General features: G+C 41.9%; 1 protein-coding gene across 1 annotated transcript; it reads left to right on the forward strand.

Annotated features, from left to right (window-relative positions):
* The first annotated feature begins 19,716 nt into the window (after positions 1 to 19,716).
* On the forward strand, positions 19,717 to 119,799 carry PSME3IP1 (proteasome activator subunit 3 interacting protein 1). Its single transcript, XM_069217222.1, has 7 exons — positions 19,717 to 19,861; positions 47,996 to 48,129; positions 62,834 to 62,932; positions 87,613 to 87,734; positions 93,525 to 93,658; positions 94,588 to 94,652; positions 119,510 to 119,799. The coding sequence occupies exons 2-7, from the start codon at positions 48,006 to 48,008 to the stop codon at positions 119,725 to 119,727; spliced, it is 762 nt and encodes a 253-aa protein (XP_069073323.1). The 5' UTR covers positions 19,717 to 19,861; positions 47,996 to 48,005; the 3' UTR covers positions 119,728 to 119,799.
* Positions 119,800 to 144,179: the final 24,380 nt, after the last annotated feature.

Consider the following 144,179-nt stretch of genomic DNA (forward strand, 5'->3'; position numbering starts at 1 on the left):
TGTCTGGAAAACAGACCCTCGAGCTCGATTACCTTTACAGGCTACTTCTGGCAGTATAGGACTGGACCTGTTTGCTCCAGAGGACGGAGAAATACCCGTAGGACAGGTGAAGACTATTTCCCTAGGAATAGGAGTGAGAGTACCATCCGGAACATATGGTAGAATTGCCCCTCGATCCAGCCTAGCCATCAAGGGAGTGTCGGTGCTAGCGGGAGCCATAGACCCAGATTTTAGAGGAGAGGTTAAAGTAGTATTATTGAACCAAGGAGATGCTACTGTATCGTATCAAGCACATGACAGACTTGCCCAATTGATTTGTGAACAAGCATATACCCCCCACATTGAAGAAAGATCTGCCCCCCGATAACACTCAGAGAGGTGAAGGAGGATTTGGAAGCACAGGAAGAAGAGTATGGGTGCATCATCCAGGGAAAAAGCCAGAGGCAGGAGAGATATTGAGTCAAGGGGTGGGGAGTACGTATGTTGTACTTTTAAAGAATTCTAATGTACCTGTATTTGTACTTTAGTGAGACTTACCCCATGGTCGTAAATGATGACATCTGCATCGATGACGTGGTTCCTGTTTGCGGTCATAATTATAACCGGAAAAAGTATATTAGTCCGACCAAATGTGGCAGAGAATGTCATCACGGACCTTCAGGTCACTTGTGCACCTCAAGCCGCTAAGGCAACTGATGACCAGGCAAATGTTTTACTCTGCAACGTGAAGGTACCTGAAGGCAAATGGATGGCTGCCAAAGCTGTAACCTGGAAGGTAACTGGACAGCAAATCCGACATGCCAATGGACTGAACGAGTTGCAGGGAATTCCCGCAACGGTACAGGCTTTGAAATACACGCTAAACATGATATGTAAATATTGTGATACCATTGTACCTTTTACACCAGCACAGACATGTCCGTGTAGATTTTAGGATTGTTTAAACAAACAAGATATTTTTCCAGGACATATGGTGGTTGTTGCAATGTCTAATAGAACTACAGGAGTTCGATACTCCAAACTGCCTGCCTTTATATTTTATGTAGCCAAAAGACGCATGGTCAGCAATTTAGGCAACGTTTCCATAGTTCGATATAGAATAGGATGTAAGCAAGCTTTACATGCAAGCATAATTAACCATATTGTGTTACAGATAACTATTGCCAAGGGGAATGTCTCTAAGTACGATCCATTATGCACACCATGGACACTACAGTTATGGCCCTTGCCGAAGTTACGCATCAGAAGAGATTTACGATCCATGATAGCCGGGGCCAACAGAATTGGGGTAGGGGCCCTGAACGCTTTTGATATTGAAGCCATCAGGAATCAGCTATCTTCAACAGGATATAATACAGGGAAGGCCATAAAAGTAATTTCACAATGGGGGCCCACACACTCACAAGAAGTATGGAAGGTTCTGCGTGGGTTGTATCGTGATTGGCAATGGCATAATTTCACTTATGAACAATTTGGAAAAAGCTTTCAAAGCACCCAAACAATGTCCAAAGGAATTCAGTGCATACTATGGCAAAGTATTGTTAATCAACAATATGTAGACTTCAAAGCGGAATGGGGACAGCTTCAAGGTGAATATTGGAGACAACAATTGCATTTGCCTGAGGAAATATGGGTAAAGCCTATATAATTCCATTGTGAGGGAGAGATGTGTTATGCTCATTTTGATATAGCTAGAAGTAATCTTCCTCCTGAAATATGGTGCCCCTTTATATTGCTCCCTGTAGTAATAGGTGAAGAATGGTGGATACCTCACACTGACAAAAAATGGATTGATCAAACAAATCACACCGTAGATCCCACTAGATGTGCAGATTGGTCTACGGGGTGGGTATGTACCCACACTGGACGGGCGCTAGACCCATGCCTTCACCCAATACCAGGAGAATGTGAATGATTACCTTATCCTATTAATGGCACAGACTTATATCAGATAGGAACAGAGAGTATATGTTACGTTACTAATCACCCCTTACTTATTAACGGATTTGTACAAACCACCAGAGAGCAGGTAATGTGTATGTGCAATATTACCAGCATTATTGACATAAGTACTCACATCCTATACCGACCGACTAAGTTCACCACAACCACATTACAGACGCAAATGCAAGCACAGTTAGAATGGAACATCCCGCTTGTTGTGACGCTACCTAGATTAGAGGCAATCAGGCGCTACGCACAAATCACATTTGCGAAATTCGACATGGCAGCTAAATATACCAAGGATGCAGCAATATGGATGACCATAGACGCCAAACAGCTTATGCACACTGCTACACGCATCCAGCAAGAAACTGAGCACCATTGGTATGACATCTTCTTAGATTGGGTACTACGAAAACGCTAAATATAGTGTTACATCCGCTAATCTGGTTATTGATTGTCTGTGTCACGCTAATGATTATACAATGTAGACTATATGTACGCACAAACCAGCTTTATACTAAAATGCAGGCGCTTAGAATAATGCTAACAAGTATTCGTAGCAATCTAGCTAGCGAAGTGTTACAATAAATACTTCTGGTTTCGCAAGCATCGCGCTCATCTAAGGGGTGAGGTGATCAGTGTAGGGAAAGGTGTGGAAGACATTGTAACACGAAGGGTTAATTAGCTTGAACAGTGTAGATGAGCGTGATGCCTGCTGAAGCCAGAACAACGTGGAAGAAATTCACAATGTTTGCTTTCAAGCTTGTTTTCTTTTGACATTCCGTAGATAAACCTATTCGCAGCTGCATGTCTGAGAAACAGGCTGTAAAGGAGAGTCAGTCTCAACCTTGAGAACGAGACCACAGTAAAAGATGGAATGAAAACAATGGCCAGGGAATGGCAAGGCAGCTAAGAGACATATACTGATAACATAGCTAGAAAATACTGGAAGGGGGTAGAATCCAAGCTTCAGGTTATTTAAACACTGAAAGGTGGGTGAGGGAATTTTGAAGCTCGCAGATGGAGTTATGAAACTGTCATCTTCAGACCCAGAGCTGCCTCCCTGTTTTGCTCTTCCAAGACCGTGACGCTCGAGGGGGAGAGAGGTCCAAAGCGGGCGATAGAGGTCTTCCCAGCATTCGTGGACTAAGTTAAGTTCCACCCAGGGATGAAAGGCTTTTTGTTTCTCTGCTCTATTATTATGATTGATCATTATACTTGTACTGTGTTTATAATCTGAGAAATTCAGCTTGTTTATAGTTTTTTTCTGCCTTACTGAACATCGTAGTGTGAGTCTGCCACAGTAATTGAAATATGCATTTTAGTGTGCAGTAAATCAAAGCTTATCTGAAGTATTCAACTCGTTAATATTCTGCTCCCTGAACATCGTAGTGTATCACATGTTGGTATACAGTTATTCCAAGTTTATATCTGTCAATGAACTCTTTACTCAGATGTATACATAGATGCTCTTTGTAGTGTACTTATATATATAAATATATATAGATGCTTTTTTTTTATTTGCTATTCTTACTCTGTCAATTAACTCTTTGCTCATTCGTATACATAGATACTATCTGTAGTGTACATATATATGAATAGATGCTTTTCATTGCTATTCTTATTCCACTATTGTTAATGTGCTAAATGCCGGCATTTACCTGAAATTATAGTAAAGCTAAATTGTATTCATAATTGCTGTGTGGTCCTTCATTGAGCGTCCTTATTGACTTATACCGAACAGGTGTCAACCAGCCACCTGGATAAGACACATGTGTATCTGTACTGCCTTGTCTAACTGCCTTCTATTTGATATCCTTGTAAAAGCATACCTAGACTAAGCTTTTCCTACCTGTTAATGTCTCTGTCCTCATCAAAGTCCTGACTAATCCAGTATACTTGCCAAGTGAACCTATACTAATGCCTTCCGTCGCTAGCCTCTTGAAGCTCAAGAAAATGTGCCTTTCATGTGCCTTCAGCATACTCACTATGCTAAGTCCAACTCCTTCCAGTTTGTGGATGCAGGTTGCGAGTGCCTGAGAATGCCTTCCAGGGGCTACATCCTTCGAACTGAGTGAACATACCTACCTTTGAAACTAAGACAAACATGCTAGGAATTTCTGCCTAAGATCCCTAAAGTAATAAGCCAAAAAAATGTCTCTTGGACTCATTCCTCAATGCTTCTACTTTTGTTTTGGTAGGGTGAAAACTCAATCAGTAACTTGTATCCTAGTTAGTGTTATTGAAAAAGTGGTGCCACAGCATGGCCCCAAATACAGCAGGTACACTTACTGTTTATCTCACAGTATAGCGCTTTATGGCCTTTTGTTTCGTGGTTTCTTGGCCCACCCACACAAGTGGCCTACTGTTCTTATCGGGAGACAAGTGGGAACTCAGGGTGGTAGGAAATGTGTGATTCCCCACAGATTCCAGAATTTTCTGTCACAGAAATGTGAGGAAAAGTCTGTTTCATACCAAAGTGTGATGTCTGCAAAGGCTTCTGGGTAATATTACCTGTCAGAGCAACGCACATCATGCACCCCTGCAGTACCCTGGTTGTCTAGTGTTTTAAAATTAACAATTTTGGTGAGTTTCCTTTTTTTAATTCATTATGTGCAATATTTGCAGGTAGAGAAGATATGAAATGTGTGATAAGAACAAAAAATTAATAAAAATATCATCACGTCTGCAGATTATTGGACGTAATTAGGCATTGTACATTTTGACATGGATGGCAGTTTATCCCTATTATCTCTTCAGAGCTTTGAAGATTCAAACCTCCCCCAGGCCTGTTGATGCTTCCGAGTTGCACCTATTCTCTGGGCATAAAGTTGTTCTTTAGACTTGACTGCTTTTTATTTCACATTCCCAACGTTCGTATAATGGGTGGTGATACTGTTCTACTGTTGTAGTATTAAGGACTTTTGAGGAGGCAACAAAGCAGATCTGCTTTGATCGAATCGATAGATCTTGGCTGCTACAAATTCCAGAAAGAGCCCCCAAGGGGTCTATAGAGACCTTCACTTTAATACTAAGCCACTGGAAAACTCTGTCCTAGAACCCCACTAAAACTGGGAAAGTAAAACACACATGCAGCCAATCTCCTAAACTGTGTTTGCATCTGAAGCATTTGCGTAAGACTGAAGGAAACGTTTTGTTAACACGAAGGGGTGTATAATAGAGTATCCATTTTACAAAAAAAATAATTCTTTTGAAATTTGCTCCCCTTATGGCTTTATGAGAGAGTAGATTATACTGCCTCCAAAGCTGTGGATCGATCTTACACCCTATGGTTTTCTTGATCCTGGTCAAGGACTTGGGAACAATTTTTTCATAGAGTAGTTGCTGCAGTATTTGATACAAGTTTCCCATCCCTGTTAGCCCCTTTAGATAAAAACCTTGAGTGATAGTAGAGGCTAATATGTCTGTGTTGATTGGACGAAATGGTGAAACTGCAGGTAGGAATAAATTAAGGAATCTGGGATACCGGGATTACTAGCCTTGAGCTGTTCCCATGGCTTGACTTTCCCGGCCAATATAAAACTGTTGAAGCTGGAAAACCCCAGCTTTTCCCAATCTCTAATATTGATTATCCCCACCTGCAAAACCAACGCTTTGGATGCATGTAGTGACATCGAGGGGTGAAATCAGGAGAAATGATACTCCTTTTGGAGCTCAACATTTCTAGACCACACTACATGAAGAAATTTATACCAAGTAATCTTTGGCAGTCTTGGAACTTTAAGGAAATGAGGAAGTTAAATATTATTTTCGGACAACACCTGTTTGAGATAGAAATTGGTATCAGATTTGTAAGAAGAGCTACCCAAATGGCCCAGTCAAGATATGCTGACTCATAGTACTTTTTGAAATGCTGTAGTGCTAGGCCGCCCTCTTCAATGGTTAATTGAAGTGTTTTCAGCTTTGTCCGGGGTTTCATATTTGCCCATATGAACTGGTGCAACATACGACTGGCCGCCCAGGAACATTTATGGGGAACTTTGATAACAACATTAGAGAATATGAAGAGAAATAACAGGAGAATCATTATTTTAATTAGTGTGATTTGGCCAATAACTGTTAACGGAAGCATCTGCCAGCTCCAAAGGAGATTTTAGGCTTTTTTGAGAGTGGACAGATAATTTAATTGATAAAGGTCTGCAAAATCGTGGGAAACATATGCCCCCAAGTATCTGATGGGACATGAGGCCCAAAAGTGTGCCTGCAACTCTATAGGCAAGATTAGCTTGCTACTGTTGAAAAGGGGTGCCTCGGATTTGGTGTGGTTTACTCTATAGCCTCCTAAGTCTGTAAATACCTTGATCTTGGTGAAATCTCTTTCTATATTCTGCACCTCTGGTGCTAGATACAAAATCATTTCATCACCAAATCATTTTAGTTTTGAAGTGTGCTGCAGGGGAGCCTTTATAGAGGTACCTTGTAGTACGGCCGCTGACAGGGACTCAATAAAAAGTGCAAAAAGCATGGGGGACAACCCTGGTGAGTCCCACGATGTATTGAGATGTTACCAGCTATATGTGCAATAACTAGCTCTTTGGCTTCAGCTTTCTGATATAGATTTTGAAGTAGCCTAACTAGTCTGTAGGGAAAGTTAAACCTATACAAGATTGAAAACAACAATTCCCATTGCACTAGGTTGAAAGCTTTTTCCGCATCCAACATGATTATTGTGGCTTTTATCTTGTTTTTTGTACGATAATCTATAGCCCATAGCAAAAAGTTGGTGTTAGTGGAAATAGTTCTTCCTGGAAGAAACCCGCACTGATCTCTATGGACCACACCCTTAGCTAGTGTGGTGATTCTGGCAGCCAAAATCTTCATGAATAGATTGTAATCATTGTCCAAGAGGCTAATTGGATGATAAGAGTCTGGTTTTTCAGCAGGTTTGTCCTTCTTGAGAAAGCTAACAAACAGGTAAAGGAGCTGGGGGACTTGCCTCTGTTGAGTATGTCATTAAAGTAACTAGAAACCAAGCAATTTGCTCTATAAGGGCTTTGTATGGCTTGGCCGGCAGTCCATCGTTCCACCAGGCCTTCCTGTTAAGGGAATATTTGATAGCCTCCTTTACTTCAGTCAACCCGCTAGGCACCACTAGGGATACCCAGAGCTGATTACTGAGAGTAGGTAGATTAACTGTCCCTAGATATTCATTTATTTGTTCTGAACTAACTGCTGATCTAGGTGTACACAGTTTAGTATAGTGAGCTAAGAATACCCTATTTCCTTGGGTTGATTGACCATGGATCCTTGGACCTCATCGAAAATAGACTTGATGGTCACACTATTTTGCTTTTTTTCACAGACCAAGCCAGAAAAGTCCCAAAAGGTTCATTTTCTTCATAATATTGCTGGAAGTATGTGTTCTGGTTGACTACTTCCTGAGGCAATAGTGCTCCCTCAGGTTAAATTGAACATCCTGAATCGTGGCCCCTGAGGCCTGATTGTAGGCGACCTAATCGGACAGTGTTGCTCGATCGATCACCTGCTGCAGGATCATAGCTATCTCTTTTCTTAACTTGGTTAGTTTGCTTAGTAAGAGAAGGCTTCCCCCCTAATGAATGCCTTATCCGCTTCACAGTTTGAAAAAATAGTAGCTGAGCCTGCATTCCTATCTATGAACTCTGTAACAGAGATTGAAGGGCCACAATCCACCCTTCATCCTTCAGTAGGGACTTGTCTAATGTCCACTGTAATCACTTTATCTGTCCTACCGGCATATTTAATTTGATCAACGGAACTGAATGATCTGAAAAGAGGCTAAGCAAAATACTTGTGCTTCCTATGGCCCATTGATATAAGGTTAGTAAAACATCAATCCTAAAGGCTGAGTTACATTATTATTATATATATTATTATAATTTATATATATAATATATATATATATATATATATATATATATATATATATATATATATATATATATATATATATATATATGTGTATATAAATGTGTATATATATATATATTAACAAGTAAATTATTGAGTCTGAGGATGGTCTACCCTCTGGGGATCTTGTAGGACTAAGTCTCTGATAAAATTTGCCAAAAACATGAAGCTCTAGGTTTGTGTTTATTCTGGGACTTATTTCTATGTGATGCATCCATTTTTACATCCTGTATAATATTATAATTCCTGCAGAGAGGCTGTCTCATCTTCTATGGGGCCATAAAAACTGACCAAGTGAGCATATTGTCTTTTGGTTTTGACACTAACTACTATTCATATGGCATGGGGATCTCTTAAAACCTGATATACTTCCCCTTGAAATTCCCACATTACCAAAACAGCCACCCCTCATACTGCCTAACTGACCGACGTAAAGAAGGACTGAGAAATAAAGCCGGGTGTTTTCGGCAGTTTGGACTGTAACTTTAGGTGGGTTTCCTGGAGTAGAAGTATCTGTACCTGATAAAACTTTAACCAATGAAGTATGGCACTATATTTAATTTGATTGTTTACCCCATTCCCATGGCAAGGGACAATTTTGAAGCTTTTACTAACCACTATACTGGTTATCCGGCCCGTCGGGCCCCCTCTCCACTTACTTTTTTATCCCTTGACTATTGATTGATTCCATCTCTCCCTGCTGGCCCGACCATCTGGATTCAATGACTTCTCCAAACCTTGTGTGCATTGAAAGAGAAAAGCCTTCCCTTACTTCCCCACCTGCTTTTTCTCCCCCCGAAGTTTGGCCCTTGTCCCCAGCATGCCCCACCCTGTCCCCAGTGTGCCCCACCCCTCACTGCACCCCTTGAAGCCCAACCCAGCATGGGCTCCCTGCCTGACAGTGCACCCCCCTCTCTTGTTCTCCCCACCCTCCATCACCTGAATTGGCATACATTGGCATTGCACTCCTTAAACCTGCATCTGGGAAGAAACAGCAGATGGACAGTGATGTGACATGAATTAATTAACAGAATCATATTGAACTTTCCCCTACCCCCCTTGTCCAATTCATTGCTTGAAATCCTAAGTCCTGTGCTTCATTGGATTTAATTCATATATCTTTCCTGGCGTTTCCACTTTTGATTGACTGCACGAGTAATTTTGCCTGATCAACGGAATGAATGATGTGGACCTGTCCTTATGAAACACCTTTAGTTTACACTGCTTTATTATACCCGCGGGTGCTACTTGATTCTTGAAATCATCAATCAAACCTATACACTCTTTCCGGCAGTGAGAGGCTGTAATAGACATATCAGAGAAAATTCAAAAGGAAAAAGTATCCGCTGAATTACAGTTTTTAGTTCTAATGGCATGCAACAAGATTTGCTCCTTGATTCTGAAGTTTCCAAAAATTACCAATATAGTTTGAAGATATTTTGCACTCAGAAACATCGCTAGTACGCAATGTGCCCACATTATTGTAAAATCTGTGCTTGCTGCAGCCTTGTCTGGAAGGAATCGCTAATAAATTATGTCTGACACCACCTTGGCAACTGTGGATCCTGCTTCACAACCTTCTGGTATACCAGCGAGCCTTAGGTTACAACACTGAGATCTATTTTCTGCTTCATCTAGTTTTAACTGAAGTTCTTCAAGTTTTTCCTTCTTTTTCGATATCCCAGTTTCATGCTTGTTATTAAAATCTTTCAAATTGGAAGCCTTCTATTTCACCTGGGACATGCGAGAGGACAGGTGACGAATGCTGGTATTAATTTGTCCCAACAGTTTGGCCGTCTTTCTAGGGGCCTCTTCCTGCAATACTTTCAGGTCCTGCAGCTACTTTAGGATATGATTAAGCATTTCTTCGACCTGTGGCATCCCTGAGGACAGTTCAGATGATGTTAATACTGTTGAGGTTGCTGGTCTCTCTGGTGGCAAAGCGGATAAAGCTATTAGTGCCTGTGTTGTGTTGATATTTGCTTCCGAAGCTGACAGAGCCTGTGATAATACCATAGCGGGGTTTTCCAGGGCACTACTCAATGCTGTGCTCTGACTACTCCGTCGACCCATTGATTGATCTCTTGATTGCTCCAAAGGCTCGGAGTGTACTCTCTCTCTTACCAGTCCTTTCTGGTTGCCCATCGAGAACAAGGAATATACAGGTTTTTCTTTGGGATAGTCACCAGTTGAGGAGCTAGAGAAGGGAAGGGAATTCCTGGTGTCGCATTGTGGCCTTGGCTGGTCTTCGGAGGAGAGACTCCCTTGCTCAATCGCTAAAGCGGATTGAGGCAATTGTTAATCTCCATAATATGTCTCAACCCCAATGCTTCTAATGTTCTAGATACTTTTGGGTCCACAGGGGGATTATACTAAGCGCTCCTTGTGGCGCAAGCCCCTGCTGCGGTTCCCTTAGAGAGTTGTCTAGTTAAGTCTCTTTACTTGAGAGCTCCTTAGATCCTGCAGCGGTTGCAGACATTTGCCGACTCTTTGTGGGTATTAGAGCTTTGCTTGAGACTCATGGTTTCAGTGGTCCATCAAAGGTAACGTGTTTCATCTTATTGGGGATGCGGAGAACTGCAAGTGAACCACAAGCCACAGCTGTGCTACACAGACCTCTTCTGCATTATCACTTGACCTCCTTCCACCTGCAAGGCAGCCTAGAACTGCCCTACCAGCTGCTTCAACCCCTACTGATCCCCTTTAGGCCAAGTCTTATTTCAATCTCAGGTATATGCAGAGAATCACAGGCGCTACTATAATCTCCATGATAATGTATTATTTATTGGGGAAAAGGCCTCACATATATCTGCTATGGAGCAGCAGCACATTCTGTAAAATCAAGATGTGGCACGGTTGGGCTGCCTTCACTGTCTCCACCAGACATTTTTGCTCGCGGGCAAGGAGGGGGGTCAGCTTAGTTTGACTTAGCACCATATGCTGTTTTCTGGGGGCAAAAGTAGCCTGATCACTCCTCCACAGATTTCAGTACTCGATAAACCTTAAGTACTCTCTTAACTATTTAGCTTGCTATTCCCCCTATTCTCAGCGTCCAGATGCCGCCTCGGCCCTTCCATATGCTGTCAGACGCAGAAGGTGACCTCGTTCTCCACCCCGTGCACCGCTCACCGTCTTTCTTCTACTCGAGGCAGGGCTTGCCGGTTGCATTGAGGGTGATGCTGCTTCTCCCTATGACTCCCACACTCCGCTCTGTTCCGCTACTCGATCTCACTCACCCGCTGGCCATCTTGCTGTGATCTGGATGCAGATTCAAACTCAGAGCATAAAGGCAGCTCCAAGTGGTTCCCCCGCTAGGTTTCCTATAGGAAAGTGGCGTATTATGCACTGATGCTGGTTAGACTTCACTATGTAATACTCAAACGATAAACAAAAAATTGTCCTTGGATTCACAATAATAAAAACCTTTGCTCAGTCATGGTAGTGTGGCAAAGAGCAGTCAGGCTTTACTAGAGGAACATGTGCTAAGTATTTCAGAGTAGCAACATGAACGATTAGTAATTAACACAACTCAAAAGAAATCCGACACCAATTTATATAGCTAACGCAGATTTTTATATTAAGTTAGACACCAAAACAAAGTAAGTCAGATACATATAACTGGAGTTATGGAATGTCAAGTGAAAATAATTCAATGGAGCTCAAGCTGTCAAACTTTTACCATTGCGATTAATGGGGAAAGTCACTACTGACATTTGGTCACTTGCGATGGTGAGTACAGAGGAACCCACTTGTAGTTTCGGTTAAGCGGGTCCCAGGACCAAGCTGCGACAGACAGACCAATTTTAGTTGGCTCATGGGGCTCTGGGGCTCGGGTGCCGAGGGATCCTGGCTGTCCTTGGTGCTGAACGCAGGAGCCACGGCTGCTGAAATATGGTACTTGTGACAGTCACTTGCAGGTCAAGTTTGTGGGCGCCCACTGGGGGTTAAGCATATGCAGGCCTACCAGGTAGAACAACTCCAGCAAGCTCAGGGTCTTGGAGACAGAGGTGTGATTGGCTATCCTTGGTGCTGAATGGGATCTGCGGTTGCTGGCTTTACCCCTGTTACTGTGCAGGTGAGGAAACATATGAAAGGAGCCACTGGTGACATCAGATGCAGGTGTTGTGGTGTGCCCTCGAGTTGCAGTATTGAGTAAAGGTAGTGATGACTGGACTGACCATCAACAAGTCTTGGCAGTGGTAAGGTGGAGGAGAAACTATCTCCCTTCCAGAGGTCCTGGGAAAGCTGTAACTTGATGGAGAGATACACTTCCCACAATGACTAGACCACCTGCTTTAGGCAATACCTCAGAGGGCCTGATGGCCAGCTCTTCTTTGGTTCTGGTAGGTGCTTTTGTCCTGCGGTGGGCAGGCGACTAGTGCTCCTAGTCCAAGGAAGTTTGAGCTTGCTTTTGCCTCACAAAAGGTTCTCTCTTGCTGGGAGAATCAGTCTTTGGTCCAGGAAGAGCCACAGTTCAGCAGTTTCAGGAAGGTTGCAGATTCAAGGTATCACACTTCTGGTTTGCAGAGGTTCCTGTTGTCATTGGTGCGGGCCTTCTCTTGTCCTTTCTTCACAGGTTGTTGCCGATCTACGTTTCTGGTGCCAGGGGTGCCCCCTGAATCCTAGATTTAGTGGTGTTAGGGGTTTGGGTGCAAATAGCCAATGGGATACTAGCCCCATGGGCTAATCCACCATGTTGTGATCACATCCAGTGGGGCACCTTTTCTACCCAGAACCCTGTATTCTGCAACTTTTCAAAATGGCAGAAATCTTCCTCTGTGAACAGACCTGATGGAAAAGCTGCTATAGAGACATATAAGCTTGCACTTTATATGTCCACATCTTTAATATGATGCACCCTACCTCTTGAGCTTCTGGAGGCCATCTTTAGGGGTGACTGGCATATATTAAAGATAGTGCTTTGGCTGTGCCACACATGGTGTGGGCACTGTTGAGTATGAGCAGTTATTACTGCCCCTGCAGTCTGCAATGGGAGGCCTGTTGTCAGTATTTTACTTGTGTCACTCATGGTGGAACAACCAGTGCTTCATTAATGCCCATGCCTTGGGTACCACTGGTACCAGATACGAGGAACTTATAAGGGGGTTAAACTGCTTGCCAACTGGGGATACCAATTCACATATACAAGTTTAGGGGGAATGCGCTGGCCCCTGGTTAGCAGGCCCCAGTGCACTTTCAGTGTCATAACCAACAACATATAGAGCAAAGTGTGAGGGTTTCAATCCAAAAAAGGCACTTTCCTACATTTACCTAGATGTCAACTGAGGCAAGCCCCAAAATCTACAGATAACGACTTTGGAAAAACAAAACAAAAAGTAAATTTGGAGAGGAAAAATGTGATGTATCCATGTTGTGTTTTGGCCAGTTGCCTGTTGCGGGAACTAGGCCTACCCATACAAGTAAGGTACTATTTTATTTGGGAGACTTGGGGGAACGCTTGGTGGAAGGAAGTTTGTGGCTCATTGCAGATTCCAGAACGTTCTGTCACAGAAATATGAGAATGTGTTTTTTTAGTCAAAGTTTGAGGTTTGCAAAGGATTCTGGGTAAAAAAAAAACACAAAAAAAACCTGGGGAGAGCCACACAAGTCACCCCATCCTGTATAGCCCCAGGTGTCTAGTTTTCAAAAATATGCAAGTTTGCTAGGTTCCCCCAGGTGACTTCTGAGCTAGGGCCCAAAATCCACAGCTACCCACTTTGGAAAAAATGGGTTAGCATTGAGTAGAAAAATGTGACGTATCCATGTTGCGTTTTGTACCGTTTCTTGTCACGGGCACTAGGCCTACCCATACAAGGTAACATTTTTATTAGGAGTCTTGGGAAATGCTGGGTGGAATTAAGTTTGTGGCTCCCCACAGTTTGCAGAACTTTCCATCACAGACATTTGAGGAAAATGTGTTCTTTCAGTCAAAGCTTGAGGTTTACAAGGGATTCTGGGTAAGAAAAAAAACTGGTGAGAGCCCACCCATCCTGGATTCCCCCATTTGTCTACTTTTAAAAAATGTGCCAGTTTGCTAAATTTCTCAGGGTGCCGGATGAGCAAGGGCCCAAAATCCACAGCTACCCACTCTCCCAAAAAAATACTCAGTTTGGAGTGGAAGATTGTGATGTGTCCATGTTGTGTTTTGGGATGTTTCTTGTCACTCCCACTAGGACTACCCATACAGGTGAGGTCCTACTTTTATCATGAGACTTAAGGGATGCTAGGTGGAAGAAAGTTTGCGGCTCCCCGCAAATTCCAGAATGTTCCATCACAGAAATGTGAGGAAACATCTTTCTTTAGTCAATGTTTGGGGTTTGCAGGAGATTCTGGGTAAGGAAACATGGTGGGAGCCATGCACGTCACCTCAGCCTGGATTCCACTTGGTGTCTATTTTTTAAAAATGTACAGTTTGCTATATTTTTCTACGTAATGGCTGGGCTAGGGTCCCAAATCCACAGCTACCCACATTGAAAAAAGTCAGTTTTAAGCAGAAACATTTGAAGCATTCATGTTGTGTTTTGGCCCCTTTCCAGTCAGGGGCACTAGGCCTACCTACACAAGTGAGGTAACAATGTTATCTGAAGACATGCAACAGCATAGAATAGTAGAACATTTGTCATTACCTATTGTATTTTGCTCCACTTGTGCCTTCCAAATGTAAGCCAGTGTATAAGAAAGAAGACATTTTGAAAAATACCCTCTAAATCATATGCCAGTACTAGTAACCACAAATTCAGAGATTTACAAATAACCACTGCTTCTAAACTCCATATCTTGTACCCATTTCAGAAATACAAATGTGTCCTTGATACCCATAATTCACTCTACATATTTCACCATATAATTTGGTCTATACTCAGAACACAATGTACGGAGCAGCTCAGTTGTTGACTCTGTGTACCTTGGGGTCTTGAAGAACCTACAAACACTATATATCCTACAACCAGAAGGGAATAGCAGACGTAATGGTATACTGCTTTTGTAAATTGGCCATTCTGACAAAAAAGTTACAGCTGAAAACGTCACAAATAGATGTTTTTTCCTACTCATTTTCTATATTTCAACATTTAGTTTCTTTGGGAAAACCTTGAGGGATCTACACATATGACCCATAGTGAATTCAGATTTGTGTCTACTTTTAAGAACTCTACAGCTTACCTGGATCACCCTCTGCTGTCATACTGGTTTCCACCACATACTCAAAGTCGGTTGAGTGCATAAAAAACAGGAAAACTGGATTACCTCTTAGAAAAATGCTAAAATTGGGGTAAAGAAAAATTTGTTTTTTTATTTAGCTTTGTATATTCCTGAAAGCTGTGAAGACGGTGACTTTAGCATAGCAAATCTTTTGTTGATACCATTTTAGGGGAAAAAACACTTTTATGTGGGGCAGTTGTTTTCTATTTTTTCCCCATAAAACTCAAAATGTAGCTATATTTTGTCTATTTTCTCAAGCCACTCCAGGGAAATCCACAATCATGGGTACCTTTACAATCCCCAGGATGTTGGGGAAAAAGGATGCAAATTTTGTATGGATAGCTGATGTGGGAAACAAATATGGAGAAGTAGGAGTGACCTACCCTAGGTAGCCAACAAGCACTGGCAAAGCCAAAAGATTTCATCTCTGTGGAATCTATTGTTTTTGACAATGTTTTTGGGCATGTGTTTTCCTTTCCTTCTCTTATCTTATGACCGAGCTGACAAAACTTCTCTGGAATGCACTTCTTAGTTTAAAGAAGACATTTATTATTATTATTACTTCACCACGAGGTTCCTGAAAGACGAGATTAGTAGGATGGAAGCACACGTTTAAAAGTAGTCGCAGCAATGAAAACAAAATATATCAAAGTACTTCTCCATTGCAATGTACACAGCAAATACATGTGATTATATTATAGCATAGCTTCAAAGCAAAGAATAAAAAGTCAAAATTGCATCACTGTACGGCCTATCACTGCTTGTCAGCTTTCTCCTATCTTCAAGTTGATGACTCCTGTTCAACTGCGAGAAAGAGACTTTCCACCTAAATGGGAGCCAGGCAGCTGATGTCTGCTCCGGACTAAAGTCCTGGAAGATATCCCCCTGCTGCTGCCCAGGGCCACCGTTACAAAAACTTGCCCCTTCCTCTCAGACTTGGGAAATAAAACAAGCCATTGGAGATTGGCCAGATCTCCTAGGCCCCTTCTCTTCCCAAGGCTGAGCAGAAAGGAAAACACCAAATATACACTCTCTTATCACGTCAGGGTTCGTGTGAATTCAATTTGAAAAACACAGCTTGGTCAACCATGTGGAAAAACACAGCTTGGAAAAACACAGCTTATCTGCAATGTCTCAACTGCAATGCCTAACTCCACATTAAAGCCAAAAGGCAGCTAACCTAAATACCAAATGTAATGTCTAATGCCATGTTAAAGCCAATAGGCAGCTAAACTGAATACAGAATGTAATGTGCTCCTGATGAACATTGAGCAACTAATATGCGCAGTGGTGAAACACAAAGTCATTGGTCAAACACAATTAATAGCATAACAGCATGGTATACAGCAGCACTAGTTGCTGTGCAGCATGTCTTAAAATAAAAATAAAAGCACTATGACACGGTCATCGCTGTCCTCATCATAGCTCTTTTTAAAAAAACTTTAAGCAATGTTATACAGCAGCTAGCGCCGCTGTGCAACATGTTTTAAAAAACATTGACAAAATCAATAGATTTCGCAGAGGCAAAACATATTGGCCTTGTCAATGCCTGTACTATCTAGACAACAGAGGATGTGGTGTAAAAGCTACAACAACAGCTGACTTTGAAGCTGGGGAACCAGGTTCAAGTCTCAGCGGGAGGCTTCAAAATCCTGTTATTCTGGGCAAATCACTTAAATCTCTCCCTGCCTAGAAATGAATGTGTGCTTCTATAATGCAACTGGTGCTCATGTTAAATGATCCCATACTTTCAGGTTGAGTTTACACTATCTAAAACTGCAAAAATTATACTCAGAAAAAAATGTGTACTCTTTTTCAGGCATTAAAAAGAAATGTGCACTGTCTTCTCCAGCAAAATAAAGCTAATGTATTAAGTAATAAAAATGTAATCTGCATCATTTCAGAACAACAATGGAATGAAACAACTGTGTTCATTTATTAAAGAAAGCATGCATTCTTTTCATTAATGAAATTAAAAATGCAATGTATTCAATAACCTAAAATGTGATAAGCATTGTTTTAGTTAGCAACAGACTCAGTAAGCAGTTGTATTCACTAATGAAAAGGCATGTCCTATCATGTCAAGTTAGCAATTCCAGAAACAGAATGGCCTGTACTGTTTATTCAATAACGAAAAGGAATGAGGACATCACTGGTCAGAAACACAGAGAAGTGTGCAAGGTTTGGTTCCCGTAATAGGAAGGACAGTGCTAGCTTTGCATTCAGTAATGGAAAAACGTAATCAAAGGTTTTCTACCAAAAATAATAAAGATTGCCTAAGATGTGCTTTATTGAACAGGTGGCCTGTGAGAGGCATAGGAGGTGGAAGGGGCAGCTGCACGCTAATGGGGTGTGAGCACAACCACTGTGCACCCCGGGAACACTACTGCGTCAGAAAGATTATCAGCACTCAAAAAATGTCAGGAATGAGGAGCTGACCCTCCCAGGATGCGCGTCCCATCGCAGTTCCACTGACAGACATCCCTAAAAGAGCCCCAGTACCCTTGTGAGCGTTAGCTTTTCTATAGAATACGATAACAGCCCAAAGTGAAATAGTTCACTCGGGACCATGACTCTGAGCCTGGGACTTGTCTCCGGAACCAGCTGGAAGTAAACATTGATGAGCAGAAGCAGAGCCGCCTGGGCCACAGATGTCCAGGTGGAGTACAGCACGGTTTGGCTTCACTCCATATGAGTGGAATGATTTTAAAAAGTACCTTCAGAGTGCTTCAGCCAGTGGAAAGACACTGGGCAGTAGCCAGTGACCCTAAGCTGTACTTGGGCCAAGCTCCATACCACAGCATGGACAGGCAAGCAGAGAAAGAAGTGACGATGTGCCAACCATTGTGAAGCATGTAAATTACAGTGACATTGGAATGAACCAATGGTAAGTTAATGTAAATATTGCCAGGTTCTAAGCCCCTTTTAAATATATATTTTTCAATACAAGAGATTTCACAAGCGCTGTGCAGGCAAAATCTAAAAAAGGAGGGCTCAACACGAGGGGTGGTCAAGGCCCAGCAGTTAAGGGTTTAATCATCCCTGACTGATAATTAAAGTAAACAAAGACATAAAGGCCTTTTTAAAAACAAATGCAAAAAGAACAAGTGATGGACTGAATGCTGAACAATGTCAAACATTCACCCCCAGTACAGAGATCTGGGCCTAAATCCATAGTGTTTTTGCTACCCGTGCCGTTCCAGTTTTGACCCAGCCATATGCAAATCAGTCTTGAACCTGTTCCCCATGGGAACAGTCCAGCCCGAACTACCAAGCCAGGTCCTCCCTGGACTGAAAACAAGCATCATAGGACCGGTTTCAGGGTATCACCTTTCATCAGCCAGGCTAGCTTGAGTCCAGTAGCATGGGGAGCACGGAACCCACATCTGGGCATACCGTTCCTACTTAGGGAAACAAATGCAAAAAGAACAGGTGATGGATGGAATGCTGAACAATGTCAAACATTCACCCCCAGTACAGAGATCTGGGCCTAAATCCATCTTTTGTGTTGCTTATGTTGCCCTAAGTGGGAAGGGTATGTCCAGACGTGAGTCCCTTGCTGATTCAAACTAGCCTGGCTGATGAAGGGTGATACCCTGAAACCGGTTCTAGGATGCTTGTTTACGGTCCAGGGAGGACCTGGCTTGGCGGTTCGGGCTGAACTTTTCCCATGGGGAACAGGGTCAAGACTGATTTGCATATGACTGGGTCCAAACTGGGGTGGCATGGTGAGCAAAAGAACTAAGGATTAAACCCAGATCTGTGACTGGGGTTGAATGGTTGAAAAGTTTCAGCACTCCGTCCATCATCCTTTTGTGTTGCTTAAAAACAAAAAGACTACTTTTTTACATAAAACATGAACGTTGGTATTTTTGTTTCAGAAAGGTTGGCAATCCTAGTTGCATAGAGGTGGTCTACATAGTACTTTCCTGCAGCCCAGCACACTGCAGAATATGTTTCTTCGCCCCTCCCGTTTCAAGCATTGACGTCATATAGGGGTCGCAGCGTGCAATCCCAGGCTTCAGAGGTAGCAAAATCAGTTCCAGGAGCACAATGGCAGTGCGCCCATACGCACATCGGGTGAGTCCCCTTTCTTGTTGTTTTCTCTCATTTTTTAATTACACTGATAGTAAATATTAATGTTTAATTGTTCTCTTGTAATAAAAATACAGGTAGGACTATGGCCTACCTGGCAGCTGAGGAAATTTTAAAAAATGCTTTTAAATGCATGCTGTATGTGTGCTTGAGGGTGTCTGTGTTTGCGTAAGTGTGAATGTGTGTATGTGTAAGCATGTGTGTGATTGAAATTGAAGGTCAAAGAGCGTGTGATGTAATTTCTGGTACCCAGGCAAGTGACGTTCATGGTTTCAAATAGGTAAAGGAGGGCTTGAGGCGCTCCCAGTGTTCGTATGAGAGAGATCGTCCCGAACCCGCTGCTTCGTCTTTCTCTTGGCAATGCTTTCGGCCGCAGTCACAGAAAGGTACCATAATGCAGCAGAACAGACCAACAAACTGCCCTTTGACGCCCATACCCTAGCACCAACACTTCCTCACTTCCAGGGCGGAGCTAGCATACGGTCCAATAAGGAAATAGGCTCAACTAGCCAAAGAAACAGAGCGAAAACAGGAGCAGCCTACAAGGAGAGTACTCGCGGCAAAAACAAAAAAAACAGCCTATTATCTGCTGACTGGACTTGGGACTGTTTTATGTGACCCGGAAGCGCTGGCATTATGCAGACATGACATCCGTTTACATATCCAAGCACGGAAAACGGGTATTAGGCTGAATTCACAAACGCTCTGTGTAAGTAGTTACTATTTAATAGCATGGCGAAGATGTAGCAATTATGAATTTATGCAGCGTATTGTTCTGTGATGCTGCTGACTTAGAGTTTTCTTTGTGCTTTGCCTTGGAGAATACTGGGCGTGTTATTATGGTACGGTGTTTTTGTTGTGCATGGTAGATTACGGCACTGTCACCACCGTACCCTGACTTTAAGTTACCCAAAGAGGGCATTTACAGTACCTGTGAGCTCCGTCCAACTTTCTTCGCACGGTGAGTGTGCGTTGGTCTATGTTTTGCAAGTATTAACTGTTTGTGATAGTTTTTCCTCCGGTCTTTGTGTTTTAATGTTTGGAATGCAATGGTTATTTTCTGTGTGTGTTTTACACGTTTTAACACTGTTGCACGCTAGAAATAAATACAAAGACTGTGTCTGTGGACTTAGAACTATATCACCGTGATTCCTACGTAGTCTTAAAGCTGCTTATGTGCAACGGGCGTTAGGTTCCAGAACTGCCGATAGCTCACTGCCCTTTTTGGTTGACGAGCAGAGGCGGGCGTGGCATTTCCCAGTGAGGCAGATGCTAGATGCAATTACATATGTTCATTTTGAAGTAACAAAAAACGTAGCTAAACCGTAAAGGCACTGGAGAAAATTAAATGAAGAAACACCTAATGCCAGTTAGGCCTTTATCGTGAACACAGTGTTTCCATGCGTGTGAACATGTATTTGTAAAGATGTATACGTTATATACATTTGCTAACGCGTCCTTTTATGCTAATTTATTACACATTAGGACTCATTTTAGGCCAATGAATCTTGTGACCCAGTTGAGAGACACCGTAGGACGAGATAGCTTATCAATATGTCAAGCAATATATCAATAATGTCATCCAGATTTATCACACCAATACACTTCACTTTGGTCAAAGACATTAATCAAATTAACGACGCAATCATGACCTTTCAGCCATGAATAACCACACCTTTAATAGAGTTTTTATGAATTTTATTCCCTATTGGTTACAATCTACGAGCAAAAGAGTTAATCTCAATACCAAGAAGCATAATAGCATAGTCACGATGTGGCAACTGTGATAAGATTTCATTAATGTAAGAATTACAAATATTAGAACATAGCACAGCATAAACATAAATCAGAATACAGCAAGTGTCAAAAACGCGTCAATTCAACATAGCATAATGTCAGTCGTTTGTCTATTTGCGTCAGTTTAAGTGAACCCCTGTCCTAACCACTGATTAGCTTTAGCATGTTGGGCTTCATGCAAAACAATTTATAACACCAATTTGGAAAACATCTAACTATGATCTCTGTCAGAAGTAAGCTGTTGGTACCTAGAAAGGAAAAGCAAACAGACAAATCACATATGCATTGTCATAATTACCCTCCAAAGTTTAGGTCAGCGAACAGGTTCAGTCTTCGTCTTCAGGACATCAGTCAAATCGCCATCTGTCAGAACTCAGCTCCGGGGCAAAAAGGGGGGCACTTCTCTCATAAGGAGGTAAAGTGTAATATGGACAAATCTAAAGGCGAGGATGGTTTTAAGTGAACCCACAAGTCACCAAACAGAGTAACAAAGTTTCTGGCTAAAATCAATAGCATTCCTTAACCCACCTAAATGGTTTCCCGTGTCATGGGTTTTTATCCCTTTCTCGTTGTACATTCCCCCAAAATTCTATTGGACATTTGTTATACCCCACTATCTTTAACCTATCAGAAAACACATTAGGTCACCTATCTTTCACTCCATATTATTTTACAAGTCTCTCATTGGTTCTCCTATTCGATGTCTTCAGAGGTGGCACGTCCGGTATGATTTCATCTTTCTGTAATTCTTTGCACATCTTTTGGTCAGTAGCTCCATTGTCTTCACCGGTTTGAATGACCTTGTACATTACATTAACCTACACTGTTTCATTTTGTTTTAATATCACCCAACAAGCAATGAAGAATGCATGGGAACGGATCTAGCATGGTTACATTCATCTTCTACTTTGAAGGAAAATAAGAGGTCTTGTCCTTTTGTGAGTCAGCACACTGCAAGACAGGAAAAATACATTTAATATGAGAGCCAAGCAGCTAAGCTTCGGCTCATCCTAATTTAAGGCCTTTATGGATTTCAGCACAAATTCAGTAATACAATTATAAATAATTAGTATAAACTTATTCAATATAATAATACATAAACATTTTAGTCATCATTATTAGTCCACGTATACATTGGCGGCCACTCCCCGTGGTCACATTTCAGGTGCACGATTAAGCAAAATTACTATTACAGTTTCTATGCGGCATTATCACACATTAATTCATAAACATTTATGTTAATCTAGATTATATAAGCTATGCTCTCTCAGTCCCTCCTCTGATGATGTTCGTCATCACACAAACCTTTCCCTGTAACCTTTCACTTAATTTTTCCCCTTGCACATTTCAACATCTTGTCCTTTGTGTGAACTTTCCCAAATTTCATTAAACATTTTCTCCCTTTCACTTTCTTCATTCTTCTTATTCCTCTTTGTCCAATTTCTTTTAATTTTATCATTAATTTTGCATGCTCCCCATAAACCTAATAAACAGGCCAGAACAATTAATAGACCCCCTAGTATTTTTGTAAGAACCCCATTCCAAATGTTGCTAAACCAGCTCCTTACTCTGGCAATTCCTTTTCCCACTTTTCTCCCACACTCCAGGTTCCTTCAAATCTGCACTATCTCTAGTTAGGTTAGTAAGCATACCTCTAATCTTTTTACTATTATCGGGTATATATGAGCAACAATGATGCTCGTTGAGCATCTTGCAGACTCTGCCGCTCTTTGCTAAAAGAATGTCTAAAGCATGCCGATTTTGAAGAGTCGTAGCTCTTTCCTCAGCAAGTTCAGTATCCATCAGGAGTATAGCCCCTGTAAAATTTGTCAGCATGTTATCCACAATAGTAGACAACTTTTGAATCTTTATGGAGTTTAAGATAACTCCTACTGAAGGAATTATGGCTCCAAATATGTCACCAACGACAGCAGCCGCTGTCTCTCGTTTTTGTCTAGCATGTTGTAATTCAGACGTTTTAGGTATTTGCTTTAAGTCATCAATCTGGTAAATCTTTGGGAAAACTATTCCCAAATAACATGTCCCATACCATCCCTTAGGGAGACGGTAATAAGCATTAAGTCCACAGATATAATAGATTCCAGGGATCGCTGGGTCCTGTCCATTTAACATGAATGTCCATTTACTCTGAAACAAAAACACATGCCTGCATTCACTCATTCCCACAAATAAAGTGTCATGTTCAGATTTCGGCCTATATATACAAAGCCTTCCTACATGTAATGCATCTATAGCTAATATGCCTTGCGTCTTTATTGCAGTGTAAGCATAATCATTTGCATATGTGCGTTTCTCTAGCCCCTTTTCTAGTCGCTCTTTTAATGCTTTGCGTCTATCATCAGTGTGATCTAAGAAGCTTTTCTCTACAGGTGTCAATAAGCAAGTCAGATTGTTGCGGTGTGCATAGGCTGTCCCAAATGTAAGCGTCGGTTCAAAGAAACCTTTAATTTTATACTATGCTCCTTAGCTAACTTGTTCAGAAACTCAATCACAGGCACAAAGGAAAACACTACATCCAAATTTGAGTAAACATATTGCACATGCTCTTGATCATAGAATCTTGTCAGTAACAAACTACAACTTATCCCGTAGGTTAATGGAAGACTATGATAGGTGACCCCCTCCTGTACCGATGAAGGAATCTTTGTGCACACATAACAGTTCTTTGCATTCATGGTTTCAACATACTGATTCAGCAAGCGATAGAAGACATTAGTGGAGAGTTCCCCTTTTGAGTTAGTTCTCTCATGCAAGCATTTTGTATCCTGCTCAAACATTTCCCATGGTGTTAATGTTGTAGTCTCAGGTTTTGAAGCATTGTTAGTCACTTTCTTATCCAACCACGGCATTCCCACAATCACACCTACAATTATTATTGCACACACAATACCTAATATAAGACTTAACCAACCACACACCTTACTCTTTTTGTTACTACCTCTATTATAAGCCATGTCTGTAAAGAATCCAATAGCAGAATAACTTCAAAGCAAATAACCAACTTGAGGATGATATAAAAGCTCTCTTTTTCTTCTTCTTTTTTTTTTTCTTGATGCAAAGTCTCTTTCTCTCTGTGTATATTTACAGTATTTCACTCACTCCAGGACCCTTTTGTCAATCAAGTTAACAGCTTGTCATAATCGGGTTTCAAAGTCACTTCAGGTTATCAGTGTCACATCCGGTAATTTATAAGTCTCTTTCTTAGCTTTTCAGCTTTCTATTTTCCTTTTCAATTTAAGTTTTAACACAGTTTCTTTCTCTGATTGATTTCAGGTACCGTAGTATTGACCTGGTACTTCTCGATCAAAACAGAATGCTAAGAATTCTTGTTGCCATTCAGATGTCGTTGCATATGCCCATTCAGGACCTGCGTATCTTCTATTTGCAGTTCTTTTCCTTTTCAATCTGCGTTGGCCTTGCAATTCTCCTTCACTTAGATCCTATATTCAGGATGTATCCGTTTCTTCTGTTATTGTTTCCCCTAGTACAATCTTTTCTTTCACAGCCTGCTTCTCTGGCCAGTTATCTCCCTTATGCGTTTTCTTCCTGATTGTCTTTTCAGGACGCTGAACAGCACCCTCCTCTTGTGCTATGGTGTTTTCTCTTGATGGACCTGCAACTGGCTCAGGGTGCTTTGATCTCTCTCTACTATTTCTCCTTCTTCTTCTTCTGGATCTGTAACCGGTTCAAGCTCTAACCCGTATCCGTCTACTTCTGGGAGAACCTCTCCTTGATTTAGTTCTCCTGCTGCCTCTACTGAGATAGGCACACTGTCACCTCTCTCAAACTCGTTTACTGTTTGAGGGACTAGGCTGTTCTCAGTGGGCTCTCCTACAGTCTCAGTTCCCCCCATGGCTGTTTTCAGGCCCTGAGACTTCCTTCTCTGGACTTGCTGAGTCGGAGACTTCAAGTTCCTCATCAGTCGGACACGTTACCTTCTTTGTGTGACTGGCATGTATCCAGTTTGGAAAACCTGCACATTTCACAGCAGTGGTTGTTGTCAGTATTACTTGATATATCCCCTTCCAGCGCGGCTCCTAACACGACCTTTTCACGTGCTTCTTGACAACCACCCAGTCACCGGTTTGCAGGGCGTGACCTGGATCACTGATCTGTGGGAATGTGTTGGCTTCCACCTGCTGAGAAAAAGAGCAAACTACATCAGCCAAACCTTTGCAGTAGTCCAACACCATATCATCCGTGATATTCACAAGAGCATTTGCAGGTACTGCGGGCAGCCTCATAGCTCTGCCCATAAGGATTTCATGGGGTGACAGTCCTGTCTTCTTATCAGGGGTGTTCCTCATCGACATCAGCACTAAGGGCAATGCATCTGGCCATTTCATATTGGTAGCTGCGCACATCTTTGCCATTCTCGACTTCAAGGTACCATTCATTTGTTCTACTAGTCCTGATGCTTCAGGGCGGTAGCTACAATGCAGCTTCTGTTCAATGTCTAATGCAGCACACAAGAGCTTAATCACCTCTTTGTCGAAGTGTCTACCCCTATCTGATTCTAAAGAGACCGGAAACCCGAACCTGGGTATTAGTTCTCTAAGCAACAGCTTAGCAACTGTGAGACTGTCATTTCTACGTGTGGGGTAAGCTTCAATCCAGTGGCTGAAAACACACACAATTACCAACACGTACTTCAATCCACTACAAACGGGCATCTCAATGAAATCCATTAGCATCTTGCTAAATGGACCACCAGCTCTCCCTATGTGGCTCAAAGTCACCACAGTCCCTTTCCCTGCATTCATCTGTTGACAGATGATGCACCTGTGACAAGTAACCTCTGCGGCTTGTCTGAATTTCGGGTTAAACCAGTCAATTTTGAAAGACCTGATCATTGCATCTCTCCCAAGATGTGCTTGTCCGTGATAAAGTCTTGCAAATTGTGACAGAAGACTGTTTGGCAAAAACAGTTTCCCCTCCTCTGAGACCCATAAGTCATCAGCTCTTTGTACACATTACATTCTCTGCCAGGAGCGTTTCTCCTCTCTGCTAGCACAACCCTTTAGTGTTTTTAGCTCATCTAGTGTATCAACCACCCTTAATGCAAAGTTCAAGCATGTTTCATTTTCAGTTTGTGGTAACAATTCCCACTGATCCTTGAACATATACAGTTCAATGCGCAAAACCTTGCGACTTGATCTGCATAACCGTTTTCCATTGACACAAAGTCTTGTGACTTAACATGACCATTGCATTTCACCACGGCAATTTCGAGAGGTAACTGAATCGCATGTAACAAGTCCTTTATGTGTTTGCCATTTTTCACTGGAGAACCAGAAGAGGTCATGAAACCTCTCTGTGACCACAATTGGCCAAAATCATGTACAATTCCGAATCCGTATCTGCTGTCAGTATAGATAGTGACTCTCAGATTTTCAGCTGCGTGGCATGCCTTAGTAAGGGCAATTAATTCTGCCACTTGTGCGGAATACACTCTCTCGAGCAAGGAAGCTTCAATAATACCAGCTATGGTACACACAGCATAACCAGCTCTCAGCATTCCGACTGAGTCTCTCAAACAGGATCCATCAACAAACATAATGCAGTCATTTTTCCTTTAACTGCGTATCTTGACTATCAGGTCGGGGTTTGGTACATAGTTCTGTTACCTCAAGACAATCACGCTCCACTTCCTCTTCATTATTAATCTCAGTACTTTCGACAGGAAGTAGAGTTGCCGGGTTCAATACAGTATATCGCTTCAGTGAGACATTAGGCGACCCCAAAATGATTGTCTCATATCGTGTAAGTCGGGCATTTGTCATGTGCTGGGTTTTAGTTTGAGTCAACAGAATTTCAACTGAATGTGGAGCCATTACTGTCAAGGGATGTCCCATAACTATGCCTTCACACAGCGCGAGGCTTTGACCAACTGCTGCAACTGCGCGCAAACAACCCGGTAAGGCTACTGCGACGGGGTCCAAGGTAGCTGAAAAATATGCTACAGGGCGGTTTGCACCTCCATGGACTTTGTCAAGACAGACAAAGAACAAGCATCACGTTCATGACAAAACAGTAGAAAAGGTTTTGTGTAATCAGGCATACCCAAAGCTGGTGCCCTGCACATGCAGTCTCTCAATTCCATGAATGACTCAAGCTCTTCTTTGGACAGAGTTATGGTATACGGGTCATCTTTAGTTTCTTTGCCTGTCGGCTTTATCAGTGGTTTAGATATAATTGAAAAGTTGGGAATCCACTGGCGACAGTAGCCCACCATTCCCAAAAAACATCCAGACATCTCTTTTTGTTGTCGGGGGGGTTCATCTGCAAAATTGCTGTCATCCTTTACTTTGATATTCTCCTGGACCCTCTCTCAATCAACTGTCCTAAGTAGTTCACCTCTTTCTGACAGTACTGCAGCTTCTTTGGCGACACTTTGTCAGTTCTTTCCCAAATGATTCAGTAAGGTAATTGTGTCATACCTACAGTCATCTTTTGTCCTGGATGCAATCAGCAAGTCGTCAATGTACTGTACTAGAGTCGAACTGAAAGGCAGTACTAAGGATTCGAAGCCCTTTTTCAATATCTGATTGAAGATGGACGGTGATTCAGAAAACCCTTGAGGAATTCTGCACCAACTGTACACCTTGTCCAGGAATTTGAAACTGAATAAAAACTGGCTGTCCTCATGAAGAGGCACCGAAAAGAAAGCTTGTGACAAGTCTACAACAGTGAACCATTCAGCATCACACGTAACCTGAAACATGATCACTGCTGGGTTTAGCTCTATGGGGCAACATTTTACCACAATCTTGTTTATTTTCCTCAAGTCCTGCACAATTCGAACCTTCCCAAAAGGCTTTTTCAGACCCATTATCGGTGAATTACATGGGCTGCTCAATACTTCCTTCAGGACTCCTTGTTTTACAAAGTCCGCAATTATTTGCGACACCTGAATAAGGACATCTTGTGCCATGTGGTACTGCAGCACCTGGGGAAACACTGCATTTGGCTTTACTTGTACTTTAACTGGTTCCACTCCTTTTATCAGTCCCACTTCCTTTCCTGTCAAATCCCACACTTTCTCTGTCACTGTCCCCTGTAATTCAGCAGGTAAGTCAGTTACTGTAAGCATCGGGAATAAGGTTATCAAAGGGTAATCTTAATTTGCGGTTTCTGTCTCTAACTCTGAGAACTGACCATCATCCCCTTCATCATCACTGTTTGTCTGTACCTCAATTCCATCATTGGAACAAGTAATCGAGCATTTCGTTTTGCAAAGTAAATCTCTTCCCAGTAGGGACACAGGACTTGAATCGCAGACTACAAACTTATGCAGTCCATGGACGTTGCCAATCTCAACTTGCACTGGATCTGTAATCGGATTTGTCAAGTACTGGTTTGCTACCCCGACTACTCTTATGGTACGTCCTGAAAGTGGTAATTTTGGAACCTCTGCACTTCTGACTGTAGAGCATGTAGCTCCGGTATCAACCAAGAATGAAACCTTGTGACCCATTACCTTTCCCTCTACATAGGGTCCCCTCTGACCTACTTCTAGGGACGCTGCAAGTCTGCACTCTTCACTGTCTGAACTGTCATCCGACCATTCCTCATTCATTCCATCTTCACCACGCAATGGGAATTGCTGTACTGTATTATTTTGGCTCATCACTTGACCTGTGACCTGCCGAGGAAGCATCACCTGTTGCTGTCCCATTGGAGCTAATGGTAGTTGCATTTGCTGTCTAGGTACCATGGGAGCCTGCTGTTGTACTTGCTGCATTTGCGCTGGTTGAACACGCAGCATTTGCATTTTCTGCATGGGCTGTAGCCCTTGCATCTGAACCATGTTATTTTGGAAGTTCGGATTTTGACTTCTCAATTTTGGACCTCTCACATTTTGTAATGTACTGACATTAGTGCTTTGTTGAATGACACCATCCTGCAACACATTTGGGCATTCCCGCTTCCAATGCCCCACGCATGACATGGAGACATCTTTTTCATCCCTTGCACATCATTTTGGATCACCACAGTATTCAAATCTGGACTGCGATTCACAAAACCTCGACCTCTCGGTTGTGCCTGAAACACACCATTCCCTTGCGGTTGCTGCTGTATCATCTGTTGAATTCCATTTCCCTGCATACCTGCCTGTGCTGCCCCTGTCTGCATCACCATCACTTTCTCCTTCAGTTTTCTCTGCTGTAGCTCAATCTCGTCACTGCAGTATTTTGCGTACTGCAACACCTCATCAATCGGCTTCGCTTGGCAACAGATAAAATGATTCTTAATCATCTGGCTAACCTCTGGTCTCAGCCCTTCAACAAATCTGAACACGAGATGGTTCATGTCTTTCGGCTCAATAGTTTCAGTACCACTGTAATGTTTGAATGCCTTCAACAACCTCTCATAGTAAGCATGTATCGATTCTTTAGCCTCCTGTGAGTTCCGATCGATTTTCTGCCAATCAGTCACTTTCGGCGACACTCTCTGCTTTAAAAACCCAACCACTTTGTGATAATACTTCATTACCTCCTCAGATGGTGCTCCAGTCACCTTATCCCTTGCCGGCCAGTCTACCCCCTCTCTTGCACTGAAGCCATAAGTCGGGCGGAACAATGATCTCAAACAAGGTATTCAAATCTTCCCAGAGACATTTTGCAAGCTTCACAAACCCATCTGTTTGCTGATACCACTCTATCGGCTTCTCCCTCAACCTGGGATAATCATTCGTGAAAGATAGAATGTCTCCCCTGGACCAAGGTACATGGATTAGAACCCCACCAGCTGTTTCTCTCATGGGTAACATTTTTACTGATTCCGTATCTGGTGACGCTTTAGCTTTACTCGATCCCGGACTGTCACTTTTCTCCTTGTCTCTTTTCTTTGCCCATCTGCCTTCCCACTTTTCTAAAGCTCCCCAGATTTGCATACTTTGCAGTATTTCCTTTAGATGCGCTTTCATTCCGGCAGACCTCCTATTCTCGAAGTCTTTTGAATCAAAGTCTAACCTGTAGCTTCTTTTCAAATGTTTAGTATTCTCAATATTGTATTTGTCTGCCAGGTTTGCTAATCTCTGATGTACCTTACCTACTTCTTTAGTGATTTTAGGGCACAGATACCTCAATTCTGCTTCTGTGTATTACTCTAATCTGTTTACCCCCATTGTTCCTTCCCCTAATTCAGCAGCTTCCACACCCAGTCTCACAAAGTTCAGGTACTCATCTCTCTCCAACCTTTCCAGTTCCACTGCAGTTACTGTAGTCTTTTGTGAAGCATAGGTCTTCTCCAACCACTCATTTAACTGTTGTACCATAAAACCTAGCAGTGAAATATTCCCTGCATGCATCATTGGTGACTGTGAAGCATTTCTACTTCTTGTCTGTGGGGTTAGCACACCTAGCCCTGCCTGTCTCATTGCCTCCAATGGTGCTTCAACCGGGCTAAGGTCTAGCAAAGACCTCTGTCTTTCGACCGCTTGCTCTCCTGGGGCCATTAACTGGGGAGTTCCTATGGACCCTCCTCTTATTACATCTTGTGTCATTACCCCCTGATCACACATGCCAGGCTTACTTTGTGCATACAATGGACCTGGTGGACCAACAGTAATTGGCAATGATATGGCCGCAGGTGTCTGACCTGGTGCAAAACTCCGTGGAGCAGCGACTCCAAAGGTCTGATTCTCTGAAGCTGGGGCAGGTATTAATGGAGGTCATGCTGCTGGATTATACCCTGGTATCAGTTGTGGCTGCGGCTGGGGCAGCAATTGTGGAGTTGGCTCAATCAGCACTAACCTCGATTTTGTATATATCGGGTCTGGTGGCACTATCAGATTTGTAGTAGTCTCTAGGTACTAGGACGTCAGGATAGATTCTCTGTATCTGCGGTGGAGATTGCAACTGTAGCTGCATGTCTTGCGCAGTGGGTACACTGACACCATTCTGTATCGAACCCGTATCACTAGTCTGGGCTGTATCAGTAACTCCCTTCTCCTGCGTCTGGTTCCCAGGACCCGCACTAGTGCTCAGGACATTGTCGCTTACCGCGTAAGGTGGCGGTGGATCATGCAATAACTGATTTAGAAATTCTTCGTTATCTTCTTCTTCCCAAGATCTCTTAGTCTCCTTAGGCTTACTAGAGTCTTTGTCTGTTTTACATGTGGCTTTCTTCCCCTGTGTCTCGTCTCCCTGTGCTATTGCTGGGAATAATTTGAGTCCGTCAACTATTCCCCGTCTCCACATTTTGCTCTCATTATCCCACCTAGCTTCTGCTAAAGTCTTTTCTGCCCTTTTAATTCTTCTTTAGAATTTTTCTTGTCTCTGTTTTAATAGCCATTAAATCCCAAATTGCTAACGCCTTGTACTGAGCTGGCCTTGGGGGTGGCTTCTGTACACTTAACATCCACCTTAAATTCTCTAGAACTCTCGTATTGAACGTTACGTGTTCCGGGAACGCCAAACATCCCTCTTTTTCTGTCAATTTGTGCCACTGTTTCATCCATAAACAAGGCGCAACACCTTTTTCTTCCATAACTATATGAGCTGGAGTACCCTCAGACGAGGTAGGCTCCCCTTCACTCGCCATAATGTATGCGTTTCCTTTCAGAGCGCTCTTAAAAGCTTTGATAAAGTTCATCTTTGCGTCTTTTCTTTTGTTTGCATTTAAACAGGAAGTGACTTTAATTCCCAGGACACTCTTCACCCACTTTTCTCAACCTGTTGCCTCTCACGGGCGGCAGCCAATCCGTGCGCGACCCCTCTCGACAACGGACCTATCTCAGCGTGGCACCACTGACGTCACACTCACACACTGCAGCTGACAAAGTCTTGCTGCCCGTCCACCCCTCACTGGATTCGCACCAAACTAATGCAGAAATTACTGCGAGCACCTTAACAACAACAACAACACAAATTTGCCGGTTTACTACAGGAAGGGTAACACATTTGCTTCAGAACTTTACAGAGATTTTACTTGAAGCCTCAGCCGCTACTCTCTCCTTCTCAGTTCCCGCATACGCAAGCAGAATTCGACCCGCACATCCTACTCTCGACTTGTCAATGGTTTGTCCTAGTGCACTTTAGAACTTGCCAAATCTCCGTCGAAGGTTTCACACATACAATTTTGACTCAAACTTGACTTGTCAACCACGCCCGATTGACCTAATTAAACCGCACAAATTACAACATAAACCCAAGTGTCTCCTACACTTGTCAATATACTCCGGAGTCTTAGACCACGACGGGTCCGTACATGAACCAACCAACCACGTGGATAACTTTGAGCACAAAGCGCCACACTCATATGAAGCACGCCGACTTCCCTACTCTCATTCTGCGGAATACGCCCACTGCTACTAAAACAACATTACCTGGCCTAAATACACACAAACTTCACAAATCAACTGCAAAATGCATAAGCTGAGCAAGCGCAAATCCTACACCACACATGCTATGACGCCGAGAACATTCCCAGCTCACTTAGGCAGGCTCAGAGATCCCAGGAAAGTCATGGTGAATTTAAAAACACATCATACCTCCAATTTGCATTATCTCAGAAAAACAGCCTAAACAATAACTCTCCGTCCTAGCAGGGGTGTGGAATTTATTAAAATATCTACTTGTCCAGGGGACAGGTTGCTACTCAAATCTACTTGTCCTGTAAAAAGATCTACTTGACCCTTGGCAGCAATCTCATTATGTAAGAACTATGATAATAGCCTCTCTGATTATGCCAGGGCTACTACCATAGTAGGGCTTGAATACTTGCAGTTTCAATCCCTACTGTATTAATTTACTTATTTTGCTACCTTTCTGCAGATCTGCATATTGGGGCTGGAGGAAGCAGTAAGCAATAGTTCCAGGACTGGAATGCCTTTGAGTCTGCAAACCTACTAACCTGCATGTTTTAAAGATTTTTACCAGCTTCTCTCTAATATTTTCCCATGATAAGAAAGGTTGGACATTTACTCCTGACAATGGCAGAATTAGAACTTCTTCCAGGGTTGGGAAGAAAGTGGCTGGAGGGAAAATGAACTTGCAAATGCTCAATAGATTTTCACATGAGCAGATCTACACATGTATATTTACCCATGCTAAAATACAGTTCACAAATATTTGATAGGGGTACGACATATACCATGGGTGCACTTTTGTGACTTTCTTTAAGAATTTGGGGCCACATGTAGGTAGGTTCAGATTTGCGACCCACAAATTGCGAGTCAGAGCGACTCGCAATTTGCGAGTTGCAAATCCGAATGTAGGATGGTGTCCCTGACACCATCTGTGATTCGCATGGGCTTCGCAAATGCCCATCTAATGAATAATCATGAGGTGGGTCGCAATTTGCGACCCCCTTGCGAATGGCGGCCCTCACAGGGATGGTGGCCTGCTGGAGACAGCAGACCACCATGCCTGACTGCTTTTCAATAAAGCAGTTTTTTTTTTTTTTTTTGTAATGCAGCCCGTTTTCCTTAAAGGGAAACGAGATGCATTACAAAAACGAAAAATGAAACGTTTTCGTTTCATTTTTTCAGAGCAGGCAGTTGTCCGCAGGACCACTGCCTGCTCTGAAAAAATGTTTACAGTGACATTCACAATGGGGAAGGGGTCCCATGGGGACCCCTTCCCTTTTGCGAAAGTGTTAGCACCCATTTGAAATGGGTGCAAACTGCGATTGGTTTGTGCCCGCGTTTGCGGTCACAAAACAATCCTATATTGCACTGCGAGTCGCAATTAGGAAGGGAACACCCCTTCCTAATTGCGAGTCGCAAACCCGTTTTGTGATTTGGTAACCAGGTTACCGAATCGCAAAACTGGGTTTGTGCATCGCAATGTGCTTTTTGCATGTCGCAAACAGCGAAATCGATGTTTGCGACATGCAAAAAGCTACCTACATGTGGGTCTTGGTCCATAATTAGGTCTGGTGTTAACAAAGACATTTTGATTTTTTTAAACTTCTGTTTCTCTCTCTTTCGGCTGACTTTACTATGTGTGATCACATTCTGCTCTTCCACAAGGAGCATATTGGCACACAAAGTAGTTTTGTTCAGTGTCAGGAACTACAGTGGCAATCGGTGACGTAACGAAACTGGAGGGTGCCCCTTTGCAAAGAACATGGAGGAGCCCCCTCTCCAGACTCACTCAGGGCAGGTGCTGTGCTGAAGGGGCCCCCTGGAGGGCGGCTGTGGGGCCGTTGTTATGCCACTGGTGAGAACGTGTGCTTTTTAGATTTCAAAAACGTTTTTTTTTTTGCCAGTGTTTGTTACAATGTTGAGGGCCTGGTAGCTCCCACAACATTAAAGTGTTACAAAAGCCATGTCAAAACAAGACACACATTGATGAAACTAAAAGACTTATAAAAATATGTCAGATCAGTTGGCTTTGTCAGTGTTTGTTTATTTTCATGCTTCCCATAATCGTGTTGAAAATGGTTACACTGATTTTCCATTAGAAATATTTTTGGGAAATACTAGCATACATCAACACATTTTACTAAATGACACTTCATTTGCATCTAATCATAGAGCATTCTGGGAGCATTATACTTAGCCTCATAGCCTAAACTTTTCAAACATGTGTATACACGTTTTATTTTTTTTTGTACTGGAACCAACGTCAGTAGTGAAGTGTGACCTTAAAACATTTATTTACAGCACTCACCCAAATAATAAAGGCTTTCAAATAATGAACCATAAATACAAGTTAGAACAGCATTATCTTTTGGAAACACATTACCTCAACTGCAGAGAGTTCCACTCTCTGTAAACAGGCAGCCAAAGGGTTTGTGCTGCAGAGGGTTGGGCCTACTTGTCCCAAGGACAAAGTAAACATAAAAACTTGTTGCCCTTGACCCCAAACAAGATGTCCCGAGCGTTGGGCGATAGGAATTCCACATCCCTGGTCCTAGGGCCCCAAAGTGCCTAACCATCGCTCTGCTACCAGAACTGCTGACACGTCCCTTTATGATAATTTATTTCACGTCAGGACTCGTTTCAGGCCAATTAATATTTTGACCCAGTTGAGAGACACCTTAGGACAAGATAGCTAATCCATATTTCAATCAATACGTCAATAATGTCATCAATATTTATTACAACAATACATTTCACTTTAGTTAAAATCATTAATCAATTCAAAACACTCCCATGACCTTGCAGTCATGAATAACCACACCAGTTTAGTAGAATTTTATGAGTTGTATTCCCTATTGTTTACAATTCTAAAAGCAGGTGCGTCAATCTCAAAACCAAGAAACATAATAGCATAGTCACGATATGGCAACTTTGGTAAGATTTCATTAAGGCGAGAATCACAAACATCAGAACATAACACAGCGTGAACATAGATCAGTTTAGCAGAGTGTCAATAACGCGTCAGTCAACAAAGCATAGATTCGGTTGTTTGTCTATTTGCGTCAGTTTAGTGAACACCTGTCCTAACAACTGATTAGCATTAGCATGTTGGGCTTCATGCAAAACGATTTAGAACACCAATTTGGAAAACATCTAACTATGGTCTCTGTCAAAAGTAAGCAGTTGGTACCTAGAAAGGAAAAGCAAACAGACAAATCACATATGCGTTGTCATAATTACCCTCCAAAGTTTAGGTCAGTGCACAGGTTCAGTCTTCGTCTTCAGGACATCAGTCAAATCGCCATCTGTCAGATCTCGGCTCCGGGGCAAAAAGGGGGGCACTTCCCTCATAAGGAGGTAAAGTGTAATATGGACAAATCTAAGGGCGAGGACGGTTTTAAGTAAACCCACAAGTCACCAGAGTGACAAAGTTTCTGGATAAAATCAATTGCATTCCCTAACCCACCTAAATGGTTTCCCGTGTCATGGGTTTTTATCCCTTTCTCGTTGTACATTCCCCCAAAATTCTATTGGACATTTGTTATACCCCACTATCTTTAACCTATCAGAAAACACATTAGGTCACCTATCTTTCACCCCATATTATTTTACAAGTCTCTCATTGCTTCTCCTATTCGATGTCTTCGCAGGTGGCACGTCCGGTATGATTTAATCTTTCTGTAATTCTTTGCACATCTTTTGGTCAGTAGCTTGAATGACCTTGTACATTACTTTAATCTACACTGTTTCATTTTGTTTTAATATCACCCAACAAGCAATGAAAAATGCATGGGAACGGATCTAGCACGGTTACATTAGTCTTCTAGTTTGAAGGAAAACAAGAGGTCGTGTCCTTTTGTGAGTCAGCACACTGCAAGATAGGAAAAATACATTTAATATGAGAGCCAAGCAGCTAAGCTTTGGCTCATGCTAACTTAAGGCCTTTAAGGATTTCAGCACAAATTCAGTAATACAATTATTAATAATTGGTATAAACGTATTCAATATAATAATACATAAACATTTTAGTCATCATTATTAGTCCACGTATACATTGGCGGCCACTCCCCGTGGTCACATTTTAGGTGCACGTTTAAGCAAAATTACTATTACAGTTTCTATGCAGCATTATCACACATTAATTCATAAACATTTATGTTAATATAGATTATATAAGCTGCGCTCTCTCAGTATCCATGTACTATTTTACAAAGTGTTTTCTCTATTTCTTTATTATGCAGAATGTTCTTGCATTTCATTGTGATGTTCACTAATTCTACTCAGAATCCTGGTTGCTAGGTGAGTGCAGATCTCTTCTGACATTCACCTGGCAGGCAGCGGTTCGCTGTGGGTCCTTTTAGCTTTAAATAAAGTACCTTAAAAGTACTCTACTTTTTGTGGTCTTTCTCCGCTTGGACATGACAAATTGGTACCAGGAGTGGGGTGTTTTCTCTTCGACCCCTTGTTGTTAGCGAACGCTTTTCAGGACCCACAGAATTGAGGACCACATCTGCAGGTTTGATTCGTCCTGCTCTTAAGGTACTGTGACTGTATTTATTATTTAAAAAGAGAAGGAAGGATATTCTTATATCCTGGGATCAGTTTCTTTCTCTATGTCGCGCATTACCTTGCTGCTCTCGCAAGCTACATTCTTCGAACTGCCATTTTACCCTACCGGGGAACTTGCGACTTTAGGCGAGGATTCTGTCATGTTGTGTGTTGCCTTGCTGCTCTTGTGTGCTCCTGCCATTATTCACGAGGATTCTGCTGCATCGCGTGTTGCCTTGCTACTCTCATGCGCTCTGGCATCCTTTGAAGACGAGGTTCGCCAGGATCCATCGACACGACGCACAAACCTCTTTCTTCATGGGGTTCATTGTTAGCATCCAAACAGCGAGGTGAGGCACACAACTTATCTATTCTCTTAAAGTCAAACTTACTCAGCTTTTTAAAGGCATTTTCTTCACTCTTTTCTGTCATAGCAAAGTGATATGCACACCATTTATACCTTGTGAAAGTAACGAGATCCCAGCGCGGTGATGCACGCACCATATGTAACTTGTTACAGTGACAGCAAGAAATCTTCAGAGCAGTGATGCGCACACCATTTCTTATTTATAAAAGAAATAGTAGTTTTATCCTCGTTACAGTTCTCTTTTTTGTAATTTAATTAAAAAAAGACTGTGAAATTCTCGTAGTACTTTTATGTGTTTTTAGACATTGTTGCAGTTCTGTAAATTGCATTTTTACTTTCTTAAACATTTCTCTACTGATTCATACTGTGGCTACTAATGAAAATGTAATGCATTCACCTCTGTTCTTACAGAAATCTGGCAAATCAGAAATCAAATCGAAGCAATGAATTCACATTTTTGAGAATTATTTGCTGGCTATCGATGCTCTTCAATACAGTCCTGCCAGAAAATTGGCTTTATTGTTTAGTCATTTAGGTATTGAAGGGCAAAAAGTTTTTGACAATCTTCCTTTAATACCTAATCTGGGAGGGGATGGGGATTGGGATGTATATTCGGAAGCCAAAGAGAGATTAAATAAACAATATTCTGACAAAACCAGTGTACTTCTAGAAAGACCTAGTTTCTTCAAACTGAAACAGTTCCCTGATGAATCAGTGGAAGAGTATATAGCTTCTTTGTGCATTTTGGCTTCATCATGTGAATTTGAGAATTGTGTAGACACTTACATCAGAGATCAATTAGTTTTTAATTGCTTTAAAAAAAACGCAGTAAAGATTACTCACCTGTAGAAACTCTCCACTATCCAAAGTCATAGATATTGCAAAAAGTCTAGAGAGCTATAATTTCTACTCAAGCATCGAACAGTAAGGAAGGCCATTCACCTGTTACTTACATTGCTGAGAACTATACAGTATCTGCTATTAATATGAAGACGGCGAAAGGCAGTAAAAAAAAACAATTCACATGTTATCGTTGTGGATCCACAGATCATTTAGGCAACATCCCAGCATGTTCTGCTATTGGCAAAAGGTGCACAAAGTGCAATAAAAGTGGACACTTCCAAGCTGTATGTAGATCTCAATCTGCTGGGTCCTCTGTCAGAATACATAATGTTGATGATCCTAAAAACACGGTTATTAATGATATTCAAGAATGTACTAATAGATTTTCTAATGTACTTCTTACTATACAAAGTGTCCAAAAATAATTTGAAGTCAAGGGTCCCATCTGCCAGGCTCAGATAAATGGCAAATATATTATTATCTTGGAAGATTCAGGAGCACCCATTACTGTTTTAGCAGATAACATTTTTTTTCGTTATGGCCTACTTCAATCAAACTACAAATTCCTGATATTCTAAAGCATTTGTTGATAACAAAATTGAATTGGTTGTTTTTTCCATTCACATGTCCGCATTCTTGGTAGATGTATTTGGACTAAAGTGTATGTTGCCGTCCATGGTAGACATTTAGTTGGATGGATGGATTTAGCCAGGCTTAGTATGCTATTAAAACCTGGGGATGACAATCCCATTGTACTGGGTGAATTGCCCATCTCATCCATTGATGTTGACATTGATATATTGCACGTTTTATTTTCTAAATTCCCTAATCTTTTTAAAATGAAATAGTTACCATGAAAGGATTTAAACATGTTCTAAGATTGAAGAAAGAAGCCATTCCTGTCAAACATAAAATGAATGTGGTTTTGCTGCCATTGATGCTGTTGTTGGCCTTAATGGCTCAATCTCTGAAACAGTTTGGACAGATGCCACTACACAGGATGGAATTTTAATTAAAGTTTGGGATTTAAAAAATAAAAATAAAAGGTTAGCCACCCATTCGTAATCTTTCGAATTATTTGAAGCCATTTGCTCAAACCTCTTCGGAGTTATCCTGTGAAAATGGAATATGCATCAGAAATGGGTGTTTAATTCCCCGTAAAAAGTTGAGAGTAAACATTATAAGGGTAGCACACGAAGGCCATTTAGGCATTACTGCCACATGTAGAAAATGGAGAGAACATTATTGGTGGCCATCCACGAATAACCAGGGTGAAACTGTTTTATTAATTTGTGTCCTAAATGTTTAGTTTCCCACAAACGTTAGAAAACTGTACAAAAACCTCTCCAAAATATACCTTTGCCAGATCAGCCACGGTCTAAAATAGCATTAGATTTTGTGGGCCAGTTCATATTGCTCCCTGCGAGCCAAAGAATTATAATAGTCTTAATTGATTAATATTCTAAATGGATCTATTAGTCTTTTGTAGAGTTGCCCTCCACACAATCTGTTGTATCATTTCTTGGAGATGTTTTTACTTTAGAAGAAGCTCTCAAAGAAATAGTAACTGACAATGGCACCCACTTTGTTTCCAATATGATGAAAAATGTTCTTACCAATCATAATGTCACACACACATTCAAGTTGCTTTATATAGTACTTCCGCAAGTGGCTTGGTGGAAAGGGCAAATCGCTTTATTAAAGGAGGACTATACACTGCTCTTTCCTTGGGTTTTGTAGTTGAGAAATTCCCGAACATTAAAATCACAGCGTATCATTCTACTACTCATTCAGATACAGGGATTACTCCTTTTGAGTTACTGAGAGGAATGAAATATAGATCAAGAATAATACCTGACTGGTTAGACTCCCTGTTTGTTTCAAAGATTAAGCATGACAATTCCACACCTCTGTATGGGAAACAGTAGAAAAGAAACAGAAAAACAAAAACAATGCTTTGAATCTTTTAAATCATGCTAAGGTAAGAAATTTTACTGTGGGAGACTGGGTTCTCATTTAGGAACCACTTAAAGGAAAAAAGGGGAATCCATATACACCTGCCCTTTCAAAGTTGACACATTTATGAGAAATGCTGTTTTAGTTCATGAAAGGGGTTGGTGGAATACATCTAGATTGGTTCCCATATCCGATATGCAGGCACAAATATACAACAGAACTCGTATTGTCACTAATGAAGATTCCATTTTGTTTGAACCTAATAAGGATAGAATTGATAACAGTATGGTTTCCAATAATAGCTGTTATGGTACCCCGTAACTCTAAGGTTGTAGAGACCCATCGAGATTGTGGTCCTTCTAACAAACAAGTCATTGAGAGTTCTCAAAATATGTGAAAATATTTTAGATAAAATGCTGGCTGTTGCTGCTTCTAATTCATATCAACCTAATGTAAATAGCATGAGAATTTGCAAATTACCTGTACAACTGCAAGATTATGTTTTAAGTTAATTGTTTTATGGGAAGGAGGTGTTGTAGTATCCATGTACTATTTTACAAAGTGTTTTCTCTATTTCTTTATTATGCAAAAGTTCTTGCATGTCATTGTAATGTTCACTAATTCCACTGAGAATCCTGGTTGCTAGGTGAGGGCAGAACTCTTCTGATATTCACCTGGCAGGCAGCAGTTCGCCATGGGTAATTTTTTCTTCAACTAAAGTACCTTAAAAGTACTTTACTTTTTTTGTCTTCCTCCGCTTGGACACTACAATCTCGATGTGGGTTTGGATCCCCTGTGACCATTATGTTCTAAGGTGTAAGTCACGTTTTTGCTTCCTTTCTGAAACATGTGAGTGGTGTTTCTGGGCAAGGTTTATATTTTGCAGTGACAAGCGGTGTTCCACTGGGGCCTTTACTTCCCCTTTCCTAATATAATCTACCTTTGCTACTTCTCCATGAGCTTCAAAAGTTGTTTGGCGCCGCATATTCATAAATAACTTGATTCCAAACCTCCAGGAGGATTTATAGTCTGACTTAACTCTCTTTCATGTAATCTATAGTCATTGCTTTAAATGGAAAAAGAGAAGTGCTGGTACTCACGAAGTTGGCTGGGGTGGTCTTAAGGGTCTGGTATGGGTGTGTTGGGGGAGGGAGTGGCAGGGAAGGGAAGGGCTGTGAGGAGCGCACTTAACTATATCAGCATTTTCTCCCATGTAAAGTTCCCTAGTGCCCTTAGGCTCAGTTCAGTTCATATGTCCAGGGTGTAGTTGGTATGTTTTTAGCATCTTTATATAGCGCTAACCTGGCACAGGACATTACAGTGCTTTACACAAGAAACAGAAGTTTTACTTGAAAGCATACTTTTTTGTTTTTATGGAACAGTGAGATAAAGTGATTTACCCACAATCATAGGATGCCGAGCCGACGCTGGGGATTTCACCTCCCTATGCCATAAAAACAAAAAAAGTATCCTCTTATGTAGAACTTGTGCTTCTCATGTAAAGCTCGTGAATACCCTTGGATTAAGTTTGTGCTATATAAAACTGCAAAAAGTACCAGTTAGTCACTGGATTTACGAGTTAAACTTAAAGTGACCAGATTTTGAGGAGCAAAAACCAGGACAGGTCAGAAATAAAAGAAGGACTATGGACTTTACTCACTTTTATATGTGGCCTGTCCCGTGTTTTTTTTTGTTTTTTTTTTTGCGTAGCTTTGTAAATGTGTGCCTATAGATGTGTGTGTGTGTGTGTATATATATATATATATATACACATATTTACAAGACTATGTATATTTAACATTAGCTATGGCTTTACCTCCCACACTGCCCCACCCCTCCATCCCCCCATCCCTGCTCTCTCTCCTCCCCACTCTGTCTCTCTGCTGGGAGCAGACAGGGGACTGTGTTGCCTCAAAGAAACAGATAAATTACTTTCATTCCTTTGAAAACCCGGATTGTCTGGGGAAATCCGGGACATCTGGTCATTCTAGCCAAACTTGCCTGAAGGATGTTCGACCCTCTGACAGTCATTAGTATTGTATTACAGCACTGGGGTGCAGCTTTACAGGTTGACAGCACAACAATTTCAGTGTTAGGAGCTCGGCATTAGACACACATCTCCACATTCCTGGTGGTCTGCCAATTAGAATTTAAGGCAGCAGTAGCCATCCTGCCCTCGAATACACTGTCCTTTAGACACGCTCCATCTGAAAGCTTTGATTTCTGCAGCACTTGCGCACCCCTAGGAATACCTGTACTCTCCTAGCGCAAGGAGAAGTTCTGGTACTCAAAGGGAGAACACTAAGAAGTGCCAGTACTCAGTACCGGTGAGTACTGCCCTATTTAGAGCACTGCGTATAGTGAACTTCAGGAATGGATGAGGACCAATTGTCTGAGCCCTAATAATGCCACAACAGAACTTTTTCTATGTACAGTGCAACACAAGATGGTTTCTGAAATATATTGTTTATTTCTGGCAGACCAATATTTCATCCTTACGGTCTCTAATTTAATGGGAAAACGTCTCTCTGGACGCAAACGTATCTACGGCACTGAAGGCCAATGTAATAATGAGTTCCTCTTCGTAGTACCTTATGGTGCTGAGACAGGTTTAAACTTTCTAACTGAAATCCATTTAGACCTGATTGCTAGCTATATGGGGCAACTTATAGTGACCAGATTCTGAGAAGCAAAATCCAGGACAGTGCAGAAATAAAAGTAGGATTAAAGACTTTCATGTTATTTTTATGTCTAGCCCGTCCCGGTTTTTACGTAGCCATGCAAATGTGTGTGTGTATGTGTGTTTATATATATATATATATATATATATATATATATTATATCATTTTTTTCAGATGCATGTACAAGGCTACATTATTTATTATCATCTGTGGCAGGAACTCAATCCTGGCCCCTCCTCCTCACTCTGTCTTCCCTCTGCTGCGAGCACGCAGCCAACCTCTGCATGTTCTGCATGAAAGAAACAGATAATAAATTAAGTCACGTAGAGACACGTCTTGAAAGTAGAGCATAGATTCCTTTTTTGCTTTGCAGAATGAATTTATCTTTGTCCTAAAAACCGGGCAATGTATTGAAAATTAGGAAAGCGTCAGTACAGTCCTCTGAAAAGCGGGATGTCTGATCACCCTAAATTTAGACTGTCCTACAGTCTTGCATGTGGGTATGGTACAATATATTTTAAATGGACTGCAAGTGCTTGAGAAACAAGTGGCTAATGTCAAGAATGGCCGCATGTTAGTGCTTGTGTCTGAGGCACTTTGGCTTCCAGTGAAAGCATATATGTCAGATTAAAATGTCTATTTTTGACTCGCCAGAGTGATGAATAGAGTCTGCATTTTGTGCAGCAACATGAATTAAGAGAGTCAGGGTGCACTATATTTTGGTAACTATGTACATTGCCTCCTTCACACCTGCTGCTCTATTCTGTTTTATAAGGGGATGTTTGGTCTTGACACTTAGCACCAGTAGCAGAGTTCTTTATTAGACAGCCTACAAGTGCGTTCTGTTGTACATTGCACCTGTGTATAAGGTGCAACACTGAAGTATGACACTTATACACACAGTCCAGGCTTCCAACTGAAGCCTGCAGAGTAATATTTTTGTAGTTGGTGAATGCATAGCAGTGGAACTTTTGTGCTCAACCTGCAGACTGGCAAAGTATCAGATTGTGTTTTCAATCATTGCCTACCCAGTGTCTGTCCACTCATCTGAAGACTTTCTAACTTGATTTGCTTTTCATATGTGGAGCTCCTATGCATGTGGACTTGACATTTACCTTTATGTGTGAGCTACCTCTGCCAGAGGATCCACTTGTGTATTTTCTTCTTACAGCATTTTGCCTCTTTCTGTACAGTGAGCAGCTGCACCTTATCCTCTATCTGTTTATCCTCTTATCTGCTCTTTTTTTAGCTTGACTCTTCTAAGTGACGACTATATCTGTGCATCATTGACCTGTGACCAAAACGGGATTAACCTAACACAAGGATTGTTTTTAGTAGCATGTCTTGCTCACATGTGATTAGATGTTAAGGCTTAAATGAGCGACACGCTTACATTTTTTGCTCTCTTCTCTCTGCCTCAGTATCAGAAACCACATGTATACCAACCAGCTATCTAAGCCTCACGTAGAACATGTTTACTCTCACTTTCAAATAGCGTTAGCCTGGACTATTGACAAATTTTAAGGTAAGGGGTTTAAAACTTTGTAAAGCAGGTTGCCTTGTTGTGTATCATTTTTAGTTACAGCTTCATGCACGTTATTTTAGCACACTAGGCCTGCCGCTGTGCACTTTGACTTAGATATATTTTATTCAGCGTTGTTTATTATTTTTACAATAGCCACTTTTGTGGTCTTGTTTTATTTTTCTCTATCTAGCTGTTTTTGCCTAGGCAAGCACAACATTCTCAAACAAGACATTCTTGCTCAATCTGTGCTTCGTTCAAGGCTGTAGTAAGATAGGTTGCCGGTGAACGTGATTAAAGTTTTGTCTCTGACATTCATAGAAAAACACACATCCTTGCCTAAGGACATTTTCTTAGAACACCAGCTGTTTTATTATATAAACACTTCCCTGTCCCTTACACGTAAAAGGGAGATTCAAGCCAGAGAACCACGACTGTATGTTGATTGCTGAACGCTTTGCTACAGCTGCTTATGCAGACTTCAGGCCTTTGCTCGGGTATGGGGAATGATGTCTTCCCAGAGGAACCTGAAGGGCAGAATTAGAGCCTAACATGCTGTGCTCTATTATAGACTAGGTAGGAATTAGTCTATTGACTCTAGTGACAATATGGTAGCTTTATTCCTATGCTTTACTCTCCTTGTCACAATTTTAATCTTGTCATGCTGTATCATCCTGGTTATTGCAGCCCATGCTTTTGCTATCTAAGATGTAGTCGCTTCATTAAAATCTTACTGAAACATATACTGCCTCTGTTTGTCATTGTGTATGTGAGACTAATGTAATTGAGAGAAAACGGATGAGACCGGAGTGGCCATGGTTTACCTGAGAAATCTATTATGTCATGCGCTCGGCTGCCAATCAGCCTTGCCCTCGGGTAGAGATGAGGCACTGCTAGTTAGCAGGTGCAAAACCCGGATTAGGGAGACAGGAGTCACCTGTAGTGGGTAAGGCTCAGTCTTCCACACCGCAGGCGATTCTGCCGCTCAAAATCCAGTAGTCTCATTAAAATAATGAGAGTCTACTCAGCAGTCTGCTTCTGAGTTCCAGAAGAATGAGAGAGAGAATTTATGCCAACTGTGAGGCAGAACTGTTGAGGAAGGCTTCCTGTTTTTAAGTAGTAGAGATTTAGCTGTGATAAGGCCATTACAAATAATTATCCAAGATAGATTAATGTTGCAGTACAAAACCATTGGAGTATTTTCAGTGACGCTTCTCTTGAGTTTTTCTGTTGTGGCACAAGTTACTAGCATTTGAACAAGGTTAGCTTGAGATCAACTGTATCTAAAGTGTCATTTTTTTTTTTTAATTTTTTTTTTTGCATTATGAGTCCAGTAGCTGTGCAGTAAAAGCCTTTGGTAAGAAAATGTTTCCATACTTGAGCTGAGTTTTGGAATACTTCCTGTGGAAGGAGATCTGGTGTATGAGTGTTCTGGATGCAAAGTTCAATTTTTCCAATTAGACCACAGTTTTTCTAAACATGATATATTCTCTTCCGAAAGAAACTTTTTTGTCAGTACTGATGCTTTTCTTTAGATCAGGTTTATTTAGTCTTAATATGCTAAGATCTTATGTTGATTGATACCACTTCTGTTTATAGTAGTACAGTATACAGCAGTGTAAGGAATTTCCATATTTCTCTTTGAGGAGAGAAATCTTTACCGGCAAAATAAATTTCTTTAATTTCCTTAATTTAAAATAATACAATTGACATGGAGTTTACATTTATGTTTACACATACATAGGGGAATGAAGAGCATGCTTTCTTAAATGTAGTAAATAGGCGTGGATGCACACTAAATCTGTCAGCTGGTAATTCTTTTTGCATGTGATGTCCTGATGAGGCATCCTATTCAGCTGTGCACCATGTGGGCAATTCAGGATCATTAACATTCAACTAAAATCTGCCTTACTTCATAATACATCTTGTGATACATTTTGGGTTCTTGAAACCTAAACAGCTCTTCGGAGGTTAAACTTTTGAGTGGAAAATAGTTGTTTGCTTTGAATACCCTAAACAAAATCTAGGTAATTGCTTCCACATCAAGTAAGTTATTGCAAGCTACTGAATATATACATATTTTACACAAGCTACCAAATACAGTTCATTTTTAGTTTGCTAAGCTTTTCATATGGATCTCTTTCAGTCTTCCTTGATTAACACAAAAAAGCTCCCCAGAGTTTATTGTATTGTAAACTTTATTCATAGATATCACTTCCCTTTGTTCTCTGCAAAATTGGGAATGTTCAAAGGATGCTTGGCTAATCTTTTTTGAGGTGGTTTTAAGCTTGATGTCCAACGTTATGACTTAACATGAAATGAAACAAACATTTTCCACATGTTGCAAGAGAGTTGAATTGAATGTTTCCAGTTCTGACATTTTCACCATCATGCCCACATGAAAAAGTAATGTTTTATAGTCCGCTGAATCTACGTCAATAGCTTTTATTGTTTTTATCTAACTGCAGACTATCAGTTCTAGGGCAAGGTTTAATGAAATGGAAGCTATAGAACAATTGTTAACTTCTTTTTTCTGGAATCACTTTTTTAAAATAGTCCATTACAGTTAACGGTGGATATAACACTAATGAGATCCCTCACACCAACCTATCTTATTGCATATATATGACAATACGTCTTCATCAAGTAATGCATCCAGAAGCAAAACAATATCCAAAAAAAGTCCCAAGGTTTAATCAGCGATCTTCCTTTATTTGCACATCACTTGTTTATTTTACATAGTCATAATCATCTATCCAATTTCATGTAAAACCCATAGCCAAACTGCCAACGTATTTTGTTCTATGCAAACTTCATCAGGGCTACAATAAGAATATAGAGACTATTATCCAATGATTAAATAATCATACATTTACAACTTTGTGAAATTTACCTAAAACACCCACCCACATTAGTGATAATATATAAAATCCACCCGCCCTGTGTGTCGGATATATATATATATATATATATATATATATATAACACACATATTGACCATACATTACTTTATGTACAAATCATCAAACTATTATATTAATGCAAGGTACATTTAAAAACTCTAGCTTGTAACCATTTCATGATACACTCATTATTGGTACTTAGAGGGCCCACTAAACTACTTCAACATTTTTATAATACAAAATTAATATCACCATATTTTATAAATAAATACCTCCATTCCTCTGTTTATTTTTCACGGTCCAATCCCACCTATATTACGAACTGGTATGATCACCAAAATGTTTGTCAGTAAGCTTACCAATTTTAATATTCTTTCAAAACTATTTTTATGAGAACGTTTTTTTCATTACTCCTAAGCGGGCTATACAAATCTGTGACATACTTCAAAACCAAACCTATCCCATCTTTACATCACATCATTGTCTTCTACCGATATCCCGGAATATAAATACTAAAATAGTCAAACCACCACAGAGTGTACCAAATTTTGTTGCCAGGAATAAAATATGTACGAATGTAATGATTTCCACAATGGGTTGTACAGATGTACTGAGGGAGAGTTTTGGATAGCATTGAAAGAGGTAGACAGTTTCTCCATTGAATCTCTTTGATGCTTTGAAACCACAGTAAGCAAAGAAGGGATTTTAATGGTAATCTTTTTGTCTGCGAATTATTACTTTTGAGTGACATTCATTGTTGGGATTTAAAAGAACTATTATGTGACTTAGCAATCTGGGCCACAAAGTGAACAGTCATATCCAAATAGTCTTAAATCATTTAAACTGGGCTTAATATATATCTTTACCTGTCTTTCTAACTTTTTTAATCAGGAGTCTCACAATGGAAGGGGACCCAAGCAGTAGTATAATCAGCAAAAGGTTCGTAACTGAGACAGAATTGGAAGAAAAACGGAAGCAAAGGCAAGAAGAATGGGAGAAAGTGCGTAAGCCGGAAGACCCAGAAGGTAGACCTGTACTTGATATTCACTAGTGAGTTTGGGGTTTTAATAATTGGTTATTATTTTTCATTTTTTATTCTTATTAGTTTTCAGATTTAGTGTTCTATTTATATTGCCTGTGTCTCATTTCAACAGTTTTATCTTTGATAAATCTGTACACACATCAAAACTACTACCAAACAAATCACTTTGTTTCAAACTGTATGTCTAGAATTACAAATATTTGTATATATTGTTTCCACACTGGAGAACTAATCAACGAATTAAATTCAGTATAACAAAATAGGGTTAGTCAACAAGATTAACAAATATTTTACAATCCATCAATATTGAATAAATTATGAACTTTCGTTTACGGTTAAGACGTGGAAAACAGATTTACAAAATGGCACAAAGTGCATTATTACGGGGCACCGCCGGCAAGATTGATGAATTGATATAGCACTTGTCTGCTCTACAGGCCTCTAGGAGTGATTCTGTCTATTCATGAACTGAATGCCTCATGTGCACTCCTAGACCATGAAAGCAAAAGGGAGACACAGATTGCACTGCACTGTTTATTGACCACATTGAAGACTGAGACAAACTCTTGAAATTGAGTTAGTTCAAACCCCCTGGTCCGATTTTAATGATGCAAGATGGCAAGTTCAACAGCCAGGGCAGAGAGTGGCATTGGCACAATAAGTGTTCAGTGAAGTTAGATTGGGACTGGAGTGAAATAGCCCTACCAGGCTTCTAATGTTAAAATCTATCAGCACCTCTTCAGCTTGCCGTTATGTGGCTTATTGGTTGATCCTTATATTGGATGATTGCAACAGGGAAATTCTATTAAAATGTTCCTACATCCCTAGGCCAAGAATTGGTCATGTAAATACATACCCGGTCACACTGATGTCCTTGATCTCAGACTAGGTGATCAAGTAAGACATACAATGGATTATCTTCTCCACAGAGGTAGGAGGAATTGGGCATTTCCATATGCTGACTAGGCAGACTAGTCCTGGACAATTGTATTTGTGGTTTGTCATGCACTGTTAAAACAATGAAAAGGATTAATAAAAAGTGCATTATGATAATACTAAATACTTACTCCGAGTTTAAATGATTTGAGACAAAATATCTATTATAATAATACAAAGTGCTTGTGCATTAAACGAAGCACACATATTGCAAACTATGTTGCCTTTTGGTTCGATGAAACAACAGGAGTCACTTATGTAGCTAGTTGTGCAGTTTGAAAGGAAGGGTTCTCTTTGTTTTCGATATTCCCTTTTGCTACTTATTCAGCAATATCAGATTTCTAAGAACAGTTTTATTGCTCATGTCAGGATCAGTCTGAGGAGGAACAGACTACACTGTAGCTCCTTTGTTGCATTGTAGAAGTCAGCAGAAATGCCCCTGGTTCAGAAACTGCATTTTTACACTTTGTTGTACTTTTTTTTTTAATAACACTTTTTGTTTTGAAGGACATCTGAAGTTTTTGCTAGGTGGTCTCTTGGACAAATTTGTACTGTTCGCTGTCCAGTTGTGAACGTTCATCTCATGTCTTCATGAATGTTGCTTTTTTGCTTGCTTTGTTGTATTCATGATTTTCTTCCTTCCTTTGAAGTTTCCAAATTACTGAAAATTGGCTGTTTACTCACTTGTTGTGCACCATTTCCCCATAGAATATGTTTCCCTTTTTCAGGATTTGGCTCTCAAGCCTTTATAGTTAGTCTCTAGAAGTGAAGCCTAAACCACATTTGTGCCATTTCCCCCCCTTAATGGAGACTGCAAATATAACTAGGGTGTGTGTGATTTACTCTAGAGGTGTCTGCGAAAGTAACCAGCATTTGGCAAAACCTTTTTTTTCTTAGATAAATGTTGTGCATAATTGTATAGTTTTTCTATAGAGCTCTCTTTTAGACAGCTTTAGCTGTCTTTCCAGTCTCATGCTTTCAATGAGTTGTTTCATAATAAAAATACATAAATCTCTGCACACATGAAGGAGCTTTCAGTCTGTTCTCTTCCTCCTTTAGTCTGTTCAAGTGTCATTCTCATTTTGCTTTAATCCACTACAGCATAAAGCATAGGTCAGTGGGTCAGTTCACTTTATCCATTGACTCTCTTGCATTGTGAGTGACAGCATTATTCCTGATCTCATGTTCACAGGCACTTGAAAGTGTGGTGCAAGAGGTTGTGTACCTGAGTTGTTCTGTATTTCTGCCATTTTGCATATGTTTGTACAAAAAAAATAAAACAAGTCTAAGGCCAGATCTAGTGTCTCTACCAATGCCTGTTTAAAAATGGCGAATTTTGGACAGAGCCGGGCAGTGATTGCGATGGCTACCTCTTCTCATACTCTATGCCTGTTTAAAAAAATCCTACCTCTTGGTGACTGCAATCCTGTCTCTAGTCCCCTTAAGTTAGTGTGGTAGGCACAGCAACCATCACAGAGACTCATTGGTCTGCTTTTGAACCAAAGAGCTTAACATGTGGAATATACAGAGTTTGCTCCTCTTTGGTGGCATTGAAGGCAAGATGGTGCCACCAGAATATATAGACCTAGGAGTGTGCTACTGTGTGGTGGCATTGAAGGCAAGATTTCACCAGTGGAAGAAAGCCACCACAGAGGTGTCTCCATGATGTATGTTGTGGAGAAGAGTACTAACAGTGGCTTCACTACTGGATCTTAATGGAGACCAAGTAGATTCAGGCACCTGAGAGTGGGCACTGATTTAACCCCTAATCAATACTTTTGTCACAGTTGGGCTGAGACATCGATAATGGAGGAAAAGACATGCAGAAAGTTCCTCATAGTGGAATACAGACGCTACTAATAGGCCTCAATAGGGCCAACTGCTTTTGAAGGCTGGCTAATTCAAAGTGGCTCACCATAAGGCAGAGAAGAGTTCAAGGAGGGACAGGAGTTTTTTTCCGGACCTGAGTGCAGAAAAGATTGAAGTGGCTGTCAATAAAAGTGATTGGGTGGCATGGGGAACCTTGCTGAAAGGCAAAGGAGCATGATGGCGGCATTGGGTATGAAAAAAGAAAACTTGACAAGGTTGAACAGCCATCTTTGGTTGCAGATTCTAGATTACAAAGTCTTGAAAATAAAGTCTTAGATGTGGTCTACAGTAAAGAAAGTGGGCTTGAAAATATTAACATTGGAGAGCTATGGTGATTATACAGAGGACGACTCTGGTAGACTTCAATAGTAGTGACTCTGGAGCAATGCCAGTGCTATACCGCAGGATAGCTGTTGTTGAAAACATGAGGCAAACTGCATATATAAAACCTGGGGGTTACCCCCTTCTGGACCCTGAGGATTTTTTCATATTGGTGATGGAGTTGTTTTCTATTAAATCTCTTAGCCATTGTATATCTGGAGATGTAGGCTGATTTGAAAGTAAAAAAGTGTCCTGGCTTCCTTCTAGAAATATGAACATGCCAGCAATCAGTGAAGGTGGAACTTTGAGGTTCTTTACGATACAGACTTATGAGAGCCTATTGGAGGAATGTGGTGTCCTTTAAATCAGGATTACCAATGGAAGGCAAGTGGAAATTTCTCTTTAGAGTGTTGTTCTCTAATGCAGTCCAAACAAAAGGAACATCAGAAGACACTGTAAAAATGGACAGACGTGGGGTGACTACCTTTGTGTATTACCTAGTCTGGCTCAAGGTGACATGGACACACTTCTTAGGTCTCTAATTGAAGTAGCATAGGATCTTATTTGATTCCAAAACGGGATGACTTGCGATGCAAGGTGGAGAAGTATATATAAATACTACCTGAATCCTCTTATCGGCCATTATGGGATGGATGGAGGGTTTGATAGGAGGGTTGGGATTAGGTGAACCATTGGGGCTATAGGTCTACTCTCATTTGAATATGCCCCCCCCCTTAATTTTCCCCGTTTTTTTCATTATTATCCTTCCTCTGTCCCTTCTTTCTTGTCGTTCCTTGAGGGTGTTTCTGCCTTATTTTTCACCATTGGGCTGAACCTAAAAACAACACTAATAAAGGGCTTAAAGTGCTAAACTCGCCCTTTTCCTAGTTTCTCAAACAGAGAGGTAGGAAACATTTTTCTGGCTGGTATTTTTGCAAGTCATGGACCAAATTTCCTGCTTTGCAGTATTTTAGTGCTGGCAATTTCTTGGAAAAATAGACGTGACCCCTGGTTTGTGCATGGCGAGGAGGGAAATTAGTATCTAGGTGTATGTCTTTAGCCATTTTTTAAGCTGTTTTCTGTAAGTGATATATCATCACATCCCTCACTCACTTTCCACTTACAAATATTGAAATTTGTACTTCCCACTCCGATCAGGATGGTAGGTAGGCCTGGGTCAGTGCTTGAATAAACTGTGCCAGTATAACTTTAGCAACAATCTGTGCCCCCATAGCAGATGAACCGGCCCGCTTACTGAATTTTATCAGTCGGTAATAACCATCCCGGGTAAATTAATCCTCGAAAGAGTTTTTTAATTTCTTGCAGAATCCTGGGATAGGTTCCTCCTACGAAAACAAAATAAGCCCAGAACACCTAAAATGATATCTGAACATATGTGGTTATTGAATCTTATTGATCCATGGAGGAATGTCAATCCGGTTTAGCAAGAATAAACGTGCATTTTAGAAAGATTCAAGCCTGCCACTAGATTAGATTATTTTTTAACTAGATCAAATTCACCTGTGAATAAATATTGGCATATTCTGAATGGCTTTTTGGACCGCACTTTAGTGGAAATGATGTTGTTGGACACTGGAAAAGATGTCTCCGCTCATAGAAGGTCATCTAATCCAATAAAACTCCAGGATGAATCTTGGGTCCAAGAGATGAAGATAGCAATCATTAACTATTTTGAAGCAAGTAATAACAGCGCCAGTATAGAAATGGTGTGGGATGCTTATTAAGCTTTGATTCGGTCAGTTATATCCTCAAGAAATATAATAGAAAGGAGAGGGCTGATTAAAAAGAGAGCAGACCTAGAACAGGATCTGCAGCAGGCTGCTGAGGTGTTCATACAACATAAAACAGGGTGAGTTTAGACAGACAGCAGGTGCAAGAATACTATCACAAAATAGGTTAGATTTCAAATAATGCCTCTTTGCAGAAAACATATGAGAAAAGTGAGTATGCCGATTGGTTCTTAGCCTTGGAAGCTCGGGATAGACTAGCCCATAACATTACTACCTCCTTATATGATGCAGCAATGAAAACACAAGCTTTCGATCCCTCAGAGATACATGCTTTGTTTAGGCAGCATTTTGACTGTATGTACAGTTCGGAGCAGGGATAAATATAGAACATCTCTGCTCCTTTATCGACAGGATCTCCATCCCCAAATTGAAACAAAGCCAGGTACTTGATCTGTCTGCCTCATTCGCATTAAGAGCGGTTGACAAGGCGATCAGATCTATGGCTAATGGTAGTGCATGCTGCGAAGACGGCATTCCAGTCGAACTTTTCAAAAAGTTTACATCCTTTTTAAGCCCAAGGATACTACAGCTTAGCAACCGCATTCTAGAAGGCGGCAGTATCCGACCATCTTTTAATATTGCAATTGTTGTTACTTTTATCAAGAAGGATAAGAACCCAGAAAACATTAGCTCTTATAGACCCATCGGCCTCCTAAACTCCGATTATAAAAATGAATATGAAATTATTCACAAATAGATTGAATCGGATAATCAGGAATGTATTATATAGGGATCAATATGGTTTTATTCTGGATTGGCAAATCTATACCAACACAAATCCCCTCCCCTGTCCTACTTCTAGATGCTGAAAAGGCTTTGACCTGGTTTGTTGGGTAAGCCTCTTCTGTATTTTAGGTAGATTTAGTTTTCCAATAAAATTTATACAGGTAATTCAAAAAATGTACTGGGGGCGTCCACTCAGCTAATAATAAATTCCACAAACACAGGTGTATGCAAGGTAAATAGGGGGACAAGACAGGAGTTTCCCGTTTCTCCTATTTTATTTGCTTTATTTGTAGAACCCCTCGCAAGTGCTGTAATATTAGGCTAATTGTATTGAACCACCTGTCGGCGGGATGTCTAAAATCAAACTATATGCAGATGATATTGCACTTTTTTTTTTTTACATTGGGCCTAGACATTCAGAAATGGATATCTGAGGTTTTTCAATATTTCCAACTAGTGGGTGGTAAATAGACTAAAAACTGAAATTCTGCCCGATGCTACAACATATATTCCAAGTCAGGAAAGCTACGTGTCCCTGGGGCCGGGCCCTAATAACAGTATATGGTTGATCTCAGCAGTATGGATTTGGATGGGTAATATATGATGCACAAGAATGGCATAGTCACAAGCAACACTGTGGTGGCATCTGAAACAACAAGCAAATAAACCCCCCTCCACCCACTTCGGCATCCCAAACATGCTAAAGGCATCCCCACAACCTAGGAACAAATATATCCTAAGCAAAATCATAACATTATGTATCGAGCACTGCCACTCATAAACACCATACAGGGTGAACCTTCAGGGTAGTTCCCAGTGCTCTTCCACATGTCCAGAGGTGGCTGGGAAGAACAGCAGTTCACCAACCAAAGTAGGTGATCTGGACAGTTAGGGCAGTTCCCACTGCAGGAACAGCGTGGCTCCCCTCTGCCCACTGAGGCCCCACATCGCTGGACAGAAAAGAAGTAGTAAGCAATTCTCATGTACAGCGTAAAGTGCCATCGTCTTCAGTGTCCTCTGTATGCTGGTCTTGACACTTCTGGGTGATGGTCTTGAGAGAGTCTTTTGCTGCTCTGGGATGTGCAAATATTTTCAGAGTTCCATGACAATCTAAGTGGAGGCGTGCCAGATAGAGCGTGACATAGGAGATTTTGTCATTTTGCAGCTGCTTATTGACGGGTTAAAACTCCCTGCAAGTTGACTGCACCACCATCGTAAAGTCTGGAAAGAAGACGGTCTGGTTACCCTGGGATGCAAGTTCTTTCTTCTCACCAGCCAACTGGAGCTCTATATCACGATCACAATAAGTGAACAGTTTTGCTCTGATTGGGCATGGGCCCCCCCGGGGTCCAGTTGCACCATGAGTGATCAATGAGCTCTGTCCACCACCAGCAGATGCAGCAGGTTTTCAGGGCCGAAAAGCCTGGTGAGCTGTGTTTCCACATAGGTCTCCAGTTTGCCTGTGTTGGTAGTTTCCTAGACGCCAGTAATGTGCAGTTTATTGCAGCGTGAGCACGCTTCTAAAACTTCGTTCTTGGCCTTTATGACTGACAGTATTTTCTCAGTGTTGAAGCATTTCGTACTCACAGATTGTAGGTCATCCTCTGCTGTAGATCGCCGCTTCTCCGCTGCTGTGATTCGTGCTGTCTGCTTATTGATGTTCGCCAATGTTTGGTCCATTTGCAGGTACAAAGAGTCAATTTTTCCATCAGTGGCCTGGAGACTCTGCTGCTTGGCCAACAGCGTAGTCTCCAATGCGGTCGCACCCTGGTATGCCCTCCTCTTGTTCCTGGTCTGATAGCCCATCTGGCGGGGGTTTGGGAGAGCGCTGTGACACAAAATTCAGGCTTGTTTGGCTGCGATCCTTTTTCCCCATGATCACCAGCATGTCGGTCCCAGCACAGTTTGTGGGCACCACCACCAATCACTGTCTGTGGACCAGGGTATGTCGTGCATGGCACGTGATGGCTCCCCCACCAGTGCCTGCATCACGTCTAGGACATGCCAACCCTTCCCCCCACTCCCACCCAGCCAGGTTCCAAGATGGGGTCTCTTTGATAACTTGGTGTGCGTAGAGTGCAAAACACAGGGGTGCTCCTAACTCTGGAAATGCTAAGGAGGTTATGCGTCCACCCTACCCCTGCAGCATCTCTCACCAATTCTGGTCTTCCACATAATTGGGCAGTCACCACGCAGGGCCAAGTTATCGACAAGTAGGCTTTGCACAGATAGATATATATGCAAATGGTACAAGTATGGTTTCTAATCATCCGGTCATGACATTAAGGGCCTCATTATGAGTTTGACCAGCAGTGGAGGTATGCAGGCTGCATGGGCATTGCAGGGGCCCCAATGGGGCTCCCAGCACCCCGTCTCCGCCAGCCTTTGAATGGCGGTGGAACCACCATGCAAAAGCTGACAGACACGGGAGCCGTAATCCCCAGGGCAGCGCTGCCCTGACAGATTGAGACTGCCGACATCGTCAAGCCATTGGCTGGCCTAAAAGTGGCTACTTAGGCGGTGATCCAACCGCAAGTGTGGCGGTATTAAGATCGCCACACTCGTAATGAGGGCCTAAGATTGCAAGCCACAGCTTGGGTGACCACTGCATCGCAGGAGTCTAGTATCAAGTTGAAGAAAATGGAGAAGGCTGTGTGCATGCCCCGCTTTCACCGTCAGTTAATGAATATAGGAGGCTGGATTCTGGTTGCAGTATTCCCCCCCCCCCCAAAGACACACACACACTTTTTGCCTGGTTTTTGATGCAACTTGGGACTGACGTACACTTGTTTCTTGCTAACCACATCCCCAGTGCCAGTGTTCCTTCCTCAAAACAAGACACCCAGACACTTGATCCCCAAGTGGCCAGGCCCTTTAGCACCTCTGCAAGTCCCTAGTAAATGGTGCCTAGGTACTGAAGAGGGTCCCTAAGAGCTGCAGCACAGTTTGTGCCACTCTAAGGGACCCAGAACCAACCTCAAAAGCGCTCCAAAAAGTGAAAACACCAGGAAAACAGATCTTTGCTGGACCCAAAAGGAGGAGCAGACAAAGAAGCCTGCAGGCTCGAGAACCGAGGAGCATGTGTGACTTTGTGCCAACCCTGCCAGCCTGCCTGCTGCACCCAACGCTTGAGGAGCAACTGACCTGTCCTGCCCTGCAGCCTCCAAAGAACCGAGAGAGCTGCCAGTGCTTCGCAAATTGCCAAGAAGATTGAAGCAGAGGAACTTCTCCCTGCTTCTGCATGCACTGCTTGTAAAGTACAGTACTCTGACCTGTTGGCCATCAGGCTCTCTGAGAGATCAACGAGCCAGCAGAAGGCTCCATGGAGCTCAGGAGGTCAACCCCACCACTTCACCGAAGTCCTGAGACGCAGACCCCACCCGGAGGCTCTCTGCACCTATACCTGGGGTACTGGACCCCTTACTGCAACCTAGGCTTGTTGGTGGTCCAATCTGGATTCCAACAGCTGCAAAGCAGACCTACCGTCAAAGGACGTCAGGATCTACAAGGCCATTGAGGGTGGCTCCACTGCCCTATTCCCCCCTCTTCACCAGGTTACCAAGACCCACAGCAGGTCCCTGACCACCGCAAACAGACGCCTCCAAGCACCTCTGCACCCGAGCCCCACAGCCCGAGTCTGAGGGAGTCGACCATGCCCAAGGGGTCCTGAGACTGTCTGAGCTGAGCCTATCCTTGGCTTTGGCCAGACAGGACCTACCGCCTGCATCCTCTTTCTGCCTCCCCTCCAACCACGAGAAACTCCAGCACCGGACCCATTGTTAAAAGACACCACTGCACCTGAGCCCGCCACAGCCCAGGGAGAAGTGGACAAACAGTGTCCCCACATGCCTGAGGACCTCAAGGTTTGAACCCCCCGTGGGTTCCCCTGGACTGACTTGCCAATCCCAGCTTGTAGCAGCTTCCCGACCGTACCATTTCCCACTGAAGTAAATGGGACACCCAACGCCACAACGCGCTTCTGCACCCGGATGCCCCAGAGCTTTCCGAGGTGACCTGTTGGTGTGGCCTTGGACCCTGTCTCATACTCGCCTTAAGTCTTGGAGTACAGTCCTGTAAGTCGCTGTGAATTGTCTGAATGCTTTTTCACAGTGTACCTCATTTTAGTCCAGTATATAAAGAGCCAGCTTCTTACAAGTAATGGAGGCAGTACAGCTGGCTGATGCAGGCCCTGAAGCAGGACACCCCAGCAATGTTTATTTTGTGAGTAATGGTGGATGAGGGGGCGTCCCAGTAATAGACCGCAGGGCTCAAGCTGCAAAGCTATCAAGTCAGTGCTCAGGAGCACTCAGCACAGGGGTTGCTCGGGCCCACATGGTACGCGGCAGCGAGTTCTGCCCTTATCTGTTAAGTGGTGTGGACATGGAGCAGCACTGCCCAGCGGGTCTGCTGTGACCTCAGGATACAGGGCTGCATCACAGTTACTCCAACCGGCTCTCGGCCCCCTCCCAGGGAGTTCGCTGCCACACTCCGTACTAGTTCTACACAGCTTCCGTAGGGAGGGTCTGCTGATATTCAGGCATCCTCAGTTGCCACACTTCTCCAGTCAGGTGCCTCCACTCTCACAGGACAGCTCCCCTTCGCGATCCGCTTCCCCCGCTGCACTTATTTGCTCACCACCATGGTCTCTGGTAGGCACTCCTCACTGGTAGGAGCTGCTGCATTAGGTCCGCAGGGCGCTGCCTCACTGACAGCCTATCTCGCGGCCTCTGCTTCTTCACTGTAGAGCGGCCCATGCTGCAGTTAGTTGTGGGCTGCCACTGTCGTCAAAGGAGCCCCATGGGTTGTCTTAGGGGGCCAGGCGAGCCCCCCCCTAAACACTCCGGTTGTCAGATTATGAGCCCCGGCCAGCAGAGCTGCACTATAGTGCAGCCATCTTGCCATGGGCTCTCTGGCGCTCCCCAGCAGATGCATGTTTGAGCCATCTGTCCAACCTGAGGTGTCAAGAACTTCAGTATAACAAAAAAAGGCTTTGGGGTAACAACATCTGAAAACATTGTAACAAGGAGAACAGTAGCATATGAATAGGCAGAAGGCTGCAGCAAGTCAAAAAATAACACCATAAATATGATGAAAGTGCTTCATGGTTCTGACCCCTTTCCAAGGCCTGAATCAGCAACCGCCAGTGGCTGCATGGTTTAAAATCGTAATTAGAGGCCCTGAGCAGATGAGGTTTTTGTATTTCAAGTGTGGCACTACCTCTGCTTAGATTAGTGTAATTTTGTGAGATGTTTGTAGGAGTATGAAGCCTCATCATTGCTGGTTAATGTCATATAACTACATTTTGGTCCATTGTTCTAGATGTACAGGAGAACAGTCTATTGTGTCAAAAGCTGTTAAATGGTTCAGTAAAATAAGGCTGTTGTCTGCATTTGGAAGCATAAAAACTCTTTTGTCTGATCTTTAAAATAATGGTTCCTGTCCTCTAGTAGTTGCAGAATCTTTACTTTTAGTCATTAAGTAGGTCATTCCTCCCATGAAGACTGCAAATGCGTAATTTTGCCAGAAAAACAAAATTGTGATTATAGGTACTAGTATTTGCTAAGCTTTCAAAAAGTGTTTTAGGATGTATGCCAGCCAAACCCAAGGGAAAAGATCTTTTTCTGTGATCCTATCTCCCTGGTGACCTTTAATCTTAACGTATCAAAATGACCATAAAACCTATAAAGGCAGAAGCAGTCATGAAATAAAGTATATTGTGCATCACATGGATAAAACTGGAGTAATTTGCAAGTAGTAACAAACTCATTGTTAAAACAAATATCAGTAAAGTAGGATACGAAGAAAGAAGGCAGCAGAGAAGCTGCAAAATGCAGGGAAAGAAGACCTAGCTTACACCTTGCTTTCAGTAGGAACAATAGTAGCAAGTGCATGCCCAAATCTGGGTTCTCACTGTACCACTGGAACCAAGCAACACCTGGCCATTGCGGCTCGTGGCAAGCAGAAGGAGCAGGGCAGGGTGTGCGTGTGTGTGGGGGTTGGAATTAAAATGAAATAATTTTTTTTTTTAAAACACTTAACTGAACGCTGCATGCCGCTCCTCCGTCTTCTTGCTGCAGGCACAGGCTCCCAGCCTGCCCTGTGGCCAATCTTCACGCTGCTCAAAGCAGCATCAGGATTGGCTGGGAGTGTCCAGCCAGGGCGCTTTCAGGCAGACTGGGAACCTGTGCAAGCTGTCTCCAGCCTGGCAACTGGGTTGCTGGGCTGAAGAGAGCTTGCTGCGCATGTGTTTGGCAGGCCCGAGCCAGCTGGCTAAACACATTGGCGCGCTGAGGGAGAGTGCTGAGCACTCCTCCTCACTGCTAGTCACTCCCGTGGCCCGCCCTTTTACCAAAAAACAATAATAAACACAGTTTTATTGTTTCTTGGTAAAAGGTTTGCAGCTGCTGCCGGCATGTGGGTGACGCTCCTCCGCCCTAATGGTGGAGTTGTCCCTGCACCTGACTGATGAGCCCCAGTTGGGGTAAAAATGGTAATGGACTGTTTGTGTTTCACTTCAGGAAGGACCTGGCCTGGCTGTTCAGGCTGGGCTGTTCTTATTGGAGCAGAATCAAGACTGATTTGCATATGGCTGAGTCCAAACTGAAGTGGCATAGTGGGCAAAATAACATTTGGGTGGAATACTATCCTGAGCTATTGCAATCATTCCGTCCAATCATTTTCTGTGTGTTTAATTGAAGGTATTGCCATTTATACAAGGCATACTTTATATAGGCTGTTTCTACCCAAAGGAGCTGTTTTAGCAACTTTAAAATAATGAGAGAGATGAGAAACTGTAAAGTTTCAAACTTATGCCTTTACTTTTGCATGAAGCTCCTTGATATCACTGAGTGATGTTGCAAAGAATACTTGTCACTTGCAAGCAAATAAGAATCTCTGCAGCAAAAGCCATTATCCACTGAGCTTTCTGCAGAAAATATAAATCTGTGACCTGCATGTTACATGTTGTGCTTTGCAGCAGGCACATTAGCTCTATGCTATTTTATGATGTTAAACCTGTTGGTAGAGTACACAAATCTCTCCAGCAATTTCCTTAATACTAGAGTCATCTTACTGTTGTTTTTGGGCACACAAAGATTTCTACATCACATGCCTTGGCCCAGAAGATATTTAAAATTCAGTCTATTTATGACCAGTTAATTCAGCCAGAAAGACACAATAGATTTAGGACCCCATTTGTAATTGTTACCAGTTTCTTTGGATGTTAAGTTTTCAAACTAAATGTATAAGTAGACAGTTAGACTCTGTGATTCCATTTTATTGTAAATCCAAGGTTGTTTTAAGGTGGTAATATTTGAAAACCAGCAGTAGATGACTGGAGAGCGTACACAATTTGAACCTTCAGTATAACATAACAGTGGTTACAAGTAACATTTCCTTTTCTGTATTCTCAAGTGACTGAGCCAGGATTTCCAAAAGTGTCACTCTTTAAGAAATCATATATCAATTTAACTAACTATTGAGATTTTTTTAAACAAATGAAGGTCATTAGCCTTTTATCGTTGATATAGGTCCATATAGATAAAAAGAAAACTGAGTAACTCCAAAAAAAGCTACTATTTTTGTCTAACTGTCTTTTAAGGTCCTTATGTAGTGTAGTGCATGTCTATCTAGTAAATTAGAAATCCAAATTCCACCTTAGAATGGAAATTGAAAGTGCTTTTTAGGTAGTTGCTGCATGTTCTTTACACTTTAATGCTTCCTTCATGAATTACTTTGAATCTCACTACTTGCCAGTTTAATATTGCATTTTGTGAAATTCAGTGTTCCTAGAATAAAGTTAAATGGTAGATATGTACTAATGGTACAAGGTTTATATTCACTTGCCTAGGAGTCATTTGTTTGTTTATATCAAAAGAGAGTACATACTTAGAAAATATGTTTTGACGTCTACATGCAAAAAACATTAGAAAACGTTTGGTTTAAATGTTTAATCTCAGAGCTTAAAAAAGAATCCAATCACCACTAGTCCCACATATCAATTAGCTGAATGAAATTAGTCTGGCTATCAACTCTCCACTCCATTAGTTTTATCTTTGTATCACAACATAAGCTATACTTAAATCTAATGATACATGGGTATTTTAATTGTGTTTTAGAATGTAATATTATGACAAATACAGTCAGCCACTTCTTTCAATCACTGGTCTTCATACATGACTGACAAAACCCAATGCTATTTTCCTTAATGAGGCAAACGTGAAATATGACAGAGTCTGCCTGTGTGCTGGCAACCATTCAGAAGGGATCCTTGTTAAGAGAAACGCTCCTTGACATTCACTAGTTCTTCTGCATATCATCTAAAGCTATAGAGCATTAAAAAGAGCATACTTCCAATCAAAAGGTAGAAGAACAAGTTGCACAATACAATCTGAAGCAGAGTAAAAACAATTATTTCACAGCTGTTTTTTACGATAAACCTGGTTTATAGTTGAATCTCTTAGTTATTACTTCTACAACAGTCTCGAATTCTTCTTTGTGTGTGTGGTTGCAGATATAATCTTCCAAGCGGACTGTGAGGCTTAAGCCTAAACTGAAAATCATTTTACTGTCAATGACCTGAAACCCCAGGCCTCAATGAAAACACAGTGTCTTTTCCCAAATCTTGGCTGTTGAACAAACATTTCCATGTACCTTGACATCTGGAATTGAATTTCCATGCTCTCCTTTAGATATTATTTTTCTGATCCCTGCTCTAGCTGTGGCGGTGTGCTAATTCTGTTCTGATATATCCACATCCTTGATGGAGAAGACTTGTTAAAACATGTATTTATTGGAAGTTGATAGTTATTAACTTGTACTGTGTGAGGCTAAATAACAGTTGGTGTACTGGTAGTATATTTGAAGAACTGCAATTAAACATTGTGATGTTTTTTCACTTCTGGGTGTGGAATCCTTCATCCGGTATGGCTCTGAACCTCTGCAGTTATTACTGGAGCAGTGAAGAAAAAGTCTCACAAAAGAATACAAAATATCAACATAGTCCATTGTCCTTTTTTCATGCAGATTGCCCAGAAGAAGTATATGATCCACGCTCACTATTTGAAAAGCTTCAAGAGCAGAAAGATAAAAAGCAACAAGACTATGAAGAACAATTTAAATTTAGTAAGCTTATTATTACTAACCAGTGTGAACTTTGTGTACTTAATCTCTCCATCGTGACTCAGTAGAAGGAACTCCATGCCACTCCCAACACATTTCTATGCTTAGCTAAATCATGAGATTATATTATTTGTCTCATTTTACAGTGTGGAAGATCATTGGGTATTCACTGACGTTTGTTTGAGGAAAAGAAGTACTAACTGTAAATTTACTGTTGAATACCTACTAAGAATTACATTTCTGCTGTTTACCAAGCATGACTGCGTGCTGTGGTTAATTTCTACATGTTTTACATTCAAAGCCAAAGGTGAAAGTTCCAGACAGCTAGCAGTGAAAAATTCCCATAATGATGGCTAGTGATTTGCTGGACCTTGCATTACACTGCGGTCTTAAAGTGAGTGATGTGTGATGCTGGAGGATATGAGCTAAGTGTGTTGATGCTTTGCCATTTTTTTTATTTTTTTTAACCCCTTCGCTGCCAGGCCTTTTCCCCCCTCCTGTGCCGAGCCTTTTTTTTTGGCTATTTGAGGCAGTTCACGCTTAGGCACTCATAACTTTTTGTTCACATAAGCTACCCACGCCACATTTGTGTCCTTTTTTCCCAACATCCTATGGATTCTAGAGGTACCCAGACTTTGTGGGGTCCCCAGAAGGAGGCCAAGAAATTAGACAAAATACAGTGAAAATGTTGTGTTTTGTTTTTTTTTAAATGGGAAAAAGGGGCTGCAGAAGAAGGCTTGTGTTTTTTTCCCCTGAAAATGGCATCAACAACGGGTTTGCGGTGCTAAAATCACCAGCTTTCAGGAACAGGCAGACTTGAATCAGAAAACCCAATTTTTCAACACAATTTTGGCATTTTACTGGGACATACACCATTTTTACGATTTTTTGGTGCTTTCAGCCTCCTTGCAGTCAGTGACAGAAATGGGTGTGAAACCAATGCTGGATCCCAGAAACCGAAACATTTTTGAAAAGGAGACAATATTCTGAATTCAGCAAGGGATAATTTGTGTAGCTCCTAAAAGGGTTTCCTACAGAAAATAACACCTGAAAAAGAAAAATATTGAAATTGAGGTGAAAAAAAATGCAATTTTTCTCTACCTTTTACTCTGTAACTTTTTCCTGCAATGTCAGATTTTTGAAAGCAATATACCGTTACGTCTGCTGGACTCTTCTGGTTGCGGGGATATATAGGACTTGTAGGTTCATCAAGAACTCTAGGTACCCAGAGCCAATAAATGAGCTGCACCCTGCAGTGGGTTTTCATTCTATACCGGGTATACAGCAATTAATTTGCTGAAATATAAAGAGTAAAAAAATAGCTATCAAGAAAACCTTTGTTTTCCAAAATGGGCACAATATAAGGTGTTGAGGAGCAGTGGTTATTTGCACATCTCTGAATTCCAGGGTGCCCATACTAGCATGTGAAGTACAGGGCATTTCTCAAATAGACGTCTTTTTTACACACTCTCTTATATTTGGAAGGAAAAAATGTAGAGAAAGACAAGGGGCAATAACACTTGTTTTGCTATTCTATGTCCCCCCAAGTCTCCCGATAAAAATGGTACCTCATTTGTGTGGGTAGGCCTAGGGCCCGCGACAGGAAATGCCCCAAAACACAATGTGGACACATCCCATTTTTTGACAGAAAACAGAGGTGTTTTTTGCAAAGTGCCTACCTGTAGATTTTGGCCTCTAGCTCAGCCAGCACCTAGGGAAACCTACCAAACCTGTGCATTTTTTAAAACTAGAGACCTAGGGGAATCCAAGATGAGGTGACTTGTGGGGCTGTGACCAGGTTCTGTTACCCAGAATCCTTTGCAAACCTCAACATTTGGCTAAAAAAACACATTTCCCTCACATTTCGGTGACAGAAAGTTCTGGAATCTGAGAGGAGCCACAAAGTTCCTTCCACCCAGTGTTCCCCCAAGTCTCCCGATAAAAATGATACCTCACTTGTGTGGGTGGGCCAGGTGCTTGCAACAGAATAAGGCCCAAAACTTGTAGAGATAGAGGGGATAGCACAGCAAGTTGATAAGGACATATTCTTCTTTTATAAATCTTTAGGCTGACTCTGCTTTGGGGACCCACACAAGTGAAGTGTCATTTTACTTGGGAGACTGATGGGAACGCTGGGGAGTAGGAATTTTGTGCTGGAGCGGTGATCGTACAAACGAAAGTCAGGAAAATATGCTTTGTTAAGCAAATTTTGAGGTTTGCAGAGGAGTCTGGGTAAGAAAATGTTGGGGGATCCATGCAAGCCACACATTCCTGGACTCCTTGGGGTGTCTAGTTTAAAAAAATGTCTGGGCTTGGTAGGTTTCCCTAGATGAAGGCCGCACCCAGGACCAAAAACATAGGTGACCCATCCCCCCCCCCCCCCCCAAACACAGGTAGTTTTGTAATATATAATTTTGATGTGTCCACAAACATCTGTGATGTGCCAAACATTAAAATTGTGAAAAGAAACGAACTTAGGTTATGTGAAAAAGACCCCTCACCCACCAACCAACTTGGTGGCATGCTTCATCATCGGGGTCCCACCCGAGGCACCTAGCGTGTCAGAGGTGTGCTGCGACGCCTGATTACAGCGGAGCAGGTTTTGTCATTTTTACCACACATACTCGTTGGATTTGGCACGAGGGTGAGTGATGGTTCAGTGGATCAAATTTTATTAACAAGAGATTTCACAAAAATGAAATGCACTGTTAATAACTGAAAGGCCAAAAAACTGAACCAATGACTCACAGCTCGTGAGCTGTAAAGCCACGGCTAGGCACCAACCGCTTTACAGTCCATTCACACACCTTTCATACATGCACAAGACCATTCACGCCGCCAGCCACGGGCCCAGCACATTACAACACTTGCATCGACAGACAGCGCCACTCAAGGGCCCATCAGTTACATATGCCCACATGCCTGATACAACAACACACCAGCTGATGGGAGTGTGTGGACTGGTGGTTGGCTGGCAGTGTGTTGCAGTAGCCAAAAGCAAGTCAATATGTACACTATGTACACCCTCAGCCAGCCCCACTCCACACACAATGGCATCACTTTTTTATTTTTTTTAAAACAAAGAAACCCCTAACTAATCAGAAATAATTACAAAACTACAAGCACAAAAGCTCTAAGTACATGACAAAAATGCTAACCATGAAACTGAACACATGAAAATACAAAACAGACATGAGTTTACACTCATGGTTGTTCCCAGTAATTCTTCTGGGTGTGGTAATTCTTAAAACAACCACCCACACACAGCCCAGGCTTTGAAGGACAATCTGGGCAGTACATTTGAGTCTCCCTCCGGATACCTCTTTGAAAACACACTCTACATTTCTTAGCTGGAAAGTCTTTTTTGGGTGTGTGAGGAATGTGCTCAGCACAGTGGCGATCTTTCAATCTAGCCACATCCTCCACCACTGCTTCTCTAGGAACTCTGGCCTGTTCCACCACAATAAGGCTCTCTATCACTGACTCCTGAAATTCCACAAATGTCATCTTTGACTCTGGAGACCTATCCTTAAACACAATAAAAGCATTAAAAGTTGCTAAGTGGAAGAGGTGAATTGCTAACTTCTTATACCAAACGTAAGACTTAGGAATAGCAGTATAAGGTTCCAACCTCTGATCAACTCTATCTACACCTCCCATGTGCTTATTATAATCTAAAATGCACACAGGTTTGCGCACTTCAGCAACCTGGCCCCAAACAGTCACGGGGGAAGTACTCATCATGGATGGTACTTAGCATGTAGACATCCGTCCTGTCTGAAAACTTCAAAGCTAGCACCTCATCATTCCGCAAGGCAGTGCACTGTCCCCTCTGAAGTTTTTTACAGACAAGCTCCCTTGGATAGCCTTTCTGGTTACAACGAATTGTGCCACAAGCAACAGTGTCCACTCTAAACAATTCCTTGAACAACTGCACTCCAGTGTAAAAGTTATCTACATACAAATGGTGACCTTTGTTGAACAGTCGTCTACCAAGTTCCTACACAATTTTCTCAGTAACTCCAAAAGTGGGAGGACAACCAGGGGGGTCAATACTGGAAACCCCACCAGTGTAGACATGGAAATTATACACATATCCTGTACTACTTTCAGACAGCATATACAATTTAATTCCACATCGTGCCCTCTTGCTAGGAATGTACTGCCTAAAAACCAAACGACTCTTGACGAGGACCAAAGACTCGTCCACAGCTATTTCTTTGCCTGGAACATAGACCTCTGAAGACCGATCTACAAAATGATCAAGGACAGGCCTAATCTTAAAAAGACGGTCAAAATCAGGGTGATCTCGTGGCAAGGCCATTGCATTGTCAATAAAATGCAGCATCCTAAGAAGAAGCAAATACTGATTACAACTCATTGTTGCAGGAAATATAGCTTTTGCCATCAAGGGACCAGTAGACCAATAAGAAGCCAGTGACAGCTTCCTTATCAACCCCATCAAAAGAGTCAAACCTAAAAACCTTTTAATCTCCTCCTAATTTGTGGGAATCCACTGGGCAGCTCTAGAGTGCGGCCTAAGTCTAGCAGCGTTGTCCCTCAAATACGGCTCCGCATACAAATTAGTCTGCTCAACAATCTCTTCCAAAAACACATCATCCACAAATAACTCCAAGAAATTGACAGGCAAAAAGTTCTCAGTATTGACTCTACAACCCGGGAGACCAGTAAAGGCAGGCAACTCTGGCTGCTCCATGTTTGTGGCAACCCAGAGTTCAGGTCTTCTAACGGGAAACCTTTCAGCCCCAGGTTGCTGCACTAATGGCACATCAGTATCCTCCTCTGAAACAGGCCCTTCATCTGCACTGAGTGTGGCTTCCTCATCAGAAGATTCCTCTACGGCAGAAACTTCACTGCCAGAATCCCTCACTTCCTCCTCTGCCTCAGATGCAGAGTCTGTCTCATAATCATGATCAGACAATGACTCAAAAAGCATACCAACCACCTGCTGAGCGGTCATCCTGCGGCTAGCCATGATCTTTCCTACGAACATTAACTGGACAAATGCACCACCAACAACCAGCAACTGTGTAAGATAAGTAAGAAAGTGTAGCTTTATTAGTAAGAGTTATAAACTCAAAAACTATATCGCTCACTTGCCTGAAAAAGCTTGAATCACCAGCGACTACTCTGCACAGACACAGCAATCACCAATGATATCCCACTAAAAAGAAAGAAAGAAAGAAAAGCAGATTAGAAATAAGACAACACAAATATCATTGTGCAAAAATCTAAGGACAATTTCACACAAACCTGCATTTAGTACCCCACCTACAAACGTCATTCATGCATGGCAACAATACTCCTTTGGAGTAAATTGTTTTTACTTACCTAACACATGCAACTATGCAAACCGCAGGTCAACCACTGCCAAAACCGCAAGGAGCCACAGCAAAGAAAGCAAAAGCTTTGAACTAGAACAAAAAGGAGGAAAAAATTATCACAAATGCAAATACTTCGTCAGTTGATAAACATCCCACCATCAAGCATTTAGAAATTGGTGCCTAAGTGGATTCTGTCATAGGGGCAGATGGGCCTACTAAAAAATAGGCCTATCTGCCCCAAGGAGGGCAGAAAATACCTTTAGTAGTGTGTCCCCAGGGGGAGCGACCCTTGCCCAAGGGCCCACCCCCAAACAAAAAACAAACCACACACACTATCCCTGGTGCCTACGTGGCTTCTGCCCCCCTTGGGGGCAGATGGGGCTAAAAAAAATAGGCCTATCTGCCCCCATGGGGGGCAGAAATGGCCTTGGTACACGTGCCCCCAAAGGGGGGGCGACCCTTGCCCAAGGGGCCGCCCCCCCTCCACTAACACACACTCTCTCTCTCTCTCTCTCTCTCTGTCTCTCAGCCTAAAAATATTAGGCCGATCTGCCCCCAAGGGGGGCAGAAATGACCATTCAAACATGCCCCCAAATGGGAGCGACCCCTGCCCAAGGGGCCGCTCCCCAACACGTAAACATTTCACAAAATAAAAAAAAATTAAAAATCCCTGCCGTCTAGTGGGCATTCCTGCTGCCCGATCGCAATGCGATCGGGAAGCAGGAATGCTCAAAGAGACACCGGGGGAAAGGAAAAGCCTTTCCTTTCCACCGGTGCCTCTTTGGCCCAAACCCCCACCCGCCGTAGGAGAAACTTACCTGTTTCTCTCCTCACCGTACGGGAAGCAAATGGCTTCCAGTGCGACTGGCAGTGGATAATGACGTCATTACAGGGGGAGTGAGGGGGGGATGGAAGGGGAAGGTCTTCCTCTTCCATCCCCGCCTTGGGGAGGTGGGGGAACCCCACAGAGTGTCGCTACCGCTCCCTCCGGGCTCCGTGCCGAGGACGTAATGGTTACGTCCTCGGCACAGGAGCCCTGTGCCGCAGGACGTAACCATTACGTCCGCAGCACAGAATGGGTTAAATAAATTGATACATGCTTTGAGAAATCAGTGAAAAAACGAAATTACGAGTGAAAACAGCACTGATAAAATGTCATTGCACTTCTTAAAACATCTTGTGTTATGTTTTACCTTGTTGCCAATTTGATCTCGTGCGTGCATTGAAGTGTGTGTACCCAAATGGAAACACCTGCTCCAGAGGCTTTGAAATTTATTTCAGTGTGTATTAGAAAGCTATGTGCGATCTTGAGTCCTCATTTTACTTCTTTGAATGTGGTGAAATTCAAAATGGTATTCTATGTAATGGTTTTGCAGCTTTGTGCCAGGAAGCGGGAAACAAAACCTGGCTCAAGCATTTGTAATGGCTTTTTTGCTGGAGAAAACAAAGTTGTTTTTTTTCCAGTAACTACTTTGCACTAAATGTTTGAGTTGATTACAATAAATAATACCCCACATTGATTCTGAACTTGGTGCCTATTGTCCCGTAAGGCTGTCTTGGCTTTATTAGTACGGATTAACTGTGCTGTCCTACTGCATGTCTTTCCTAACATTCTCTGTTAATGTACTCCTCAATATTGTTTTTGTGAGGTATTTTTTTGTTGCAGTTAGAAGTTACTGGGAATTAGCGTTTGGGCACCTCATTAAGTAAGCACTGTTTATTCCACTCCCCAGGATACCGGTAGTAATGAGAAACTAATTGAGCAGTTAGTAATTCGGGGTCACATTTCCTGGTAATTCTTCTCTCCACAGTTTAGCTTGGAGATTTTTATTAACCTAAATCTCTGAGTGAAACATGAGAGGTCTGCGTTAACACCACAAACCTCATTACTTCTAGTGGGGCAGAGAGCAGGGTTACTAGCCCCATCAGTGAATTAAGGTATCCTCATAATTAGGGTCTATTTGGTAATGTTGTTTACCACTAGTGACCCTGTTGCACACTATTTGTGCACTCCAGTTTGGATATCGAATCTACTCCTTTTCGGGGATGTCCTTGTTTACAGGTAGAAAGAAGGGGGCACTCAAACTTTTCTTGGCGCGGTAGAAAGGTTTGAAAACCACTGAAAATGTAACGTTTCGGTCAGACTATTACTTTGTAAATAACCACTGTAGTGTGCTCCTGGACGTAGTCCGATGGTGCATTCCTCTCGTTGTCCCCCTATTTCTGTATATGTACATAGACTGGTGTTAAACCAGAGGGGTCATTCAGAAGAGGTTGGCAAAGCAAGTTCTCAGCGACTGTTAGAAAGTGGGTCTCTAGTTGGCAGAGGTATGTACCCTGTCCAAGTAAGGACCACGTTCCTAGTCGGGGTAAGTGAGGTACTTACGTTAAATTACCCTGTGGCCACCCTCTGGTTGGTTGGCACAGAGCAGTCAGACTTAAATTAAGAGGCAATGTGTAAAGTGTTTGTGCCACACTTAAGTAAAGTAACACAGTGAAAGACACCTCCAAAAAGACTCCACGCCGGTTTACAAAAAAAAACTATTTACAGACAATATTTATCTGGTCCAAACAGTTCTTTGCAAGTTATAGCATTTTAAAATATTTATCTAGTGTCAGAGTGCTGAAGTCATGTGTTTGTTTGTGCGAGGGCCAGAGAAGCACTCGCGTTTACTGATTTGTAGCAGTCTCGCTACGACGAGGGTGATTGACAAGGATCCCCCACCGTGAGACCAGTTACTGTGTTTGAGGTAGGTAAGCAAGCCTTTATGGCGCATTGAAAATGAGCCGCAGGTCCCTTGGGACTGATAAAGAAAAGTTACTTAGCCGCTGTGTGTCACAGGATGAACACTGCGGACCTTGTGAGTCCAGTTCTCAACACACAACTTCTCGGTGCAGGAGCGTCCCTCCTGCCCATTCAGTGCGGTGTTGGGTCATGCAAGGTTATCCTTGGCAGACATACAGGTTCGGCGAGTTCACACTCCTCTGCGGCATGCATTTTAGCCTCAGCTGGTGCGTTGCCAGGGGGAAGCTTGGTTGGTATGGGAAAGCGAAGTGTGTCCCTCTGGAAGGCTTCTCTCAGTCCTGTGACGTTGGCTCGGGCCGAAGGCAGTGATTTCATTCAGCGCGTGTCACTGACCCTAGATGGAACACAGAGAGTGAGTGCTGGTTTTGTTGGGAGTGCAGCGCTTGATCCTTGCTGTGAAGTCCTTCCTTGTGCAGGGCGATGCGCAGGGGACGCTGTCACATTGTGTTCGTTGAAGGGTTCCTGCGTCAAAGAGACACAAAAGATGACACAAAGGCCCTCATTATGACAATGGCGGTAAAAACCACCTACTGCCGCCACGACGGCCGCCAAAAGGCCATCGCCGTGGCTACCAACCGTCCACCGTATTATGACCACAGCTGGATTTCGGCCAGAAAAATGGTGGAAATCCGGCGGTAGCCATGCCGGCAGATGTCGGTAAGGTGGCGCTGCTACCTCTAGCAGCGCGCCGTCATTAGACTGCCGCCAGCCATATTATGACCCATCATACTGCCTGGCGGTGTCTTGCTGGTGGTCGCTGCGGCAGCAGCGCCCCGTCCCGTCTCCTGCCGGAGGACCCCCTGCACACAGGTATGTTGGGTCTCCGACAGGGGAGGAGAGTGGGCGGTGTTATGTGTGTGGTGGTGTGTGTGAATGTTTGTGTGCGTGGATGAGGGTGTGTGTTGCATGTTGAATGCGTGTGTGCATGTATGGAGGTGTGAGTGCATGTATGTTGGGTTATGTGAATGCATGTCTGCGTGTATGTATGAAAGTGTGTGAGGGTATGTGCGTGTGAATGGACGTATGCATGTGTGCATGCATGTGGGAATGGGTGTGCCTGCGTGTTTGTGTGTGAAGGGAGGCGTGAATATAGAGAGGGTGTGGGGGCTTTGGAGGGTGGGGGGGCTAACTGGAGGGGGAGACCCCTATCAGTGACAGGGAAGGAATTCAGGAATTCCCTGTCACTGATAGTGCCTACCGCCATGGTTTCCCTGGCGTTAAGAAAGCCACGAAAACCATGGCGGTAGACGGGGTCATGATCCCGCAGGCAGAACAGTGACCGCCGCCGGGCTGGAGATCAATATCTCCAGCCCGGCAGCGGTTACCGGCGTGGCGGTCGGAGTGGTACATTGGTGGTTGGCTTCAGCCAACCCGCCAATGTCATAATATGGCAGTAAGTACCGCCAGCCTGTTGGCAGTACTTACCGCCATATTCTCGCCAACCGCTGGGGTCGTAATGACCCCCAAAGTCTTTGATGGCCCGAGACTTCGAGAACACTGGGCAAGCCAACAAGCCCTTCGAGTTATTGGGGTGGGTTAAAGGTTGTAGGGTACGTTCCAGTCCTTATCAATACCAGACACAGCAGGCCAACACAGCAGAAGCAAGTTGCAAAGTGGCAGTCCCTCCTGGCAGTACAGCAGTCAGCAAGCCGACACATCAAAGCAAATAGCAAAGTGGCAGTCCCTTCTGGCATCACGGCTTCTCTTCTTGATAGTCTCCTCAGTACCCCAAAGTTAACTGATTTGGTGGGGTTTGGAGTCCTTTTCCTATACCAAACTATGTCTTTGAAGTAGGGTATTCTTCAGAAGAGGCCTTTGAAAATCACAAGATCACTTCCCTTCCTTCAGACACTCTACAGGGGATTATGCAGCTCTTTGGGTGAGGAGAGGCACAGCTCTATTCAGGTGTAGGTATCAGCTCCTCCCTCCCACCCTAGCCCAGGAAGACCCATAAGCTAGGTGATGGGCCATCAGGATACTCAGGTCACACACAAGCTCCCTTTGTGTGGGACTGTCTAGAGGAAATGCACTAAGCCCACCTGTCATCTACCCCAGATGTGTATTCAGAGACAGGCAGAGGCACAGAACGGTTAAAGTAAGGAAATGCCAAGTTTCTAAAAGTGTCATTTTTAGACCTATAATTTAAAATCCGATTTCACCATAAGTTGTGATTTTAAATTGTGAGTCCAGAGACGCCAAACTCCTTATTCCTATCTGTTTCCAATTGTAAGTTACACTTAAAAGGATGCTTCTAGGTAACCCCAATATTAACCTATGGGAGAGACAGGCCTTGCAGTAGTGAAAAACAAATTTAAAAGTTTTTCCTCACCTGGGCCTGTTAAACTAATAAGTTAATGTTCCACTTTTTAAATACACTGCACCCTGCCCTTGGGATTGACTAGGGCCTACCTTAGGGGTGAGGTATATGTAATAAAAATGAAGGTTTAGGCCTGGCAAGTGAGTACATTTACCAGTTTGAAATGACTGTTTAACATTGCACACACAGGCTCTGCATTGGCAGGCCGGAGACATGTTTGAAAGGCTACTGTACTGGGTGGCACAATCAGTGCTACAGGCCCACTAGTAGCATTTAATGTACAGGCCCTGGGCAACTTATATTGCACTTTACCAAGTAAATTAAATATGTCAGATGTGGAGAAGCCAATGCTACCATGGTTTAGAGTACAAAGCACCTGCACTTCAGCATCATTGGTCAGCAGTGGTTAAGTGCCCAAAATCCTAAAGCCAACAAATACAAATTGAGCAAAAGTGGAGAGAAAAGGCCAAGTTTGTGGATGACCCTGGAGAAAAGGCCTGGACCAACAGGGAACTTACCGTGTCTATCCCCACCCACTCAGAGAGGTCTCTTCCAATGGTGTAATGGTAACAGGTCTGACTTTATCTGACCTACTGACGACTTGGCCCTGGCAAATTCTGCAATTCCTGCAGAACCTCACTACATCATGTACCTTAGTATGGCCAGTAGAAGAAATGGGGTTAGTGTTCTTAAAGTTGTTTATGCCCAGCTAAGTGTATCAAATGGGTAGGATGCTTCAGGAAATTCCTGTGCGTTTGGGGCGGCTACAAGCCTCCTATCTGCTCTTGGTTCAGATTCTCATGGCTTGCTATAAAAGAAACCTTCTTTCCAGGTCAACTTGAAGTGAGCAGCTACTTCACCAGTGGACTGGTCCTCTGCATGGGGCTAACCATCATAGAAAGTACTGACTGCTCTCAGCATACCTCCACCTTTGAATGTCATCTAGCAGCTAAGAACTTTATGGCTCTGGTAGGGACCATGACTACAATACTGGGCCTCCCTCAGAAGACTCAGACCCAACCCCTCTGGAGTAGGAAGTGTTAGACCCTGAACCTTTATTCTTTGGAGCCTGTCTTGGGTCTAATGTCATGCCTTAGCATTTTTATATCTTTTCTGTTCAGGAAGTAGACCCTGAGTAGTTGAGGGAAAGTTGGCATTTTGTGACTTAGTTAAATTGCTGCCTCTTCCCTGAAGCAGCAAGATCGTAGCCCAACAGGCACCATGTACCTATGTCAATAATTACCCCTACCTACATTGTTGCCACTTTTCTATTATATATATGTAAATCCACCCTTGCCAGGCAGAAGTTAAACACTGGGCCACTGGATGCCTTTGCCATTAGGGATGAATGTTCTAGGGTCAGCTAACTCTCTTCTCTACCATTGTCCTGGAGATCAGTATCCTGGCACAGTTAAACATCCCCAAGGTTTCCACTAGAATGGCTTTGTTTGTCATCTTTCTAGATTATCTTTGTAGAAGATTAAGGCAGCCTGGACAGCTCTTCTGTTCCTTCACTGGACCTTTTAGTGGTAACGTTGTGGGATTGATGCTGTGTCCTTAACCCCTTCCCTGCTAGGCCTTTTCCCCCTCAGGTGCCAAGCCTTTTTTTGGGCTGCTTGGGGCAGTTCGTGCTTAGGCCCTCATAACGTTTTGTCCACATAAGCTACCCACACCAAATTTGCGTCCTTTTTTTCCAACATCCTAGGGATTCTAACGGTACCTAGACTTTGTGGGTTCCCCTGAAGGAGACCAAGTAATTAGCCAAAATACAGCATAAAATTTCATTTTTTTCAAAAAATGGCTGCAGAATTAGGCTTGTGTTTTTTTCCCTGAAAATAGCATCAACAAAGGGTTTGTGGTGCTAAAATCACCAGCTTTAGGAAGAGGCTGACTTGAATCAGAAAACACCACTTTTCAATACAATTTTGGCATTTTACTGGGACATACCCCATTTTTACAATTATTTCTGCTTTAGCCTCATTCCAGTTAGTGACAGAAATGGGTGTGAAACCAATGCTGGATCTCAGAAAGCTAAACGTTTCTGAAAAGTAGACAAAATTCTGAATTCAGCAAAGGGTAACTTGTGTGGACCCTACAACAAAAAGGCATTTTTCTCCACCTTTTACTCTAACTTTTTCCTGCGATGTCATATTTTTTAAAGCATTACACGGTTACGTCTGCTGGACTCTTCTGGTTGCGGGAATATATAGGGCTTGTAGGTTCATCAAGAACCCTACGTACCCAGAGCCAATAAATGAGCTGCACCTTGCAATGGATTTTCATTCTATACTGGGTATACAGCAATTCCTTTGCTGAAATATAAAGAGTGAAAAATAGGTATCAAGAAAATATTTGTATTTCCAAAATGGGCACAAGATAAGGTGTTGAGAAGCAGTGGTTATTTGCACATCTCAGAATTCCGGGGTGCCCATATTAGCATGTGAATTACAGGGCATTTCCCAAATAGACGTCTTTTTTACACACTGTCTCCCATTTGGGAGGACAAATGTAGAGAAAAACAAGGCGCAATAACACTTGTTTTGCTATTCTGTGTTCCCCCAAGTCTCCCGATAAAAATGGTATTTCACTTGCGTGGGTAGGCCTTGTGCTTGCAACAGGAAACGCAACATGGACACATCACATTTTTACATTGAAATCTGACGTGTTTTTGCATCGTGCCTAGCTGTAGATTTTGGCCTCTAGCTCAGCCGGCACCTAGGGAAACCTACCAAACCTGCGCATTTGTGAAAACTAGACACCTAGAGGAATCCAAGATGGGGTGACTTGTGGGGCTCTAGTCAGATTCTTTTACCCAGAATCCTTGGCAAACCTCAATTTTTCCTCACATTTCGGTGACAGAAAATTCATGAATCTGAGAGGAGCCACAAATTTCCTCCCACCCAGCGTTCCCCCAAGTCTCCCGATAAAAATGGTACCTCACTTGTGTAGGTGGGCCAAGTGCCTGTGACCGGGAAAAGCCAAAAACATGTCGAAATTGAGGGGGAACCAAAGAGGGTCCAAAATGGCAGTTTGGAAAAAAAACATTTTTATGCTGACAAGTGCAGCAGAATTTTTATTGGTATAGATGAGACAATACTGGATGGTAGGAATTTTGTGGATTCCTGCAGATTACGGAAGGTTCCATCACAAAACTGTGGGGAAAATGTGTGATTTCCAGCAAAGTAGGATGTTTGCAGGGCATTGTGGGTAACAAAATGGTGCGGGTGCATGTGAAGCACACAACCCTGGACTCACCCAGATGTTTAATTTTCAGATGTCTAGGTCTTATAGATTTTTCTACATGGCAGCGTCCCAAAGTCCACAAAGAGCAGCCATCACCATTCGAAGTGGGACGATTTTGAGAGTTAGCCAAGCTCTGATGTCCCAAATGTAAAACCAATACCCAAAATAATCAAATGTCCTCTTGCTTGCCGTGGGATAAGATGTGTTAATGTGCGGGGGGAGCTTGAAAGACTGTTACCCCTTTCAGTTGGGGTGGGGGCATAACATGCCCCATACTGGTTGGTAGCCACCACCCCACCATTTTGTGTTTTTCTTTTTTTGAAATCCTGGCATCTAGTAGACTTTCTGTCCCCCCCCCCCCGTCCCCCCCCCCCGGTGTGGATCGGGGGTAATTGCCCAAACTTTGGCCCCATTTATTTGGGGTGGGGGCATGGCCATACCCCCACCCTCTTATTTTGAAAAACAAAAATCTTCCCTGGTGGGCTTTCTGCCCCTCTTGGGGGCAGATGGGCCTTCCAAAAATAGGCTGATGGCAGATATGGCCAACTGTAATGTGCCCCCCATGGGGCGCGACCCTTACCCAAGGGGCTGCCCCCCCAAACAACACACACATACACACACCCCCAAATCCCTGGTGCCTAAGTGGTTTCTGCTCCCCCTGGGAAAGATCGGCCTAATAAAAATATGAGGGAGCAGAAATGGCCTAAAATAAATTTGCCACTCCAGGGGAGTGACACTTGCGTGAAATTGGCGCAAAAAACAAATCCCCGGTGCCTAGTGTTTTCTGCCCCCAAGGGGGGCAGAAATGGCCTAAAATAAAATTTCCCCCCAGGGGAATGACCCTTGCCTAAGGAGTCGCTCCCCTTGTGTGAAATTGACGCAGAAAAATTTAAATCCCTGGTGTCTAGTTGTTATCGGCCTAACAAAAATAGGCCGATCTGCCCCCCAAGGGGGGCAGAAGTGGCCTAAATTCAATTTGCCCCCCAGGGGAGAGGCCCTTGCCTAAGGGGTCGCTCCTCATATATGAAAAAACAAAAGTAAACATAAACAATATATCCCTGGTGTCTAGAGGTTTCTGCCCCCCCCCGCCCCCCTCGGGCATCAGATGCCACCGGGGAGTAGGAGGGGCGGGGTGTAAGGGGAAGCGATTCCCCTTCCATCCCTGCAGTGGGGGTAACCTTTATGTCCTTGGCTGTCAAGGGGTTCAATGTACAGCTCTTCTTTACAAACCCTTCATTGCCATATTTGAAACATGGGTTCTGTCTTCCTCCTCCACTCTTTGATGGGGGAGCAGTGGATGTGAGGCAGAACCATTTCCTCATTCCCTTTGTGACCTTGTCCATAGGGCACGTTGCTCTTAGACGTCTATCGTATTGGTGGGCCTTGCTTCAAGATTTTCTCTTTGGAAACCTTGGACTTAAAGCTGTGCTGATAATGCCCATTCTGTCCTACACTGTCGCCAACCCACTTTTCTACAGCCTCAGCCAAGTACCAGGGGTCAAGTTCCATCAAGTTAGCAAGGTAGTCGCAGGCCTCAGGTGAACAAAACTCCCTAGTGTCACTTCAGTGGTGGTCACATCAGGAGAGGCTGGGACTATCATGGCAGGATGTATCTGCAATTTATTAATCTTACTTATGTTGGCTAGCCTTTCTTTCTGGTGTTCCTCCTCTTTGTCCCTATTAGCACTCTTGCTGTCCTCAGCTTGCCCTATGACTCTTCACTTTTGTTCCTTTTCTTCTCCCTCCTTCTGATCCCACCCAAATTTTGCTAGCTCACTTTCTCTCACACAGGCACCATTTATGGTCTTATTCTCCTAGATATGGAACTCAAATTTCTTTATATGTAATCTGTCAGATTGGTAGGCCCACTATGACCAGCTTCTCCGAGTAACTCATGAGCTTCTGGTAACTCTCCAGCTATCTGTAAGTAGCGCTCTAATCTCTTGTATAAATACCAACATTGAAAAGTGCATATTTGAGACAAAAATTTATTTTCAGTAATCTCAGTCTCTCAGCTGAAGTTTGGGAACATAATGGCTGAATTTCAAAAATATATTGGAGGGTAATATCTGTCATTCGGGGTTGGGTCAATTTAACAAAAAATAAAATATTGGGTTATACAAAAAAGGCAGCGCAGATCTTCACAATACAGTTCAGTTTAACATACATTTGTGTTTTGCAAACTTTGCATCTCAGAGGACGGGCTAGCTAGGGTGATCTTATTCAACTCATTACAACTGCATAGTATTAACAGAAAATGAACCAACTTAAGAAGTCAACACATCTCCCAGTGATTCCCAGTGGGTATATTTTCGCAGCAGCAGTTCTCCATTCCAGTCAGCAAGTAAGTGTTCATTTCCAGCTGGGGGATTTCATTTCAACAAGACCTTTGGGGGCTATCTCAGGGCTGTCTGCCATTCTTTATCATGCAAACTGCGACCCATGATTGTATCCCACTCATCTCTGAGGGATTGTAGATTTACTCCTGTATTTTCCAATAGAGCCTTATATAGCCCTTGTAATCCTGACCCTGTTGTGTGCAAAATGTTTACTGGGAGGTTCGGGAGGAGGGGGGGGGGTGCTCACAGGCCTCTATTTGCCAGTGTAAGTGTAGCACCCTACGAATCGTACCATACAGTAAAAATAGCCCCAGGGATGAGATCCCAGTGTTCCCCTAAGGTGGGGAAGGGCAGCAGTGTGGATTCTGAGAATAGGTCGCCAACAGTGGTGATACCAGCTGCGGCCTAGTGACACACTTCACGGTCGGTTAGCACAGTTGTACGCACTATCATTCTTGGGCTGGCAACACAGGAGCATACGTGGCCATAGTGCAAGCACACGTTTGCGCCCGCTTTCAGCAGCTCAGAGCAGTCAAAGGCATGAGCCTCACGGGGTGGGGGGGTTGGGTTTCTCTGGTAGGGAAAAAACGAAGCCAGTAGGGTATCCTCACTATTCCCTGGGGCAGTAAACCCTGTCTCTTCTAAGTGTCTGTCAGCTAGCCAGCATGCTGCCCATTTTGACTTCCCTGCTAGATAGTAATTTCAAAATTCAGATGCCGCTAACTCCCCTAATCTCAGCTTATTAAGCACTACCCTACATCTGCCTTTGGCCCAAATCAGTTGTCCCAATAATACATCTAAGTCTCTGAATAGCTGGGCAGTCAACATAAAGGGGAGATTGATGAAGTAGTACAGGAGTCTAGGAAGCATTACCATTTTGGACAGTGCTATGTGCCTCATCACCAAGAGGAGTCATTTGGTCCAAAAGGAGACCTGTGAGCACAGTGATCGTATGGCCCGTTGTAGGTTGCCATCTATTGTATCTAGTTCTTCATGATAAAAAATGATTCCCAAGTATTTAAAGGTGTTGGATTCCCCCCTGAGTGCGTTACCCCCATGGGATGGTGGAGTTGAGGTTAGGACTAGCACATTGGGAAGACGTAGGATTTTGCGTAAATAACTACCAGCCCTGAGGCATCAGTAAGATGTTTAAGAAGAGCATCAGTTTGCGTCTGGCTGAATCCGGTATCTTGTATATAGAACAGCATATCATCGGTGTATAAGGAGACAATATGAACCTTTCCACCTGTAGGAATTCCTGGCTCATCGCCTACGGCTCTAAATTTGGCTGCAAGGGGTCTGAGGGCCACAACAACAGGATGGGGGATAGAGGACAACTCTGTCTAGTTGCCCTGGCAATACTCTGTCTGTGAGACATTTTTTCCCTGTCCTGGCTCTTGCTGTGGGATTGTAATCTAGTAGTTTAATCCAACTAATCAGTTCAGGACTCAGTCCAAAGTGGGTTAAGACCACATAAACATAATCTCACCATATAGTGTCAAAGGCCTTCTCTGTATCTATGGCTATACAGGCAGAGTGGGGCCAAAGAATGAGGGCCTCTTCCATTATTTGGTAGAATCTTCTCAGATTCAGAGATGTGTTTCTAGCAGGGATAAATCCATTTTTGTCTCTATGAACTAGTGTAGGTAACAGTGGTACAAACTTGCAGCAAGTAGTTTACCCAGTACTTTATAATCTGAATTCAATATGAATAACAATCTTTAAGAAGAAAGCATTATAGGGTCTATCCATGGCTTTACAAAGATTGAGGTGACCAATGCCTCCCTACTAAAGGTTGGGAGTCCACCGGCTTCTTTGGCGGTGTATATTGTGAGTAATTTAGGTGTCAGGAGAGTATCAAATCTAGCATAGAAGTATGTGGGTAGGCAGTCAGAATCTGGAGACTTGCCTTTTACTAGCAAACACAGGGCCTGTTTTAGTTACTGTTCTGTAAGGGATGTTGCAAAGGCTTCCCTCTACTCGTGTGATCCATGGGAGGAGAGATCCGACAAGAAACTCTATTATACTAGACAGGGTGGGTAGTGGGGTAGGTTAGTAGAGTTGTGTATAGCAAGTTTTAAAGGCTGTATTGATGTCCAAGTGTATCCTTGTTGGGAAGACCTATTACTTCTAGTATTACCGTGGCGCTAGAGATGTTGCAGCTATGAGCGTTATGCATTACCCATGTAAAGGCATTCCAAATTGACAAATTCCTATGCATTACTACCTGCCTGAGGTAAGCAGTAGTGGTAAATTTGCCTATTGTGGCCACTAATATAATTTTGTCTAGTGTTGTCACTATTACAATGCAACATCACAAAGTAAAATGATAGACGGAGTCTTGAAACGTTTCAAACACTCACCCCAGTCACAAATCTGGGTTTAATCTATTGTTATTTTGCTTGCCACGTCACCCCAGTTTGGACCCAACCATAAAGGCCATCCCATTTTCTTTAGTTTACATCGTCTTCTGTGTTGGCCTGCTGTATCCCACTAGTGCCTTTTCGCTGCCTTTTGTTCTTGCCTCTAACTACCATCTTTATGGGTTTGAGCTGCCTCAGTATCTGAAGGGCAGAGCTTACACAACTGTAAAGGTATGGGATTTAGTAGTCCTGTACTTCGGTATAATTTCACTGTTTGAGCTTGAAGACGAAAGCTGATCAACTCCTTTCTCTCTCTCAAATGTGCCTCTTCCTCACATACCCCATCAACCTTCACCCACAGGTCATCCTCTCTCTCCATTCCCCTTGGTGTCAGCCTGACCTTCATCTCTCCATTGCAGCTCACCTTCTCAACCACCTTCTTTACCCCTTAAATCAGCTTCTCTCTTAACTCTTTCCTTCTTTGCCCACAATACAAATACACTACATTTTCATTCTTCACCTTACTGGTCATTGTCTTGCTTGGATCTCATATTTGCAAAATCATTCTCCAGTTTTATGAACAGGGACAGACCTCTCTCCACAGAAGTTCTCGCTTTGAGTCGGCAGCTAAAAATAGTGAGATCTATCCCCTGGGTACAATTAGAAAGACTTTCACCTTGCTAATAAGCAAGGTTGAAGTCCTTCGATTAGGGTTTTTTTCCTGCAAAATTCAGTGACAGCCATAGCGTAAAACATCAGCATTTGATTACGGCATTCCGATGTTCACTTTTTTATGATACAGCTACTTGGAGAGGCACTGATTTGTCAAAAATTATAGAGATTTGGTCACAAGAATATATAACGATGGTCACCTAATCCCATTGCCCATGATCTGTGTCTTTCACAGCCTGTCTTCTAAGTACTTGCAGTATGCACATCTAAATCCTAAACCCAATTGCATGAACTGCTTGAAAATGGCTAGGTGTTATTCAAAGAGACTAAAACTCTTTAGGTGGAAGAGACTGCATTAGATGTTCTTAAAATCTGATTGACACAAGACCATGACTTGAAAAAATAGTACCACCTTAAAATTCATGCTTGGTTCCTCCCTCTTAAAAATGTATTGTTGACTGAAATTCCTGCATATTCCAGATATATGTCTTGGTTTTCTTATTTCACTCCTTGAGGTCTCCCTACAGGGTCTCATAAAGTTTTCCTCCAGTCAGAAATGTTCAGTTCCAAAGTTGGTTAATTTAGTCCTCTTCAAATTAACATCTGACCCTTGAAGTAAACGATGAATATGACCAAACTGAAACATTTACCTTGGAAATTTGCTTTTATTATAGCAATTAAATTGGTCCAAAGGGAGGGTTAGAATCTGGCTCTGTGCACCCACAATCCCTGCTTAGGTTTAACCCCATTAAAATGTCTTCCAGAACTCTCTATTGTTAGTGTTATCAGATGTTTCAGGACATTTCATTGCTATTCTCCTGCCATGATCTGTCCTCTCCAGCAGAAATACATTTGCATACTTTTGCAGTCAGAAGTCCTAAATTATAGATCTTATCACATTTTGTAAATCATGGGTCTATCAGCCCTGGTTTTGACTTCTCTGAATATTCCCCCACTAGATAGCATTCAGTGTTATCGGATGTCATTAACCCCTTGAGGGCCTCGTACCCCCTCCCATGGGCAGGGATGGAAAGAGAATCGTGAAGCGATCGGGCTGCTGAAATGCCTACTAGACACCATGGAGGTTTTTTTTATTTTTTTATTTTTATGATATTGACTTAAGGGGAGCGGCCCTTTAGCAAGGGCCACTCCCTAGGGAGGCAATTAATTTTTAGGCCTGATCTGCCCCCAGGCGAGCAGAACCCTCTAGACACCAGGGATCATTTTTTGTTTGTTTATTTTTTACACTTGTAGGAGCGACCCCTTAGGAGAGGGTCGCCCCCCTGGGGTCAAATTATCTTTAGGGCATTTCTGCTACCCTTGGGAGCAGATTGGCCTATTTTTATTAGGCCAATCTGCCTCCAAGGGGGCGCAGAAATCTCTAGAGACCAGGAATTTTATTTTTTTGTTCACTTTCATGCAAGGGGAGCGACCCCTTAGGGGCAAACTTATTTTAGCTCATTTCTGCTCCCAAGAAACCACTAGGCAACAGGGATTTTTCTTTCTTTTTTTTTTTATTTTTTTTTTATTTTACAGATGGGGAGCGTCCCCTTAGACAAGGGTTGCTCCCTCAGGGGGCAATTTTTTTATTTTAGGCCATTGCTGGCCCCCTCTTGCGGGCAGATCGGCCAATTTTTCTTAGGCTAATCTACCCCCAAGGGGGCAGAAACCACTAGACACCAGGGATTTTAATTTTTTGTGACAATTTCACGCAAGGGGAGCGACCCATTTGGCAAGGGTCTCTCCCTGGGGGGGGGGGGGGGGGGGCAAATTTATTATAGGCCCTTTCTGCTCCTCTTGGGGGCAGATCGGCCTATTTCTTTTAGGCCGATCTGCCCGGGGGGGGGGGGCAGAAACTACTTAGGCATTAGGGATTGGGGTGTGTGTGTGTGTGTGTGTGTGTCTTTGTTTTCTTTGGGTGGGCAGCCCCTTGGGCAAGGGTCGCTCCCCATGAGGTACATTAATGTTGGCCATTTGACCTGTTTTTGGAAGGGCCATCTGCCCCCAAGAGAGCAAGGAAGATTTTTCTTTTTTTTACAAAAAAAGAGGGTGGGGTTATGGCCATGCCCCCACCCCAAATAATTGGGGACAATTTTTTCTGCACACTGGTGGGTAGATGGGGCAATTACCCCCGATCCACTCTGTGGGGGAGGCAGAAAGCCAGGGAATTAAAAAAAGAAAAATAAATTGTGGGGTGGTGGCTACCAACCAGTATGGGCTTGGTTATGCCCCCACCCCAACTGAAGAGGGTAACAGTCTTTCAGCTCTCCCCCCTACACACTAAAACATCTTATCCCATGGCAAGCGAGAGGACATTTGATTATTTTGGGTTTTGGTTTTACATTTGGGCGATGAGAGCTTGTCTAACTCTCAAAATCGTCCCACTTGGAATAATGAGGGCTGCACTTTTTGGACTTTGGGATGCTGCCATGTAGAACAATTTACGAGACCTAGGCACATTTGAAATCTATGTGAGTCCAGGGTGGTGTGCTCCACGTGCACCCTGCACCATTTTCTTACCCACAATGCCCTGCAAACCACCAACTTTGCTGGAAATCACACATTTTTCCCACATTTTTGTGATGGAACCTTCCAGAATCTGCAGGAATCCACAAAATTCCTACCGCCCAACAGTGTTGCATCTATACCGATAAAAATTCTGCCCCACTTGTCAGCCTAATTTTTTTTTTTTTAAACTGCCCTTTTGGACCCGCTTTGGTTCCCCCTCATTTTTGACATGTGTTTTGGGACATTTCCTTTCGGGGGCACTAGGCCTATCCACACAAGTGAGGTACCATTTTTATCAGGAGACCTGGTGGAACGTTTGGTAAATGGACTTTGTGGCTCACCTCAGATTCCAGAACTTTGCAGCACCGAATGTGAGGAAAAAGTGTTTTTTGCCACATTTTGAGGTTTGCTAAGGATTCTGGGTAACAGAATCTGGTGAGAGCCCAAAAGTCACCCCATCCTGGATTCTCCTAGGTGTCTAGTTTTAAAAAAATGCACAGGTTTGGTAGATTTCCCTAGGTGCTGGCTGAGCTAAAGGCCCAAACCCACAGCTAGGCACTTAGTAAAAATCACGTCAGATTTCAATGTAAAAAAGTGATATGTCCATATTTTATTTCCTGTTGCAAGCATTTTTATTGGGAGACTTGGGGAAACACAGAATAGCAGAACAAGTATTATTGCCCGTTGTCTTTCTCCAACATTTTTTCCTTCCAAATGTAAGACAGTGTGTAAAAAAGACATTTATTTGAGAAATGCCCTGTAATTCATATGCTAGTATGGGGACCCCGTAATTCAGAGATGTGCAAATAACCACTGCTTCTGAACACCTTATCTTGTGCCCATTTTGGAAATACAAAGGTTTCCTTGATACCTATTTTTCACTCTTTATATTTCACCAATTGAAGTGCTGTATACCCGGTATACAATAAAAAACCCTTGCAAGGTGCAGCTGCTTTATTGGCTCTGGGTACCTAAAGTTCTTGATGAACCTACAAGCCCTATGTATCCCCGCAACTAGAAGAGTTCAGCCGACGTAACTGTATATTGCTTTCGAAAATCTGACATGGCAGGAAAAAATTAGAGTAAAACGTGGATAAAAATGGCTGTTTTTTGCACCTCAATTTCAATATTTTTTTATTTCAGCTGTTATTTGGAAAACCTTGTAGGATCAACACAAGTGACCCCTTGCTGAATTCAGAATTTTGTCTACTTTTTAGAAATGTTTAGCTGTATGGGATCCAGCATTGGTTTCACACCCATTTCTGTCATTAACTGGAAGGAGGCTAAAAGCACAAAAAATAGTAAAAATGGGGTATGTCCCAGTTAAATGCCAAAATTGTGTTGAAAGTGTGGTTTTCTGATTCAAGTCTGGCTTTTCCTGAAAGCCAGGAAGATGGTGATTTTAGCCCCGCAAACCCGTTGTTGATGCCATTTTCAGGGGGGGGGGGGGGGGGGGCGCAACACAAGCATTCTTTTGCAGACCTTTTTTTTTTTTTTTTAAACAACATTTTTGCTATATTTTGGCTAATTTCTTGGTCTCCTCCAGGGGAACCCACAAACTCTGGGTACCTCTAGAATCCCTAGGATGTTGGGAAAAAAAGGATGCATATTTGGCGGGGGTAGCTTATGTGAGCTTATGTGAATGTGTGCATTTTACACAGACATGAAGGAAATGGAAGAGTTAATAGGCACAATAAGTTGTGTGTCCTAATTTATGAAGATATAAATACAGCCCACTTGGCTTATGTGGACAAAAGTTATGAAGGCCTAAGCATGAACTGCCCCAAATAGCCAAAAAAAGGCCTGGCATCTGAGGGGGGGGAAGGGCCTGGCAGCGAAGAGGTTTAAAAAAAAAAAAAAAAAAGCAGATGTATCTTGAGCATATTTTAAGCTCTATTTTAATCATAAAAGACATAAAATTAATTCTTTGTAGATGCACTTTCTTCTGAGACATTATTTTAAAACAAATACAGATATATTTAGGTGTTCAGAGATCCTGTGGATAGTTGGAGATATTCTTGTTCTCTTAAATTCATTGGAAAAAATAATGAAGTGGAACGCCTGTTCATAACTGCCTTAATTTAGACGGGTATAAGTCAACCAGTGCCACATTCAAAGGTAACACAGTCTACAATATGGAAGGATTTCAGTCAACAGGTTTACCTTAATCTCTGCATTAGCAGACTCTAATTCAAAGACCAATGCCACCGTGTTTAGGACCATCTTAAAAGAAAGCAAATCTTCTCAATGGGTGGGCAGACTCAGAAGCTGCAATGAGGGGATTGGGATTATGAACACACACAAAGGAGCCCTCTTCAAGCTCGAAAATGAGTGAAGCAAGCCTGACTCATTATACAGACCTAGTTTACCTGGGAGATGAGTGTGTGAGGCCTTTTCCATTTATTTAGGTCATAGGATAGCACTACCTCATAGTTTATCCCCTTACAGTGTCCAAACCAGGTCCCGTACCCGCCAACATGGTAATTGGATCACATAACATTAATTGCCCCATGGCAAAAGGATACCTCAGCCAATAAAATTAGAGTTCGGACTGAACTGTTATTTGGTGAACTACCCATAGCCCAGCTTTCAATATCTTCTCAAAAATGTGCTCTGTGAATACTTCAGGAACTATTAAACAGAGTTATGATGAACTAGGTTTACAACAGTGGAACCTTATGCTGCATTTAAGTGAAGCTTCTGTTGCACTTTTATGCTCTTGTAGTTTCACATGAAAAGGTTATATTAGTTGCTACTGATTAGTTGCCACTATACTGGTTAAGACGGGCATGTACTAATGTGGGGTAAAAAGGAAGATCTCATTGATGACCTTGCTTATCACGTGTGTGCGGAGGGGGTGGGTGTGTGCTGCAGTCGTCGTAGCATTTTTCTGTTTTAATTATTACTTTGCCTCTTTGAGAGTTATCGTGTAAGTGTTTTTATTATGCTATTTATTTTTATTTTTGTCAGTCCATCGTTCTGACTTCTGACTGATGCTTTAAAACTACCAGTCGTATAAAATGTCATACTTTGTAGAAGGTTACTAAAATATTTCTATGTTACATTTTTTGTTCTTCAATTTTGTTTTAGAAAATATGGTAAGAGGCTTGGATGAAGAAGAGACCAATTTCCTGGATGAGATTTCCAGAAAACAAGAACTAATTGAAAAACAGAGAAGGGACGAAGACATGAAGGAGTTAAATGAATACAGGATATCCTTTACGTTGAAATGTCAAAGTAGTGTACTTTAGATACGTGACTCACTATTGGCCCGTTTTTCTTAGTTTCATCTTTAAAAGAAGGATTTCGAACAAATTAGCACTTACGTACCATAACCAAATTTTATGTGAATTTGTTTTTTAAACTTTTCTTAATACAGTTCAAGGTTATTTGTTATAGTGGTTAAGTTGTTGACTTTGTAACCACTAGACCAAATTCAGAACGCTCTCTTGATGCCAGTATGGGGTGTTGAGGAAGCCCAACTTCTTCCTATCTCTCATTGCCCTTCCCTGACAAAACTGGGAGTGCTTGGAGAAAGAACAGATATCAATATTATGCTCTGTATAAAATATTTAGCACTCATTTTCATGGTAACATAATGAATCTATTTAAAGTAAATCAAAGCTTGTCCATGACCCTCATTTTTTTTAATGCATCATTATGGGTAACTCTATCAAACCCACTATTCATATGCCCAAAGTGAGCAATTCATTCTTTCCTCCACGGCAACCTCTTGTTTTTACAAACCACTGTTTGCTCTCTTTCCTTCCGAATGTAGATTTCTTTAAAGATTCATTTTTGTGTCTTCTGATGCTTTTATTTTTGTGTCTTAGTTTGTATAAAATATGTGTTCTTCCTTGTCATGTTGAAAACATATATTTTTTTTAAACTTTCAAAAACCAGCTGCTAAAGGCAGTAAATTGGAATTTTCAATATTGACCTATATTGACCATTTCTATCTAAGTAAAGTTTGTGTCAGCTTTCAGCCATACAATAATAAAAATGTTCAGTAAATACATTAAAACTCATACAACTGTAGTTTTGTATCTAGCCTATAGAGTGTGGAAAGGGATATCTCTTTGGCCTGTAGCTGCCTACCAACATCCCAACAAAGTGCAAGTGTGTAGCAATAGTTCAATTATAGCTAAAAATGAATCCACAAGGAATTGACGTTTTAAAGGTAATATTGTTTACAGCATTTTTCCGCCAGCAGTATGTATTCCTTCCGGTACCTGGTCATTTTTTCCCAGCAGCAGCCAGTTTCTTTTATACGTGGCATTAATAAAAGGCTATTGAGTTAAACATATGTTTATCTACCCTAGGACAAAACAGTAGGTACCGATCTAATAGATTCGATCTCTTAACTCCAATTAGGGGCAGAAGTCTTCATTTATGTGCTAGATCATATTTTGTGGAAAAAAAAGCAAGAAGTGCAATAAATTATTCCTTGTCCCCAAACTTACAATTGCATTATTCAATTCCTGTGGTATCCTTGAGTACCTAACAAAATATTCCCTTGTCTGCAGAATACCCAGTCTGAATGTGACAAGGTGTATGTTTTTGTGCAGGGCAAATCAGCTCCAAGTATTACATACTCCCTGGACTATCCCCACCATTGAAATACTCTCTGGTTTTATCATGGAATTTTTTTTTTTTTTCTCCCACCGGGACACATAACACACCTTTACGAGCTCTCCAGTATCCCGCCTTACTCTACTCCGTTCACTCCATAGCAACCCTAGCTATAGCTCATTCAATGTGCTTTTTACATGGGCCAGCCAAGTACTCCTACTAGGACGCTCTGCGTTATCAGCGTCTTCCTGGGATTGTAGGTAGATTGTTGCCTTTGGGTTCTTCATCAAGCTAATCTGGTTCAACTCTGGTTTTAGGGCTGCTATTCCAGCGATTGATGTGAAGCCGAGCTTAGCATAAAGTGCTAGTAGGGGAGTGTCAGAGCCCAAACATGATAGCGTCATAAGAAAGTTGTTTTCAGTCACATGCAGATAATATATGTTCCCGTACACCCCTCCACTCCCCCACCCCCAGGCTCTGCCCCAAAACGTGCATGCTGCTACTGGCTTCTGCTTATAAATTTAGAGGATAGTGCTGATGCTCTTGGCACCTGACTTGTGCCTAAATTTTAATATCTCCCCTGAGGTCTGTTTTAAAACTGTAGTTGCCTTCAGTATGTGATTTTTCCAGGGTAATTGCTCAGTTTACCGTATCTTCTCATAATAATGCTGCTTAACACACTCCCCATTTACCACTAACTTCCTCTTAAACCTGGGGGACTTTCTCAGCACCATATTCTTTGTCTTGTTGCAGTTAATACACAAAATGATGATGGACGGAGTGCTCAACACTGCAAACACTCACCCCCAATCACAGATCTGGGTTTAATCCATCAATACAGGGTCAAGACTGATTTCCATATGGCTGGGTCTAAACTGGGGTGGCATGGTGAGCAAAAGAACGATGGATTAAACCCAGATATGTGACTGTGAGTGAGTGTTTGCATTGTTCAGCACTCCCTCCATCATCCTTTCGTGTTGCTAAAGTTGCTCTAAGTGGGAAGGGTATGCCCAGGCGTGGGTCCCGTGCTCACTGTGCTGCTGGATTCAAGCTAGTTTGACTGATGAAGGGTGATACCCTGAAAACGGTCCCAGGATGCTCGTTTCCAGTCCAAGGAGGACCTGCCTGGCAGTTAGGGCTGAACTATTCCCATGAGGAACAGGTTCAAGATTGATTTGCATATGGCTGGGTCCAAACTGTGGTGGCATGGTGAGCAAAAGAAAGATGGATTAAATCCAGATCTGTGGCTGGGGGTGAGTCTTTGCATTGTTCAGCACTCCGTCCATCATCCTTTTGTGTTGCTTGTTGCAGTTAATATTTAAGGCCTTCCTATGACCGTAATCTACAAATCTCTTTAGTAATCTATGTATTGCTTTTTCTGTTAGGACCAGCAAGACAGTGTTGTCAGCAAACAGTAGGTTTAGGACCTTTCGTCCTACTATAATAGGGACTTCAATAGGTTCTTCAAATAATTAATCTACTATATCATTTTTTTTTAAAAGACTGAAACGTAGAGGAGCTAATACACAGCCCTGCCATGCATCCATTCTAATTGGAAAAGTTTTGCTACATTCACCTCCCGCCCTTATCTAACCCTGGCTGTTATCTGTATGAAGCACCATATTGTTTGCACAAGAGTGATGTCTACCTCTTGCTCTACCTAGGATCTCCCTAACTTCGCCCAGTCCACAAGATTGAATGCTGCCTTCATGTCAACAAAGATTAAATATAACAAGGACTTTCTTTTTATTGCGTACTAATGGAGATCATATGTAGGCGTATTGCTTGATCTAAAACCAGCTTGTGCCTCAGTTAAAATGTTCTCCCTGTCCACCCAGCCCTTTATTGATTTACGTCAAGTGATATATGAACCATTAAAGATACAGAACATCAAAATAGTATTTACATTACCGATTATTGGACAAGATGAACCTCACACACGTTTTCTACATGGTATTTAAGACAAGTATTACGTTTTCCCCTTCTGCATTTAACAACAAATATGCGCCTTATGACTAGGTATTTGTATGTGTTTTCTTAAAAAGGATCAAATCAGCATGGCATGGTAAATATCAACAAACACGTCTTGTAGATTTCTTGGTGGTTTGATTGTGGTAGGATGGGGGATCTTTGTTGCTTTACCTTTTTATTTTTTCATAGTACAAGTCTGTAATGTCAAATTGTTGAACCCACTTTTCTTATTTAAGAGTGTTATGAACGACAGCAGCCAAAATCTGGAATTTAACCTTAAAGAAGGATACTTGAGAGATAGCAGAGAAAAGAGAACACCATCAGTTCTGATGTGTGGAGGCAGACAGTTCAGCAATAATAATTTCTACATTGAAAACAAACATTGAGATATAAATCGGTATATCAGGCTGTTGTATACTATTTGGACTGCTGTCCACGGCTGTTGTATATTATTTGGACTGCTGTCCACTTGAACAAGGATTTCTGTTTCCATCTTCGATTCTGGTTCCAAGATGTCAGTTTAGGCCACAGGCCATTGTTCTTATTCAGAGACAACACGAGGAATAAAACTGAACATTACAGTTTCTTGGGATGTGCCTTGGTTTTTCTTCTATGCATAAATCGGTATATGAAGGGATGCATTGGCTTGCTAATGTTACTTTTAGACCTGAGTAGTGGTTGTGGGTGAGATAAGCCATACATTTAACTAACATCGGTCGAGGCTAAGTTGAGAAGACAAAGCAGCGACCCGCAAGCAAATACATGTGTCCCTGCCTGCGGTGGTGCTCACTGGGAAACTTTGCCATGGGATAGGCTTACTGGGGTACAGTAAGTGAGCTGGCCCTGGGGGATGGGATCCCCAGGGCCTACAAAGGCTTAGGGAGGGGGCTGCATGGCCCCCTCTTTTGTTTTCTTTTTTTTTTTTTTTACTAAAAAGATCAGTCCTGGGGGATAGGGCCCTGGGGCTTTCCAAGTCTTGGGAACGGGGGCCACTCATGACAAAGGATCTAGGTTCCATGGATCCTGTTAGGTACAGACTAGCTGCCCATTCTTAGCAACCAGAGTGAAAGAGGGGTATTCTCCCAGATCACAGATTTAATCAAAGATAACAACTTCATTTCAGACCATCATACTTGGTTCGACCATGGGAGAGGCACCCAAATTCTTTCCATCTCAGACAACCTGAAGATCATTGTAGACAAAAATGGAGGTGATGCGCTTAAACTTTTGGACCTTTCACTGACTGACACAGCTGAACACTATTCTTTCCCATAAAGACTAGAAGAAATTGACTGGATATATTTCTGCCAGCTAAGCAGATCTAGCATCATATTGTTGCTGCAATTCGCATACCCTTCCATATGCACCGACAATAGCATGGCTCAAGCCTGCACTAAAACGCAGCAAAAGGTTCCACACTTGTAAACCCAGCTCCCCATTATTAATTATTCTTTTGAGCGTATGAACACGAGAATATCTCCAACTATCTGCAGAATCCCAGAATACATTATAAATATATCTTTATTTATTGTTTTTCTTTTAAAAGCGCTCAAAAGAAAGCACACTTGCGAAGTAGGCATTTTCTGTCTTACAATTAAATTCTGGTCTTAAAATCTTCTCTGGATGCATCTCTTGTCACCCCAGAGTCACGCCTTAATAGCCCAAAAGGCAGGGTGTCTGGTATTCTAAAGAAAGACATGTCGGATTCAACCTTGAAAATGTCGTCTTCACTGTATTAAGATTGGAAGTCCCGTTGGCGAACATGGTACACCAGCCACACCGCTAAGTGCTGACTTCTGCTTAGGACCACCAAAGTTATTATTCCAGGGGATCAAATGAATTGTTAAAATAAACCTGGCTAATTGCTGAGATTTGAACTTTTAATAGGAAGGTGACTTTAAAAAGTCACCACCTTGTTGTCCAAACCTCTGGTAGCCCTTCCTGTCTATCTACAGCAGATTGCCACCCGAGAAAACAGGCTGTCCCCCCTTTTAAGGATTAATTCCTTACCTGAGCTGCCATGGCAGCTACATTGCCCTTTGCCACATGGTCTGCAAGTGCTTTTTGTTATCTGGAGTGCACAGGTCTTTTCAGTTTCTGTCACACGGGATCCAATTGCTCGTTCCTTGTTTGCCGTGCAGCCTGTGATGGCCCCTGAGGCCATATTAAATATCAGTCTGCACTTGCATTGAGCCCACATTATAGACTACCGAGGTATTGTGAATGTAAGTAGATCCATACTTCCCTATGAATGCTTACCTCAACAATAAGTTGGTATCCAATATTTTGGAGTCTGTGTATGTGCATGTCTTCATTGTTGACACTGATATTGTGATACAACCACAGTCATCATGTAAAAATGTTATTTCTTATTATGACTTGGATGTTAAGTTGTATATTCTAGTTGAACTGTGACTTTTGTGTACCATATTGCGTTTCATCCTTAATGATTGTTTCACAGTGCTGTTGCAAAAGCAGGTGAAAATGTAGATTCGAAAAAGGAAGCAGAGAAGAAACCATCTGTAAAAGTACCTGAAAACAAAAACAAATTTTCTCAAGCTAAGCTTCTTGCTGGAGCAGTCAAGCACAGAAAGTTAGTTTACCTTTCAATACTGTTACCTCTTTAAACCTCAGATTGTTGAGTACTGCTGCAAGTGGAAAGCAGAATAAGTCGACTCTATTGGAACCGAAGAAACAGCTTCCAGCAAATATTTCTTTCCTGAATGCCAGTAATGGCATGTTAACAGACACAAATGTATCATTCTTGCTCTTGTTTCTTTCATATTGTTTGGGATTCAGTGTATCCTCTGACAGCGCTACGAAAGGCTCCCCGGTACATGTTGTCAATTTAGGTATTGTAGTGGCACAACAACACTAGCATCCTTATTCTGTTTAAGTATTTTTAATTTTAAAGATCTAGTAATTGTGAAGGTGAAATTAGGAACATCGAACAGTGTGAAAATGAGACATTGATACATTTTAGCTGTGAATTAATTTAAATACCCTTTACCAATGCATACGGGTAAAACACTTGGAACTGCATTGAGGGTATTGACACCAGGTATCTGGTTGCCTCAAGCGTATATATCCTATGGTTCAAGGTTTCATACCAGTTAAGGACTGTGAGTGGTGTCAAATAAAATTTCCTTAATGTGTGGTTTTCAGTGGAAAAGCCGTTTGCTGCAGACAGTTTCTCAAAGAATAATGGATTGTTTGACAAAATACTTGAGGAAACCGCATCTTTAAAATCGTTCATTTCTGTTTTAATGGTTCACAGCATGTTTGTTTTTGAATGGTGCTCACTATGTTGCTAGCTAATGAAAGGGAGTTGCTGTGTCATTAAGTGAAAACTAATGCCCAATATAGCCTCTGCTTGTTTTGTGCTTACCAGTCAATAAATATGGACTCTCCTTATCCATGATTTCCAGTTCAGGTCTTAGAAAATGAGTACATGTAAGATATTATTTTAGTTTTGCACCTTCTCAATTCTAAAATCTATTTTCTTGCTTGTTTCTTTTATAGTTCAGAGAGCACAAGTAGTGCAAAGAAGCTGAAGTTAGACCACGAACATGATCGAAAGCAAAAAGGTATGCAGACAGTCTAATCAATGCAAATTGGTTATCTCTGCCAAAAGAGATCCTTGTTACAGACGGTAAACTGCCATACTTCACACATGAGTACACATAAGCAACCTTGCACACATTTTATAATTTAGTTAGTGTAATAGTTTCCTTCTGCATGTACATGCGCATTCAGATCGAGAACTTTGCAGCACTGCACTCATGACTTCAAGCTGCCACCGTTCCAAAAAACTCCTTTTCTGGACTCTTCTAAACTTCAGCTAAATTGCATTACATCTGCATCTTTTGTGTATTTCCTTGAATACCTCACCTCTGCTTAGATCCACGGATTCAATAACCAATAATTACAGACCATGTTAAAATCCTGCCATATTCTTGAGCCCTTCCCTTATTCACCTATGGAGTTAATAAAACCGCAAAAGCAATTGACATTTATACATATTAACCAAAGGGCTAAATATTGGATTATTTAGTACTGTTGTAATATTTCAACTCAAATGATCAACTAGTGTTACACTTAAGCGCATGTTTCTTCTTGATTTATTCATTACCTGATACACCTTGTCGATTTAACATACTGTGAATCATTCTTCTTCCCAAATCCCTCTTTATAAATAAACATTGCAATGTTTTTGTATTTCTCCTAATATCTTGTGTCACTCTGAAAAACACTGTATTTATGGTAATATTTATTTCTAGCCACTTACTAGCTAGATTGATCAGTTATCGACCTATTAATCCCAAAAATTACTTCTCAAAATGTGGTGTACCACGAGAAACATTTTTCATTTGAAGTTATATAAATATTGCCCATTTCCCCTATTTGATTATCTTTAGTTACCCTTGTTTCTCTTATGATAAAGTAATTAACAGTCCAGAAAATAACTTTTCATAATCATGGGAGCAATATTCATTTGACAGGTCAAGTATGTAATGCCAAAATATCACCAAAAGTAGTTTGAGCATTTATTTTCCAGTTGTTAATAGATTTAGTATCGCTTGACAGGGCAAAAGTAGATTTCCATTTTTTTTAACCTTTTTATTTAAAGTTATATGTAAGCTGGAGGGGGGCAGGTGGAAAATTACAGGACATTGTTCCAAAGGTGCAAATTAGAGGGAGGCTTCAGAACAGGCTTCAACATTTAAAGTCATCCATTCATTTGTAAAGTTTCCAACATCCACTTCAACCTCAGAACAGCTAGATGACCTTCTATGTACATCTACCTTCACCTTGAGTGACAATCTTACTCATCTCTCTGAGGGCCCTTTTGAAAAGGAGACAACCCTCCTATATAAATTAAGTCAGACTAGCTATAGATACTCATCATTGAAACTTCTCTTTTTACATTTATCTAGGAAAACCTGTCAATTTCTTCTCAAAGCTGGCTAGGATAGCCCTTAAATTTGATAGGTTTGATCACCAAAGGTCCACTGTTAGAAGAATAGCAGCCTTCCATTTCTAAGCCTCTGTCAATATCTCCTCTAACAAAAGATGAGTAATGAGTTTGCCTACATGAGAGGTCAATGGAAGACTCCCTCCTCTGCCACATACCCAAATTATTTTCTCGCTGTGGAATCCTGTAGATGCACATTTCTAATACTTTTTATCTGTGACACACCTTGACCTAAAAGGACCTCAAGTGATTGCATATGGATGTACGTTTCTCTCTCCCCATAGCCTCTTCACCAAGCATCCAGATCACCATACATAGTGCTCAGTCATGCCAGTGTCCTGTACCACCTCAGCATGATCTCGTATGCATTAGATTTTTATTGGGTGCAAACGGAACACTTAGCTGCCCTCCGACAAATCAAAATACATGTGCTGTCAGCAAAGTCCTGTCCAATCTTCTCTGGCCATATGTTTACGTAATTTAATTCTTGATAGAGAGGAGTTTTAAACAGCTTTGCTACTTTGTTATTTGGCTTGCCCTCTTTATATATGTCCTCAATACTTGTAGTTTCTCTACTTGCCTCCACACTCTCTGATGGCTGCCAAGCCCAATGCAACAACTGTTAGTCGGTATACATCATTAGGTCACACGTGCACCCTGTTCTATTCTTGAGGCTGCCATTCTCAAACAAGAACCCCAATTCAGTACCCCCCCCCCGTCCATCTCCGGTATCCTTTGTCTGACATAACCATTTCAAAGTTGTGGTTTCCCAAGACTAGAGTCTGGAGGGTGGGGTAGGAAAATAAATAATTTGTTGTGTCCAAACAGCTATCTTCCCATGAAACAGGACGACATTAGTTACCTAGATTGTATATGTGTCTACGGGGGGGCCAGAGAAGATGGTGTAGTGGAATCCTGTAACTCACCTGTGGCGCCATACTTTTTCTCACGTATGCCCCAAAACAAAGCTGAAGACTGCTGGGATCTCAGGACATATCTATCTATATATAGGGCCCCCATTCCTCCATCAGCTGGAAGCCCAAGAGTTTCTTGGGGATCCATTATTACATATACACCTCCAGATTTTATTCTTGATCATTTTAAGGATGTTAATCTTTTAAGATGAGGAGTCTAGCCATAAAGTTAATTTTGACACAATTTTTTCTACCCATGAAATTTTCACCTTCCCCCTCCTGTAGAGGGCTTTGAAAAGCACCTCAAGGATTAACGGCACCTTAATGTCATGTTGTTTATTTATTGAGAGGTGAAGAGTCATCCCCATGTAAGGTATACCCCGGGATGACCACTCAAACCCCCATGGTCAGCTGTCTTTGTCCTGCTGTCCTCCAAGTATGTGTCCACTCCTGTCCCCTTAGATTTAAGATAATTAGTCCTGTTACCTCCTGGAACTTCTGAATGTTCTTGGAGTAGAGCAGTCATAATTAGTTAAAAAGCAGAGGATATAGTCTTCAAATGTAGCAACCTTTATTTTCCCCTTTTTAGTCTGCAATCGTGATATTTTGATTAGCCATCGTGTTTTCAAAAAAAAGGTTCCACGATTAAAGCAAAAATGGAAGTTGATAACGAGCACCCATGCTTCCACACCTTGTCAAAGCCTTTGGGTCCCAAAATGTCACTCCCACTTATAATTAGCAGCTGTTTTTTTGGTAATTAGCATGAATCAGGGCTCCGATTTTCAGACCTAGACCATGTCTGACCAAGAGCCGCTGCAGATATGACCTGTATACCCTGCCTAAAGCTGTCTCCTCGTCGATCAAGAGAAGGAGTAATTGTGCCTTATTCATTAAGGCTTTATCATTGACATTCAGGGCCAATCTTATTTTGTCTCTGGTCTGCCTAACCTTGATAAAACGTGCTCGAAGGGGTGAAATAAAGATGGGCTAAAGGATTTTAATTCTGGAAGCCAGAATCGTAGTATAAATCTTTACATCATACTTTAGAAGGGCAGTCGGTCTATATGAGTCATAAGACTCAGGATTTTTATCAGGCTTTAAAATTTAAGTGAAAGGGGATCCCATCATATTGGGATTGACTGTGTGAGTTTCTGTGAAAGAATTGAAAACTTTGGTCAGAACCAGCATAAGTATTGCTTGAAAAGCTTTATAAAATGAGTTTATAATCCATCCAGCCTGGGGCTTTCTTGGTGGGTAATGTCCTAAAATCTCATTCACTCTTCTAATAATGTATTATATATTTCGGATCTATATTTGGAAAACAATCTTTTGTAAGTAGTCAGCCTGAAGAGCATGATGCATGGTTCAGTACTATGTAATATGGAGTAAGATTCTGTCAAGGCATACTTGATACCGTGATCTGTTTTCTAAAGATCTCTCCCCCCCCCAATCCCATATAGCCCATATTGAATTCAAGGCTCTGTCAAGTAATTTTATAGACTTTCTTCCCCTTTCGCATAATAAAGCTGTTTTGTATCTAATGGTTTATGAGCTGCTTCCTTAATCAACATCGCCTCAAGTTACCTCCATCTTTTCACAGCTCATTACATGCTTTGCGTGTCCCTTTACTTTTTTGTTTTTGTTCGTCTGAAATTTCATTCTCTTCTATCCACTTCCAAGGGCCATACTCAACTTAGAAAAAGAGTGCACTTATCAGTCTGTAATGTTCCTTTTCTCCCTGCCTTTCTGCCTTCCACTTTTTAAAAATCTCTTTACTTTGCCCACTATCTGGCCAAGAACATTAAAAAAAAAAAAAAACATAACCTTCTCTTTACAACCGCCCGAGGCGCAATCAGCAAGTCCAATTCATAAATTCCTCAAAAGGTTTTCAACATCTGGGTTCTTTTGTGTAGTATTCCAAGATTTTCCGTTATTCATGTAATCACTGACAAATTCTCCATCGCCTCCTGTTTTGTAGCACCATGTGGAAAGTATTGGCCATGAACATGTTAATTTGCTGGGTCTTACAAAATAAGGTTTTAGACATATATAGGATGGAAATTGCAAGGCCATGTCACTCTGCTTCTGAGACTTTTGCTGTCTCTTTAAGTTTTCCTAAACACTTTGTTGTTCTTGATTGTTGGTGACACTATTCTTGCCGTTGCTCTTTACAAAGTTCATCTGGAGCTATAGTGTCCATGACCAGATTTAACATCTTGGTTGCTTCTTGTTAATTGGAAATGTTTACATCCTTACAGTTGAGTTTACAAAGCGTCTTAAAAACATGGGTAGTACTACCTATATGGAATCTGCTTGGCCTTCAAATGATCTGTCATGGCTCTCAGGGATTTCCTTTTCAATATTTTCATATTGTAGACACCGTGAAACAAAGAAATTGTGGAGCCCCAAAGTATTGTGGGATCTGCCCTCCTTTCTGCTCTCATAATATCTTCTTTTTTGTTTTTTGAAGAAATTAATTTGAGTCCGGTCATCAGAGAGTACATTTGTGTTGGGTCTGGTAGGTGGTGTGAATAGTTTACATGACCTGTACAACTCAACTGGGGGAAATCATTGGGCACTCTGCATTCTGTTTTTTTGTTTGCGATTTACTTTTAATAAAAGACACTCTTTGGTTGAACCATTTTATTCCCTCACTTGATTCTCAAAGCATATTCTCTGAAGGCTCCCATTCAAATAGGCCCAGTCCTCATTCGACTGTGAATCCGCGGTACCTAGATACAGCTTCTCATGTCAGCACCCACCACTCTTTACCTCTCTCGTTTCTCCTCACATTAGTTCAAGGGGCCACGGCTTGCTTTTAAAGTTGCACTCCACCCGCATCCGTCCTACTCTTTTTACTTCCTGTCTATGTATCTCAACAGCCATCTTGATTGGTGTTGCTTGAAGCAGAGAGATGGAAAGAACGCAAAGCTCATCACTGTTTCGGCAAATCTCCCTCTGAAAATGTATTTCAGTTGTGATCTTCGCCAGTTGCCCTACCATAATTCCTACATGTAGCAGCAATTTAGTAGAGCTGGGCATCTCGAATTAGTGAGGGAAGCAGCCGTGTGTCAGTTGCTCGGCAAGGAAACATTTACATGGGTCCGTGTTTTAGGCACGCCCCCAATGTCCCTTTTTTTTCAGTTAGAGTTTGTTGATTGACATTCAGGGCCTGATTTAGAATTCGGCGGACGGGTTACTGTGTCACAGCGGTGACGGTTATCCCGCCTACCGAAATCTAAATCCCACTATGTCCTATGGGATTTAGATTTCTGTGGATGGAACATCTGTCACCGTTGTGACGGAGTAACCAGTCTGCTAACTGAAGCTATGTAAATGGTCATTGCACTGAACTCTTGCATCATGATTAAAAATGAAAGCCAATGCTGGAAAATTTACTATTTTTCTTGTTGCTAAATGAACTGTGCTATTTCAGTCTATCAGGTATTAAGTTCAATATATTCTGCTAATCACTACTCTTCAGTTAAAAAACCGGAACCTCACCAGACGTGCACCAAGCAACATATTCCAGCGGTCCTTGAAACTGAGCTCCTACTGCTTTTAAGTATACCTCGAAAAGCATACCGTATAACCCCTCTATCATCTCACAATCCAGCCAAAAATAATACATAAATAATCCCAGCATTCTCGTTTTTTATGGTGAGCCAGTGAGACTAATTTTCCTACTTTATCTCTCTTTCCATACCTTCACCCCAGTCATCCTTTTTTTTTCTCCAACCCTACCCTCCGTCCCTTTGGTTGCTATTTATTCCAACAACCTCTGTTAACCTTCACCAGTATTTCTCCTCTATCTATTCCCTCGCTTTTTTCCTTATTCTCCACTTGCCTCGCTTCCATAACCTTTCACTGTGCTTCTGCTGCTGCCATACTATTATAGGATCACACTGTCCTCAACGGTTTCACTCCTCTTTTCCACCATCCCACTCACCTTCCTTCCATTTTTCTGTCATATATTCCATTCCATTCCCAACTGGAAATTCTCTTTTCACTTATTTAATTCCCACCTTCCATCTCCTCTTAAGGCTACTACTGTGTGCCCTCAAGTCAAATCCATTTCTACCTCGCCTCCAACTTTACCCTAAATTTGTTACACACTCCTACTGTCGTACACCTCGTCTGTCATTGCTCCCTCAACATCTGAGGTTTCAGCCTTTCAATACCCACTCCCTGCCAAACATCAACCTGACTAACTTGTGCAATGCCTACTCTACTTTTGCTTCCTTCTTCACAATTGCCACGTACTTTCACTGCTCAGCCAGCTTGATCAACATTGACACTATTCCACCTTTCCTTTCCCTCAGATTATTTCTACAAACCACATTGTATCACCAGAAACAAAACACTTACTTTCCTTTATCTTTCTAAATGCGAGCTCAATTAATAGGATTGAAACGTAGTTGAAGCCATACAGCAGCCTCAAAACTTCTTACAGAAATCACCTCCACATAGAAGTCTGCAGGAGTTCTAGTTATCATCCACAAAACCTATCTACAAGATTATTTAAATATTATCTTATCGTCATTTGTTTTCATCTACAGACCTGTACTTTACAACCTTGCATTTGCTAAACTGTTGCTACACTTTGCCTCTCAAATCGCATTAAAGCATTCCAACCGTTGCATTCTGGAAGACATCAATACCTAGTTTTGACACGATCAGAGGCTTGCTGTCTAACTTAATATCTCCTGATCTTCTTCATTTGAACTCACTGGCAAAGCTGAACATAAACTTGATGCAATATTTGCCTTGATAATTTCCTCACATGAACTAAAAAAAGTATCATGATACATTGGCTGACTGTTACAATTCAGTTCATCCTCCGCATCTCTTCTCCTATGAAGTCCTAACACCACAAGCTAATTGTGAAAGTCCAGAATCTGATCCGTTATACTTCCAAAATCACAAAAAAACACTTTGTGCTCATCTAATCTCTTCCTTGTGTGACAACACAATGTTTGCCTTTCAGCACTTTCATCATTGGCTGACCTTTGACCTGGATAACCTAGTACCACTTAAGATCTCTAATGCTTCTCATCCGAATCTGAAAGCTATTGGGGTTCACAAGAAGTAAAATATCTCAAACAATTTTAAAAAGCTTTGAAATGAGAGTAGGAAATCGGCCATAATGATAAGCCTGCTGTTCACCATCATCCCAGAACCCATGAAGTCACTGTTGGAATTGCATAAGACTTCATTGCGCACGACTCATCACTGAAGGTACTTGCCCAACTAAGGAATTCCACAAGTTAATTGCCGATACTTAAATATACAGACCCTTTCACCTGCAGAATCACCTAATGGTAAGATTAGTGTGAAACCCGTAATTCTACTTCATCGCTAAAGACGAAAATCTGGGAAATACCGTAATGCGAAAACCTTTGAAGACTTACAGCTCAAATCAGACACCTTGACCCAACCGTCAGTCAAACGATTGCCAATTTAAAAGCCTATCACTTATGGATCACCAGCATTCCATATCCAAGACGGGGATTGAAGGTCCTCCTTATTAGCTGTTTAACAGTTATTCCAGTCACAGCTACTATGGTATATTCGTGGACGTATTAAAAACATTTAAAAAAAAATATATGCATGTCTATTTTTAGGCGTCTCGTAGATTCTTTTTTTTTTTTTTTTTTTAAATACATTATCAGCTTTCATTAAATAAAATAAACTTGTTTCTGACATTCAAACTGGATTCCTACCTTGCATGGGCACAAACACTGTATTGATTGAATTATGGGATATAATGATCACACTGGAAGCAGCACTTTTGCTATTGAACCTTTCCCCTGCCTTCGGTACGATTGATCAGTTCAGTCTACTAAAATACTAGAAACCGCGTGAGAACAAGACACCGAAATTCATTCAATTGCTTCCTCACTTTCTAACAGATCCTGCATACTACTTCTTCTTTTTTGCACTGTGCCTTTCCTCTTGACTCTTATAGTTGCTTAGTGCTCCACAGTTGCACCTTTCCTCTTTGACATCTCTTAGCCCACTACTTCAACTTATTTCTGCCACAAATCTCAGCTACTCCAGTTAAGTATATGGCACACAAATATTTTTTTTTAAATGTGAAATTCCATTTAATATTGATTCCTCTGCCATTAGCGTAGATGTTGATCCTTAAATGCGAATTAAATCCCCTGAAGCTAAACACATCAAATCAAAGTTTGGAATCTAGGGGATAATTATGGACTCTAACCTCTGCCTTATCCCTCAAGTGAATCAAGTTTAATTGGATTATTTTACATGATGAGATTCCCATATCAAATTTTCCCTTACCTATGTTTCCCACGAAAAGTACAAGCTACAGCAGGCCAGTGCTCTCTCATCTAGACATTGCCCACATTTTATTCCTCATAGCCTTTCTCTGTGTGATCCAGACGTTACAGAGAATATGGCTGCAGCTGTGAGACAAATATTAACCTACATATACAGGCTCATTTACCTTCCCTTCAGTTACTGTACTGTTTGTCCATTTTACATAGCACTTTATGCCATCTTCTGCTCTGAACTCGATTCCTTCAGAATAAGCTGCATACTTGCCACCAACTAGTCTTGGTTGATCCTGAGCAGGTCCTACCCTTGTCCATCCCATCCATCAATAAAGTCCTGAGCTGGAGAACCTCCTAAGTTCTGAAGGCAAAGATAAAACGTAGGGTTGAGTTTATAAAGCACTCATTCACTCCTAGATGCATCTTAGCCCTGGATGACAGATGCTTATTATTAACCTAACTCTGTGATACTCATTTTATCAACCTTGAATAGATGAAAGGAATAGTCCTTCCAAGATTCACGCCAGTGCCGATGAGGGAGAACACAGATGGTTGGAGTGGATGCATTAGTCCACTAAGCCACCGGAACCAGATATTGGATCTTACCATGGCTAGAGTATGACTAGTTTACAACCATTTCGCTTTTTGGAGTAGATTAAAAATGTGGCTTTTGCCCCAAACTAGCATTCGCTTTAATGAGCTGACTCAAGTGAAAAGCATCTGTTCATACCGGTATTAACGTGTTAGTTGATTGAAGGTGGACTGGTTGGCGGCCGAAGTCCAGCCACTGAGGATGATGGCCACCTGAACTTGCTGCTCCGCAGTCCTTTGAGGCCTAAGGTGCCACTTGCGGATCACTGTGATATGAGCATTGACCGCATAGTGGGGGTTAGATTCTTGCCTACTTACCTCATCTGCTGGGACCTTGCTGGGCTTGGAACTGCGCTTTACCTTGCACCGACACCTGGGGGACAATAGCTGGAGCTTGGCCACGGCCTAGAATAGGTAAGCACAGGGCTGGACTCATATCAGATGGGCTGCCTGCAACGTGACCCTACGGGTGAGTTCCACGAAGAGCGTCGGCTCCCACCTGTGCATCCAGAAAGGACATAGGCCAAGGGTGTGACTGCCTCTTATTCCCAACGGCCACACTTCACCACCATTCTCTTCCTTATGGGACTGCTGACTTGGACAGTCCATGGCGCAGAAACAGCGGAGTGGTGCAAGAGCCCCCCCCATCCTTGATAATCCGGGGCAGAGGCACATCATTCATCTGGAACTGTGTATCCCCACCGCACGCAGACAGTGCAGCGTGGTGGCAACTGTGGCCCCCCCCCACTGGTAATACACAACTGTAATCTCCCCGCACCTGACCCTGGGGGAATGTGAATCGCCAATCCACAGCTTTAAGTGGAGACGCCCACCAGAGTCTCAAGGGCTGACTTCCACAGGGCTTGGATTCTACTCTCCCACCCCCACCTCCTCCAGGACACAGTAAGCACAAGGGACGCAATGAGGACCTACTGTAATCGTCACCAGGCATACTGTGAGGTTATGCCAAAGAGATAAGAGAACTGTGGATGTCTGAGTCTGACGTTCAGTATTGATGCAGCTTACTTCTCTGTTTGCCCATCGAGCAGCACTGACTAATGCCCCAGCTCCTCTCACACTTTTCCCCAGGTGCTACACACACGGGTACACAGCGCCGACAGGGCACAATGGTGCCGGGCAAACTGTTGTGGCAGCTGCTCTTCACAGACGCTGTCTCTCAAGACAAACCTGCGTCCGCCCTCCCATCTGGCGAGACAAAACACAATGGGCTTAATCCTGAAAGAAATCAAGGCAGTGGGTCACAGGCTGGAGTTCAGGGATGTGAAAATGACAGACCTCACCACTGAAACAAAATCCATCCAAGCGGATATAAGTGGCTTTCATGACAAGTTAGATGACCTGGATCAATGTCTGACCACACTGGAGACTCAATTGGGTGACTCTGCCTCGAGGGGTGCAGAACTCTGTCTTCAAGGTTGATAACCTTGTTGCATAGGTTCCACAGGCTGTAGGGATAATGTGCACTTCATTGGTATCTCTGAAAAAGCAGAGGCAGCCAGCTCTGTGAAATACTGCTCTGCCTGCTGGAGTTAACCTTCTCCCCCTCCTTGGAAATCCAGCGATGCCATACAGTTTGCCTGTCCTGGTTGGACAACACTGGAAGGGGAAGGCCCATCCAAGCCTGCTTTCTCTGCCATGAACAGGCATGCATCATACTAACAGCAGCTCGCATCCACGGACCATGCGACTACGTAGGCCATACAATCCACATCTCAGCTGAATTCTCTAAAGAAACAAATGAAAAAAGGAACACCTTCCTACCTCTCAGAGAACTGCTGCGAAAACGAGATACCAAATATGGACTCTTTGATCCAGCACATTTAAATCACAATTTAATGGCAAATCGAAAGACTTCCCCGACCCGGGAAGCTGCGCTCCTTCCTCAAAGGTATGCAAAAAATAGCCATGAACACATCTGATACTTCTTTGATCATGTCCCCATGGATCAGACCCTACTACTCCCTAGGTCCAGGGTCAGTACCACAGAGGGGGCAGAAACCTGCACAGATCATCCAGATCACAATGTGGTGAGGACAAAGCAATCTAAAAGGTGGTGGAAGTCAAGCAAGACAGGGGCCACAACAAATCCCACTCCCCATTGAAGATGAATATGAAAAACATTTACTGTATCGCTAACTGTGCTGTGATGTCCCTGGCTGCCAGCAGATGAGTACCTCCTGCCTGTTTAACTTTAACCTGCTCCTTAATGTTTACCACTGTTAAACCATTCATTGAGATCCATTACTGAATGCCTAATGTATGTTCTGCACATTGTTTCTCATAGATAGGGCTGTTTATTGTTATCATTCTCTTATTATTCTCCTAACATACCTCTAGCTCCTGGGGCACCCTAAAAGTCACCATTAGTACGCTACAGGCTCCCTACCTGAGCCCATGCCTCGTCCCCTGCCCCTCTAACCCACCCCTACCGAAATGTCTGTTCTTAGGATTCCCTTGTAGTCGGGGACAGGGGCCAGCGGTCCTGGTTTTCGCCACCTCTCCCATTGGAGGTGGAGTACCCTAGCTTGCCATGAGTGGCATAGTTTACATATACCCTGGTCACACCTGTTGGCCCCTCAGGTGAAGCAGATGCCACAGGCTTGGCCCCATTGAATACAGGTCTTGATTGTTTGTTAGACTAGCTTGAAAGATTTGGTTCCATCCCATTACACCTAGGGTACAGGACCCCCATTAACCCCCTCCCACCCTCCTGGACTCTGCCTGCTGCAAGTCCTCACCGCTCAGCATCGGAATCGCCACTGTGCTACACATCTGCGACACAGGACGCCACAGCGCTTTGGAACCGCTGCTGCATGATGCCTCCTTGAGGCAGAACCTCTCTTCACAGCACCAAAAACTCCTCTGCACCACTGCTGTGCAACACATCCTCAACACAAGACCTCACTAACATTGCAGCCCCACAGCTCCCCAGAATCGACACATTCTAAGAGCAGGATCTCGCAACACTCCGCATCCAGGACTTAAGGTATCTTTGTTCAGAGGTCTTAACTTAGTCCCCGTTTCCGGCCAACGCTCATTCATGATGGGCCTGAACTTGTGACTTTGTCCTGGTTTGGAACAACCAGATAACCACAGCTGGCGTCTTGTGCTTCTAAGCACTGTTGTTAATTAAATATTTAAAATTGAATGTTTCAGGTTTTGCAGCATGAACCTTTTCTGGATTCACATGCTGTGCATCATTCCACCATCTAATGGTTTGTTCCGGAATTTCCACTATTTGGTAACATTTCTCTAGTCCTTCTATTTATTTATTTTTGGAGGGGGGGCATCAACGCAACCCCTCAGATCCTTCGAAAGGGACACCGCAGGAGGAAAGTCTCCAGAAAAGATACCCTTGTTGAAAGACAGATGAGGTCAAGACACTTCGACATCGAGCCAAGATAGATCTCGGGACGAGACAAGCTCAATGACCCATTAGTTGTCAAAAGGATCTTTGATGACGAAACGAAAATCAGTGTCAACTCTCGAGCCTGCAGAATGCTAGGCCGAAATCAAGTGGGAAAAAGAGGTGCCTCATGGCAGAAATATCTGCCTCAATACAGAAAAAGAAAGATTTTTGCACATCCTTAAAGGAGTTCAAAAATCCCTCAAAAAAACGCAGAAAGAACAGAGCGAGAAGAACGTTGAAGACATTGAAACTCCTTTGATACTTCAACCTGAGGAAGAAGACACTTTGTATGAGGAGGACAAGGAACAATAAGGACTGGGTATGCTTCCGGGTTCAGAAGACTATAAGTATGCAGAAACCCAATGGCATGAGTTGGAGACGGAATCTCCTGAGAAAGGGATAGATTGTTATCTTTGGAGGCCTTCACCTCCGGATAATGTTGCAGTGTACAATCATGTCATTAAAAAGGCTGCTGAGAAGTATGGCGTGCAGCCGGAGGAGAAAACGTTGCAGTTATGTTTCCTGATGGGAATTCTGATCCGGTCCCCTAACAAGGGATCAGTTCCTACCAATGTTGCCTAGTGTCCTGGACTAAGGAAAAGAGACATTTAAGGAGCCCGCCACTTGCTGAGTATTGACTCCAAGAACGAAGAAAAAGTACAAATACTTGTCAGAGGACGCATCATACATCACTTCTACGACAAGTAACAGGACCAACATCACATCAACATTTGGGCCACCTCCTGACAAGGAGAGTAAAAAGATGGATCTCATGGGCAGGAAATTTGAAAGAAGTGCAGCTAATCAAGGATGTATGGCAAATTCAAACACCCTCCTAAACAGGCATGCCTACCACTACTGAGGGGAGATGGGAGAGCTCATAAATTACCTGTCAGAGCAATACAAGAAGAGAGCTGTAAACCTTGTTGAAGAGGACAAGAATATTCCTAATACATGCCTAAAATCGACTTTAGGTGCAGCGGACACACCATGCCAGCTATTGATGACAGGTATCACACCACCCTGTCACTCATTGCTAAGAATCTCAGGGTTCAAGCCACAGGTAAAAGCCAATATAATAAATACCCCTTTCAATGGAGAGCAGTTATTTGGAATTTCAGTTGATGACACACTAAACTTAGAAAGGATGATGAGATGCATAAGTCCATAGGGGCTTTACAGTATCAGGGCAACCTACAAAGAGGGACAGTGGCAACACACCAGGCCTACAGGGAGAGGCAGCTTTCAAACAGGCATATCACAACAGGCCTTCCAAGGAAGCAGCCAATCTTCTGAACCACAACAGCTCTAAGAGTACCAACAGCAAGGGAGACAATCTTATCGGGGGAGAACAAGGGGAAAGGGGGCACCTCACAGGGCATGCGCAACACCAGATAACTAGACTTCCCTAAGACACAGTCTTTCACAATCAACACCATTGGGAGGCAGAATAAAGAACTTCCTTGAAGAATGGATAAATGGATATTAAACGTCTTAGAGTTTGGATATTGCATAGAATATTGGGCAAGATACCTACAGCAAGGGGACCAAAAGAAAAAAAAGGTCCTTCCAAGGGAAGAAACATCACGTCTACTCAAGGAGGTTGAGGAGCTGCTGGAAAAGAAAGCAATAGAAAAGGTGCCCAGAGCAGAGATGAAGAAAGGAAATTTCTCCACATATTTCCTTATCCCAAAGGTAGAGGTGTCTCAACACCCAATTCTGTACCTCAGATTCATAAATAAATGTAAAGAGACACAAAGATTCAAGATGACAACCTTACAGGAAGTCGGTCCTCATTTGCATGGCAACTTTAGATCTAAAGGACACTTACTTGCACATCCTAATGAATGCAGAACCCAAATGATACCAGAGATTTTTTGTAAACAAAATTCACTACTAGTTTAGAGTGCTGGCATTTGGAATAAAATCAGCTCCAGGAGGGGCAGCTGACTTAAGACAAGGCATACATGTCTATTCTTACCTAGAGATTGGTTAGTAAGAGCAAACTCCCGCAACAAATGCAGGGAGCATATACAACAGGTAATGAGGACCCTACTCGCACTAGGTTTCTCTAGAAACATAGATGAGTCATCACCAACACCAGAACAAGATAAATTGTTTCTGAGAGCAAGAATCCACTAAATCATAGGAAAGGTACATCTCAACAACAAGAGGATACAGTCACTATAACAGGAAATTCACCTTTACCAGAAGGGGCAAGCTCTGAGAGTGTGGAATGCTGGGAAATCGTTAGGGATGATAGCTTCATGTATCCCTCTGATTCCATATGCAAGATTACACATGAGACCAATTCAGGAATGGCTACATAACCAGTTGTCACAAGCAACAGGGAGGTGGGAAGGTCTAGTGGTTGTCAAGCAGAAGCTACACAAGGAAATAGCATGGTGGGGTGGAACAGAACACATGTAATGCAAGGAGGGAAATTTGCACAACCAACTCCAACAGTAACCATTACAACACATGCTTCTAATAAGGGCTGGGAAGCTCACCTGGGCACGCTTAAAGATTGAGGAGTCTGGAAGGCACAAGCTGAAGTACAGCATATCAATATCTTGAAATTAAAGTTCCTAGCGCTTTAAAGCCTTTCAGAAAGAGCTATTTGAAAGGACAATATTGATCCAAACAGACAATACAACTACAATGTTTTATATTAACAAACAAGAAGGGGGGGGCTCAATCCTTTTCCCTAGCAAAGCTAGCCCAATCTGGAAGTGAGCAACACAAAGACAAATATAATTAACACCAGTTCATCTTGCAGGGAAGGACAATGTAAAAGCGGACAGACTGAGCAGACAAGCATCGTGCTTTCACAAATGGGATCTCAATCAAAAAGTACTCAAACATTTCTTCAGAAGCAAGGGGACCCCAAAGGTATACCTATTTGCAGCCTCAAGGAGCGCAAAATGCCAAAACTTTGCGTCCAGACAACCATACCACCAATCACTAGGGAATGTTCTGTCGATAAACTGGACAAGGATCTTTGCATATTCTTTTTCCTCCATACCACTGATACACAGAGTGATCAATAAATAAAAGAGAAAAATTACTTTAATACTAATTGCCCTGCTGTAGGCGAGGCAGACATATTTTTCTCAGCTAATAGAGATAGCACAAGGGAATATTCTGAAAATACCAACACAGCACCACCGGTTATCAATGGAAAACAGAAGGGTGCTACACCCAGAACCAGGTTCTTTGAACATGGCAGCCAGGTTTCTAAAGACTTGGAATTCGATCATTTAAAGCTACTGAGGAAGATAATGGCTGTTCTTAGAGAGGCAAGAAAGCCGACAACAAGGAAGTGCTACATCGCTAAACAGAAGAAATGCTCACTCATTAAGGTGCCTTAAAAGGGGCTTATTAAGGAAGAACACTAAAGATGCGATGGTACTCAACTATTTAGCACTCCTACTAGACTGCAACTTAACATATGTATCTTAAAAAGCACACATCTGCAGTTGTGGCCTACACAAGAGTGCACATGGGAAGAAGCTTCTTCACAGTTCTGATAATACGTTTCTTAGAAGGGGCAAAAAGAATTCCTCCACCAAGTTAAGTACCTGCATTCGCATGGAGCCTAAATGTGATACTCATGCAGTTAATGAAGGCACAATATGAACCTTCACACAAGGCCACATTAAAGATGCTCACACTAAAGACAGCATTCCTAGTGGCCATAACATCTATTCGCAAGATGAGTGAAATACAAGCACTCACAATTCAAGAGCCATATTTACAGGTGCACATGGACAAAAAAGTCGTAAAGACAGGCACACAGTTCTTACCTAAAGTGGTTTTGCACTTCCGCATAAATCAAACAATACAATTCTAAGTTTTTTCCAAAAGCCAAAGAATCAAGCAGAGAGAGCGTTACATATAGTGGATGCAAGACGAGCAATAATGTAGTACATTGAAAAGACAAAGAAAAGCAGGAAAACAAAGTGACTATTTGTCTCCTTTGCAAAGAATAAGATAGGAAAATCGCTAACTAAGTGCACAACTGCCAGATGGATCACACAAATCATTCACAAGTGCAGGGGAAAAACTAAAGTTGTTGTAGTTGGACTCTTGCTCTATGCAAGACTGCTGGCTTAGGGATGACAGCACTTTTGTTTGTAGGCGACTAGATCAATCCTACAACAAGCTGCAGCTGTCAACCCAACCCTCCAGGCTCACAAGCAGTACCTCACCAAAAACCCAAACAGTAAAAGGTGATTCGTGGTGGCCTTTACGCATTGATTCAAGAATGCGACATCTCAGGGGAGTCGTGGTTAAACGGAGGTTACTCTTTTCTCACATGAGCAACAGGTCTTATTCACACACAGGCAATGAAGGAGATGCAGTAAAGTTGTCATTAGTTTTTTTTTAACAAGACTGCAATCTTCTGTAAATTGCATGGGCTGCAATGATTAGGATAATGAACAATGCAAGAAACAGAATTGTGAAAACGAGAGTCATGAATATAAAGGCCCCCAACGTCTTGCAACAACATGAGATGTGAAGTAAGCTCTAATACTCTAGCATGATGAACCTAATCTTTAACCTAAAGAGAGCTAGGTGTGGTAAACGTAATCTGCCAGTACCAGTTCCATGAGAAGAGCCCCCCAACACTTGTTACCTTGGAATGATGTCTCTAGATCGGACTCCATGGGGAACAAAGAAGGCTGGTTCTGCATCAAGGCAACGTGTAGCATAAATAGCATTGATGGCATCTGGTAGGAATCCCTACCCTGTCTGCGTGAGATGTATTTATACAGATCTTGTAGGACCCCTGACGCAGGTACGTTCCCAAACAATAGATAAGAAGGCATGCTTGGGGCAGCAATTATATAAACAATTCCCAGAAAAGGTACATTGTTACTGTCACACATAAGTGGGAAAGTACATGGTGTGAATACCTATGTATATCATTTATCTTTGACGCTGATAGTGACACCTTCACAGAGTGGCACTGATAATGTGAAATTAAAACATCTTCCTAAATATAAACATAACAGCCATCTTGGAAGAAATAATTAAATAAATGTCCTAAAACAGAGCAGGCTAAGTAGGTTAAAGGTCACTAGGTGACAGGGGTACAGGCCTGCTAGACAGAAGGCTAAGCTAAACTCCTGAGTACCATTACAACTAAATAGGATCCACTACAAGTCAACCCCAAAGGCACACTCAACAAGGAAAAAAGGAGCAAACATTGCCTTTCTGTAAATATATCTTTACAGGATATATATATAAATCAGCAATTTATTCATCTGTACCCGTGTTCACAATACAACTCTTCATAGACATTCAAATGAACAAGGAAGCTCAATGGGACAAAAGGTGTTAAAACATCTGCTTACAAATCAAAGTTCATTTTCAACCGAACCACCACAAAATCTATGCACACCATGTGAATCCAGAAAAGATTCACACTGCAAAACGATAAGTTTCTTACCTGTAGGTATAGTTTTGCAGCTTGAAGAATTTTCTGGATTCACAAGCGACCCACCCACCTCCACCAAAATGATGAAAGGGATTGGGGTGAATCTGAAAATGGAGACCAGCATTGTGAACTTCCGGGCGAGGTCATTCAACATCACAGGAAGCACCAAATGGGAGACTTGTCAAAGCCCAACATCAACAGAAAAAATAGGACTACAAAAAGGTTTCGAAACAAGCGGAGAGTTCCAGAACCACCCACTAGGTTGCAGAATAATGCACAGCATGTGAATCCAGAAAATTATTTGAGCTGCAAACCTACATCTACATGTAAGAAACTTATTGTTCTACTAAATGGATTTTTGTTTTGGCATCACACAATTGATTCAGTTTTACTCTTTTTCTAAATTGGTGTGAGATTTTACTTGTGTGGTGTTTTCACTTTATTACTGTTTTGTGTGCCTAATAAATACTTTACCCACTGCCTCTAAGTTAAGCCTAACTGTGTTTGTGCCAGACTACCAAAGGATTAAGCATAGGTTCATTCGGACTTTGCTTGTGTTTCGCCCTGACAAGAACTGTGGGTGCTGCTTGAGTAGGGTTTCATCCCCCCCTCAACCAGTAACCCAATTTCCTACTAGTTACTTATAATTAACTATACAATTGGAGTTCATGGATTTGGGGCAACGAATATTTTTCTTCCAAACACAGGGATGGTTGTCTCCTTTTCCTTGCTGACCCCTACCATTGTGTTTGTAGTCCATGAAGTGGGTCGAAAATAGCGCACTACCTAATTATTATTCATTAGGCAGTTTGTTCCACGACTAGAGATTTTGCAGTCACCCTCTTAGTCTAAAGATTGCATTGCAATATCAGAGAATGGTCGTACAATGTCTCCGTGCAGTGTGCGACCTATCTCTTTATGCATCAGGTCCGTACTCCTGATGCTCTCATTACCATATACCTTTTTCAGTTTAAGGAAGATGTCCTAGTTGCAACTGGCCAGACCAAGAATAAGTTTTAATTTAAAGGAAACAGAATCACAATATATAAGGTTGTGTCCTTTGAGTCTAGCAAACCAGAAAGATATGAGAGGCCACTGCTCATCTGAGAAAAGCAGAATATCCCCTATAAATTGTGTATTCTCCTTCATCAACTGTTCAGTTTCAGTGGCATGCAACTAACTTAGTTAACCCCTGAAATATAGATGTAGATATCATCGCATAATGAAAGGGTGTCTCTAGGACATGCAGATGATGAATGCATCAGTCAAGGATAGACAAAGATCCTTCTGAATCATTTTTTTTGGGGGGGGGGGGGTGGAGCGAGTGGGGATTCCGGGGTGTGAAGGTTTATCTGGCATTTGATCCTTTCAGGTCCCTGGCAAACTTCCTAAAAATATGTCCCAGTGCTTACATCTGGACGCCTCACTAATGTGTATGATATTACAAACACATTTGAATTTGATGGGCCTTGGAAGGATTCCCTGGCTTCTTTTAGGTCCATCCGAGGCTCGAGTTGGTAGGTGGGGCTATGGAATGGGCTAAGAAACCTACTGCTACCCTCACTATTTCCTAGCCATACTTCACATATCAAGTCTCTATTTTTTTCTGTTGGTGGGAGAGAGAATAGGAGACGTAGCCCAGGTTCTCACCACCAACTCTATCAGCCCACCAGCATAAGAAATGAACCAGAAGAAGGATTGAAAGGTGATGGATGAGGGTTGTTACTAGTCTTTCCCCATACAACCTCCATTGCTAATTTAGTTTCAGACTTTCAGACAACTCCTTCATCTTGCAGCGATTCTCTTTCTAAGATAAGCATTGGTAGAGGAAGTAGCTGTGTGCTGTGCCAAAAGCTAAAGCAAGGTGTGAGACAATATGTGTATTTTCTTAAGCCTAAGGAAAATATCCCAAACAGGCACGTGGTTTTGCGCCTAAGCAAGTACCAGATGCTATTTGGATTTTCCATACAGCACCTGGCTCTTTGTGCCCTTGCTGGGGGGTAGACAGACATATCAGTGTACGAGCAAGGATACAAAAAAACAAACATAGACAGGGGTCAGAAAAACACGTCTAGTCCTGGGGTCATCCCTCACCTAGGGGAGCTTACCAACCTCAGACTTTTCTGAACACTAGACACCTGGCGGGCTACTGGGTGCTGTGATTGTGTGAAACCACCACTGTCTCTTGCCCACAATTCCATTCCCTGTGCAGGTCAAACACTGATAAAAAAATAAAAAGGATTTACTAATATTTCTGTGACAGAAAGTTTCAGTACCCACTTTTCCCATGCCTACCATTAAAAGCAGTGCCTCGTGTATGTGGGTGGACCTGTCACAACTGAGAGGACCAGGCTAAACATCTGACAATGTGAAGTCCACATGGTCACAAGTTTTGCATATTCCCGTGCCCTGCAGTATGCCGACCCACTCATGGGAGAAGTGTGTGACTACTGAATTGTAGGACTTTAGCCATTTGCCAGACAGAAGTTATTGAATATTTGGTTACAGAAAGTGAGCAGACTTTGAACTTTTTACCAGTACTTTGACATTTGCAGGTGATTCTGGGTAATAAAACAGGTTGAAGTGAAAACAATGCTAAAAATCTGGCAAGCTCCATATTTAGAGTATTCTATTGCGCAAGTAGGCAGGACAGTGCAGTTGTGTCATGCACCAGTAGATTACTTTGGTCGTACATAATTTAAAAAAATAAGTTTTTGTACTTTTCATGTAGCCCTGTGTTTCTCTGTCCTCAGATAAACAGTGCCCCATGAAAAGTGATTCTGACAACTTTTGTGATCTATGATAGTACTGCATGATTTATTGTTCAGGCTACATTCAGTTGTTAAACCCATACGTATTTGGTATTGTCACACTCCAGACATTCACAGCAACGTATCTTTGGTTAGCGTACCAGGATTTATGTTTGTGCATCTGAGAAATGCAACAAAATGTTGAGGAAATGTATTTAAAAAATAAGAGCATCTCATTTTTTCATTATATATTCAGGCTGAAATGAGATATTAATGCATAGTTTGCAACAATATATAGCCATGAATGTTCCAGAAAGGAAAAAAGATATTGTTTTATTGGTACACAAAGAAATCAAAGAAGTAAACATGCCTAAACCTGCTGCCAATTTGGTAATGTATTATATTGGTACGTAAAGAAATCAAATAGGTACGCATGCCTAAACTTCTTGCCAGATTCGTAATGTATTTAAAAAAAAAAGACTGGAATAGAGTTGCCCAGGTAGCAAAAGGGTTAAAACTATGACTAAGACGTTAACGGTCCTTGGCCTAGAAATCCCATATCATGTAGTTTGCACAGTAAAAGTTTGCTTTTCATCCGAGACCTGAGTCAGTGAATGTCGGGGACATTAATGTAAGATTATTCATGATATTCCCTGACAATTTGTATGGACTATATGAATACACAGACATTATTAATGTATTGCTTATGGTTTAAATGTGTGTCTTTTAAACTCCCTCAGCAGTGTTATATTGGCACTTGGCAAAAGACAATGTCACCAAACTGTAGCACCATAAATGCCACCAGGCTGCGGGATAGAAGTTAGAAACAACACATAACTTTGGCCCTTTCTAATCCATAATTTACACTGTCCTTCGGGTTATTTGTACCTTGCAACAGTGAGTGTGGTGGAGAGAAAAGGAGGATCTGTCCTCTTAAACATGTTGAGGCTTATTTACAAACTGCGTTTTACATTATGCTTAGTAGTACTAAGATAGTACTACCAACATAATAGGAAATATTGTTCACAAATTTACCTCCAGAGATTCTGCCTCCACCTCTCCTAAGGTTTTCTGTGTAGGGATTGCCACCCGGGCTGCAGTCTCTCTGCATCCTTAGGTATATGTTTTACTAGTAAATGTGGAAGGGGAGAGGGGAATGGCTTGAAAAGGGAATATTTCGAAGTAAAGGATAAGTGATTAGGGAGGAGTAAGGAAGGATGTAGTGAGGGTTAAGGAGGGGATTAAGGAGCTCTTTAGGGAGGGTTAGGGAGACGTGCACCCATCCACAAAAGAATAAGCCCATTGCCATTCACAGTCTGCAACTTTAAAGTTACCTCAGCCAAAAATTACCCAAAGCAGTAGTCAGTTGCTTCAGCTCAGAGGTGGTGTAAGTCCAGAACCACACATGGCTAACTACCGGTACTGTAGCACCCTTCCATTAACAATATTGCAGGTAGGGGCTAAATGAAATCCCTTTGGAACTAATATTAAATACAATTATCAAAAATAGTTGAAGTATAAATAAACATATTTTAATATTCAAAAAAGAAAACAGTAACACATTTATTTTGTTATAAAATATTTAAATAGCTTTTTTTACTTTAAACAAACTAATATAACACTATTTTTGTTAACAATATAATTAGATTACTTTTATTTTAATCTATAAATCATTTTAATAAAAAATTTACATTAAATTTATTTTTTAATTTACACTTCAGAATATCAAATGTTTAATATGTTTAAAGTATGCACTCAATTCAATATAAAGTTAATAGTGCTGTAGCTGTTTCATTTTCTTTCACCGTTTAAAATAAATATATAAAATTAATTTACATTAATGTTTAGCATAAACATATTGAGATTGGGCTAGATTGCATCTGATCTTTGCTTGGTAAGGATTCTTGTATAACATCACATGTTACTGCAAGAAGTTTAAGACTTTCTGGAGTAACATTTGGGACTAAATTGATCTGACGGGTGCATTCAGCTGTGAGCTCCCAAACTTGAATTTGTTCACTCACTGATGACCTTCTTGAAACAAACACGTTTTCAGGAGCATTGACTATACAATGGATTTTAAGGTTGTCAGCATTTTTCTCCTAAAGCATTGGAAACTAAAGAACTCTTCTTGTATGGAAGACTGAAGTGAATATTTAATTTTCGAGTGGGATAATCATTATTATCATGTACTCTAAATACATTGGGCCTGATGTATTTGACCAAATATAAGCTATATGCTTCATAAACTATTTTGAAGTATTAGCTTAGTTTCTTCTATATCTCTAGCTTCTTACTTTCACTTCTATACTTTACTTTCTGTGTTTGGTAGTCTACCTAGGAATGAATAATTCTGCGTTTTATCATTTTAAAAGATGTAACATCACCTAATATCTTATATTCTACTTATGTTTGGTTCTTTGTAAAAGGTGTAAAGTTGTAAATTTTCTTTCCATAGTGGCAAGGCTCGAACTTGCGTATGCAATGGGACACTGAACAGGCTACTGAGTCTCATTTTGAAACCTGTAGTTGGTGGGTTTGCATTAAAGCACTTAAAGAAGTTCACCGGGTGTTAAATTGGGAAGTAAAGCAGTTGGAAAGACAAGGATGAATAGGGACTGTAGTGGGTCATGATCTGCAATGTCACATGTATGCAGGTGACTTTCGCGTCCAACTGGATCTCAGTGAAAATTCCAGTGATATGAATAACATTTCAGCCTGACTGCCAACTAACGAAGTATGGATGTCTAAATATTACTTGTGTGTTACTGCATGCAAAACTGGGGTCTAGGCACTGGGCCCAACAATACCGTCTGTGTCTGTTTGATTGTTCAGTCTAGTTGGGCTCTCCCCCTGAGCCCGTAACTAGGCCCTGGCCTGAAGGTATTTTTGCTGATTTCTTTTGACCCTCAAGTTTTAGCTGTTATTAAAGTGGCTCACCTTCTTCCAATCAACTTGTCAAACACATGCTCCTTTCCACAAGTTACATATAGAATTGCCTTCTTCGAGTCATTTTATTTTCAAGGTTTTCAGACTGATTATCTTCAAATTTCACAACTTCTTTTGGCAAAATTGCAAGCTGTTCATAGGAGAACCTTGTGGGCCTTGTTTGATGGATGTACAAATTATTGAGTCAAGCCTGCAACAAGATTTTGGTTGTCCCCTTGTGGCTACGCAGATCATATTAAGGGTGCGGATAATGAATGGGAGGCCATACATGCACTGACCATTGTGGTTTACGTAGGGTCAAGCACCTTGACACAAAGACATCTGCGATACAATTCATCCAAAACTTCTTAGTTTGAAGTGGTGCCACACTCCGCTTGGTATGAAGCACCTGGCAATAGTGGGTGCCATGTTAAAAATCTGCTATTTAACTTCATTTTATTTCTAGTTTTGTAAAGAACCTGAAATTACACAATTTCAACTTGGAATTAGCTGACCTTTATACATTTGCATGTCAGGTCGTTTTTTAAATTGATATTTTGTTGCCATGTGAAATGTTTTATGAACTCTTATGAAGTTAAACAATGTTTTATTTCAGTTTATATGATGTCTTGTGTATGATTCGTTTGGATTGTACATAGAACCTAGTTTAAGCCCTGGCATTTGTTTACTCAATCGGAATACATGCAGAACACATACAAATGTATTCTGTCCTGGTGGAATGAGGAAGGTGGAAGGAAGGGGACCATGCACTGGTCCAGGGCAGTCAATGCAGGCCGGATAGATTTAGTCTTCCTGTTCTACAAATGTTTTAGTTCCTTTTTCAAGGAGAACGTCATTTTTAATGAAGGGGTAGCAGAATGAACACTAGCCGGGCTATAGGGTGAGTAACCAATTATATTACATGGATCTGTGAAATGTGTCTAATAAAGGTCAGGTCAAAGATAGTGACGGTCCGTTATAGTACTTAATGAGCTCAGATGCAATCAACCACAAAGGTGAGACTGAATGCCCAACCTGATTCTATAAGTACGATACATATGGATGGCTTTGTGTGAAAGTAGTAACATACTTTTCGATTTTTTTGTATTTGTAGGAAGCACCTCCAGCAGCCTCCTAGGAAGCAGCTCAGCCCGTGGTTCCATAGTGCACTGCCCTTCGGCCTCCATTTGCATTGGTATCCTACCGGGTCTTGGGGCCTACTCTGGGAGCAGCGATTCTGAATCCAGTTCAGACGGTGAAGGCACAATTAACTCCACGGGAAAGATTGTCTCTTCTATCTTCCGTCCCAGCACTTTTCTTGAAGCTCCGTAAATTAAAATATTTTCGTTAACCTAATCCTATATCGCTGTCATTAAAAATAAAGGCTTCTATTTTAACTTTCAACCGCGAGTGCTGTCATTTCTAGAAGATAATAATGAACGGCAGATTGTGTTTACCAAATGAAAACGAAACCTAAAGCCTATTATTATTTTTATTACCCAGTGGTGTCAATAACTAAACCATGCAGGGAGTCCAGTGTTATGCACAAAGACAACGGAAGAAAACAAACTTGAAAATTATTGTTCAGATTGTAAGAAAGCAGTTAAAAATATCTGAAATAAATTGGAATCTAGTTAATTACCAATGACACTGTAAAGCAAAGTGTGTTGATGAAAGTAATGAAATCCTTTATATAAAATGACTCCAAGTCTCGGTCAGTGACCCAACGGAAAAATTGGCAAGGCCAATAAGTCAAGCGGGTATGATTATTGTTGTTGTTGTTATCGTCATCATTATTATTATTTTTGTAAGCATATGCCACACAAATGAAAAGCCAAAATCATTCAGCCACCTAAATGTGACGCCAAAAATGGCAACGTGAGGTATTGGCCCACCTGCCTCGACACTGAAGTGCACGTTTTTTTAGGTGGATTTGCACATGGGACCAGGAAAAGTCACCCAATAGTGAAAGAGAGACCATGGCTGAAGTGGGCTGACTCATTGCCTCTTTTTCTACCTGTGACTGAACAAATTAAAATGTGAATGATAGTTGAATAGACCAATGGCTAAAGAGGGCTGACTCAAAGGCCATCTATGTATGTATAATTTATGGTCTTTTTTAATTTTATTTGTATTATTACATGAGGCCTTCTCTAGGTTTGACCAAAAGTAAAAATTATAAATGTAATAATTTAACCTTGCAAAACATATGTGCATTTCATTTTTGAACCACATGATGGCAGAAGCATGTCACATCCTGTTGTTCAGGAAAGCAACGCATAGACTTGCCAGTAAATTAGATATGCCAAGAGCATCAGAAACACAATCGTATGTGTGAAAGACTTAGTTGTCATATTAACACTTATGTTTTAGATCAAAACCTGAGATCTAACTTTATTCCCAAGCATTCTGATCTTTGCTGTCGAAAACTGTCTTTACAAAGTCAACATCTAGATAATAAAATAAGTTTTGACTTTACATAGCAGAAAAAATAACATTTAATATGTTTAGGGTATGGTTCCAATGTTCATGCTGGGCACTGTAAACCTGCTGCATCGCTGAAGGGAAATTACATTTTGTTTATAAGTAGTTGTTGCTATTAAGATATTGAATCTTTAAAAACTGTTTGCAAATTCAACTTCAGTGAATGTTACATGTATACATTTTATTTTACAATATACCACTAGTGTGTGTGTGTGTGTGTGTGTGTGTGTGTGTGTGTGTGTATGTATGTATACATCAACTGTAAAGGAAATTCCATGTGTGTATTTGTGGGGCATTTTCCCTGATTCAGTAGTTTCAAACTGCAATGGTAACATTTCAGTTTTGTGTTGGTAGGCATGCCTCTAGGAGGTTTCTCATTATAAATGTTCTTCTGTAACTGGGTTTCCTATCATTGGTATCTTTACATGTGACTATATTTTTGATTGCCTGAGAAATAAATACATCTAATCCTATTTCCGTGACTGATGACTTCACTGCAGCAGTCCTGCTTCTTCTGGTAATTCGTACAAGCAACATTAGCTCGAAACCTCTTTGACAGTCCAGTTTCTGGAACAACAATCCTCTACTTAACAGACTTGCTCTGTCCTTTTTGAAGTTCAGAAAGGAAGTAAAGACTAATTGTTTAGGGAGCATATCTTCAGTCACCAATAAGACCTCAGTATTTCTCAAGCGTAAAATCCCATCAAAAGAAACCTCCTCGCTGCCATAGGTCATGATCCAATATGGTTACCAACTCCCACACTTTGTACCACACTCATTTGCTCATTAACTGGCATCATGCTATACAAATGCCCACACACATCCAAAGCCTACAAATTATTCAACTATTTACAGGCTTGTAAGCGCTCCTTTTCAATTGTTGTCAGTGTCCAATATCTAGTTTTCTGATGGCTGCTCCTACCTTCAGATTCCTCACCATGTAAATCCTCTCAGGTGCCAGATTAGATGTGGAAAACAATGGTTCTGTCGTGTTGACAGTTGGCTTCTGGTTGCTTTATCCACTGTTCAAGACATGCCTTAGATATGACGTCACACAGCCATACAAGATTCCAACATATGCCCTTTTTTCCACACCCATGATTGTGGATCCAGAACTCCTCATTTATTTTTTTAAATTTATTTTTCAGGTAGCATCATCATTTTCTGATAAGGATTTCTAACCACAGATTCTTCACCTTTTGAACACTTAACAAAGCATCAAGCTGGATCCAGAAGCTTTTTAGCAGTGCCTCTGCAGGCCATTAGGTGGCTGTAAGCAACTCGCACTGATGTCGTTCCACTCTTGAAACGACATGCAGAGCGATTACAGGTGCCACGCTTACACGCTGACGTCAGTTCTTCTCTTTCCGCACCACCAACGCTGATCCAGTGCTACCTCTTGTCTAGTTCTATACCTGTTTATCTCAAAATTATACAGTGTCCATGGAAAATGTCAGCTCCATAAAACATGTTTTAAACCTTATAAGGACTGTCACAAACAAATGTCTGTGATAGATCCACAGCAGGTTTGCCAGTGGGGCCAGGGGTTGAGCTACAACTCTTTAAGGCCTGCAGTGACAACTCGAAGACTACTTGGGGCCTGTGAAGCAAAGTTGTATGTCGTCAAGCATCAAAAGATCCCTTGTTGGGTCCGTGTCCAAACTTAAGGGTCTACCTCTATCCCATTCCCAGTCCAGAGGTCTGTTGTTGTTGAGCTCCAAATCCTTGGATAAGTTCAAGAAAAAACATTTTAAAAAATCCAAGTGGGACTCAGCCCTTCACACCACTCTCATACTACTGAGAAGGTGAAAGGACATGGCGATACCTTTCAATCTAAATCCCTAATTCAGTCTAATTCAGAGAAATCCTACAACGGATTCCAGCATAACCTGAGTTTCTGATGCCACTTGCTACTCCGAGGACATATCTAGTAGTTCATGTTGCAGTACTTCAGATTCCTTCAGTCACCTGGGTCCCATAGAACTAAGAGGTCCTCCATATAGGATATCTCCAGCAGATTTACCCTGGGTTCAAGGTGGGACCCTCTGTTACTGTTGCCTTCGCCGACTCAATTTCCAAGGCCCACAGTAGTTACTGGAACGCTGACACCCGTGCCCATGCCATGAACCACAGAGGACTAGGTGCATTCTTTTGTACCCTCCAGCTCAGTTCGCGGTTCCCTAAATTCGACCAAGACTGCACTCTCTGTCCATTGAACTTCATTGTTTGCCTGCTTCCTCTGAGCCGTTTAACTTCCTGGCTCTGCAGGGCAGGTCTGATAATGAGTATGATGCGGGAATACATGAATTTCGGTAATAAGTATGATGCGAGGAATGAATGTGTGCGACCTTGTGTTTGGTGGACATATATCAAACACAACTCCAGCTTCTCTGATAAGTGTGGTATCACACAAAAGCGATCAAGAAAAAGGAAGTCAAACTTTCATTGCTTAAGCTTGTAAATGTTGTGATGGTTTCTACTTCAGGTCTCCTTTCACAAGTCTTCTAAAATGGAGTAAATTACCTCTCAGAAATACAAAACATATTTCAAAAGGGGACTTCTTCCCCCAGGGATCGCAAGGGGCAGGTCTAAAAGCTAGCAGTGCTGTACTTCCACTGCTGCTTTAGCATCATCTTAGGAGCCCCGGAGCCTGTACTGGTCTCGGAGAAGTTGCATCTGTGGTTCCTGGTGCAATTGGCTGATATGCTGTAGATTTCTGCCTTTACTCAGGCTTTGCTCTACATCCTGTGCCTGACCTCCACCTGGTGCACCCATTAGCCCCACAGCCACTTTGGCCTCGAGGCACTCTTTTCCTTGTCGAAAGCCGTAGTTGGTGCTGTGATTCTATTGTCAAAGCCACTTTCAATGGCGCCGATGTTTCTTCTCTTGTAGTCACAGTGTGTCCTGGCTAAAGCGAGCAAAAATAGCAAGGCTTCTGTTGAGGCGGACTCCTTGTGCTAGCCAACATGGCATGTTCAATGATTTGCCAGGGTGGATGCCTACTTCTGGTGCCATACAGATGCCTGCATTTATGCAACACATTGATGATAGGGAGCCAGATAATCTCCTTCCTTCATACTATATCGTTTATAGCGCTTTGATATTAAGATTGCTGGTGGAGTAGACACCTCTCCTTAAGTTGAGTTGGACTGTCTCTCTGGTCCACCTTCTGAGGAGTTTGCCTCCACTTTGGGAGTTATCCGCAATACTGCCAAAGTACTTGAACTTCCTATTCCCACTGAAGAGTTCAAGACTAACATGTTGACATAGATTCTCCAGTTGCCTCTTCAACCTTAAATCATTTCCTACCTTTAAATGGGGCTCTTTTTAACACTATGCTTGTGGCATTGGGCAAACTTCTGTCTGAACCTTCTGTTAATAGGTGCCATGGGTGGAGGCTGGAAACCCTATATTCCTCTCTGCCCACGCATCGATTGAGAGTCTGGTGATACAGGCAGTGTCATCAAAACTAAACCCCAGTAATTTCCTATACCCTTCTCTAGATAGGAAGACCAAGTGCATTGCTACCATGGGGAATAACGTTTTTTCTACCTATTTATCTCCCTGTGCTCCTCCATCACCATAAGCTTGCTGGCATGCTACTGCCCCACCTATTTTGGGAGATGGCTTAGTTGATGACAGATCGCTTCCTGGACCATATACAGGGCCCTTTCACATAAATGGTGAAAGATAGTATTGATGCAAATGAGCAAATTATGGGTTCTTGGCTCACTACGTGGCTCAATGGTTAGAGCGGCAGACCCTGAAGCCGAGATCTGGCTCAAGACCAGGGTTCAAGTCCCACTTCGGCAGGTCTTGGGCTCAATTCCCCTTGACCAGATAATTCTCGCCTCGGTGCCTAATCTAATTCATGGGTCCCACTCTGCAACTCTGGGCAATAGCTTGCTTAATCTCCACAACGGCCCCAACAGCGCTTGGATGCCTGGCTTCACCCTGGGGGTGCTCAGGAGTGGGCGCCTCACAGGGAAAAGCCAGGAGGGGTTCCATAGCGGTATGAGTACAGCGCCTTGAGACCCTAACGGGTGAGTAGTGCGCTATACAAGTGTTAATTTACATTTACTACGTTGCCAACCTCATAAGCACTTCCCTTGCCATTCTCTGAAACACCCAGATGCATTCCACTAAGTTCTCTGGTGACGCGTAGATGAGCTTGATGGAGATGCCAATTGAAGCCTCCTGTTTTCAGGGACAAAGCCTACTGCACTGGAGTGGTGTAAGCAAGGGCATGCAGTGGTGCATCTGTAGTGTGACAATAACACCAGAGGTACTGGAAGTTCTGGTAGTTTTTGAGGAGAATGTCATATTCTCAGTAGCAGCCCTACCTGCCTCTTCTGCAGCTGTTTACTTTCATCTTCAGTGGCCAAGACTGACCTCTGACATGCATCATTATTAACCGTAATCTTCCTTCTCCCTCCATCTCTGCTGTTAAACTCCTTAATTTGTCTTCAGTCGAGGTTCATGCTCATGACAGTGCTGTAGCTGCTGGAGCTTCCAACCTCCAGACTTCTATTTGTACTGCAGATGCAGTGGTACATCTGGGTGTTTCAGTGGTGCCTCTGTTTACAGTGTACCTCCCATTTCTGTATCTCCCTCGTCTAGGATTGTGAATTCTCTGTAAGTGTCCCAGGACCTATAGTGGTGGCTAGTGCAGAAAACCCTTTTATCCTCCTTTGGTTCCTACTGCAGTTATGCTCAATACTTCCCTTGGGTGTTGAGATCATCTGGATACCATGGAAATTTGAGTCCTTGGGTTTACTTCAGAGAAGTGCCACCTTAGTCTTTTTGAGCTACATGCTACCCTCCAGGCATTTCTGGTTCTTTAGGTCCATCACTGGCCACATGACCGCCATATTGCATGCTAACAAGCAGGGCAATGTGGGCTCTCACACCCTCTACCTGTAAGTGCTGAGTTTGTAGTACTGGTCCACTGCTCAAGATGTATTTTTGTTTGTGAGTTATCTAGCAGGTTAGATAAATGTAAGAGTGATGGATCTGATGTGATCTTGCATACTACTAGTGACAGCACCATCCAGTGGTAGTTGTGTTGTTTTTTTCCCGCTAACGGATGCCTCAGCTGAGACTGTTTGCCATTTGAGAGAATGCACTTTGCCTGCTGTTCTGTACTGTGCAGTTTCTTTGTGGGGCTTAAAGGGGATAGAGTGCATTTCACTCAAAGTGGCACTCGATCTACATTACGTATTTCAACCTATCAACTTAATTACAAGTTTTGTGAAGAAGATATTTCAGAATTGTGACCAAGTGGTTCTGGTTGCAAGGAGTCTGGTTTTTGGAAGTGCTCTGTCTCCGTGCTTGCCCTGTTTTAGAGTGTCCCTTCATTCACCTTCATGCTTTGTGATATTGCATGGTATTTTGAGTACCCTCGAGCTGTCTTTGGAAGTTTTGGATGCCATTCTTGCTGCAATGCTGCAAAATATGTTTACTCTGGATGCTGGTTGTGCACTGAGAAAAATATTGATCGATTCAGGACACGGTTATCTCATTTTTTTTTTTTTTAATTTTTTTTTATGGATTACACATTCTTTGGATCTGACAAGGTTGTTGGCACTGTGAAAAATTTCCATTTTGGTTTTATTTCTTTTCCTGATCAGCCTTCGTTATTTAAATCACGTGTCGCCGGAAGTGACATCACAGTCACTTATATAGATGCCACCCAGAATTTAGGACATCAGTTCTTTTCTTTCCGCATCGATTAGCACTGATCTGGAGAATAGCTACCCCTCTGTCTCAGATTGACAGACTTTCGTCATTTTGTTGAATATTTTTGAAGTGTATCAAGAAATGTCATCAAGAAAGGTAGGGTCTAAGCTTTATGGCACCTGTCTCCGCGCCATGTAGTAACAGACCCACACTTGGTGTGCTTATTGTATGTCGAACGCTACCACGACTCAAAGTGGGGCTCGGACTGCTGGGCCATGGAGTTGAAAGCTTTGAGATTTTAGTCCCTAAAGCTGCTTGCGGCCCAGCGGTCGACTCCAGTTAATGCGACTCTTAGGAGGTCTTTTTGCCGATTAAGAAGGTGCTCACAGGACCGCTCTAGGGGCCCCAAGTCATCTTCCTCACACTTGTGGTCCTCGGGACAATCTGGAAAAGGCACAAAAAGAAGTCGTCTAAATGGACTAAGATTGCACCTTGTCTGTCAGCTGACGCGACGAGTGAGATACATCGGCATTCCAGGGAAGGTTCTGTGGACCCTTTGCCAGGTCTGACTCCACGACTCCCCCTGTTTCCGGGAGATGGAGCGTCCACCCCCTCCCCCAACCATTCACAGGATTTTTACAAGGCCGACCCCTCCGGAGCGCCTTCGGTTTCCGCGGGGTCGGAGGAGGCCCAAACAGGTTCCATGTCGATGGCTCCTACATTGGTTCTGATGGCGTCTCATGGATCCGGTCTTCTCTGGTGCAGATGCTCCTGTGTGGCCATCTATGGCACCAGCTCCATTCTCATTCCTGAAAACTCAGAGTCCGAATGGCATCGATCAACGCCAATTCCAGCTCTGACAGGGCCCAGTGGCATTACTTGAGCATTTTCTGGAGAAGCCAGGCATGGGGGATGAGTGGAAGGGCTCACGGGACCCTTTAGAATACCAGTTACACACCTCTAGTGAAACTTCGGACTGGTATGAGGAATTAGAAGATGCAAGTGGACTGGACACATCTCCAGATACTGGCTTGCTCTCCCCCAACTGTGACTACAGAGGAGGGGACATCTTACGCAATGTTGGTGAATAAGGCAACGGGGGTCCTTGACCCTGGGGTTCCCTCTGTGGCAGTCAAGACTAACCTCTTGACGGAAGAGCTTCAGCCTAGGCTTCCTCATCCAAACCCCTATTTCCCTTTAATGAAGCACTGACTGATGTCCTGCTGGGAGCTTAGTCCAAACCCAGCACATAGGCCCCTGTAAATTGCCCGCTGCCATTGCCTTGACCTGGGTGATCCAAATTTCCTCACCCAACACTCTACCCCGGAGAGGTTGGTAGTCCAAGCCTCAACTTCCCATGGTGCGTTCCCTTCCTTTCCCTTGGACAGGGAATCGAAGAGGCTGGATAGCTTTTCAAGAAAATGTTTTCTTCCACCAGCCTAACACTGCAGCCTGTTGGGCTGTTACCTTTTGGGGATACGGTTGTGCAAGTGCTGCCACAGGTACCAGAGGATTCCTGGGCCATCCTCTGTCAAGCAGTGAAAGACGGAACAGATGCAGCAAAGTTCACTATTAGATGTGGTCTGGATACAACTGACTCACTGGGCGGAACAGTTTCCTTGACAGTGACCTTGAGGCACCACACCTGGCTGAGAACGTCTGGGTTTTCGGGTGATTGATGTCCCGCTCAACCTCATGGACATGCCCTTCAATGGGGACTCATCTTTTCGGAGTGAAGGCAGACTTGGAGCTGGAGTGCTTCAAGGACTTGCAGGCTGCAGCCAGGTCCTTGGGCCTCTCAGTGAAACCTTGCCCCCAGTCTACCCTTTGCCATTTCGTGGCTACGGAAGGTGCGTCCACTGTGCTAGCCCTATGCCAGTCACTGTCCTGCACAAGCGTCCCAAGCTGTGCGAGTATATGGGCGCAGTGCATTCTGATCCCAAGTGTCTGGTAGCCAGACGTCATCCACCACCAACCTCCCCAGCAGCTGCAACCTCTAAGCCCTCCTTGTTTGGTTCTGCAAGACCATGGGGACCCAGTTGGAGAGAGACTCCAACATCCTGTCCTCCGCTGGCAGTCCGTTACATTGGACCAATGGGCCTTGCAGACTATTCAGAACGGCTACTCCCTTCCCTTTCTAATCTTTCCCTCCACCAATACTGCCAACACAAGTACGCAAGGCAGAGGATCATCTGTCTTTGCTCTGAGAGGAAGTTATAGCTCTCTTGGCCAAAGGAGCTATAGCGAGGGTTATAATATCAGAAGTAGGCAGTGGTTGTTAATCCTGCAACTTTCTGATTTCAAAGAGGAGCAAGAATCTTTGTCTCATTCTAAACCTCCAAACCGTCCATCTCTTCCTCAAAAAGGAGAAGTTCAAGATGCTCACTTTGCCTCAGGCCTTGCTTGCACTAGACTAAGGAGACTGGTTGGTATCTTTGGACTTGCATGATGCTTATTTTCACATCCATGCCCTGCCTGCCTACAGACGTTACCTGTATTTCAAGATAGACCACAAGCACTTTCAGTTCACCATGCTCCACTTTGGCCTTACCAGCGCCCCTTGGGTGTTCACCAAGGAAGTAGTGGTGGTCGCAGCTCATCTGTGTAGTTTCAGGGGTCTCAGTCTTCCTCTACCCCGATGAGTGGCTGTCGTATCCTACCTTCAGACTATAGAGCACCTTGTGCATTTGCTGGGGATCACTAAAAACGTGCCAAAGTCACATCTGACTTCCTCTCAGATGCTCCCTTTCAGCTGAGCAGTCCTTGACACAATGCAGTTTTGGGCTTATCTTCCCGAGCAGAGAGTCCAGGATATTGAGGCTATAATATCGTTGTTTCAGCCTCAGTCCTGGATTTAGATGAGAATGACCCTGAGGCGACTGGGTCTCATGGCCTCCTGCATCCTGCTGGTAAATCATGCCAGATGGCATATGTGGGATCTGCAGGGGGACCTGAAGTTCCAGTGGAGCAGCAACAGGGTTATTTGGTCCAGGTCTCGGATGGAACTGCAAAAGACCTGTAGTGGCGGCTGATGAACCGCGACTGGGTTAAAGGCAGACTCCTCTCCCTTCCCCAACCAGATCTGAGAGTAGTGACAGATGCGTCACTCCTGAGATGAGGCAGTCATCTGGGAGAGGTGGCGAGCAGAGGACTCTGGTCTCCGGAGGAATCCAGACTCCACATCAACTTGCTGGAGCTCCGTGCAATCCGGCTAGCATTGAAAGCATCTCTTCTCTTTGTCAAGGGGTAGTTAGTGCAGGTGTTCATGGTCAATACCACCGCCATGTGGTATTACAACAAGCAGGGTGGGTGGGGTCGTGGACACTTTGTCAAGAGGCCCGGCATCTCTGGACATTGCTGGAACAGCAGGGCATAACCTGGCAGGTTCTCTGAATGCCAGGGTGGACAAACTCAGTGGCTCCTCCATTCAGAGGTGGCACAAGGACACCTTCAGCAGTGGAGAGAGCCTTGGTTAGATCTGTTAGCCTCCAAAGAGAATGCGCAATGTCAGCAGTTTTGTATGTTGGCGTTTTCCAAAGTGGCTATCTATAGGATACACTTTTCGTCTTGAGTGAAGTTCAGGCCTCCTGTATGCCTTTCTACCCATACCACTTCTGCCCAGAGTTCTCTAGAAGATCAGGAACAACCGGGCCCAAGTCATCCATGTGGCCTTAGACTGGGCACAGAGAACCTGGTATCCGGAGTCTTCTGAAAATGGACATTGAACCTCCAATCAGGCTGCTCTTTCAGAATGATCTTATATCGCATCAGCAGGGGAGGGTTCTTCATCCGAACGTGTCAACTGTCCGTCTCCTTGTGTGGAGATTGAACGGTGACAGTTGATAGCTTTTGACCTTCCTCCTGAAGTCTGTAATATCATCATGGCAGCCAGGTGTTCTTCCACTAAAACGGTATACGGCTGCAGATGGCAAACATTTGTAAAATGTTGTACAGAAAAGTCTATTGACCCTCTTTCTGCTTCTTTTTCTGATATTCTTCTCTGCTTTCCTACCCTTGACTAGCAGGGATCTTCTTTGGGCACTCTTCAGGGTTATTTCTCTGCTCTGTCCACCTTTCTGCAGATGCCTAACCAACCCCATTTAGGTCCCCTATTCTAAATAGTTTTGCAAAAGGTTTGTACAAATGTTTCCCCCTACTCCCTTTATCATGCCTCAATAAGATCTTAATTTAGTTGTCACTTACCTCATGTGTGCTCCCTTCGAGCTGCGGCACAATAGCCCCCTCAGGCTGCTTACCATCAAGACAGCCTTCCTAGTTCCAATAACATCTGCCCAGAGAGTGGGTGAGTTAGCTGCAGGCTTTATCATCCAATCCTGGCCTATCTTACTGTGTTCCCTGAGAAAGTGGTGATTTTCACCAGGCCTCTTTCCCACCAAAGGTAATGAACCCATTCCATCTTGGGCAGTCTGTCACCCTGCCAACCTTTTATGCTCCTCCACATCCCTCTGAAGAAGAGGATGGACTCCACCATCTGGACCCAAAAAGAACGCTGTTCTACCATGACCGCACAAAAGAGTTCGGGTGGATGACCAACTCTTCGGTGGTAATGTAGGAACTCAAAAAACCTTAGGTACAAAGCAGCCTCCCGAGGGCTTGACAGCCCTGCCCACCAGAGGAAAAGCTACAACCACGGTGTTAACTCGTGGAGTCTCAGTCCCAGATATCTGCCAGGAAGCAATGTGGGCATCCCTGCACACGTTTGCCAGACACTACTGCCTGACCAGTCAGGTTCGTAGGAATGGGCATTTGACCCGTTCGGTCCTGCAAGGCTTTATAGTTTACAAAATTTGTCCACAGTCCACTGCCAGTAGGATATGGCTTAGCTGTCTATTCAAAAGTAAGGAATCTGCAGCTAGAAGTCTATCAGAAGTTACTTACCTTTGGTAAAGGATTATCTAGTAGACACTATATCTAGCTTCAGATTCCTTACTCCCTCCCCGCTCTTTGGACAGATTTCTAAGGTTAGCGTTAATTTCTCTTAGGGCCATAGTTTGGACAAAAGTTTTTCAGTTCATTTCATGGCTTTGCGCTCCTGGCGTGTAAAGTTGTTGAAAGTACCTGACGTCTGTGTGCCTGAGTAGCACCTATATAGGTGTCAGCGACATGACTTCTAGAGCCGACTGAAAGGAAGCCACCCAACAGCATGCAGGGGTACTGCTCAGGCAAATGTTTCCGAACCCATTCTGACACCTGGGAAATTCAAAGGTAAGAAATCTGAAGCTAAATATAGTCTCTACCAGAAAATGTGTTACCAAAGACAAATAACTTGTTCAACTCGTACTTGCATTGGCTAACTGTGCAGATAATTTGTTGTTAATGTAAAACGCGCAAGACAAAAAAACCTTTTCTGGGGGAACCTAGTAACATTAGTTGGTTACATGCAAGTAGAGATCACGGTTGGCAGCTGAATTCAGATCATTTTCTGAAACAAAATTCAACTTCAACTTGCAGGGCTGGTGCAGACAACTAAGCCTTCTTCTAAACACTGCAACCCATTGCAGCCTAGTCATGTCAATTAAAGCAAGCTTAAATTAGGCACAGAATTATAATATGACGATAGGCTCCCACAATCCTCCTTTGGTAATAACATTTATCAAACTATCAAACACATAGGACTTATTGTCATTGATTTTGACATATCTCTATTCTTCCACAATGCTTTAAAACTATTATTGTTAGTGAAACAGCAGTCCTCATTAGTAAATCCTTGCCTATCCCATTCATCCATGAACAAATCTTTTCCCAAACTCCTGCCTCTACTAATTGTTGTCCCTTACTCACAAGATTAGTCACATCATTATTAAAAACATGTTATACATGTTCATATCCTCACTATTATCTGGAATATAAGCAAAACACTGCATTCACAGAACAAGACAGACTACTCCTTCTTCAGCAAAGCATATCTAAAGCTAGGTGGTTTTGAATAACCATTGATCTAGTTGCAAACATCTCTTCATTGCTCCTAGCTAAAACACTTGCTTTTTTTTTTTTAACCACCTGCTTTGGCTGATTTCTCAATGCTCTGTGCTGGACTTCTTTGTAACGCTCTGCTTTATTCTCTCACAGTTTCAGGTAGGTGCACTTTATCTAACCTTCCATCCTCTTCAGTTACTTTTTTCTGCTCAAGTCTGTTTTGCTTTATTTTCATCTGATTGAAAATTCTGAAATTTTCAAGTTTGACTTTTTTGATTCTGTTTTTATTTTTGATTCTGTTTTTATTTTTGATTCTGTTTTTCTTCTTGTTTCTTATTCTCTCCTACTTCTGGCTTCATGTATCAGACTTGATTTTTTTTTTTTTTTTTTTTTTAGTGAACCAATGCTTGTTTCACTGTTTGTTCATCTGGAGCACATGCTCTCTTTATGTGAGATGCATGGATCCTGTAGGCAAAACTCTACACTTCACCCACTGTATTTCTCAACAAGATAACTTGATAAGGCCCTTGATTTAAGGCACTGCTTCCCTATATTCTTCTTCACAAGCACCCAGTCTACTGGCTCCACAACATGGCTCTGTTCAGAAACTGCAGAAGATGTTGAAAGTAGCACCTGATGGGAGCTAGAGCTTATAGTATCAGCCAGGCCTTTGAATTAAACCAGGATCAATACATCAGAAATGTTTATCAAAACGGCTTGTGGCATTCCTGAAAATCTCATAGCCAGTAGACTTATGAGGGGTACATCTCATCCTTTGTAATACCAAAGGAAGTGCATCTAGAAATGTCAGAGAAGTCGACATATATTCTTTTGGTAGTTAGTTTTTTGAAATACCATTGTACTTTTAAACGATTCCTAATGCTTCTGGATGATATGTAAATAGAGCCTCTGATCAATGTTGAAGCGGAACACAAGGCTCTCATGATTTCCATCTTGAAGTTTATTCCCTTAACAGACTAAGTTGCATTTGGCATTCCAGATCTAAGGATCAATGCCACCAGTAGGAATTTCACAATAGTTAGTGCATCACACTTACTTGTTGGGTATGCCTCATTCCACTTTGAAAACAAGCAAATAATGACTAACATATGTCAGATTATTACTGGGTGGAGTCTGTGCAAAAACATTCTGCAGTCTTGTTAAGGGACCAGTTTACTTCCCTACATGGCTACATTTAACAACAGTTTTTTCTGCCATGTTGCTTTGGTGACACATTATACACCTCTGACAGAAATCTTTATCAGTCTTTCTGATCAGAGGATTAAAGCAATGAGTTTTAAAAAGCCTCCCCATCTCATCATGTCCCACATGAATACGCCCATAGAAAAGCCTCGCCATTTGCAATAGCAATGACTCTGGCAAGGCCTACCTCTCATTACCACATGTCCAAGGCTCAGCTTGATCTTGCTTATACCCTACATTTTGACTCTTTTTCTGTCCCTCATCTGACATCTCATTTTGTACACTTTTAGCATCTCCAATGTGTTTATTGCTATACAAGTAAAAGCATGTTCATCTATCTCCATGGGCATTGTGGTACCAGTTGTGCAACTGTCAGCAAGACTATTGCCCTAAGTTACCATGTCACCACTATGCCCATGTGCTACATAGTTCACCACTGCAATTCTCGAGTGGAATTTCAAAGCATATGGCAAGTCAAAATGTAAGGTCCATTGTGAAATGGGGTACCAGGCGAGGTCATGAAACCATGTTTCCACCACAACTGACCGAAGTTGTTCACAACACCAAAACAATATTGTAACACTCAATTAATTGCTATGCAACAAACTGTTGTAATGACAATCAATTCAGCCACATGTGCCAATGTTAAACTGCACAAGTACTATACCTCAGCAATGTATGTGCAAACTGCATATGTTGCTCCTAATTTTCCCTGGAAGTCTTTTAAGCATGCACCATCCACAAATGAAACCAAATCGAGTGGTACATCTTGAATGTCAGCTCTTGGTTTGGTGCATAATTGTTTCATAGCTACACAATCATGTAAATCCACAACCTATATAGTATCCCCCTTCTTTTTTCAAATCACTTGGAAGCAATAGAAAAGTTGTGGGGTTCAATTTGTTACATCTCTTTATTGATACATTCGGTGCTGCCAGTATTACCAATTCATATTTTGGTAATCTTAAATTTGACATATGCCGGCGTTTTTGTGGTGATTAAAAGTTTCTCTAATCAGTGAGGCACTAACACTTTTAACCTGTGACCCATGACAGAATCACTGCTGGATTCGGTACACAGGACAATGTGGAGCTACGCACTACATTTTCAAATGTCTTGAACTATCCTACATTTCCCATTCCGCAAGCCAATTTTCTATGAATTACACAGACCTCACAAAATCTGCTTTGAAATGCCCTGCTGCATCATCTTTACAACCACTATGTAATCCTTTCCTTAGCTTCTCAAGAAAAGCAATGTGGAATGCATGGAAAGATAATCTTGTTTCACTTTAATGTATTCTTTTAATTAGCCCAACATCTTTTCCAGTAAAACCCCAAACCCTCTTTTCATTATCTGCTTTAAATCTAGAGGTATGTTCTCTTCTGTGAGTACTAGAAGTATACCACTTTTTATTTCTTATTTCAGTTTAAATCCTGTGTCTGGGTGCCTTACCTGAATATATACATCTTCCAGTGTACAGTAAATCAAACAATTCATTTTACACAATAAGTCACAACTCAGAAATTTACTGGACTACTTTCACTAATCATTAATTCATATTTGTTTATTGCTGAACCTATTTTTGCTGGACAATGTGCTGACAACTCATTAATGAAATGTTTATTTTAAGTGCCTACCGGGTGGAATTATTTTCCAAACAGGGGTAGGTTATGTACTTCCACTAGTCTAACTGTAGAATAGGTGGCAAAGGAGCAACCAAAAATTATACAGGGTGGGACAGTATCTTCTCCTTCTCTAAATAGGTAATTCTGGTCTACCTGTAGGGACTGCACCAGGCATATAGTCCTCCTCCACTGCCTTCCCCTCCGAAACGTCATGATGTTGAGTCAGGCACATGACTCAATCCTTACAGAATCTTGTAGTAAATCACGGTGTCTGACATGGAACTTGGAGGATTGTCTTGCCACTGGCTAGCAGATTTAATTGCCCTAAACTGCTCCAGTATTACTGTCTTCACTAGAAAACCAGTACTACTATATGGACAGTAGAAGCTGTACATGGTGAAACAAGATGTACATGTGATATGTACCTGATCAATTTATGAACATTTCTATATGGTAGTTATCATACAACCTTCTAGATTCACTGTTCTTAGACTCTTTACATGTAGAAGTAAGGGTGGACCCTTAACATTCTCTACGTTTCTATAAATCTAAATTATCCCTCAGTGATTTAGCTCATTTGTGTATGATCAGTATGAATCTCTAGCCACCAATGAAGAAGCAATTCAGAGTCCTGTAACTTCAATTTTGTTTCAAAGTTGCTGTGGATTAATCATGCTATGTTTTGGATGTCCACTTTAGGAGAGAGATTCCAGTTATAGCTGCTTTTTTACAGATCATCTTTAATTAAAATTGAGGCTCAATTTATCATTATGTCATGCAACGCAATGCAGCAAGGCAACTTGCTACGTTGCGTGGCATGATGGAGAGGGCAGGAATCTACAAAGGAAAGAGACATATCTCTCAATATATGGTGCATTTCTGGCCTTTCTGTGCACTGATGCACTCAGTGCAGCCTAGTTCCAATGCAGGCATTCTTGATAAGTGTTGATCAGATGCTCTGGAGGTAAGAGGAAATAGAACTTGCTCATCTTAGCAAAACTTGCACATCCAGTTCTTAGTCATCCTTGTTCCAAATGACATGCTCACAATCCCGCTCTCCCTGTAATAACCATCAATACTTCAGAAGAGAGACCACCAACTGCGTTAATGTGACTTAGCAAACATCTACAGATGGTGGTGAGATGGAGCTTGTCAGCTGTGCATGCAAAGTTTGAGTTCCCTGGCCTTCAATAGGGTATCCCATAGCTGTGAAGGAATAGCTATCCAGGAGTGCAAGTCACTAATATAGTGCAATATGGCTAGCCTGGTGTGCAAAAGTCCTCCGTTCTACTATTTTACAGAACATAGAAAAAGGCTGTTCGACAAGCAAGCAGTACTGAAGCCGGTGACCTTCAAACCAGATTGAAAAAATAAATTGGCAGTCCAGGGTTCTACTTTCTTTCATCTATCATTTTTGCTCACAGCTCCTGCAAGGCCAGCCAACACTAGGGTACTGACACAAGTGGCTCCAGGTACAGAAAGTAAAAAAAAAAAAAAAAAAGTAGAGGTCTTGTTGAGAAAGGTGTGTGTCCCAAGCTAATCATTTCTATATGTAACCAATGTAATATGCCATATCTCTTAGTAATACATGGAACAATTAGACAAACTAGTAACACTCTTCTGCGTACCTTGAAGGCGATTGCGATACATGATAAATCATTACAAGCCTCATTCTTTGATAAAGTGCCCAGCTCAGAGTATTAATATTTTAGAGCTGAGTTGAAATGCCGGTTTTCTACTAGGTGTTCAATGGGAACAGCTTATCAGCATTTAATTTGATGGTGATTTTCAGAAGATCTATATGGGTACTGAGATAACTCTGGCTAGGGGAGCTCGGCAAGTGATATCGCTTTTTCAAAATAGAGGTGGACCTTGCATTCAATGATGTTGCAATATGTCCTAAAGCCCAAGCAGAAATCATCAAACAAAAGAACATTCTGGATTGCCCATTGTTGCCCAGATGGAGAACTGGGCATCAAGGAGTGTCCCCACACCCCCCCTTGACTTGATGTCCTTCATACAACAAAGAGGTCGCGGAGAGAAGATCTAACTACAGTAGTAGAAGTACCCCAATCATTGTAACCCAGGTGGGCAGAACAATATTCATTCCAGCAGTAATAGCATCCAATCAATGCAGACCAAACAGTACTTGGTATTGAGATGGTGATAACGGACCCATTTCACTTACGAGAAGTATGTATCAAAATATTTATAACTCCTGTAAGGGGAGATTCTGCATTAAGCAAGCAGGTCTGCTCTCTATATTTTTCCATCACATACAAGGGTAAACTGGCCTATTCTTCATCTGATACCAAAAGGTGAGCGGACAGTGAGTGACATAATTTACACAACAGGAAGGACGCAGGACCAAAATAAAACCTACCATCTGGTAGCTGCAAATGTTATCTGTAAATGCGTATTGGTGATAGCATCCCACCTCACAAACGGGAGACATAGGGCCTGATGCGTCAAAGAAGTTTCCTATTCCCTATCTGTGGGGAAAGGCGGTAGTACATAAGGACCTCACTTCTGTACTTAGCTGGATGTCTTGATTCGAATGACAGTATGACAGAAAAGTGATTGTAAGCAAGAGCACTAAAACACATTTATTATATGAACATGCTCCGTGCCAATTTGAAAAATAAACTGTCCCATTCCTAAAGTCGGCCTCAGTCAGCATAGTAAAAGTGATTCCACGGTTCAAGATATTTGCCACTAACTGCAAAGGTCTTCAAGATGCTGCTGAGTTTGATAGCATCTTGCATGCACCTATTCAGTGAATGAGACACACCTCCAGGAGCTTAGAGGGTCGATATAAACATTTAAACAGTGTCGGACTTGATGGAATGCACAGACATAATGCACCTAGCCCAGATATTACCACCTAAACTGACACATCCCTCACACCTTTGGGATAGTTCATGCAGAGAATAAGAGCATAGAGGAAACTGAGACCTGCAAAGCAACAGCTCATCGGAAATCTTCACTAGCTCAAAACTGCCTTTGAATGACTGATGACCTTGATCAACATCAAAACAGCATTAATTTGTACCTAAAAATGAGCTGAAAGGTATATTGCCATTGAACCACAGTCATTACATCATGGTATCATTACTGCAATGCAAGTACATTGCGAATACAGTTGCACCACTACTCAATAACATGTATTAATTTACAAAGCATTGTTTAAGAGTAAGGTTAAATGGAATATATTTAAAAATAATCTATTTGGTATAGAGGTAGGTAGTGTTCAATAGGTAGTAGTCCCCGAAAGAATGTATTTGGTTTAGGGATGGGAAGTTTAGAGGGGTAGTAAGAGGGTTAACCCCAAAAAGGATATATTTGGTATAGGTATATTTAAGTTAAAACGATAGGAAGGGGGGGGCTTCCGCCCCAAAGACAATATGGTTTTTAGGATTTAGACAGGGGTAGGGTTAAAGAGACAGTAAGAGGTGTGGGGGTTTACCTCCAATGAAAAATGTTTTTTTTTTTTTTTTTTTTTTTTAGGGATGAGTATGGTTAAAGGAGCAGTAAGTGAAGTTTATCCCTCACAAGAAAGTCAGGAAAATATTGTAGGTGAGAATATTGTGCACTTCAAGTTATTAGGAGCGGGCTATAAGGAGTATGGGGTAATGGGATGGGGAGTATTTTATTTTAGGGATATTTATTTTGATAGTATTTTGGGTAACTGAATTTAGGGATACAGGGGTTAGTAATTTATTTATTTTCTTATGTTTAACATTATTGTGTGCTCTTTAAAATTTAGGAGTGGAATGCCAGGGTAGTAGGGGCCCAGGATAGGGAGTCATTTATTTTTTAGTAATTCATTTTGGTGTGGGTTTTAGTATTTTTGATTAATTAGATTTATGGATTTGGGGTGAGCATTCATTTTGTTTTGGGGTGCTGATATTTAAAAAAATTTATATTACTTTGCACTTTGAGATTTATGAGTAGGATGCTAAGGTTTGTGAAGCTCATTGTGGAGAGAAATATATTATTTAGTATGTATTTTTTAATTAAATTGTTTAATTTATAAAATGCAGAAACATTTTATGTATGAATATATGTTTTCTTTATTTTATACACACAGTAAACTCAAAGTACATTATATATTGTTTTTGACATTTTCAATTTATGAAACTTTTTTTAATAAAACACGATACAATTTGTGAAACCTTTTATTAAAGTATATTGTTAATGTATTTAGGTGTATGTAATATATTAATAACATGAAAAATGTACTTCTATATCTTGCATTTTACTTTAATGTTTTAAATACACCCCAAAAAAGCCCTTATTAACACATTTGTGTTTTTTTGTTCCCCATGGATTACCATTGTTTTCTGGTTTTCTGTAGACACAATAGCTTTAATAATATGTTTACACGTGACTTTATTTCTTTTTTTAAAAATTTTTTAAAATGAATTCCTGGTTTTGATGTTTTTTTTTTTCAGTGTGTGAAGCATTGCGGTTGAGGACGGAGGGATGATGCAGCACCAGTAAGGGAGCACCCTTATTTTTTCTTAAACAATAAAACTTAGGAAGGTTGTTTCATTGAAAGGGGGAGAGTAAGGGGGTGCTGTGTTAGTAAATAAAAGTAATTGTACATATGTTTTATTTTTATTTTTTCACTATGTAGTTTGTTATAGATAGTGCCTGTCGGAACATGTGTTTCAGGAATGACGTTTCTATGTAAATAAAAATATTAAGGGTAATAATGGAGTGCATGGTTATTTTTTCATATGTCTCACCTTTGCTCTTTATCTTTTTTTAACTGACTTTTTTGTCATATCTAAGTGTTACAGCTTGAATTTGAACCTTTTGATTTGGTTTTTGGCACTTTGGGTCTGATTGTAGGAGATAGTTGGGATAAGCTGGACTTTAATGCCCTCCCTGCTATCTTTTTCCCATTTTCAATGCAGCATTTTCTTTTTTTTTAAACTACACTTGTTTTATTTTGAATTGAAGAGTGCCTATGTGCATTCAACTATGACAAAGGGTTAAACTAGTTTCTTCATTGTACTATGTAACCATTGTTTTGGTGTTTTTTCATTGTTTTATTTTTATTTTGAGTTAAGTATTCCTAGGGCGTTTTTTTTTAATTATAAGCTTGCTTAGTATTTTTTGCTGGGTTATGTATTGTTTGGACATTGGAATGTGGATTTATCTTTTGTATGGCTCCCTTGAGCCAGCAAGCTGACGACCTTTTGTTGATGCCCCTGTGTGCCAGTGAATGATACCGAGACTTGAGTGGACTTTGGCAGTATTTTCAGCAAACAAGCTTGCTTCTCTCTACTGATTAAGGGCTAAAGTCAGAAACAAGTGTCTAGAGATATACAGCACTAGTTGCACCCAATAAGGTGGAAAAACTACAGATGAAGTAAGCACAAATTTGTACTGCATTTACCATAATGCAATGGGGCAAACTGCATGCTGGAGTGTGAGGCAGTGTGCTCTCAACAGTTTCCTGTTTAAAACGTCTCCCTTGAGCCGGCAAGCTGTTGAGCTTTGGTTGATGCACCTTGTGTGCCAATGAGTGGTACTGAGATTTGAGAAGACTTTAGCAGCAGTTCCATCAGCCCCAGAAACAAGACTGTTGCTCTCTACTGATGAAGGGCTAATGCTAGAAACACATGTCTAGAGTAATAAAGCACTAGCTGCACTGACTACAGACTATAGCTGAAGTGAGCACACATTTTTACTGCATTTACCATAATTCAACGGGGCAAACTGCATGCTGGTGTGTGAGGCAGTGTGCTCCTAACTCTTTCCTTGTCATTTGTATGGCTTTGGCATTTTGGTGGAAGGATTTGTAAAATACCACCCCCACTTGAAGAAACAAGACAGATCCAGGTAGGATATTGTTTTAAATATAATTGTAAAAACATGTTGGATTTTTATTATGAATGTATTTTGTAGGTAGTCGGTTTAGAAATGTGCCAAGAGAATAAGGTTATAACAGGTTTGAGCCAATTGAACATTTTTAAAGGTGAGACAGATTTTTAAAGTAGTAAGTTGTTACATATGTTAATATTGAGTTTTCACTGATTACTAGTGCAGTTATATGGAACATTTTCCAGATAATCTGTTCCCCCAAACTTGCTAAATTGTTGAACTTTCAAAATGAGTAATTCATTTATGTTCTTGTTTTTTCTAACTGGGCTCCAGACTGCCTATGAAAGATTGTCATCCACATTTTCATAGAAACCTTGTCCATTTTTCAAAATGTTCAGAACATGGTAGAAGTTAGGCATGCTTTACCAATAGAGGAAGGTAAAGAGTTATGGCATTCTTCAATGGTATTGTTAGTTTGTGTTCCTCCTACTAAATAGAGAAAGTATGAGTTTCACAACTCAATGTAAAAATGTGAAATTCTCATTTTGCCCTACATATTTAGATGCTATCCCAAGTTTCTTTAAAATACTTTTGTATTAGTCCAACTCTTACTACATTCTGATAAAAATAATGTGAATGAATTGTTGTGTAAAACTCATCTACATGCTCAGAAGGAACAAAAGCTAATGAAAATAGCATCTTAGTTTTAAATTGCAGCTTACTGTCAATAATGTAGTCTCCAGTCAGGGATATGTTCTGTACGTTTGTCAGATTCCATGGGTAAAATAAAGAAAAATCCCCTCATTTGGATCTCAGGGTATATCTTTTTTGATAACATAAAATTTGCCAATTGGAGGTCAGTTATTATTTTCCCATGTCTTTTGATGCTTTTTGTTTATTATTGTTACAAAATTTGTATAGGTTAAAATCTCTTTGTCTGGAAGTAAGCCATAGAGTTGATGCATGGTATTATAGTGAATTATTGAATGTACTCTATAAATATGGGTGAATTTATGGGGTGTTGCATTGAATGTGCCATCCATCATGCAAATGTCACTATTTTTGAAGGCAAACATTTTGTGAAGAGTTAAAAAAAAAGGCATTATTTTTTGATAGTTGTGGTTATCAATGAGCAGAAATGGTTCATGATTGAAAGGTTGTGTAAGTACCTCACGTATTTCTATGCAGTGAAAACTAAGAACCTTGCTTGCCTGTCTTGTACCGCTAATAATTAATTTTAAATTTGGAATAGCAGGCATTTGTCCAGCAAAGTTTTTTTAGATATTCCTATAGATCCCCCTTAACACTGTTCCAAAGAGCTCATTTGGAAGGGCTTGCAAGTGCTTTTATTTGATGAACATGTTCTTTTTCTCCTACTTCACTAAATAGTAGAGGCAGAGTGGCTATGGTACAGGATTTGTTTGGTAAAGTCCCATGGAGTAACTGCTTTGCCACTGCAGTGGATAGAGAAATTGATCATCTACTTGCAACAAGTCCTGGGTTCAGTGTGTCTATACTTACAATAAAGGTTCCCCTTAGTGTTTTAATAGTTTGTTCCTTCTTTTTAATTGTAAATTGCAATTAAAATAAAAGAGAAGGTACAGATTTGAAAAACATGTTTTAGAATGTATAAATATTTGTCATGCTTAATATTGCTATGCATTTAAACTGTAAACTTTCTTCAGCTTAAATGGTTCCTTTTAGTTCTACCTCTCAGAGTTCCTTGGTTTCTGTTAATGACTGTATTGATAAAAAAAAATACAATGTACATTTGATATTTTAAAAATTATTTTTGTTTATCACTTTGGATGTTCCTCTTTTTGCTGAACTTTAAAACAATTAGGTTCAGTAAGTGTAGCTGTCCAAGTTTTGCTTGGCTATGATGGAAGTTTTTCATGAACAATTGTAATAGCAGCAATTTCTACAGGATGCCTTGAAAAGCACAGACAATGTGATAAACTGTGTTGTTGGAATTGACAATCAGCTGAAATGAGATAAGTTAATTGCTCCTGCCCTTAGCCTGCTTTCATTTAAAAGCATCTTTTTGCAGAGTCAATAGCACTTATATCACAGTCATTACTGCCTAAGTGGTCTTCAGGCTACCCCCTCTTCAAACAAATTCAATTTTAGTTGCTATTTTGGCAATACTCAGCATAGTACAAATCTAATTCAAGTAACCAAGTGCATAAATCACAATGTTATCAGTAGAGTGATAAAGATATAAAACTTACAAAAATGTATAGAATCTGAAAATATGTTACAGTTAGAGGATTACTCACAGTTCATCGCTTGTTGATATAAGTATCTTATAAGCCCCATTTCCAATCGCAAAATTCACTTTAAAACCACAAAACGTCCTAACAATTTTCAGATGTATTTCTTGAACAGGGAGGTTCCTGCTAATGTTCTTGAAGTCTACCCTCCACGTTGTCAACAAAACTGAATTTAGTATGGGGGATGCATTTTATGCTATAGAGAATGATAGGCAGAATCTTTGCTTCATATACAACAACAGCATTTGTAAGCTAATTCCTACCCAACACATTAAATGCAAAAAATAATCCAATTGAGGATACATGGCCTTTCATAGAAAGATATTGAATATGAGGAGTTGAAATAAAATTTTGAGAGATAAGGTAGCCCAGAGATTTATATGAGAATACCCACTCCACGTAAGTATTATTAGTTCCAACTAAAATTGCAGTTATGTTTCTGACTTATTGAACACCATTATATTTGATTATTCTGTGCTAGATATTAGGAAATGTGATTGAGAATAGTTTAACAAAATTTGGTTTCTCTTTCGAGACATATATGGTCAAGTCAAGCTGACCACATCATATGCCTCGAATGGTGTTGAAAGTTGTATTTCCAGTTTCAGAAGGTAACATTAATTGAATCAAAAGTTTTAAGTAAATCATAAATATATAAAGTAAAGAGTGTAGGACTCAGACGTCTTCCTTGCTTCATCCAATTCAAGGTTTCTACTTTGTACCTTCTGAAGCCCTTGATAGTACT

This window comes from Pleurodeles waltl, chromosome 12 (genome assembly GCF_031143425.1).
Source record: "Pleurodeles waltl isolate 20211129_DDA chromosome 12, aPleWal1.hap1.20221129, whole genome shotgun sequence".
NCBI classification, from domain to species: Eukaryota; Metazoa; Chordata; class Amphibia; order Caudata; family Salamandridae; genus Pleurodeles; species Pleurodeles waltl.

Excerpts from the sequence above, each read along its gene's own strand:
- PSME3IP1 (XM_069217222.1), top strand. The coding sequence starts at position 48,006 with ATGGAAGGGGACCCAAGCAGTAGTATAATCAGCAAAAGGTTCGTAACT. Across the intron at positions 62,933-87,612 it reads TGAAGAACAATTTAAATTTA|AAAATATGGTAAGAGGCTTG; the intron begins GTAAGCTTATTA and ends ATTTTGTTTTAG. Across the intron at positions 93,659-94,587 it reads GGAGCAGTCAAGCACAGAAA|TTCAGAGAGCACAAGTAGTG; the intron begins GTTAGTTTACCT and ends TTTCTTTTATAG.